Raw genomic sequence first — 123,094 nt, forward strand, 5'->3', positions numbered from 1 at the left:
TCCTTCCAGAGGACACCATCACAGAATCACAGAATGGTTTGGGTTGGAAGGGACCTTTAAAGGTCATCTAGTCCAACCATGTGAAAGCCTTGTGACATTTTCTTTTTTTTTTTTTTTTTCTGGAGAGGTGAGATGCTTCTGGTGGGGTGGATGGGAGAGGGAGTTCTCTCCATCACACTGTGGGATAGTGTGGCCCCTGACATTTTGGTGATAACGCGAGGGACAAATGGTGGCTGGAGAAGTTGAGTAATGTAGGGACCCTTTGGGAAGGGATACAGCACTGTGTGGAGGCCGCTCTGCCGTCTCTTCTTTGCCAGAGCCAAGGATGTGCATCTGCAGAGCCCTTGCTTACCTACAGTGAAGATGATCAGCCTCAGTATGCCCAGCATCACTACGGAAATGAATACAGGATTAGCCCAAATAGCCTTTCTTTACTGCAGAAACCTCTTTATTCAGTGTCATTCATCCTAACTTAGTTCACGCACCAAATCAACACTGACAGACCTGTGATAGTTTGATGTGCGGGGGGGGGGGGTGGGGGGGGGCTGTTCTAGTGGCAGGAGATGGGATTTGCTCCCTGTGCCACCAGATCTGAGTCCCATCCCCCTCGGGGGGGGGTTGAGCCAAATCGACGCCTCTGCGAATTGCTCTATTTAAGTTGGGACAAAGGGACGGGAAAAGGTCTTTTGCCCAGGAACGAGGAGAGGGGCGGAGGGCGCTGCCCTCGCTCCCGGCTCCCGGCCGGGCGGCTGCCCGGGCCCGGGCTGGCGCCATGTGCTCAAGATGGCGCCGGGGGAGCCGCATGGGGGACTCGGGAAGCACCTCGCTCCCGGGGTGCCCGCCGGGCCGAGCTCCCCCAGAGAGGATTAAGATTTAAGAGAAAAGAACCACGACCAGGTCAGTCAAGATGGAGCAGGAGGAGGGGCACTGGGGCTGAAGTTTTCCCTTGCAAATCAGTGTGAAGATGGCAGGCGACCCCCCTGCAGCCAGGGTGTACTCGGCGGAGCAGAGACCCACTCGTGGCCCGTGGAGAAACCCACGTCGGGGAAGAGATGCCTGAGCCCAGGAGAGGTCGTGGAGCAGGGGATGCACGACGAGGTGCTGTTAATAATGGGCATGGAATGCACGACGAGGTCGTGGAGGCACCTGGAGTCCGTGGGACGACCCACGCCGACGCGAGTGGCAGCAGCTCCCTAAGAGGCCGAGACTGGTAAAGCCCGAACTGGTGCGATCCATGGGGAAGGACTGCAATCCTGTGGGCAGGACTTACGCTGGAAAAGTTTGGGGATTTTTTCCTCGTGAGTAGGGGATCCACTGAATCAAGGGAAAAATGGTGTAAGGACTCCTCCTCCTTTGAGAAAGGAGCGGCAGTAACAACATGACCTGCACTCCCCCATTCCCTGTCCCCCTGTGCCGCTGGGGGGGAGGTAGAGCCAGGAACTAAAGGAAAGGGGGGTGGGGAGGTTGTTGTGTTTAAAATCTGACCTTGTTTTCTCTTTCTCCTCTCAAGTAACCGGTTTTGTTCCCTTTTGTCTCTTGTTAAGTAACTGTTAATAAATTGTTTTGTTTCAAGAAAAAAGCATGAGTCATGTTTTGCCCGGGACCATGGTTGGTGGGTGCTCCCTCTTGGTTCTTGTCTCGACCCTTGTCTCGACCCTCAGTCCAAAAACCATGACAAGAGCATATAGATTTTAGCTTTCTATTGGTTTACACTTAGTGCTCTATAAATAGAGCTATGTTACTTTTCAGATTGCTCACGCAACCCCCCTCCCTCCAGACAGCATGTCCTCTTTGGACATAACCATGTCACGATTGGTCCCTGAGAGTCACCTAACGAGGCTCGGTTTTGCACGCAAAGTCAAGAGAATCATCATTACTCAACACGCTCTTGCTACCCGATAGCAGATAAATAGGTCTGCTGGGAAAAGGCGTCTGTGGATGAATAGCTAAGAAAATCTAATAGCAACAGTAAAAGGCTTCAGAGGCTGATCCTGCTGTCTATCATCAGTTATCTTGGAAATATTTACCATGGCTCTTCTTCCTTACTCAAAACAAACACACTGATTTTAATGCAGTGATCACTGCTTTTTATTCTATATGCACTGGGGAAAAAAAATCAGCTGGCCTATACATTTTAAAACTGAAAATCAGTATTTTCCCCTTAGTCTTGAAAGCAAAGAAGGAGCTGTCAAATCATGTGGCGATCTCAAAAGCAGAGAAATTCTTCCCTTACGGCTGAATTTCTTGTGATTCAGATTCAAGCGAGGCAGCTTAGCTCTCTAACCTCTCTTCGCCAGGTCTGTAGATTAGAACGGTGCAGGAGTGCTTTGGGTCTTTTATGTCTAACCTTTGCACAGCCAATATTAAATTGTATGTGTTCAAGGAGCATTCCTAGTTCCAAGCCATGAACAGGATTTACAGGAAAATTTGACTAAAGTCACAATGAGAGAAAGGATGAACAAAGAGATCACAACTGGAAGGCTCCCGGAGGTTTAAAGGGGATCCGAAAGATGAACTTTGCTGGAGAAGCAAAATACAGGAGAAGAGGTGAACATCCAGCACCATAAACAAGGGTATTAAGAAAGGAAGGAAAGGGATAAATGCTGAGTGTTACATATAGGAGTGAGAATTATGAAACGGCAGTACAAGCTGATCCTGGTTATTCTCTAGCCAGAAAGCCTTTTTCCAGAGTTTTGCAGGTGTGGGTTTACATAAGGAGGCTACGGCTACGTGATGAAGCCTGCACAACCCAGATTGCACAGCCCAGCGACCATTGTCCCAGGTCCATTTCACTGAGCTGTACTCTGGTTTGGATGCAAATGGGGCTGTAGAGTGTGGTGTACAGACCAGTCAGGCATGTACCACTTCTTACACACCTAAAGCTGGATGACATGAACCTTGTCTAAAGAGGACACTAGGCAGCAGAAAATTATCTAGGGTGGGCTTCATTTGACCATGTGTAGGTGTCCATATCTGAGCTACCTATGCAGTTAATGGAGAAAAAAGACATTTAGCTCCTCCTAAAATAGGTGGTTAAAACATGTTTAATGAGTGCTACCATCACTTTCAGCTCTGGACACTTTCAGGTACCCTTTAAAACATGTATCTGAAAGTGTTTATAACTTCTTTTTTAGGAGAAGGTGAATGGTACTCTCAAAGTACCCCAAGCTGTGAGTGACAACGTTAAGTGAGATGAATCCCAGCATCAGGCTCTTCCTTGAATGACTTGAAAGTCAAAGTGATGTCTAAGTAGGTCAGAGCTGAACCAGAGGCACAGGTATAAAACATTCGTTTGCTATTGCTACGTATCTTGAATTTCCAAAGAGCTTGAAGAATTTGGAAACCCAAAAGTAAGAACATGTGCATCAGCATATTAAGGCTATCTTGAACTGCACTTAGCAAAGCACCAGGATGACACGGTGTCTTGAAATAATGTTAATTTTTATCTCAGATAAAGTATACCCAGGCAGAGAGTGCACAGACGACCAGGTTATATGGGAAAATATATGATCCATAAGAAAAAGGAAATGTCTGAGCAAAACACGCTGTGGTAGAGCCCGCAGATGTATGTGTTGTTAGCAAATTAAAAGAACATGTTACTGCCTGCGGGAAAACCAGTTACCCTTGTAGAGGGTTCATGTCATTTGACCATGTGGAGAGTCACCCATGTTGGAAAATGAGTTCCAATGAAGAAAGTCTATGAAATTGCTTTATATGGATTACCTTTTCCAAAAGCCGCAGGGAAACACGAGCGCTGGCAAGGTCTTTAAGGAGTTTTCATCAGAAGCAGGCAGAGCAAAAAAGGGTTAATAGTTTCATTTCCCCTATGATGTATTCCCACGCAAGCCAATGTCAGCCTACAGGCCTGACTAATCCCCAGTGTTGTTACTAATTGCTGTCATCCAAACAGTAGCTGGCAGCCATTTAATTTTCCCTTTCACTTGGTGTCATTAACATCAGCGACATACGGCTGCTTCCCTGCCACGGCTAAACGGCTACTGGAGAAACCCATGGCTTGAGTTCTGCAAACAGGAAAGTCCATGATTAACTTTAAACATCTCACTGATGGCAGGAAGAACCATTTACAGATCCTGGATCCTAAATGCTTGAAAGCTGTTAGGTTTTTTCGGGCACAGCTTACAACAACAGTACAAATGTACACTTTTAAAGGCATCTTTAATTTCCACCAGATTAATGGAGAGGCACAATAAACCACAGGAAACTCTGGAGATGTAACTTCAAACACATCTCGCAGTTGTTGCAGTATAAATTATTAGTTACTACTTAGCTTTCTTCCTTTCCTTTTCTTTTGTACTTTAATGTAGTAAAGCAGGGCATTTTTTTTTTTTATAACTCAGATTGCATGATCCTTCTGAGTTACTTTTGTATCCTCTCACTTGAATCAAAATACTAGGTCAAGATTTCAGATACAGGTCTCAAACCTCCCAGGTTAACTCACCATTTTCTGCTTTTACTAGATTTAAAAATCCTTTTACTCTGCTGCCTTATATTTAGGTGTTCCTTTTTTTTTGGGGGGGTGTTAGTTACATGATGCTTCTCCAATCCAGCACTGCTTTCCTCAACCTCATTTGTTCATGTCTATCTAAACCGATTAATATTTTAAATAGTATTTTTTTTTTTCTGCTAGCCTCATGCTTACTATGCACTGCAGAATTTTTGCCATGCTGCCTTCAGGTAAGATTTACAGGATTTAATATCACAGGCATTTCAGATCCTGTTCAAATAGCACATCAACCAAAGTGTCAACACTGCTTTTGAAGCTCAAGAAATTTCTGGACCTTCTGTCATTTGGAAACATAAAGCAAGACAAAAAAAAAATCTCAGATCTTAGTGATTTTTCTTACTAGGAAGACAGCAAGTCCCACAGAGGACAGTAAATAATTTTTGGCCACATACAGCGAGCACTGAAGATGAGGATCTAGCTTTTTATTTGTAAATTGAGTTCTTCCCATTCTAGGTTTTAAAATTAAACAATTTAGTGAAACAAAATTCACTGACAAAGCATGCTCCGGTACTCCCTTTCCTGACCCATCTCTATGCCACAGAGGAAGTTGCTCACTAGAACTGACTCCTGCTGTTGCTGTGTTAGTGGCCCCATTGCGTTATTGAGAGTCACGCTGGGCACCAAAAATTCTGTCGTGGTTTAGGCCGATCTGGCAACTAAACCCCACACAGCCGCTCTCTCACTCCTTCTCCAGTAAAGTGGAGAGGAGAAAAATATAACAAAAGAACTGAGGGTCGAGACAAGAACAGAGGGAGCACCCACCGACCATGGTCCTGGGCAAAACAGACTTGGCTTTCTCAAAACGAAACAATTTATTAACAGTTACTTAAAAAGGACAAAGGGAAACAAAACCGGTTACTTGAGAGGATAAAGAGAAAACAAGGCCAGATCTTAAAAGCAACACCTCCCTACCCCCTTTTCCTTTTCTTCCTGGCTCTACCTCCCCCCCAGCGGTGCAGGGGTACCGGGAATGGGGGAGTGCAGGTCAGTTCATCCCATGTTGTTACTGCTGCTCCTTTCTTAAAGGAGGAGGAGTCCTTACACCATTTTCCCTTGCTCCAGTGGATCCCCTACTCACAAGGAAAATCCACAAACTTCTCCAGTGTGAGTCCTACCCACAGGACGCGATCCTTACTCCATCGGATTGCTCCAGTGCGGGCTTTACCACAGTCTCAGTTTCTTAGGGAGTTGTGGCCACTCACTTCGGCGTGATCGTCCCACGGACTCTAGATGCCTCATGACCTCGTTGTGCATCCCATGCTCCATTATTAACAGTTACTCGTTGTGCATCCCCTGCTCCATGACCTCTCCTAGGCTCAGGCATCTCTTCCCTGACGTGGGTTTCTCCATGGGCTGCGAGTGGGTCTCTGCTCTACCGAGTCCATCCTAGCTGCAGGGGGGCCGCCTGCCGTCTCACCACCGGTTGCAGGGAAACTCAGCTCCGGCACACCTCGTCCCGCTCCATCTTCACTGACCTGGTGTCGGTGTGGCCGTTTCTCTCAGATCTCAGTCCTCTCTGGGTGAACTTGGCCCAGCGGCACCCCGGGAGCGGGGCGCTACCTGAGTTCCCCAAGCAGCCACCCAGCCGGGAGCCGGGGAGCAGGGGCAGTGCCCTCCTCCCTTCTCTCCTCACTCCCGGGCAAAGCACCTTTTCATTTCCTTTGTCCCAACTTAAATAGGGCAATTCGCAGAGGCTCAATTGGCTCAACCCCGAGGGGAGATGGGAGTCCAATCTAGTGGAGCAAATTCCCTCTCCTGCCACCGGAACCACCCCCCCCACACACATCAAACCATCACAACAATTTAGTGAAACAAAATTCACTGACAAAGCATGCTCCGGTACTCCCTTTCCTGGCCCGTCCCTATGCCACAGAGGAAGTTGGCTTGCTCGAACTGACTCCTGCTGTTGCTGTATTAGTGGCCCCGTGGGCTTCTTGAGAGTCCCTGGCAATCAGGAGTGCACTGGGGGCTGTGACTCTCATATTTCAGAGAAAAATTCTGCCAGCAGCCCCCACCAGGTCTGCTTCCCACCCTGAATTTTTATTCAAGGCCAACAACTGGAGTGAGAAGCGCAGTTTTCTGGAAGTTGACCTTCTATCCATTTTTCTTGTACGAAAGGTGTGCAGAATCCAACCAATATAATTGTTTTCCATGTATTTTCAGCGTGAGTCCCTTGCTGCATGTCTAGGAGTGCCTGCAGCTTTGTGTGTTTTATTTAGCGAGTGTAAAGAGAACCACTACTCCAGCTGAAATCAGTGTTCCTCAAACATTGGATAGCATCCCACACTTAAGGTGAGCAGCGAATCCTTGGGATTAACTTTGTGATCTACCTGGTCCAGGAGCACAAAACATAAAGCAGCATCGCAGTTTCTATCCTGTTCTCCACTTTTTCTGGAAAGATAATTTGACTTTTTCTGTGTAACAGTTTATGCAAGCTGCTTCATTTGGCACCCTGGTGAGGGATAGGGACCATCAGTGGAAGAACCGATAATCCATTTTCTTTCCTCCAGCTGGAGCTAAAAGCGGAGCAAGGCTTGGTATGAGAACAAAGGGAAATTTCAAACTTGTCTCCGTTAGCAGAGCGTCACAGAGCTCCCTCCAGACTGCTCCAGTAAGGTTCTCAAATGACATAAAACGAGCGAATTAAACTATTTTTGTGTTAGCCTACAGTCGCAGTGATGACACCAGCCAGGGACGGCGAGAGGGGTTACGTGATGCAGAGCAAAGATCTGACTCTGCCTTCAGATTCCTCATCTCTTTTCAAGAGATGAATAAAGGCTGAGTCAAACCTGGATCGCGGTGAGCAGGAATTGCAGTAAAATTTCCACAAAAAAAAAAGTCACTCTACAAATTAGACGTGAAAAAAAAAAAAAGGCTATGTATTGGAGTTCGACAAGGTAAATCAATAGGGACAGGAACATACTGTGCTGGGGATGAGGAGTGCTGTGTCTGTGCTGGGTTTTGCTGGTTAGGTAAGAGCAGATAGAAAGAAGAGAAGAGGCAGGAGGGAGCAGGGAAGTGAGCAGGTCTGGCAGAGATGCCGGGGAGGCAGAGGACAGTCAGTGCCTGAGGCAGTAAACCACTTCATTAGAGATGAGTAGATGGGCATGGCTGAGGAAGAGGAGAAGGCAACCACTGAGGGAGAAGTCTACACAGTTCTGGGGATAATAATTCGGGTCAGGCCACAAATAAGGTGGTCCCCCATCCCACTGAGGAGGGTCCCTATCATCCTGTGATGAAAAGGCGAGTGGTCCACCGCACATCCCACCCGGCAGGATCCCACCTTAAGGGGGGCACATGGACACCCTTAGCACCGGAGGAGCAGGGCGGTGGGTGCAGGGAGGTGGGTGCAAGCTCCCCCGTCGCCATGCACAAGGACCGGGAGCGGAGGTGCCGGCCGCCAAGAGGGGGATGTCGGGGCCAGGGCAGGGGGATTTCACCGCCCCCCCCAGTGTCGCTCCCACCTCGGAGCCTTTTAGGGCCGGGGGTTCAACCCGGGGGATGCTGTCGTGCTCCCCCAGCAGGGCCGGGGCTGCCGGGCGGTGCAGGGATCGCACCCCCCGCAGAGCCTTTGGGGCCGAGGGGTGCCAGCGGGAGGATGCTGCTGCGCTCCCGTTTGCTACATCGGGGCTGGACGAGCCTCGGCAGCGTGCGCCTGCGCTGCCTGCCTGCCTTCCTCCCTCCTCCTCCCCCTCCCGGCCCCTCCTCCCGGCTTTGGCGGTGCCGGCTGCCGGGAGCGGGCGGCCGGCGGGGCCGCTGCCGTCCGTGCCAGCCCCCGGGGTTATGCTCGGCTGCAGGCGGGGCGCAGGGCCAGGGCCAGCCCGACCCGCCAGCCGCGGCCGGGGCAGGGGTAGGGAGGTCTCCGGCAGGGGCAGGGGGCGGTGATCCCCCCCCCCCCCCTCCGCCCCCGGGTGCGCGGGCGCTCCGCGGCGGGTGCGGAAGATGAAGATGAGGATGAGGATGCGGCGGGCCGGAGCGGAGCGGGGATACCCGGGCAGAGCCTGGGTGTGCTGCTGGCTGCTGGGCTGGCAGGCGGCCGCCCTGCAGCTGCCGCCCTGCGAAGAGGTGAGATTTTCCTCCTTCTCGGGGGTTTTTCACCATCCATAGGGGAGGGAAGCGGGGGGGGGGGGGGGGGGGGGATGCACCGGCTCGGGTGCGGGGTAGCACCCTAGGAGAGGGGTGTTGCTGGTTGTTGCGGCTCCCCCAGGGCTGTCCGTGGGACGATAGAGGGGTCGGACCCGCGGATAAGGACCCTCCGCCGCGGTGCTGCCGGGGGCTCTGCGGGGCAGCCGAGCCCCCCCAGCATCACGCGTGGAGCGGCCCCTTGAGCCGCAGGTCGCGAAGCCGCCCCCGTGCCCACCCCCCCGGTTGTTGCTGCTCCCTCCGGTGCGTGGAGATAGCAAAGCCCCCGGCCAATCGAGGGGGGCTCGGCTGGCCTCGCTGCTTTGCTAAATACGGTGTTAAAGCGGTGCGAAAGGGGGAGAGTAAGGAGGGGGAGTGGTGAAGCTGTCCCGACCCCCCTGTGTCAGCCCGGGGTGTCCTCGGCTGAGCCGAGCGTGCGGCATGGGGAGAGAAACTTTGTGCTTTTCTCCTGCTGTAAAAACCCGAAACAGGAGGGACTCGGTGTGTTCGGGGCAGGGACCGCTCTGCGGGGCTGTGCGGGATGCGGGAGTGGAGGCTGCCGGCCGGGGATGCCCAGCCCTGGGCTGGCTCCGGGGGGCCCAGAAGGAGCCACGATAGAGGGGTCCAAGGCTGAGCCTCTGCTCCAGGCTTTCCATCCTCACTCCTACATGCAGGTAGATCCTCTCTGGTACTTTTCAAAAGCAACTGTGTCTTTCCTGTATTTTATATATAGGTGTAGGGGTAAGGAGGCAAGGTACCACCTTCCCAAACAGGTCTCCATGGTCAGAGCACTGCTCTAGCAAGCAGATACCTGCAAGTGGGTTGACACCAGTCAGTGCCCTTCCTTACCCCTCCAAGGATGCTGTGGGAACAGAGCTTCCTTACCTCTCCTACTGCAATTGCACTGATTAGCAAGAAATAATTTGTATTTCCTCAGACCAGGTTGGGGGGGGAGTGTGTGACTGCAGCCAGGTTGGAGCATTCAGCTGGCAAAGGGTCCTGATTCATGCTTAGGTACTATTGCAGTGTGGGACCTCCTTGGCTGGGGCTGCAGAAGCCCATGATGAAAGAGGGCATCCCTGACCCAGGGAATATTCCCTCTTTGCCTGTTGAATCTACTTTTTTGTCTTCCAAGTAGCAGAGCCTCAGTGGGAGAGCTCAATGTTAGTCTAGTGTGGGAAATATTGCAGTAAGGGGACATGTGGGATGCCCAAATCAGTGGCTGTTTCTCCTAAATGTTGGTCATCCTCAGAGAGGGGGATTTATGTAGCCACCTGCTTTGAATTACCTGTCTCTCTTTTCATTTAGCAAATGGAAACAGGACCTTCTAGAGCTGATCTCATCCTAAAGGCTTTCCTTAGAAAAATGCACCTCTGCAGATGGTTAAAGGTGACAGCTGACTCTCAACAGAGATACCAAAGAAGTAGAGCTGGTATTTTGAGCATTACATGTTGGGCGTTAGGTGTGCAAATTCTTTCTTGAGCCCCACTTTCGTACTCCTTTTGATCTGGACCTGAGTGCTTTTGCTTTCTTTTCAGAAGGATGGACAATGTTGTTTTACTTTAGTTTCACTTGAATACTCTTTGAGATAGAGACATCCCTCACTCACAAGGTTAAAAAGCTGCATGTTACTTGTGTTGTGGTGAGTGTGCAGCCATACAACTGTATGTCCCAGGGAATATAGTTACAAACACGTCTGGATGGAGAGAGGGGGAAAAAAAAGAGCTTGCAAAAAACCCTGGGTAGCAGATCAGCTGATTTACAAAAGGGAAGAACAAAACTTAACAGTTCATGTAGAATGTGGCTAATACCTGACTATTAACTTGACTATTGTTCAAGGCCAGGCTGGACGGTGCCTTGAGTAGCCTGGTCTAGTTGAGAGGCGTCCCTGCCCATGACAGGGAGGTTGGATTAGATGATTTCTGAGGTCCCTTCCAGCCTATGCCATTCTATGATTATGTGTTTGTCTCCAAACTTTGCCGTTTGCCCTAATTCAGCCTAATTTGAGTGACCTGGGTGTATTGCCAGAAAATCACGACAGCTTCCGTTGTGATTGACTCTGCTTTGGGCAGACTAAGACAGGGATGAAGTCGTGCAATGAGAAAGCACAGTCTGTTAGAGGGTATTGCAGTCCTTTGAAAACTTGGTAAAGATCTTACTGTTTTATATCCAAAAGGCTTGAGAAGCACGAGGCTTAATGCACTGGCAGGTAGTTCATTTTGAATCTATAGAGGATCTCTCCTTTAGCTGCACTTTTTTTTTTTTTTCCCAGCCTTCCTTGACGGCTCATTTTTCTGTTTCCTCACTGTTATGAAAAATACGAATATCTGCCAGTTTGTGAGATTTCTGTGCTCTGCACAGCATTTGGAGCAGTGGGATCTCTGGCTATGCCTGAGGCTCCATGGTGCTCTCATAACACAGATAGTAAAAATAATAATGTATAGCAATGTCACTTTCCAGAAACCTTTTTGTCATTAGTTCCTTTCATCAGGGACTGTAGTAGTTCAGCACATTTGATTTAGGAAAGGTGTGTTTGTGCTGCAAACCAAACGTACAAGCAGCTTGAATGACTGTTCCCTTGAGTTTTTGGAGTAAATTGATACAGCCATAAGCTTCTGGCATAATAGTGCTCGGTCTGGGCTGACATCAGACTCACATCATGAGTTTTTGCTGAGCTCTGTGATGCCAGTAGCTAGTTTGGAGGTCAGTTAGGTGCATCTTCAAGAGATGGAGGCAGGTTCTTGGCTTGGGTGGCTGGGGTACCTCTGGGGTGCAGAGGCTGGGTAGACCCACAGCTATATCCTGTGCTTCCGGTGTCTTGGTAACTCAAAGTAGGACAGTGGTAGAAGAATAACTGCTCGGTGAACTCTTTCTGCTTATGCCAATGACGAACAGGACACCAATGCAAATGTTTCATGTGTTGCATAAGCCATGACTTTGCGTGCAGTTGGCGACACCCGTGTTTTTCACTGTTATTAAATGCACATTCAGCTATTATGATGAAAATGATAAGATATTTGTTGCACATCTCCCTGCCAGTGCAGAAAGCGTCTTTGCTACATCTTATTTTCCAGTGTTTGGTACTTTTTCTAAACTTTCCAACTGAGTGAATCTTCTTCAGCTTCCCCTTAGAGATTTGCCCAAATCTGAACAGATTTTGCATTTAGGATGTTTTAACTGATACTAAGCCTAAATCAATCTTTTCTTCATTTCATTATTCCTTTCTCTCTGTTCTTCTTGCAATCATAAAAAAAAAAAAAAAATCACTGAGTGACTTTTCTTCTACTTAGTGTTCAGCCAAATTGTTCGCAAAGAGAGAAACGAGAGTATCTGAGCTGCTGGCAAAAATATTTTCTTTCATATACCCTGTTCAATTCTCAGTTACTATGCAGATTGAGAGCAAACACATATGTTTGTGGTACAGATAATAAATGTGATTCTGCCACACTAGATGGTTTACCTTCCGTTTCAGTAGGCAGGTAACCCAGCTGTAGAATTATAATGTGACTAAGTGAATGGAAAGGGTAACGCTAAATGCCTTCTATAAGGGAAAGTATTTTGTACTAGTTTGCTGGAATATTTCTGGAGGAGGTTAAAATGAAAGAAGCAATTTATTTAGACAATGAAAAAACCTTTTATGAAATCACTTGCAAGATGAAGCCAAGGAAGACTTGAGGAGAGAGGGGAAGCATGAACTTGAAACTGGGCCAAGTACAGCGGATTAAATATGTTGAAATAATGTCAATTTTCATGATGAGAAAAGGTTAAAATAATGGGATGTGTCTAAGTTAAGTGTGAATATTTTAAGTATATTAGTATATTAAATCAAGATACTAGGTACTAAGCTAAGCAGGCTGGGAAGCAAGGAGAAGTTCTGTCTTTCCATGTAAAGGATGGAGAGGAGATAGGTGTCAGTCTTGGAAGAACGTTATGTAACAAAGCTAGGTAACAGTCAGTGTGCTTGTCACCAACTGTATGTGGCAGGAGTAACAGGGATGTCTGCTGGAAGGAATCTGAGTATCTTACACACTCCTATGTTGTAACTGAACTGTACCTGCTTGGGAGAAGGTACAATTAGTCATTGCAGATGGCTCTGTAGATGTAGCCCATGTGCTCATGCTGAAATAAGTTGGATGGATGATAAACAACCAACCAAACATGTAAGAGTGTTTTTTTGCCTTATCATTAGTACTCAGGAACCATGAATGCTGTGTTTGTTCTTTAAGTGGTTAATAAGCGTACAACGATCATGGCAGAGTGCGATGATGTCTAAGTAAGAAGGGAATAACTTGAGGGAGGAAGAGAAAGAAGAACATGTATTAATGCACAGGGTAGAGAAAATTAATGAGATGTAAATCTTTAGGACAAGGTAGAAATAAATAGGCTTTCTGTGCACTCAAAAGGCTAAATGTTATGACTCTTAAAACGTAATCGTTTTGATTTTTCATGTAACTGCAAATAACCTCTGGGACTTCTTGATCTCTGATATTCATCTAGTCTCTGTTGGCCTTAAAATCTCTGAAGGGATTAGGTCATTGCTAAACATTTAGGAAGGAATTCTCCTTCTAAGTCGGTTCCCTCACTACCCTGTATTGGTACCTTTGTCCCTTTCACTGAAGCATCTGCACTGGCTGTTTTGGCAACAAAGCAGGAGCTATCTATATCAGCAGCTGTTGTGTTCCCTGCTTTCTGAACACCCTGAAAGATCTTAGCATCTTAATTTATGAACAGTTCATACTCAGCAGAAGAGGCTGTGGAAAGATTCCTAGACAGATCATATTATTTTTATCACCTCTTGCTGCACAGACCTGTGTCTTTGAGGAGAAAGAAATGTACAGTTTCCATTTGCCACTGTGATGGGTGGTCATAAAGATGAGGAAAGAAGAGCAAAAAACCATGCTATAAAATTGCTGACAGTATAGTCGATGGAGTGGAAACAGGTGCACAAAAGGTGAGAAGACAGATGCTGTGACACGGGCATCACAGCAGAAAGCATCGCCACCGCAGCACGTAGGCACACCGTGGCGGGACGTGGGGGGAAAGCACAGAGAAAGCAAAGAGGTGTCAGAATTTGAAACCTGAAAAGGAGGACAGATGCTGGTATTAAAAAATGGAAAGTGAGCCATGGTTGTAATGATTCAAGAATAAGAAAATCAGGCACAGTGGAAACTGCTATAACAGACCATAAATTCAAAAGAGTAGTAGACATTAAGCTGACACAAGATTGCATTTCTTCCACCATCAAACACCACTTGATCATTCAGGATGACTCGATCTATACAAAAAGCCCATGATTTTATTTTCTTCTTCTTTTCCCCGCTTTGTTCCTCGTAGCCTGTGTAGAATTAGAGAGGGCGAGCGAGGACAGGAGCTCTGCTGGGATTCCCGACACATCCATGCGTAGGGCTGGTGGGGACCATCAGTGAGCCGGGTGCTGGGATGGGTGTACGCAGTGATTTGGGTTGTCAGCTGCCTCCTCCGGGCCACATTTTCCACCGGGTGTTGGTTGGGAAAGCTTTAGCAGTACTGCGTGTTGCTTTATGCTGGCTGATGACCTGGGTCAGAAATGCTGGAATGGCTTGAAGGGAAAGCCTTGCCTGCAAATCTGACCCCGTGCTCAGTGAAGATGTTGGCAGAGCTCCCACCGACTGCCACGACCATGGGGCAGAGCCAGGGGTTATCAGGACTTGCAGTGCTCACGGTGTGGGCAATGGGGAGATGCCATCAGAGCAGGCTTCCCCCATGTCACGTGTGTAAGTTGCTATCGGCATTTACTGGAGGAAGCGGTAAGCACCAGTTAAGTAGAAAAAAAAAAAAAAGAGTGGAGAACAGATAAGGGTTGGTAGCAAGAAAGGCAGCCTTGAACGCCTCATGCTTGAGATAGGAAAGAAAGTGTTTGGGAACTTTTGTTTGTCTCCCAGACATTGCCAAGGTCTTTCTAGCGGCTGCTGTTGCAAAGCTAGATATCCAGCATGGCTGTGTCTTTCCTAACTCTTACACCAGCTTGGAAAAGAGTGTCCCTCCTGCTTCCTCTCGGTAATATTTTAGCTGTTATGCTGGATCTGAAAATCTGTTTAGGTTTTGGTTGCTGGTAGTAGAAAGATTTTGGTTTTCAGTCTTTTGAAAGAGAAAATACCTTATTTTGAAGAAGAGGAATAGTTAAAAATACTTTTTTTTTGACTTTTTTTTTTTTTTAAAAAAAGCAACAACTTTCAATCACAAAACAAATTACTAAACTAGCCAAAGCTAATAATGACCTTGTTTCACAAGCATTGTGGTGCTCCCTTTTATAATACTGCCAGACAGTAATCACTGTACACTTGGAACAAGGGCTCGCAGCTGATTTAAGATGATCTGGGATGACACGTGCGGCCGAGCTGCCGGCTCCCCTGTGTTGGTGCTGGTGATCCTGTCACTGTGTGTTGAGTTAGAGAAAACGCTGATTCGGCTGAAAACTAACCTGCCCCCGAAAAAAAAGAAACAAAAAAAGAAAAGGGAGATTGTTTAGCTGGGTGAATGACAGTGAAGACTCAGTGTTTAGTCTCTGTGGGGCTGGAAGGAGTGCAGGAGGCTTTGGGATCCACCAGGCGCAAGACTGGTCCCCTCTTATTTTACTTCTAGAACATAAAATTTTGGTCAGATAGAACTAGCCTGGGTTTACACTGAGATGATGGCAAGGGGATTGTGTTTCCTGACGTAGGAAGAAGAAAATGAGACGTGTATGTGTTAAAGGTGTGAAAAAACTGTGTTGTTGTTCTCTGTTGTGGAGGTCTGTGCTCTGGCTTCAGAGATGCAAGTGCCCTCTCTGCAAGGAAAGGGTATTTGCTGGCTGTAAGGTATGTTTTCAATGAAAAAAAAAATTTCAGATCACAGGCTATTCCCAACTACAAAATATCTTTGACAGAGAATTTTTACTGCTACAAAGAGAGGGTGAATCACTCATCCCATTTTCCCTTTCTGATATAGCATTAACCTCTCATATCTGTTAGTGTTTTATGGTCAAGAAATACAACACATAGAGATGATTTATAGTGATATTTGAAGGTTATTGGAAAGTACCTGCAAAAAATGATAGGAACTTTATTATTTGATGGTGAAAATGCTGAGAAGCTCAATTTTTGTTTAGATTTCGTTCCACCTTAGAGGTACAAATATTTTCTAGAGATAATCCACAGGAAAGTGTCTCAAGGTGTTTAGGATTAGTTAAAAGGATATGCCTTCTCTAAAGGAGAAGAGATTCATGTAAGCAGGAGGAGACGCTCCACGACACTGGACAGATCCCTGGCCCTCTTCTAGTTACTGGGGCAGACACAGCCAAAAGAGCTATTTTCTGTACAATAATTGCCAATGCGGGTTACTGATGCTAATCCTATAATCCAATTTGATGAAAAACCCTGCTTTGGGGAAAGGGTGAACTTTCCCTCTGAGGTTGGAACTGACCAGAACATGCTTAGAGGTATTTTTGATGTAATGAATATGGTCAGAGAATTGAAATGCCTCAGAAAGCCAAGCTGGAGGAATAAACGATGAGGAGTGCAAAACCTGAAGACACCATTAACATAATTGCTGCTGGCTTGATAAAGTACAGTATAAACTTAATAGGAGAGAAATCAGTGTCTAAATTGATGGTACTGTCCCAGAAAACTAAAATGCACTGAGGTGGTGACTTTTAGCAGCAAACTCAAGGGTAAAGGTGACTTAGACCTCAGCTGTTGACTCTTAAAGTGTTAACTTCCCGTCGCGTTTCTTGTGGCATATGAAATCCTTCTGGTTTTGTACTGACTCTCTGAAGTTTCTCAAAGGAAGATCTTAATTCAGACTGGTGTGTTTTATACACACGTAGGGGTGGTGCCGCCTCTTTGGAGAGACGCGCGTCAGAAATGGATGACTTCTGATTTTTCCCAGGCTTTTATATCCATGGCTCCCTCCTGCTGGCAGGTCAACTGTGCTGATCAAATGCTGCTTGTTTCTCGTTAGCTGCTTTTTATCTCCAGCTCTGTGGTTTCTTAAAGCAAATGAAGGAAAAAGAAAGATTTCCCAAGACAGTTCTTTTCTTCTCTCTTTTGTTTGGTCTTGTTTAATCAAATTTTTAAAAAATTCAGACTTCTCTTGAAAGGAAAGAAACAGAGGCCCTAACCAGGCTCCTTTACAGCAGGATTTATACTTGTGTGGAGGGAATGTGAGCTGATGTGCATCTCAGGGATGCTGGGGGGAGGCTGCTCAGTAGAATCGGAATGGAGAAACGATTCAGCTCTTCACACTGCACCTTTCTTGGCAAGAACCTGCCCTGCTGACCTGCTGATGAGCGGCTTGTCCTGCCTTGTGGTGCATGTCGAGTGCCCTGGTTAGGTAATGGCTATCTCCCCTAGAGCTGCTCGAGTAACAGCTGAACCCAGGCCAAACATCTCTTCTTCCAGAAGACCAGACAGGGCGACTCTGTCAATTAGTGTCTGTTTTTGATGCTGAAAATAGGGTTCACCAGGACTCTGAATTCTCCTTTTTTTTTTTTTTTTTTGGCTGGAAGCCTGCTGTGCTCTGCACGGCGAGAGGTGGGGTATCCAGAGGCGTTGTTCAATCCTGCACCAAAGCAACATGTCCTGTTAATGTCAAGGCATCCTTTTAGGGGTGCACAGACCAGGTATCATAAATAGTTCAGCACTGAGCCCTGTGCTGCTACTGAAGTCACTGTGATCGATGATCAGATTCTCATTCGCCCTAGCTAAGAGGAGCTGTAATGTAAAAAAGAATCAATTCCCATACCTTTTTGTTTTGCAGTATTTTTAACTGCACTTAAAGCCAAATCGACTTAAATGTTTGCTGGCTTCTCTGAAGAGCTGTCGCTTTTTAGTTCCAGCTTTTAAGTTAAAAAAAAAAAAAAGCAGCTGGTTTGCAGCATTCCTATTGCGATACTGACCTGCTAATCTCTTGAACTGCTTTGCTAAACAAGGGAAAAGATTTCCTTAAAGCCTCATCATGTGGTTATGCAGCAATCGCAGCTTTCGTTGGAAAAGTGGGGGGAAAAGAAAAGGTAAGTCAGGTCCTCAGTATTGAAGAGAAGAGTTGGAAAATGTGATCTTTGAAAAGTGAACATCTGGGAAGTTAAATGAGCTGGAGCTAAGTTTCATAGTGTTTTCAGGTCCTGTGGCACTTCAATAAGCGGTATGAATTTGATGGGGTGGAAGCAACGATGCCTGACTCAAGGTTTTATGAGGCTTTATGTGACTGTTACTGAAAGTACAATTTGATTAACAAACTTTGCCATTATTCAACTTCAGCATTTACACTGCAGATAGTTGGTTGGGGAGACCCAGTGGCACCTCATTGGGCACCACACATGCTGGAAATAAGAGTGGATTATTGGGGCAATATCCTGCTTTCATAGGCAGTCTCCAGCCTGCTAAACATGACAGGCCCAAAAAGCTCTGGTCCTTGAATTGTCCACCTCAAGGTTTGTTAGCGTGCTCCCTAGCATGGATTTGCCCATGAAAATATTTACCCTCAGAGTGAAGAATTTCTTCCTTATATCTAATTGAAATCTCCCCTCTTTCAGTTTAAAGCCATTGCCCCTTGTCCTATCACTACACGCCCTTGTAAAAAGCCCCTCTCCAGCTTTCCTGTAGGCCCCCTTTAAGTACTGGAAGGCTGCAATAAGATCACCCCGGAGCCTTCTCTTCTCCAGGCTGAACAGCCCCAACTCTCTCAGCCTGTCTTCATAGCAGAGGTGCTCCAGACCTTGGATCATCTTCGTGGCCCTCCTCAGGAGTCACTCCAACAGGTCCATGTCCTTCTTGCTGGGGCCCCAGAGTTGAACGCAGTATTCCAGGTGGGGTCTCACGAGAGCAGAGCAGAGGGGCAGAATCACCTCCCTCGACCTGCTGGCCATGCTGCTTTGGATGCAGCCCAGGATAGGGCTGGCTTTCTGGGCTGCCAGCGCACATTGCCGGCTCCTGTTGAGCTTCTCATCCACCAGCACTCCCAAGTCCTTTTCCTCAGGGCTGCTCTCAATCCATTCTCCGCCCAGCCTGTACTTGTGCTCGGGACTGCCCCAACCCACATGCAGGACCTTGCACTTGGCCTTGTTGAACTTCATGAGGTTCTCACAGGCCCACCTCTCCAGCCTGTCGAGGTCCCTCTGGATGGCATCCCTTCCCTCCAGTGTGTCCACAACACCACACAACTTGGTGTCATCTGCAAATTTGCTGAGGGTGCACTCAATCCCACTGTCCATGTCACCGACAAAGATTTAAACAGCGACAGTCCCTATACTGACTCTTGAGGAACACCGCTCGTCACTGGTCTCCACTTGGACATCGAGCCGTTGACAGCATCTCTTTGAGTGTGATCATCCAGCCAATTCCTTATCCTTTAAGTGGTCCATCTGTCAAATCCACGTCTCTCTAATTTATAGACAAGGATGTCATCCAGGACAGTGCCAAATGCTTTACACAGGTCCATGTTGACAACCTCAGTTGCTCTTCCCTTATCCGCCAATGCTGTAACCTCATTATAGAAGACCACCAAATTAGTCAGGCAGGATTTGCCCTTAGTGAAGCCATGTTGGCTGTCACCAGTCACCTCCTTATTTTCCATGTGCCTTAGCATAGTCGCCAGGAGGATCTGCTCCATGATCTTGCTGGGCACGGAGGTGAGACTGGCTGGCCTGTAGCTCCCTGGATCTTCCTTTTTTCCCTTGTTAAAAATGGGTCTATGTTTCCCCTTTTCCAGTTGGTAGGAACTTCATTGGACTGCCATGATTTCTCAAATATGATGAACCAGCATTTCATACTATGAAAAGGACTTCACCTTGCTTTTAACTGTACAAGTTAGGCATCTAGCCTGACCTAAATGTCTAGTTGTCAAGACAGAGACAGTCACCCTTCAAGACTAATTTTTCCCTTCCTGATAGGGTGGTGTGATTTTTCTGCTGAATGTGCCCGTTTTCTTCCTCTGACTGCGGAGGGTCTCTGGTTTACGTCAGGTAGATGCTCAACTTTTAGTTATCTGAAGTAAAATAAAATTAGTCGGGACCATCAGTGGAATTAATCTCCACTGTGACTGGATTACGTTAGCTGTTACAGAAGCCATGAGGTTGCTTTGCAGCAGTCTGTGAGCCGCAGGGGTGAAGGTGTTTTGATTATGCCGAGACATTGCGGTGGTGGAGCTGGGTCTCCGCAATGACCTAATTACACTGGAGAAGGGACCTAAATCTTTGCCTCTGAACTGCTGAATTAAAATGGAAACACAGCAGGAGCACTGCCTTGGTCCTTAGTTCTGGGGAGCTATTTGTGAGTTTTATTGTTTTGCCTTGTAGCAGCTTCCTACCAGAGGTGCGTTATCGCACAGCAGAGTCCTTTCCTGTCCAGGGAATAATTAACATCAAGCTCATGCCAGTGTAAATTTCTATGATATATATACAGGATTAAACCTAACATGTAAGCTTGCATGTGACGGCCAGCTTGTAATTTATCGCAGCTTGTCCAACAGGCTAGACCTTGGATTTAATTTCCCAGTGTAAAAAAGGCGGGTGTTCAGTTCATGATTGCTTACAATGTGTGTGATTCCAGGCAGCCTGCACTACCCAGGCAGGAAAACCAGCCATGAATGCTTTGCTTTTCTCCGTGTTGCAAACTGGCTCATATCTTGCGAGTGCAATCAATAGCAAGGGACAGCTCAAAGACTGTGTCTGAGCAAAACTTTCATCTCTTCCTTGTCCTGCCTTTCCCCTGCTCCATGGGCTGAGTCACTGCTGATTGATTTGACTGCTACAGCCCTTGCGATAACGTGTTACCCTGCCATTTGAAAAGGGTTTAATGGTGCTGCAGCCAAAGCTCTGCCTGCTGCTGTCATCCCTCTGGCTCATACCTCAACCCAGCCTTGGTCCTACGTGAGAGGGAAGCTTGTAGCTCCAGGCTCCATCTGGCTCCTGGAAATCCTAACAAATTTGGATTCGTAGCTGCCTAAAAAGCTGCCATAGCCCTGAGGGTAGATCTGGACTTCAGAAGAAGTGCGCACTGAGCCCTGCTTGGCTAACCCCTGCTGCTGGAGATTATTCTGACTGCGGTTAGCAGTGCGCGTACAGAGAAAAGTCTAGGAGCTGAACGTGGCTGATGGCCAAGTTAAATCTAAGATGCACTTTCTCCATCATTTGCTTAGCTCAGGCTGCCTTGGGTTGCTACCTTGTCCTTGGTTTTATCTATTAGTTATTCTTGCAGTGGAAACGGACTCTGTGGGCTTGGAGGCAACCCAAGAGGGCAATATTGGATGAGGCTTCCTCATAAGAATATACGTTTACATATTTTTCTTGTCAGGCTGTGATTTAAGATCTTGCTTCATTCAATGAACAGAGTTATTTCAGACACGTAACGCAGTTAAGCACTCACAAAGGACATGGTGCTATCCTGAGACAAGTGGTTGCAAGTCAAGCAGAAGGTGCTGAGCTAAACCTCCCAAACATGACCTCCCTCCGATGTTACAGGTGTCATCAGTCTCTTTTTTGTCGTATCCCCACCCCCAGCTGGAATATTCATCAAAACATGCAACATTCCCAAAGTTGAGTATTGATGAAGATTCAGCTAAAATTTGTAAAAATTGCCTTATTTGCTATGAGTCACTTTTTTATTTTCCTGTTTGAAAATATTCAGCCATCTGGTCCGCAAACAAATAAAATACTGCATGGTACTGGCAGCAAAGCATACACTGAAAAACAACTAGTGGGAGAAGGAAACTGTTCATAGTCTTTCTGTAGTCTGGTGGGTTTTGGTTTGGCAATTTTTTCCCCACACAGAAGACTCTTGAGTTAAATTTGTATTTGTAAAAAACAGAATCTGGTCATGATCTTCATATAAGTAAGTGCAGCTTTGGCAAAGCCTTAAGTCAATAAAAATATTTCTATTTTTACTTCCCCCCAAAGATTAATTAGGCTCAGTGAAAGAAACAGACCTTTTCTTCGTTATCAGAATCCTTACTTTGCAATATTATATGTAAGTGTAACAATTAAAGTCCAGGTTATAAACACATTTTCTGTCAATGTGACTTCTTTACGTAAAAATTCTGTATTGAAGAAATTGTGTGAGTTCAAATTGTAGTGCAAATGATTTGTATTGACACAGAAGTGACTAGTACCTGTAGTTCTCGTCTCTCTTCTTTTGGGGGCTATATGTATTGGTAGAAGAGCCTTTGTATTGAGGTAATGTTGGGGTAACTGCTTCCACATTGAAGGCTTATTTCACTATATCTCTCCCCGGCTGTGTCTAAAACTCAACCTCTGAGGAAGTCAAGGTCTGAAAGGGAGAAGTTCAAATCAGAAGACAGCTAGACTCATGGATCCCCATGGCTTCAGTGAGGAACACACCAAGAGCACACAGACGTGGGTCAGTGGTGGCGAGGGAAGGAGGGATGGGCTTTTCACACCTGTGCCCTGCTCCTGCCCTGTGCAAGCCAAATAGCTAGTGGATATTTTTTCATTTGGAAACATCTCTCAAGAGAGAAAAGGAAACGTGGAGCAAATGCATTTGGTAGGAAATTGTGGAGGAGGTGACAGGGCAGAAAAATGATACAAGATCAGATGAGCGAGCGTCACCCAGACTTCCCTCTAATAACAGCTTTGTTCCTTTTCTAATATTTTTCTGCTGCCTAGTGCCGTATGAAAAACACACACACCTAATGGAAACGGATAACCGACAGCAGAGGGGCAGGAGCGAAGCTGTGCAGAGCGCTCGTGCGTGTGCCTGGTTTTAAGCACATGAATAGTTCCGCTGAAGTTTGAAAACCAATGCCGTATTTAAGATGAAGTTCATGCTTAAATACCGTGCTGGATTAAGGTCAGGGAATTCTGCGAATTGCAGAGGGTCAGTACTCTGACATAACTGAGATTTATTATTGAATTTAAACCTTTCACTTCCAGTAAAGTGAAGATTTTCCTTTAGGTGCAGTGTTGAAAAAATGCGTGTGCCTGGTATTCTGTAAAAATATTTAAATGTTAAGCCAGTTCAGTGCTCATTTTGTGCTGTCTTTATGGATTGTCATAGAAATACATCTTTTGTTCTGTATACATTCAGTAGACTTTTTAAGGCTAACTGATGATGTCCTTTTATATGCTTTTTAAAATCTAATTGGTGTAGCAGATCGGACAGGATGCTGCTGTGGGACTGTGCTACTGAAGAGGAAATGCGATGAAATAGGCCACATCGATTCCTCAGATGATTAAATCTGGCCATAGTTCAGATCCTTACTGGATTAAAGTGGACAACTTGTAAAATCGTATTACCTTTATACTGCTCCACATGAACCTGCCCGGAGCCCCGCGAGGATGAGACGGGCGGTTTGGTGATAGTTTGTGAACTGAATGCTTGAAGATGGGTTTTCCCTGTGGATACTGTAACTGCAGAAGTTAAATTTGGTTCAGAGCAGTGGCTTAGGGAGATATGGAAGGAGAAGCACATGCTCTGGGATGCACTTCCACATGCCCAGAAATGTTTATGTTGTGCTGAATGATTCACTCAGATTGGAGCCTCGTAGATAAATTTGCTATAATATTTACCTTAATGTTTGCTCCATCTGTGTCATTTTTCTCAAGTACATAGAGATATTTTTCCCACTGGAATTATCAACTCAGATTCTCATCTGAGGTAAATTATTTTGCCCTACTCGACTGTTTTATGCCTAATGTAGTTCTAGTTTGTTGACTTCACACTATCTCAGGAGCACATGAAGTGAGGTTTTTGTGATGTCCCTTATTTTGAGAATATAAAAAAAGACTGAAATCTATCATCTTGTCTTATATCTGATAAAGAAAGGATGTGACAAGGCCTGAAAAAAAGTGGATTCACTTAGTTGATGCTTAAGGAACTGCTGAAATTGGGCAAGGTATCGATGTAGGGGTTCAGAAGGAGGGCAAGGGGCAGAAATAGAAAGGAAAAAATAGTCTTGAGGAATGGAAAGCTGAGTGCCCTTGGGAAGCCTGGGGAAAGCTTGTACATCTGTTGAGTGGAGGCCACCTGGGGCCAAGATCTGCTTACTTGCCTTGAAGCAGTTGACTCATCTGGTTGCTGTCCATCTCAGGTCTGGAACCTCCTGATGGCCTTGACTCTTTTGCAAACAAAGCTCAGCAATTTTCCCTGTGGCTTTAATACATCTGTTGGGATGCTGCAGGTAATCGCCTTCTTGGGATTTGCTTCTGGGCTATTAAATGGTTATACCCTGAACTCTTTGTGCAGATTGCCTTCTGAATAGGCAACAGTCAGCAACATCTATACTCAAAAAACCCAGAAGCTTCTCTTTTCATTTACGAGTCTTAAGCCTTGAATAGCTGGGAATAAAACATCAAGGTTGAAAAGGAGGAGGAATGAATAAAATCCAGCATATTAAAAGTTATAATTAGAACTGTGATCAACTTTGATACTGTCAGGCCTTCTCGACTGTAATAACTGCATCGCTGTGAATAAAAAGCCTAACCATATTTGCAGTGAAACATGAATCTTGTTCTTGGAGAACGTTTTGGCTTATTACACAGTGCCAGTGTATGTGTATTAGTGTGCTGTACTGAGATCCTGTGGGTGGCTTTATCTAGTGTCCATATGCACACAATGTTTGCATAAGACCTACTGTATAGTTGATGTTTGTGAATAATAGGCACTAAAATTTACTTTCCTGAAAACAAAAGCTGGTTTGTGTGTATGGAAGTGGCCTTGTGCAAACTGTTCTTTGCCGATGTGTCTGGACGCTGCTCTGTTAGTGTGGTAGAGAGTAGGCGAGGGGCACCTGGCCAGCTGGGGACCGTCCGTCCTGATGGCACCGCGGCACACGGCCTGTGCCTGAGCACCCAGTGTCTTGGAGCACTTTTGGGAACATCTTCTACTGCTACCCAAAGCTTTACTTGTTGTAGGGAAGGCAGATGCGTGTCATTGTGTGGGTGGTCTTGGAAGACCCTTCAGTAGTCAGCATGGACATCACCTGCAGCCTTTGGCTGAAGCAGGATGTGGAAACGCCTCACAAATGTGACAGGTGGAGTCAATGTGTCATTGTTCCCTCTGCAAAGCTGCTTATACACGTTGTGATCTGACTGTTGAATGCTGAACAACAAAACAGGAGGATTTAGTGAGTTTTCTCCTTTACAGTTTTGTAGGTGGAAATTTATGACAGTGAGGGAGGGAAAATACTATCAAATCAAAAGTGTGAGGCACTGCACCTCTTTTTACCTTTTTTTATTGATATAAAAGAGTGGGAAAGGGATAGATTCCCAGCAGTTAACAGAGCAAGTACTTAAGCTATGGATAGGATACTTACATATTGATAGTTGAAAAGCTGTAGCCCATTAATTCTACTTTTGATGGGTCTTCATGAGATCGTGAATATTGGCATTAAACCTGGCATTTTTTCTGTAGCATAACATCTCTGTTAATGCTTGATCTTTCAAACTAGTGGCTTCAATATTGCAGGTTTAAGCCCTGAGAGCCTACTTCAGCAAGGCGTTTAAGGGATTGACCTTTTTGGGTTGAGGTGAAGATGTGCCCAGTACCACTGTGACCTTATTCTCCGGCACAAATTTGCACATTCAGTGACCTGAAAAACTTGTCACAAACAAGGACAAGTGAAAAAAATGTTATTTTAAAATACTTTTATTGAGTATTGAAGTAAGGCTTCCTGATTTGGAAGTGGTAAACTCAGGAAAAGGCATTGTCATTGAAAAGGCTGGAAATGATGGGATCTCATAACTCCTGGAAAAGCTGTTTCTTGCTGTGGGGAAGCAAAGAGATATGAAGCCATCGGGAGAATATTTGTAGGGTAGTGTAAAACAATCACAGATATGCAGCCACAGATAGTGAAAGTATGAAGTTTAGCCGGGTAGCAAGTTTTGTATGTGTGTTTATTAAACTTAAAATATGATTACATGTGCATTTAAATGCTTGTGGCAAGTAAGACTCTTAGAAAAAAAAACCAACCCAAAACCCACAAAAAACAACCCTTCATGGATAATCTTTAAACTGTAAGATTTTCTTGTCATGGATAGTATAGGTTGGTAGTAATAAAAGTCATTCTTACTTTGACAAACTATATTTATTTGGCAGTAAATATAAGAGGAAAATTATAAAACCTCATAGAAAGCTCATTGCAGTTAATGGAATGCAGTTCACTTTATGGAACTAGATTAAACCTGTCCAAATATTACTGCTGGGTGACTAAAAGTCTGGATGATTCAATAACATTGGGACAATGAAGATAAATATATTTATAAACATCTTTTACCACCACTGTGTTCTTCACTTCAATTTTCTCTTTAATCTGACAGTTTTTTTTCAGGAGATTTAGGAGTTCCCGGAAAAAAATGAGATTTCCTGTTCACCCTTGTCTAAATTCTCTTTGAGAAACATTAGAGATTTGCAGGTGAATTTGTTAGGTTTTGAGACTGGCAGATTAAAAACTTCACACCCAAACCCTCAATTTCTGCGTTCATCAGAAATGTCCTTCTGATCGCCAAAAGAGCCTGGCTCAGGGACACCTGAGCCAAAGGGCGGTTCTCCACCTTTCTGCCGACACTTGCCTTGATTTAAGTCTTAATTTCTCTGTTAAACCTTTCAGTCTCTGCTACAGGCTGTGTAGGAAACTTGGGTGTCATAGGATGGAGACACTGAGGAGCGAGGAGGTCTTGAGTCCTCCTTCCAAACTGTGAAGCCTGACAAGGTGGACGTGCCTCACCACAGCCCTTTCTTCTGTAGGCTGGACCTAGGCGTGAACATGGATGTAATGTCACGTTCAAACTCACCCACGTTCTGGGCTCTGTTGTGACTTGCTAGTGGGAAGCATGAAGGTTTATACAAAGTACCTCTTCAGAACAGTCTTATGTTTCCTAACCTTACTCAGCAGTCTCGCATCCCTCCTGTTCTTGTGAGAAAGGGACATGAGTGCTGTGGTGAAGAAAGAGGAGAGATGTGATAACAGGAATCATTAGAATTTTTGCTTTGGTTGTGGAGTAAACTTCAGCCTGTGTAAATGACACCGAAGAACTCTGAGAGGAAAGCATGGTCAATTGAGATGAAACCACAATGTTACAGGGTAATTAAGGTGTGAAGCAGCTTTCAAAGCAGTGTTTGAAAGGGTCAGCCACTTCTGCCTGGTCAGAATATAATGGTCAGGTTTTCTGTTAAAGGAAGCCCCTATCTGAATTAACATGGGCAAATAGCATGGTGTTTTTTAGAATCTGAGTTGTTGGGCTTCTTTCAGTGTGTGAAATGGAGTGCATACATCTCTCTGAGCAGTGTTTCTCCAGTGTGCAACACTGCCATCTCCAACATGCATCCCACCCTATCCTATACTAAGTCCACCCTCTGCATGTGCTTGTTGGCCACACAAGAAGTCCCACCATATAGATGGCTGAAATTGGATGAGATGGATCTATCCCTCTCTGCTGGCATTCGTCCAGCAATGATGGTGGACAGTGGCAGAGTTAGAGACCTGGGGAAGTTGTGTCTTGGAGATGTATGAAGAGTGTGATGTGTGGACACTGTGTGAATGCGTTCAAGAGCATGCCTTGACACCTGCAGAGCTGAAACTGAAACTTGCTGTGGTGTGAATGGACATGAGGCTTGCCCTCTGTCTCAGTCCTCCCACTGGGTGGTACAGATGCCATCCCGTGTTGAAGGATTTAATATTTGCTTTCCAAGAGCCCTGGTGTTAGGGACTTTCACTGACACACTCCTGGGAAGAGAACGGAGCAGTGAGAGGGACTTAGTCCCAGAGAATTCATTTTCATAGAGGTTAATTTTCAAGAGAGAAGCTCTGAACTCTCCTTTGGGCTCTTTTAATATTTGTAGAGCTTTATGAGGATGAAAGGCTGTGCAAGTGCTCGGTGTTACAGTTCACAGAGACAGCAGATGACACGCCGCTACCCTACAGTAAGCCAAAGTGCCGCTGACAAGTCTATTACGAGTAAGGTCTGGCTGTGGCTTATTCAGCATCTTTTTACAAAGGGTAAAGTGTTTTAAAGAGAGCTGTGACAAAACGATCGCATCGATTTCTTTGCATCGCACCAAAGACAATGATCCTATCAAAGTAGCTGGGCTCCTCCAAAGCTGTTGTTATTTGAGGCCAGCGATGGTAAAATTTGGCCTTACAATCATATCCAATGTGGTATTTAGACTGCAAAACCCTTTGAGAAAGGTCCTCTGGATCAGGAAGAGCAAGACTGAGTGGTTTAAGTATTGTAACTGGATGAGCATGTATCAGAAATACATAGGGTTGATGCTGGGAATTCTGAAAGGCAATTTGACACAGCTTAGGTTAGCAAAATGTTAGATGTATTCCAGGGATCGGAAAGAACAATAATTAAATGTGTGGCAAAACACTGACAGGTGACAACTGGGTGCATCATGTCCTGGCAGGAGCAGGGGCTGTAGAGAGGAGATGGGGATGGGTAATGCAGCATTTGAACTGCTCTCTTGTCCTGGAGAATGACCGACTGGAGGTTGGCTGGGCTGGTTTTTACACCAGAATTATATAAATTTATATTATAAACTAAATTATATGATAGAATATTATATATTTTCCTAACTAGGCAGCTCCTTAATGTTTTCCTGGTCGTGAAGTTTCTCTATATTAATTCAACAAATGCTGCTGGATTTCAAGGCAGGAGTTATCATAGAAAGGGTTGTGACAAGGTTGAGGCTTGCTCACTGCAGCTGTACTGGCTGGAAAGGGAGTCTCCATCTCTCTGCCAACCCCTCTCCAGGTTGAGTTTTACAAGGTATGAGAGCTGTGTTGGCTTACTTTCCATGATGCAGGTGAAGGAGCGATTACATGAGCTGGTCATTCTGTGGATGGGAGAGAGGAGGAAGAGGAATGAGCTGGGGTGAGTAGCAAATACGGAGAGTATAAGCCTGTTCATTTGCCACAGTGGCATCCAAAACACAGTGCATGATCACACTGTGTTTAGGAGCAGAAAGTCTTTGTTTATTATACAAGGAGGATCCATAGTATTGCTGCTGACCGATATTCATGAGTTGTAATCAGAATTCGTTTAAAAAAAAAAATCAATGAATTTTGGTGCTATCAGAGAAAAACCTGTAGACTATGTGGGAAAACAGTTCTTGACTGTCTATGGTACATACATGCTGACCTCATCCTGCAATACTCCAATGCCTTATAGTAAGCTACACATGTTCTCTTGCAGTGGCTCTCTAGCAGAGCCAGTATCTTCTTACCTTATTTTACAGGTGAAAAATAATGGCATATGTGACTGGTTTATGTATATCAAGTTGCAGTTCAGAGTGGATTGTTCCCATTTGGTTCTGAAAAATGGCCATTTGATCCCTCTGCATAATGATATTCTCATGCTCCTGGGCTGAGCTGGTGATACATGTTACTACAGGGTTACTGCTCGCAACTGAGATCCCTGACCATGCAATGGAGAGTGCTACCAGCCCGGGCCCCTCTCCTGTTCCAGCCTGCAAAACTGCGTCTTGCCAGCACGTTGTCAGAACAGAGTTTGGAGTTTCCTCATTGATTATGGTGGATTTCTTAATGGTGGAAAAAAAATGACATCTCGAGTCCTACAGAGATGGATGAGGATGTTGGTCTGGTTTAGTTTCTATTGACATGGCTGGAATTTCTGCTACTGATTGAAATGAGAGTGGACTTAGACTGGTTTCTGAGAGTCTTATCCTTGTTTTTCACCTGTTGTTATGGCGTGTCCTTGAGGTTTCCAAAACTGTAGTGTGAAATTCTGCACCCAGGTGAGAGCCTGGGTTAGAGCCATGAAACCAGGCTTCAGAGATGGGGTTTTCTGGTGGTGATGTGACTGAGCACTGCCTTCTCCAATGTAGGGAACCTGCCTGCAGTCAACACATGATGTAAGCCGAGAGGTACAGGCAAAGATGGGCAACTTTTGGCTTGTAGGTCTAAACCAAGCAACTCTGGGCAAGTTTGCAATTTCACAAGATGCTTGACTCCTGTTAAAATACTATTATTTTAGTTTTCATTTGGACAAATTCTGAATTCTTTCAGAGTTTATCTATTTTTAATTCAAATAGATTTTCATTTTTGCCTTTGGAGTGAGGAAAACGGGTGGATGATCTACTTAGCGATATGGTTTAATGGGGATTAGGGATGGTTGGACTCGATGATCTCTAAGGTCTTTTCCAACCTAGAAATCTATGAATCTATGAAAAATAAATCTGACTGAAGTTCCTGGGGAAATCCTGAATGACCAAAGATTCCTCAAAGCTTTGATTTTGGTTACATTTCTGTGCGTAGTTGATTTTTAGCTTCAGCCATGCAAATGACCCCATGATTAACATTAAACTCCATGCTGGGCCCTGATGGATGGCATCTCCTCACTGCTCTCTCCACCACCCTGGCTGCTGTGCCATGGTTTTTGCCTGTCCAGACACGTGTTGTGCCCAAGACACCATCATCACCTCTGAGCTGTGGAGGAGCCGTTTTGTGCCAGTCTGTGATGGTTTGATGTAAAGGGGTTCTGGTGGCAGGAGAGGGGATTTGCTCCCTGTGACTTCCCTGGAACCGGGTCAGACCCCGCTCTGGCCACCAGATCGGACTCCCATCCCCCTTGGGGTTTAGCCAATCGGCGCCTCTGTGAATTGCCCTATTTAAGCTGGGACAAAGGAACTGAAAAAGGTGCTTTGTACAGGAGTGAGGAGAGAAGGGCAGAGGACGCTGCCCCCACTCCCTGGCTCCTGGCCGGGGGCTGCACGCGCCGGGCTGGCACCACCTGCTGAGGATGGCGGCGGCAGAGCTGCTTGGGGAACTCGTGGAGCGCCCCGCTCCCGGGGTGCCCTCTGGGCCGAGTTCACCCAGAGAGGACTGAGATCTGAGAGAAACGGCCACACAGACACTGGGTCAGTGGAACGGGACGAGGTGTGCCGGAGCTGAGTTTCCCCTGCAACTGGTGGCGAGACGGCAGGCGGCCCCCCTGCAGCCAGGATGGACTTGATGGAGCAGAGACCCGCTTGCAACCCGTGGAGAAGCCCACATGGAGATGCCTGAGCCTCAGGATGGTCGTGGAGCATGGGACGCACGACAAGGTAGAGAGGCATCTAGAGTCCGTGGGACGACGCACACCGGAGCGAGTGGCAACAACTCCCTAAGAATCTGAGACTGTGGTAAAGCCCGCACTGGAGCAATCCAATGGGGAAGGATTGCGTCCTGCGGGTAGGACTCACTCTGGAGAAGTCTGTGGATTTTTCCTCGTGAGTAGGGGATCCACTGGAGCAAGGGAAAATGGTGTAAGGACTTCTCCTCCTTTAAGAAAGGAGCGGCAGTAACAACACAGGATGAACTGATCTCCACTCCTCCATTCCCTCTCCCCCTGCGCCACTGGCCCCTCCAGCTAAGGGGATAAGTAGTAACTTTATACCTCGCACCTCCTCATTAGGGAATTAATTATCTGTGCTTCTAAAGATATTGTTGACAGTCTTGAGGTCTTCGTCTCTAATTATTATGACCTCACTGTTTTATCTCAAATGTTTCACCTCTACAATTGGGCAGTGTTTTCCTGCCTTTAGGCAATTTCAGTGTCAAAGCTGTTATTTTCACTCAATGTTATGGCCTAGTATAATTTCTTCCTCTAATTCTACAAACGAGGAAAATTGACATCTCAGTTTCTCAGCCTCCTACACAGAGTAGCACAGTATTTGCCTTTTATTCCCAGAGTAGCAGAGTTAGTGTCGTGGTTTAGCCCAGCCAGCAACTAAGCAGCACACAGCTGCTCACTCACTCTTTCCCCCACCCCTGTGGGATGGAGAGGGGAAAATACAACAAAAGGCTCAAGGGTTGAGACAAGGACAGGGAGGGATCACTCACCAGTTATGGTCATGGGCAAAACAGTCTCGACTTGGGGAAAAATCAATTTAATTAGTTACAAATCACATCAGAGAGGATAATGAGAAACAAAGCCAGATCTTAAAAACACCTTCTCCCCACCCCTCCCTTCTTCCTGGCTCTGCCTCCTCCCCACAGTGGCACAGCGGGATGGGGAATGGGGGTTGTTGTCAGTTCGTCACACATTGTTTCTGCCGCTCCTTCCGTCACAGGGGCAAGACTCCTCACACTCTTCCCCTGCTCCACTGTGGGGTCCCTTCCCACGGGAGGCAGTTCTTCATGAACTTCTCTGACACGATTCCTTCCCATGGGCTGCAGCTCGTCACGAACTGCTGCAGTGTGGGTCCCTCTCATGGGCTGCAGTTCTTCAGGAACAGACTGCTCCAGCACGGGCTTCCCATGGAGTCGCGGCCACCTTCGGATGCAGCCACCTGCTCTGGTGTGGGGTTCTCCACGGCTGCAGGTCTTCATGGACTACTCCACCGTTTCTCTCATGGGCTGCAAGGGGGCAGCCCATAGGGGAATCTCAGCTCCGGCACACCTCCTCCTGCTCCCTCTAGCCCCTCCATGTCTACCAACACCTACCGCACAAACCCAGCACAGTTAGCAGTGGTAAAATCTGGTCCTGTTCTCTGTTACGGGAGAAGTAATAAAAATAAAATGAGGAAATTGTTCGCTCGTTTGTTGTTATTTTGCCTTTAGGATTAAGTGATGTGCTACTGAAAATGAAGACTTAATGATGTCTCATTCTCTCTCTGTTATGAATCAATCTCTAAGTCTTTGAGCTAATTATTTTGAGGAGATATGACAGTGCGTAAGCGTCCTCTCCCTTCCTCCACGCTGGCATGGCCTATGAGGATGGAAAGGTCTTACACAAAGTCCCATATAAATGCTGACCCTGTGTGAGTAAGTTAAGACGGAGCTGGAATTACTGATAGGAGTGTTGGACTCTATAATCCGAACAAGAATGAACGTTCAGAGAAGAAGTGCTTTGCATACTTATGTGAATCCATAGTAAAATTTTAATTATGCTGCTTTGTGACTAAGCCTAAATTACTGCCTTAACAACTTTCCAAGCAGTAAGGCTAGATGAAATGGTGTTAAATAATGTTAGCGTTTTATTGCTAACATTTCTTAGGAGCAATGCTACTCTGTTAATTTTCCACAAAAAGCACACTGTGTCGTTTTCTGCTTTGCTCCAGCTCCCTCTGATGCCGTCGGGAAGGTGCTCGCCCGTTGGGAAGGTGCTTGCCCACCTGAGCGGGAGCTGACTCTGTGCCCTGGGCAGGTAGCTGCAGCCGCGGTGGGCACATGAGCTGCCGTCATGATTTCGAGAGCAGCAGGGTCGATTCAGATCATCGGATGTCCAGGGGAACCCAAGCTCCCAATGCAGTTGGGAGAATTGGGATCTGCATCTGCATTTTCTTATTTTAGGTGCATGGTTTAGGTTTTGTGGCTATTTGTCTTCTCTGAGTGTATAGGGTAATGAATAGGAACAAAACCTGCATTGCTGTCTGGAAGTTAAGCAGCCTATAAATAATTGTGCCTTCCGTCTGAGTTTTTCTCGTTTCCAACAGCAAAGGCATAGCACAATATGCTGCCATCCTTAACCGTTGGCATATTAGGACATTAACAAACCTATATGTGCACATGTATCTTGTAATATCTGTCTCTGTGAAAAACAACTTTAAAAGAGGATGCTTTTAAGGTATTACAGATGCAGAGATTCAAGTGGGAGGCCCAGTGGTTCTCTCAAAGCCACACAACAGCTCAAGCTGGTGGCAGAAGGAGGATCAGGAGCTGTAAGCCCTGTTCCCAGTGCTTGCTCTAAACACTAATGAGCATGCCTTTTCCTGAGCCAAAGCCTAAAGTCTGTGTTGTGAAATACCCAAGAGAGTGAAACTCAGGATGTTTATAAGCCAGTTATCTTCAACCCTCCCAGACGTTTAACACAGAGTCACAGTCCTGACTCACTGTTCTATACCATTATGAGTAATCAGGCTGGTGAAATGATGGAAGTATCTCTGATTACTTATAGAAGTTTCCTGTGTTCAGGGGAAAACATACAACCAATGTACAACTTAAGGTGACTGCCAAAACTACCTACAGCCTGAAGAGCAGCAACATTCATTCTTGGATGTACGTTTTCATTGTACTTACTCATCGCAGGACTCCTCAGGAAGAAAAAGAAAACCATACAATTGATGAATTGGGATATTGGAGAGAAGCGAGTGGAAAATGAGTCAGTGACTCTCTAGTTGTTATGGTACCCAGATGTGCATGTTGTGGACAGGTCTAATAGTTTCATTTGGATACATACTCATGAGTAATTCCCTTCTGCCGTGCAGAAAAGAGCATCTGCACTCTCATTTATTATTTATCTATGAGCAACGTTTTTCATTTAATTAGAAATGTCAAGGTAAAATGATCTTTTCAGAGAATAGAAATGACTCTTGTACGTAAAGGGTAATGTGTGCTTGGAAAACGTTAGTACATTTTAATTAGTGAATAGCATGTTAAAACTAGTATACTGCAACAAACTTTATAGAAATAATCTTTTGGAGGAGATGGTAAAATTTGATTAAAAACCCCATTATTTTTGGTTGGCCTAAACGGTCATTTATTGGTAATTAAAGCACATTCTTTTTATGTGATACAATATAATAATCCCTGCATGTTATAAAGCTCTTTGATTGTGGATGCACATGAAGCGTAATGTGTAGGAAGAGACGCACTGCTGTCTCATGCCTATGCTTTGCACTTAACCCTCTTTCACATTTGGTCACTTCTCACTTTGCTGCATCGAGTGCTCTCCATAATTAAATTCTCAGCAGCAAATTCAATTTCTGAATGGGTACGGGGTTGAACATGTTCCTCCTGCATCTTCTTGGATAGTATTGCAGGAAAAAGCAAGGCAACATGCAAAAAATGTCAAGTGTCTCTAGTAGGAGGAGTTGAGGCGGGAAGCACAGAGCGGGTAAGGATTAGTCCTGCCAGTCCTACAGACCTTAAGACAAACACTCCTGAATTAATGGAAAAGCCATCTGTGTTTTTGGGTTAGGGTCTCCATTCTCTTTCTTCAGGCAGCATGGCTCTGGGAGGGTGGATGCTGCGGATGCCAAATCTTTAGTTCCATGACAGAAGGAAGTACTGGAGCAGGGCACTAACGAAAAAGGATACTATTTTTAGTGTTAAATGTCATCTGGGGACTGTATCCCTTAAGGAAGTATCTGCCCATTCGTATTAACCTGGGGATGCTCAGACCCACTTGTGCTATAGACAGACCTCACCATATGGCTTCTCATTCCTTCACATGGGCGAAGGGGAGTCCACAGCCTTTAGGTTGTCAATCTTCGCTGGATAACTCAGTTTCACCATCAATAAATCTTTCAACAATTTTTAAAAAGGAGCAGCTGTAGTAAGATTAATATGTTTGAAAGCATCCTTGATGAGAAATGGTGTTTTTCGGCAGCTCTGGCTCACATGGGTAATTTCTCTGAAGCCAGTGGGATGACTTGCTTGAGCAGAGGCCATCAATCATTGCGTCTGGCTCTGTACGTCCTTAATGAAGCGCATGTCGCTAAAGGAAGGTTGTTGCTTCCAAGAGAAAGGCACAGATTCAGACTTACTGCGTAGACAGTGTTGTGAGCAATTGTCGTGCTCAGTAGTTTCATCATTTTAGGAAACATGACTCAAGAAATTGTTTCCGTTAAAAATTCCCATTATATTTTTATTTGGACTACGTTAAATGCTATTGAGTCAGCGGGAAGAGAGTCTGCATTAGCCTAGAAGCTGCGTACATTCTTGCCATGGATAATAATCTCTGCCATATTAATTTGTAAGTCAGTGACCAGGTCTTTGATGGATTTGATAGCCTAACTCCACGGATTTTAGTAGTCATAATTTCTTTGGCAGGTTAAAATAATGCAGACAGACTGGGATTTAGTGAAACTGTTACCTACAGGTGTCTAAAAGGAAAACCAGGGCTAAGAAAGCCACTCAGTTCAAGTAACGTTAATGTTTCCAAATTTTCCCAGACAGCTGCACATGACCTTTCTTGAAGTTGCAATGCATTTTCCGTGGTGAAGTATAGGGTGAGAATGGCTGGAAAAGAGTCTGCAGCCTGAGCTGTGCTGCTTTTATCATTTAATGTTTTTTCTCTGGTGATCTAATTCAATGGACTTTTTGATTCGGAGTGTTGCAACATGCAGTTGATAGCACCCAAAGGATGCTTTCCTATGAGCTGTGTGTGCAGAAAGACTTGAAAATTCTTCTTAAAACCCCCAAAAGATTGACCAGAGCAAAACTGGACTTCAGAACCTGATGATCCTGGTCGTGATTTTGGTGGCACCTGAGCATGGCTGAGTCCTCTGCTGGGCTGGTAAGACTGCTCTGCGGGCAGCGGTGCTGAGGGCAGAGCATTGGGAATTTCTCTGCAGCATATCTGTGCTCATATTGGGACTGGGACTACTGGGGAGTAGCTGAAAAAATCCACTGGTGGTACAGAACATAAGGTTTTTTCTTAACATATTATGGACCAGCTAACCAGAGCTCTTCAGAAAAAGGAAAAAAAAAGCAACGGTATTATCAAAACAGTGGGGATAAAAATATCGGCACTGAGAAATGTAAACAACCAGATGAAGATATAAAGAGGCATCTCTGACTAATACGGGGGGAAAAAAACAAACAAAAATGAGAAATTATATGTATTATATAAAATAGGTGGTATTGGCTGGTGATGCTGGCCAAAATGTACCAAGGAAATGGAGAGAGCTTTTAGACTCCTAGAGAAGAGAGAATAATGTTTACTTTACACTAACTCAATTACTGATAATGTCTTAAGTATTTTATGATGAAGGGATACTCACCTGTGAAATACCTTTAAGGAAAATAATTAGGAAGTGGTGAAGAGCTTGTACAATAATTAGAAGGATGATTTGAATCTAGAAAACAAATGTTCAATTAACATATATAAAAAGTTTGGTACGGTAATGAGTAATGGAAAATTCTGAGAAATGGAAAAAAAATAATGCTGTACTGTTTTTTAAACAAAGGCAGTCTTGGCTATTGCTGGCCCATAAACCTGACTAAAACAGTGTAACAAATAACGGAGGAGAGAAAATCGTTATCTAGCAAATAGCAAAATCATGGATTTCACTGGAACAAATGATGTCAGACAAATTTCATTGCTTTTTCTGATAGAGACGAATCAGTAGATGAGGGTGACTACAGCTCACGTTATTTATGCCTGTCCTGTGATAAAGCACCTGCTATCGTACTGCATTGAAACTGGCTCATAAAGCAAATTCAGCCTGTGCTTTGGATCCTATCGCATGGGCTGATAAGTGGCCGAGGAGCTATAAACAAAGCGATGACATGTGCAGACAGAGATGCACAGCAGGGTTACTGGTTCACAGAGCAAAAAGCATTTCTAGTTAACATTTCCTTCGATAAGGGTAGGTTTCAACTACTCTCAGAAACGGTGTAAATGGCACTAAACTGCTAAGTATAGGAAACGTTGAGGAAAAACGAATAATTGATGGCATGGAGATATTTGATTGCTAATTGTGTAACTTAGTGACAGAGCATCCACCAAATTATTTTTACATCCTCAGTGTTTGCTTTATTTTTGTTTGGGATTTTAGGTGTACACAAGGAAAAATGACATGAAACTGTTCCTTGTTTCTGTGCAAGAGAAGGATTTGGCCATATGCAGTGAATCGACTGGATGTGTCTCAACAGCAGAATTGCATTGCTTTACTCAGGAGACTGAGCCAATGTTGGCTAAATTTGCAATGGAAATTCAATTCTTTCTTATATCCCTTCCAAAGGCTATTCCTGGATGTTTAGACAGCTTTTTGTCCACATGCATGTTTGGTAATTTTGAAGTTCCATCTCTCCTGTAAAGGATCCGATACAACTCGTACCAGGACATGCAACTGGCAAGAGAGTATGCAGATCTAGCCCCTGGTCCATCAACCCCCTAGAGATAGATGCTTAGTTCTGAGGTTAAGCTGGATACTAGAATACTCCTCTATATTTTGAGTTTAAATGGGGGATATGGAAATGTCGATGCATGCTGGAGCGCTCTACCATGTAACTGCGAGTGAGAGTGCTCTCTCAAATGTCTCAGTTCCTGCACGCTAGCTAATATCTACCAATAATAAAAAAATGACTTTCTAATGACTTTTTAGAGAAGGGAAGATTATATTAACCAGAAAAAATGACTTCCAGTGAATAATTCAAGTATCTATAGTAAAAATAATCTAAAAGACGTGTTCGGTGGAAAGCAGAAACCTGGAAATAAGGAATGTCTAAAGAGATCCAGGGATACAGAATGACAGCAGACTAAATTTTTCAAGTGGCATAGTGAAAAAGATCAGTTTGGTGACAGTAAGTGCCAGTCTGTCTCCTGGTGGCTTTTCTTGAAGAAATAATAAAATATACCAGTGACGAAGGGTGTAAATAAATAGCTTAGGGAAAAATGCAATTCAAATTCAAATTTGATTCAAACTCAATTCAAATTAAATTCAAAAATTAAATTCAAATTCGAATAGATTGTAAGCGGTTGTAATAGAGAGGGAAAATGTGACATCAGTTTTATTCTGCTGTTTATGGCCCCCTGAGCACTGAGTTGAAGCTGAACTGTCTGAAATACTGACAGCATGAGATGGAGACATCTCACTTCTGACAGGGTGACTGATTTGAGATGACTGGGGTGACCAGGACTGGTTCCTTGTCTTCTGGGTCCATCTCTGCATCCTGTGGTGGCAATGATGGAGGCTTTCCAAGGCTCAACTTTTCCCCTGGAGAGCAAAGATGTGGCATAAAAATATTTTCCTGGGAAGCTGGGGTGGATTTATACTTTCTAAATCAAATACAAGTGTCCTGAGGGACCCTGCTGATGGAACTGCTGTCTTTTGAAAACCCTTGCAAATGCAGGTGAGACAATTACTGAAACAATTTTGACATAACTTTTACCTCTTTTTCATGTTGCCTTATCAAAGCACCTGTATGTGCCATGGTGGATCCAGGGAACCAGCAGCCCATTGTGGCTGGTGTGAAGCGTGCATCTATTTAGGTCCAGCTCTGACGGCAGCCCATGTTGCTAAGGCTGCTTGAGGGCCGAAAGCTTTGTCCCTTCCTGACAAACAGCTCCCGTCAGTGTCTGAAGCCAGAAAGACTGTAATGACTCTGCCCCTCGCAGTAGTGGAGATGAAGGGCCAATTATAGTCTGTGTTTAGGTTTCAGGATCATTAAATTCATCAGGAAAGTGCATCCTAGTTCCTGTGAGGGTGTTGTGTTTTGCAACCGAAGAGACTATTCTACCAGCTGCCTTTGTCCATTGCCCAGAAACAGTGAGAAAAGCTGAAAAAAGAAAAAAAATCCTGTTCTAGGGAAAACAGCTCAATGTAAAATTAAGTATTGTAAGATGAGGCCAACCACGAATGTGGTCTGTTTTGTTGACTCTGTATAGCCATGCTGCAATATTATCTGCCTGTGCCTAGTTAACTCTGTGAATCTATAACATGATAGCTAATATATTTCTTGCTAATGTATTCCTTAGAGTTAAAACAACCCCCTACCTCCTCTTTGGCAGCGATGACCTTGCCTTCTGCCTCCATCTTAGTTCTTATTTCTTCCTTCTCCTTACAATCCTTCCACTTATCTCCTTTCTGTACTAGCCTTGTACTTCCTCCCCTGCTATAGCACAGCCAGGTTTAGAAATGATTTTATGAACTGAACTTTACGGAGATAGAGAGCCATGTCCTGCAAGTCATCTGTACATAAAAGACCAATTAACCTTGAGAATCAATCCTGAAGGAAGCTGGGGAAGATGTCTGCTATTCATAAGCCTATGGTTTTTTTCACCCTTCTTTTCTTTGAAATGTGCCATTGGATCAAGCTGTAAGAAAACTCCATTGACTTCAGTGGTGCAAATGAAATTGCATTTTGATACTGAGTGTGATTTAATAGTTTTCTTTGAGAATGCATGTTCTAGGAAAAAAGCACTGTGACAAGTTGTAGCTCCAGTGAAGATGTAGCAGGGTGACTTTGGACCAAAGAAATTCCTTTTAATCAAGACAGTTGTAGAAATCTTTGTGATTTATCATTTTTCACTGCTTGTTCTTTGGAGCAGAAATTTAGTTTTGTGAAGTTGGATGTAAATGCACCAGGGGTCATTCTACAGACCATTACTGTAGATAGGAGCTATCAAAATAGAGCAAGTCATTTGTTTAGAGAATAAGAACACAGGCAACAAAGATAAAGACAAATATTGGCAACCAGATTCTGTTCTGTTGAAGGATAACTTGGTGGTAATACCAAAGATTTAAATGAAAAGTGGTTTCTAGATGTGGGGTGAAACCTTTACATTTATGCTCAATGTATGAAATACATTGGAAGCTCTCAGTGCTTTCTTAAACCATTACATTTACAGAGCATTTACATTTTTTTAATGTATAAATGTGTTACATCTAGATACCCTTGATTTCATTAAACGATTGACTCTTGTTTTAGAGAACACTTTCACCAGTCTAAATAAGATCTCAGGTCTGACATGCTATAAGTTGGGAATTGTTTTGAATTTATAATTTTCCCTCTCTTTAACTTTTGCAAGACTTCAGTAAAGTCAAGATAAAGGAACAGAATTATCATTTGCTTATTGAATCATACTTTGGAGTTAAAAAAAAATCACATTAGGGAAATCCAAGGAAGGAAACTCTTACTAACAGGAAATTGATAAGAAACCTCAAGCGAAGCCAAGTTGGACTAGGAGCCTGGAAATTCATAGATATTTGCAAATTGCAGTGTGACAATCCTGAAAAGCATTGAAGTTGTCCTTGAAGTCAATAAGAAGTGAGAAAACTTCTCTCCTCAGCTGAACTCCAGGACAGTTTTGAGCTCTGAAGCAAATATTTTTAGGTTTTTATTTGAAAAAAGTCTGAAATGTGAATCACCCTCAACTTTTACTGTAGGAGGATGGATTCAAATTGTGCTGAAGTCAGGGGAAGTTTTTCCACTGAATTCAGGGGTTTCTTGAACTACTCCGTGTCCTCCCCTCCCTCCATCTCTCACTTACAGCCTGTGCTCTCATTCCTGTAGCTGTGTCATAGTTTCTTCATGATGAAAACACAGAGCTGCTCTTTTTATAGCTGGCTTTGCAACAGTGTCATAAGATGCTGTAAGACTAAAATACATTAAAATTATGAGGATGTATGAGCAGTTCCAGGCTATAATAAACCTCCTCTTCAGTCTATCCTTATATATCTAGTCATGCTCTATGTTCCCAGCTAGACAAAGGAGTAAGGATGGCTGATAGGCCACTTAGATAGACTTTTATAATTTGGATAGCATAAAAATACCATGGAATCAATGAAGATCATGTTGCTATCCAGGGCATTTCAGGAAGGGTGAATAGGGTTGGAGCTTTCTCTACTTCTCTTCACTCCTCTTGCCCCAGTTGTGTGATTCCCCTTGGATCTGGTTCCTGCCCCAGAGGGATCTCTTCTCGTGGGATGTGGTGGGGAGAAATGGGTCCCATTGGGTCCTTTTCTTTGTCTTTCCAGGAGCGTGGACACCCTTGTCTCAGACACCGTAATAGTAATCTCTTGGGGGTCATATTCCTCTTGTCCCTTCCTAATGCCACCTACACAAAGTCTTTTCTCCATGTTTCAGTGGGAAGGGGGTTGCTGTAGACTGCAAAGGAGGCTGTGTCGTGGCAGGGCTTCTGATTTCTCAGTGGGTGCTGGGGATGCTCAGCATCACGCAGAGTTACAGATGATCCATCCCATTCTCTTTTACATCTGAAGCCGGTTCCCTGTGGATGCTAGTGCTGGGGGGTTGCTATAAATGTTGGGACAACCTTCCCCATACTTGTCACTTTGCAGATGGTGATCGTTGCAGCTACATCTTGGTCCCCATGTGTTCACTTATAACTGCTATTGACATTAATAGCAATATATGCCGACCGAGGAGCTCACGAGACGTGACATCCTTGCGGTGCGTGAGTGGGCACAGTAGGTACGAGCCCCTCCGATGGTGGGATGCCGTAACCTTCGTCTCTGCTCTGGGTTGCTGGGATACAGAGCACCAAAGTGACAGATACAGACGGCTATTAATTACTGATTTCCCTGTCGGCAGACTGCGACTGCCAATTTTCAGAGCTATCCACTCTGCTTTTCTTTGTGGCTCCAGCTCTGTCGAAAGCCCAGATAAAATCTGGGCTGGGTGGTTTGCCCTGTTCAGATCTACTTTTAAAATATTTTTGCTGTGTGGAGAATCATCCTTTTAAGAGAGATTTTTCCTTCTCTCGTTTAATTTCTTTGTCCACGCTAGATTTATAGGTTGACAGAGCAGCGGGACTGCTGTCAGCTTTGCTCTGCTCACTTTGGCTTACTTACGAGTCCAGAAATGTGGCAAATGCAGTCAGACAGAAAATAGCAAAGCATGAGCTGCTTCTCCAGCAAAGCAGAGGACTCTTCCAACCACTAGAGAAACAGATTACACAGATTTTGCCAAACACTGTTTTTCTGTTGAGAGGTCATATTACTTTTTTTTTTTTCTTACTAATTGATGGGAGTGCTAAATCCCCCCTGGCAGGAGGGCCTGTGGATCAAATCCCAGGCACCCTTTCAGAGCTTCATCCTTTAAAGGGTGCAACTTTCTTATACTGTGGAAGTGAAGAGAGTTTGGTGTATTGTATGGTTTGGTCCTGAGTGAAGTTTTGGTTTTGTTTGGCCTGCTTAAAATTGGTTGAAAGATAGTTACTGACTTAGTGGATTGGATGGTGGCCCTTTTCTGAGTCAGTTAGAAGCTGAACGTCGTTGGACCCAGCTTTTTCCCTGCTCGGCAAAAGGACTGGAAGTTCAGAAGAAGCACACTCCAGTTGATTATGGAAGTTGAGCTTCATTTTCTAAACAAAAGTCAAAAAGAAATCTGGAAAAGACAAGACTTTAAGATGTTTAGAGTTTGTCTATTTGGAGGTTAAAGTGTTCTGTTCCATTTGAGTGAAAAAGTGGATAATCTATATATAAAACAACTAATGAGGATATGTGGACAATATAGATTTTCTGAAACGGTTCAGCTTGAGAAGTTTACCAAAATGTGGCCATTTCCCACAAAATATCTCAGGGAACTTAGTTTTTCCAAATAGCAATTTTTCATCCATAAACTCCCAGCCAGTTCCTATCCACATGTACTGACCTTTCCGAGCCAGAGCTTCTACTGTGGTGTAAGGCCAGATGAAGTCCTCCTGGATAAGAAACTTGCTCAGGACCACAATGGGGTCTCAGCAGCAGCAGGAGCCCTGGGGGGATGCATCTCCCTGAGCCCTGCCGTCTTTGTATTCCCCATTTTGGTAGGAGGACAGGAGAGGGTTTGTGTATCCTAGATGTATTTATGGAGTAAGAAGATGTTCTTTGAGGGATGATCATTGTCTCTGGTAAATACTAAGCACCTCCTTTCCTGAGTTTAAAAACATTTATTTTCTCCTATAGTTCTTCTCCTGCTCCTATTCCCAGAACAATTTATTTTCTGCCTTTTCATGTGTAGCCTCTTAGCATTAAGCTTACAAATGAGCTGTGTTTGTGCTGAATATAATCTATTTAATAGAAAATGATTGCCTGAGGCTACAGATCTTAACCAAGCATTAGGCAGACCTAATTCAGCCACAGTGCCTACAGGCCTGCAAAAGCCAGTAGTTGTTTTTTTTTTTTATTTCCCCTTTCCTGGCTGCGTAAATCTTCGGAGGATCTTTAGTCATGTGTTAAAGCTTGTTTGGCCTGAGGAGTTAATCCTTTCTAAGACAAGTCTTTTCTCTCACATGCATGGGTATTCATGAAAGCATGATCTAAATCCAGGAGGGTTTTCTTTAGAAACTCATGGCTTTCTGCTAAGGAAAGTATATTATTCACCTAAAGGAGAGACCACCAAAGATGCTGTCTTTAACATTTTCTTCATAAATTATAACCTTAATTTAGACTCGTCTCTGTCTTTGCTTTGGAAAATTAAATTGTTTAATTTGATTCTCTCTCTAAAACAGGGAGCACAGACTCCTCTGCCTAATCTTCCTATATCTACCTCCTGACCTGAGCTCCAGTAGTTAAGAACTATTCTACATTCCCTGACTTTTAGTAGAGTTTCATATACCAATAAATCTCTGCCTCTCTCTCTTTCCTGCCTAAATTTCTGCTCATGAAAAATATTTTTAAGGCTTATATTCATTTCCATGAGTTCACCCTGGTTCATCAGAACTTCAGGAGGAGGCTGTCTAAATGTAACTGAACGCAGTTATAAAAGAGCATTTTTAACTTTCTTTTCTTGGGATGAAAGAATTATGATTATGTGAACTGCGACATTGAATAATGAGACCATTTGTAACAGGAAGAATTATGTGTGAGATCCTTCTAGGTAAAAGGACAAACTTTGCTTGCATGCAAGTACTAGAAAATCTTTGTACTTTTCAGATTGCGCAATTAGATGAGAATTTTTCCTCTCTGAGCCACCCAGTTAGGGTTGTATTGAATCTGTGAACTCCAGACACAAATAATTACATGGCAAATACCCCAACTGTGTGAGCAAATGTGCGAGCACCCTTCCCCTAGAGAGCCTGTATAACCCTACAATCCTTTACGTTACCACAAATACAGCTCTGTGGGCAATTTCTTCCCCTTCAGCTCTATGTACAGCCTCACAGTTCACCTTCAGGGCCACGAAGATGATCCGAGGGCTGGAGCACCTCTGCTATGAAGACAGGCTGAGAGAGTTGGGGCTGTTCAGCCTGGAGAAGAGAAGGCTCCGGGGTGATCTTATAGCAGCTTTCCAGTACCTAAAGGGGTCCTACAGGAAAGCTGGAGAGGGACTTTTTACAAGGGTGTGTAGTGATAGGACAAGGGGCAAAGGCTTTAAACTGAAAGAGGGCAGATTTAGATTAGATATAAGAAAGAAATTCTTTACATTGAGGGTGGTGAGGTACTGGAACAAGTTGCCCAGAGAAGTTGTGGCTGCCCCATCCCTGGAGGTGTTCAAGGCCAGGTTGGATGAGGCTTTGGGCAACCTGATGTAGTGGAGGATCTCCCTGCCCATGTCGGGGGGTTGGAACTAGATGATCTTTGAGGTCCCTTCCAACCCTAACCATTCTATGATTCTATGATTCTCCGGCCCCACATGTGCCTGCCTCCCAGCCTTCAAACCATCCTACTCCCTGCATCGAGGCACAACCCACAATGTAGGTTATGTCTGGTTTTCCCAAGCATGTTGCTCTCTGCTTGTTGCAGAGATTTAGGTATTCACTGCTAAGTGAAGTGTTCAAGGCCAAGTTCAATGAGGCTTTGAGCAACCTGGTCTAGTGGAAGGTGTCCCTGCCCATGGCAGGGGGGTTGGAACTAGATGGTCTTTAAGGTCCTTTCCAACCCAAACAATCCTGTGATTCTATGATAACTCATGTTCTGCACTACATGGGATGTCTTTGGATGGTTTACCCTGGTGGGAGCCCTGTTACAGCTATAGCCCAGGAGCCAGGTGGGTGAAGCATCTGTGAGTAGAAATGTCCTAAAGCAGCTGGGAGGCCGGCTGTGCCTCACTGGCTGCGGATTTCTCACCGTTAACCCAAAGGTGGGACCTTGCTCAGTGATGAGTTTCCCTGCAGATGTGTGGCTTCTGGCAGCCGAGAGGCCACGGGCAGGACCAAGCCACTGGTGCTTATAAATTGCTTGTGGGCAGAGAATTATGAAGATGAGAATTGGCGGTCTGTCTGCAGTGTGCCGGGTCTTGTTGCACAGCGCAGTGAATGGGGGAGAAGAAGTGGGGTCAGGATGTGCGCCACTGTCCTCCAGTGTGCACTACCCTCAGGCAAGGAAGAGCATTTTCTCTGTCCTTTCTGTCAGTGGGACAAGGACATCTCCCACTCGGTTGCAACGGTAAGGTTTGGTGAGGTTCCTCTCAGACCCATGAGGGTGGTGGTTTTGGTTGCACCTCCATGATGTGCGCTGTCAGGATGTGTCTCTTCACCAGATAGAATCATAGAATCATAGAATGGTTAGGGTTGGAATACCTTCTGCAAAGCGCTTCCCTGCTTTAAACCCAAAGATAGTCCTGGGTTTACACCTTCTTTTCTCACTCTATAGAGCATCCATCATCCACCATTGCTATCACATGGCCCCGTGGTCTCCATGAGGAGGACATGGCCCTTGCTGTGGACAGAACAGGGATATTGCCAGGGGATGCTCGTGCCTTACCATGCCTGAACCCATCTGCATCCCCCAGCAGCTCTGCTTCCTGACCATCAAGCAAACAGCTGTGTTGCTCTGCCAGTGTGAGGAAAGCATCTTAACTCCTCTTCTGCTCTTCGCTGGCCTGACTTCTGCACGAGCTGCTGCTTGCTGATGGCCCTGCCATTCCTCATGCATGTTTTTATCTGTAAGGGTCAATTAAATCACTAATGCCATCATCTGTCTGCCCGGGATGACTCTCAAGCACCTAACATTTTGCTGTGTAATAATGCAGAGGCACTTATCTCTTTGAGGCTATCTCTGGGAATCACCGTAATCACAGCGAAAGGGATTTGGAATTAATGCCGCCCAAATCATGGCTATTGATTTAGCCTGCCTTTCTGTTTGGTATTGTTTATGTTTTTTTAATGAGGACACATTGGCCGTGCAGTTCATATTGCGCTGAATCATTGTTCATAAATCACTGAGTCAGGTTGTTTTTTTATTTTAACCTCCTTGTCCAGCAGAGTGGGGATAGTGATGCTCTGGGGGCAGCTCAGCCCCAAAGGGATTGGTCACTCCTGGGTTTAATTTTGTCGTGATTTACTACAGCATCACACAGTTAAAAAAAAAAAAAAAAAGCAAAACAAACCTCTAAGTCCGGGCAGATGGCCTGTGCTGGTAATCCTTCATCGTAATGGCTCCTGACAGAGCAGCTGTGGTTCACTGCTAGTCAGGGTTTTCCATCAGAGACAACAGTTTTCCAGGGATATGAAACTTGGCTGTAGCAGTTTGCTTCACTCGAGCATCTCTCATACAAAAGAACAACGCAGGAGAGGGAATCACTCTTTTGGAAAGGGAAGCAACCTCATTCCCATCGAGATAATCTGCCGGCACGTGACTTTTGCTCTCCGCCTGTGTTTATGTATTTTTTAAAAAAAATCTCAGCCTTAAAGTTGTGGTGTTGGAAAACTTTCATAGAGGCTGGAGGTGAAAGTCTACAAAAGCAAAACAGCTTCAACTGGTCACAGATCTTCGTAAGAGACCAATGTAGCGGCAACGGTGAATTAGGGAGTCTGGGGTTGCTAATGGCAGATTTGATTTAGGACTTTATTCCTTCTCTTTGTGAATAGATGGATGTAAAGCTATTTTTTTCTGCAGGAAACTCCCAGGAGCTTCGCTGACTTTGTCATCTCTTTTGTTGGATTTTCCAGTCATGCCTGAGGTGTCAGATGAGTAGAAAGGCTGTAATTGAGATTTGCTGCGTTTGGTTCTGTGCCTGCGTGTGCACGTGTGAAATACTCAGCCAGCGGCGGAGGATTCATAATTGTTTCCCTGTCTCTGTGCCCAGCGGTGCATAGTTGTATATTGATTTGCTGTAGTCAAGATGAGCAGGCTAATTACGACGTTTCGTTGCGAACACTGAATTATGGCATTAGGCAGACAGTTGTTTGGTGTGTGACAAATTGTCAATAAATAGGATAAGACGTTGCGCAGAGAAAGGCACGTGGAAGGCAACAGGTTGGGAAGGGATGGAGTGACTTTGGCTGATTTGGCAGGGCTGCTCCATCCCTGGAGTCTCCCTCAGTGCTGCAGGAGACCCTCAAGTCATGTTGATTGGGGTTATCTCTGCACTGGGTGTTACGATGAATTAGTACTGATGGTGTCTCCATCTGACACAATAAAGCTTTGGCTTTGGGTTCTCTCTGGCTCGCGTGAAAGTGGAACTGCCACACGGGTTGTGCTGTGGTTAAATTCTGAGTCCTGATAAAATTTTAAGTCTGCAGTGTTTTAAATGAGGGAAATGAGAGAAAAATGTCTATGTTTTTTTTTTGTGTGTGTTTTGTCTTTTTTTTTTTTCTTAAAGAAAATATTTTGGTGGGTGGGATTTGAAGTCTTCCACATTAAAAGGAATGTTTTCTAATGCATTTGACAAGTGTGCTTTTAACTGCAAAGCCATCTCCTGTTGAATTTCAGAATTAAATATCCTTTACTTTTCAATTTAGAAAACCTCACAACTCAAGCAATCCTCCCTCCTCCCATCCCTCCTTCCAGCCCTCAGAGTGAATGACTTTGACATCCTGAGTAGTTTCACCTTAAAGACCCTCAGGTGGCAGAGACTCCTCTGAGATGACATGTACCATCCTCTGGAGACCCTACTCCTCTCCTTGAAAAGTGAAGGGACACATTTAGACTCATTTCACATTTAGAAATGAGGATAACAAAATTCCAGACTTCCAACTCAGGGCAGATTTAATGCTGCTGAAATAGGTACAGTTTGTGGAGAAAAATGGAAACATAATCGTCCTACGTCTGTGTTTAATTTTGATTTTCAGAGCCGGTTAAGAAAGCACTCCGTTGCCCACTGCAAGGTACAAACGTGTCATGCCCATATGACGTCTCTTAATTTCCACATGTCTCTCCTTGAATGTTGAGTCTTGCTTAAAACTTCAGTGCTTGCAAAGCGCACTGTGGTCAGTGATGGGAAGATACTGTGGAAACCCATGGCAGCGGTAGCCTGAGAAATGCAGAGTTAACAGTATTTGGAAATCAGCTGCTTTATATGCATGTTGCTTTTCAGTGTATTATTTTTATTATTTTTTTTTTTTTTTTACATCTAGACTACATTAACCTTGTGCTGGCTCCATCACGCTGGCTGACATAAGATGGATGTTGTCGGTGGCCTGGCGTAACGGCCCGCATGCCAAGTGCCTTTGAACAGCACCTGCTGCCTTCAAAGGGGGATACCTGTTTGCTCAATAAAGGCAATAAAGGCTCAATAAAGCACTATCTGCCTAATTGGATGGAGAAGCCCATGCCCCTGATTTTATGTGATGAGTTTTCCTTGTCAAGAAAACAGATGGATTATGAGGAAAGCTTTGCAGAATGACAGAAATGGGGCCAAATGTCCCTATTTTGCTGCTTTTTGGAGCTCTGCTGAGGTGCTGATCGGGATTGCCATGTTGGGGGCTGCTCCAAGGAGATTTTCTCCTGTGGTGAAAGCACCTCACTTCCACCAGTCCCTCAGGCAGGACTGACACTACAGATTTAGGATGCTCTTTAGGAGGACATCGATCCATTCTTTAAACACTCAGGAGACCAGCATTCAATTTTCTTGTGTGCCACCTTGTCATGGTGCTTGGGGCATGACTCTAAGGTAGTCAGGAGCCCAACTGCTGTGCAATAGGTGCTTGAGTAGGGGCAAGACTCTTCAATATGGACCTAAATATCCTGGACCTGAGCTCCTATGCAGAATTAAATTGGGGATAACAACACTCATCTTCCATAGAAAGGTGCTATGAGGATAAAGACATCAGATCACCCAAGGTGTTCTTTGGTACTCTGTGTCTTAAAGAAGCAGATGCAACCTAAACACTGAATTATAAGATTTTCCATAGGTTCTCATTTCACATCTCAGATCTAGAAGCTGGGAAGAGCAATCCCAACCAGGTATTGATGTCAGAGCTGTTCTCATCCATTTCAAATATTTGGTCATGGTGCAATCACTACCTCAGAATTTTACGTTTTCCAGTTAGAGTGGGAACATGAGCCCCTGCAGACACATCCTGCTTTGGACAGGAATTTACAGCAAGCTGAGTGAATGTCAATGTGTGTATTGTGAGCTGGTCGAGATACTGAACTTCCAACATGGTCAGAAAACTTGTACTTAATGGAGACTGACTTAAGCATGTACTAGGTCTTTTCTTGTCCCTATGCCTCAGGTGATGTTCCAGTTTTGGTGACAGGCGTAAGTTTTCTCTTTTCTTTTGATTTCAGGCTTGCTTTGAATTTTGCTTTCGATGCTTTTTTTTGGTTGACTCTTGTACGTTTTAGTGTTAAGGTGTTAGCTGCAACTCCTTCCCCAGCTGCGTGGTGAAGACATGGAGCCTGACTGTCGCTGGTGACCATGGAGGAGCGCAGCGAGCCTGAGCCTTCAGTTCCATAAATTCCTGTTTAATGAAGAGTTTCTTCTGCTTTTGGCTCAGAATTAATAATGCTTATTTACTTCCTTACACAGGGAAAATGCCTGATAAACTCCGAGGGAGTCGTATGCAAATTCTGGAGCTCCAGGAACAAATATTACGCCTCTTTTAGCTTTACATGCAATCAAGCCCAGGCAACTGTTTCTGTGCTCTGTTGTAACAGTCAGCGTGGTCCTGTTTCTATTTCGAGCCTTGACTGATTGAACTTTTGTTTGCTGGGTTTTGGCTCTGTTGCCCATGCTACCTGAAGAGGATCTGAGGGAGCAAACAGCTTTCCTGAGTTATTGTTACTGGCCGGGGCAGATCCGAGCAGCTTGGACACCCCACGCAGGCGATGCTGAGGGGTGGCCAAGGGGACAGGGACAAGTTGGGGAGTCTGGCTTCTACTCCTTGCTGGAGGGATGAGGCTGGTCTGGCTTGGCAAGGACACAAGGCTAGGAAAGTTCTCATTGGCATCTCCAGTGTCGAGAGGGAGGAAAGAGTTGTCACTGCCCCAGGAACAGGGGTGTAAGTTGTTTTTTTTCTGCTCCGCTTGCTGAAGACTATCTCTGTCCAAATCTTTTGTGACCTTTTCCCGTGGGAGTTTTCCACAGAAATAGGAAATTGAAATAATGAAAGGGGGAAAAGTGATTATGTGGAGCTTGTGGGGAAATACTACTGCAGCTGTTTTAGCTGGAGTGTAAAGTCACAATCATTAAAGGAAAAGGAAGAGTCTTTGTTTGTGCTTTGCTTCCTTCACTCCTGATTTACCATGTGTGTCTGAATGCCTTTCTGCTTTGTCCCAAGTTATATTTTTGCCCTCCTGTATTTCATAGAATCACAAAATCACAGAATTGTTTGGGTTGGAAGGAACTTTCAAGATCATCTAGTTCCAGCCCCCCTGCCATGGGCAGGGACACCCTCCACTAGATCAGGTTGCGCAAAGCCTCATCCAGCCTGGCCTTGAACACTTCCAGGGATGGGGCATCCACAACTTCTCTGGGCAACCTGTTCCAGTGCTTCACCACCCTCAGAGTGAAAAATTTCTTCCTTAGATCTAATTGAAATCTCCCCTCTTTCAGTTTAAAGCCATTGCCCCTTGTCCTATCACTACACGCTCTTGTAAAAAGTCTCTCTGCATGTTTCCTGTAGGTCCCCTTTAAGTACTGGAAGGCTGCTATAAGGTCTTCCCAGAGCCTTCTCTTCTTCAGGATGGACAACCCCAACTCTCTCAGCCTGTCTTCATAGCAGAGGTGCTCCAGCCCTTTGATCATCTTTGTAGCCCTCCTCTGAACCCACTCCAACAGCTCCATGTCCTTCTTGTGTTGAGGACTCCAGAGCTGAATGCAGTGTTCCAGGTGGGATCTCACGAGAGCAGAGTAGAGGGACAGAATCACCTCCCTCGACCTGCTGGCCATGCTGCTTTGGATGCAGCCCAGGATACGGTTGGCTTTCTGGGCTGCAAGCGCACATTTTCGGCTCATGTTGAGCTTCTCATCAACCAGCACCCTGAAGTCCTTCTTCTCGGGCTGCTCTGAATTCATTCTCCACCCAGCCCGTACTTGTGCTTGCATCCTGTATTTCTGAGGCACCTGTATCCCTTTCAGCTCTCCAAAGACCTGTATTTTTCTCAGGACAGGTTAAGGTGTCATTCTGCTGGCAAACACCTGAATTCAAAGCAGCATGTGCTTCAACTGAGGCATGATTTTTGTCTTACTGGAATCACGTTTGTCTGCATGTAGCTGAGATGAAGCCCATGCTGAAGCACTCAGGGTGCTATGAATGGACAGTTGCATTGCCTCTGCGTTGTCTTTCCCTCTCAATGTCCATCAGGAAATTTTCTATCCAGCTTTTCAGACCTTAGGAGCTCAGATGCTTCTTTCCTTGCTATTGGCAATCCCTTGTCAGGCTGATCTAAATCCCTGCACAGAGGTAATTGGAGTGAAATTTGTGTAGGTGCATGTTCGTCGGGGTGCCACAGAGACAGGATGCAGGAGAAAGCACGAAGCTGGGGTAGTGCAGGGCGAGGAGAAGAGATTTGTAATCCACAGAAAGGAACAGATGGCTTTGGTTGTAATGCCTATATTTATATTTAATGTTAATATTCCTCCCGGAGCAGCAGCACTTCAGTGATATGTAACACAGCATCAGAGCATCTGGGGAGAGAGGGGATAAGGGAGATGGGTTTGTTGGATCCCAGGAGGAAATCCAGCCATGGACTTTGCCGTGGAGTTTCAGAGGGTGTGAGCAAGCAGAGAAGGCAGAAGTTAGCTACAGCCCTCCTTCAGAGCGATGTGGGCATTGCCTTGACATGCCCATGCCATAGACCTTGAGGAACCATGATGGACTCTGGAAGGGAGCAGCATTTGTGCCCAATGCCTCAACTGCAGTGACGTGTTGCATCATGAAAGGAGCACTTTCTCAGAGCATTTTCTTTATTCCAAGATAAGCAAACACATCAAGCTCCCGCTCTGTCGTCCTTGCCATCCATGTACTGGCGAGGTCAATCCCTTCCTGCCTGGCTCCTTATAGAGTCTCCTCACGCTGGTCCATGGTGGAATTTAGTGGCATGCTTGGAATTGCTTTCTGATTCATTCTGTGAGTGCAATTAGTCACCACCGGCACACAGGTGGAAGATGAAAGTTAATTCTGTGGCGCCTAATTAGCTGTCATTGCTGGAAGGGTTTGAAAGCAGAGACAAAAAGTTGTAGTTCTGGCTGCACGATCGGTGGGGGATCTCATGGAGCAGCAGCGAGATACACTGAATTTCACCTGAGACCTATGTGTTACCTTTAACGACCTTTTGTCTTCCTGTTAAAAGATAAACAAGAAGCTTCAGTCTCCGTGGGTGTAAATCAGTGTCGCTCTGCTGCAGGCAGTGGGGCTGTACCAAATTTTGTCAGCCAAGGAAAGATGGAGCCTGTGGGTTAAATGACGACAGAATTATCCTTGTGTGAGTTTTTGTGTGCGCGTATGAAAATGCACATGCAGGTGCGTACGTGCCCACACACTAGTTTAAGGTGACTGGTTTTTTTTATTTGTTTGTATTTAGTGCACCGTGGAGGCCCTACCTGAAAAACAGTCATAAATGAAATCTCACCAGATCGTTAACACGTCCACAACTTGTTAACAAAATAATTGCATGATTTGTAGTTAAAAAAAGCCAATGGAAAGACTCGCTGGGTAATATTCCTTCCAGTTCGCTGACATGTGCATATATTAGAAATCCATCTGATACAAAGCACAGTACAAAAATGATCGATAGCAGGTTACAGTGCACTTTATTACAACGAATTAATTGATCACGTCTAGCAGATTTTCCTCCCAGCGGAAGCTCTGGGTATTGAACGTGTCTCTCTCATTTCTCTTCTATCCTTGCTGTTGGAAACGTGCCAGACAGTTTCATGCCATCATTTAAATTTATTTGTGACCTGAGAAAGTTGTGTCACCCTTGAGACAGTTAACTTTCAACTAAAAAGTTTGGTGACATTGCAGGAGATACAGGGATGGATGTTATAAAAACTTTTCTGATGAGGAGGTGGAACTCCTCAATCCAGTCCTGCATCAGCAGGTCCCACCTCAGAGCTGTGTTGAAATGTTTTTACCTGATCCTTGAACCACTCTTACTTGACTGGTGTCCTATTCAAAACCCAGTATACTCCAAAGGTATTAACCAGCACTCTTTTTCACTGTCCTGGGCAGTGAAGCCCAAAAGCAAATGATTGCAGGGGGTATCCCTTCAGTCTAGAGAGGAGACTTCTTCTATCAGATGATGACAGGGACATGTTGGTGGAGAAGTAGAGTGGGACACTTTGGCTGCTTTCTGTGCCATACTATTTGTCAGTTTATGCCCTCTTTCTGATAGCTGTTTGATGGTTCTCATATGTGGAATGACCTGTCAGAGACACAGCAACAGGTTATTAACCTGCTGTTTTTGCAAGCTTTATCCTGACAGAAGTGTCCTCTTCAAGGCTCCTGTAAGAGGCCTGTTACAGAGTCTTAAATGTAAAGAAAATAAGTGCTCCAAGCCTTTCATTCTTATGAAGCTATGCAGACAATGGGTGAAATACTGTGGAATTACATGAGTTAATTTAGATCTGTTTTGTGGTTTTGCCCTTTGCGTGTAGAGTAAGAAGTATTATCTTAAGGACTCAGCTTCTAGATTCCATTTCTGACTTGTCTCATGGTTTGGTGTTAGGTAAGACACTCAAAAATGGTTTGGCTCCCAAAATAATCTGCAGAGAATTGTATCATCTCCAGGTGTGCAAAATGAGATTTTACTTGTAGAGCAAGTGAGTGAAGACTTGTCAGACTCCACAGCAAGACAGCAGTTGACCAAAGAGGAGGACTTATGCCTCTGGTCCATACTAACCTGCCCATGCATTATAAAAGAGCCCTAATCCACCTGTTTACTAAAGTATTTGGGATCTCCTGACGTTTTTACAAGATGCCATTTAGTACTTCCATCTCATGTGCTTTATCTGAGATCCATCTACAGCCCTCACTCCCACGTCTTCAAATTACCCAAGTCAAGCTGTGGTGGGGGCAATGGAGCAGCGTGGGAGGGTTTAACTCCTACTTTCTCTTTCAGGAAAAAAAATGTTTTAGGGCTTTAAGTACCATACAAGCATGTATCATCATGTCTGAATTTCTTGCTGTTGGCTTTCCTGCGAGTTGCTTTATGTCAAGCAGGGAGGGGGAAGTATTAGAACAGGAGTCAGCATTTCACCAAAGATGCAGTTAAAACACAAAGTTTATTCTTCAACTCTGTTTTTTTATGGCCTGGTTGGAATGAAAAAAATCTCTCTTTGATGAAGATTTGTAAGGCTTTGTTGCTATGATCCAGAACATGCATTTGGAAATTCTTGAGTGACTGTGGAGATGTGTATCTCTAGAGACTGTTTTAATTTCCATGTTCATTAAACTGTTCTGTGGTGCCTGAGAGAGACCCAAACCCTTGAATAACACAGCTGGGAAAGCTGGGAGAGGAGACATCGGGATCAATGTGCACTTTCACCGTCAGTTCATCCCATTCTTAAGTCTGCATGGCCATTAAGTCAGTCCTGTTCCCTGCTTTTCTTCCCCTTCCATCTTTCCACATCGGCCACCCATTGCAACTTTCTCCTCTGTGTCCACAGCAGTGCTCACACAGCATGTGATGAACCAGATCAGGGAGCTGTTCTGGCTGAAAACTAGTGGAAAAAAAAGACTTTATGATGGATCAGGTTCTTCTAAGCTGTAGTGCTGACATAAGGGAAGAGCAGAAAGATGGGCTGGAGCAGGCAAACTGCCCTATATTCTTTATTAACTTATTAAGCCATCACTGGAGATACCTCCACACATATAGTTTGTCTGGCTGAAAATAATATTTTTGAGAGCCATTTTGCACTATCCTGTAGAATTCTGCATCTCCACCCATGAATGTCAATGGGATGATCTTAAAAAGTAGAAAGGTCTTTGCTTTCTTTGAAGTTTTACTTGCAAGGATGACAATGCCCATTGCCTGTTATTTAATACCTAGGGCGATGAGTACATGAGATGGTTGACTGTAGCTCATCCTGTTGTCCTTTGAAGTCAATGAGTGTCTTTTATTGACTTAACTGGGCAACAGATGAGGCCCTGGATGAAAGAGACACTGTGTTACTAAAGACTACTTGTCTCTGTAGGTTGCAAAAATAAATAATCCCAGACACTTTCAAAGATGGCTGGGCTAGGGCTGCACATATCTTGTTTGTGAAGTTTTATTTAAAAGAAAAATAAATTTCTCACAGTCAAAGGGCTGCTGGCTGACCTGACCTTTTCAGACTGAAATGGTCACTGCAAGGATAAATAAGATAATGATAATAAAAACTCTCCTAGTCATTACCGGGCTGCTGCTGAAAGGGACTTGGCAAAGGCTGAAGAAATGTCAGAGTGAAAAAGCGCACCGTCTCTGCTGAAGGCGTTTGTGTCTGACCCTGTCCGGTGCCCAGTGAGGCTGGTGAAATCTCCACTGGTTTCAGCCAGAGTGAGGATGGCTGAAGACCAGGAGAAGACGCTGCTCAGAGCACAGCCCTGAAGTTTCATGCAGGTGATATTGTGTTACCTTAGAAGGCACTGTCCTCAACAAACCATATAGTAAACATATAGTAAATGTATAGTGTAGTAAATGCGGTTTCTTGGAAGGAGACAGCCAGCCTTTGGTGCCAGGCAGCTCTCTGAATCCGTTTATGTGTTGAAATGGGCTGCGAGTTTCGACAAATAAACCCTTCACCCCCACATACTTCTCCTAGCTCTTGTGCTCAGCCTCCTTGATGGTGATAACCGCTTCGTTAGCTGCCTGATGAATGGTCCATGCGCAGTAGCGTCATGTTATCTAGCCCGTAACTGTGAGCTTCACCCTGCGAAGCTGCGCAACATCCATCACCAGGAGTTTTTAAGAAGTTAGGCAAACTTCTGTCAGGAATGGTTTAGGTACGGGGGACAAGAAGATGGACTAAATGGCTCCTGAAGTGCCCTTCTAGCCCTGCTATCTCTTACTTTAAAACTCCGCTGTAGTAGTAACGCATTATTTCTATGACAAGCATCTCTGGGAGGCTGAGTGAAGAGGTAGGTACCTCTTCGGCTAGGAGGTGTTCAGAGGCTGTACCAATACCTTCAAAACTGAAATGGCAGCCCAGCATGTCGCAGCTGGGTGAAGAGGTACACAGGGAAGGACTTGTCCCACCTAACCTCAGATGCTTGCATGGAAACATCTGTGTCCAAACTAGGCTTGTTAGCTCCTCCAGCCCTGGAGGGAGCAATGAATACAGTTCATGTGATCTGCTCTGGACGTCTGAGATGTGCTGGAAGCACCTCCTCTAGAGAGAGGACCATTGTCCCATGCTGCAGTATGTTGACCAAGGGCAAAGGAAGTCCTTTCACCTGGTTGGTATGAGAGCTCAGTGCCTTTCTCATTTCTGCTGGGACACAATATTAATCCAAACACTTTTCTCTCAGCTGTTTGTTTCTAAACATTGGTAAGGTTTGTCTCTTCTCTGTCCTCCTCCTGCTGATGGAGTTGCTCATGGATCTCTGAACTTACCCCATCATTCTGCAGAGATCTGTCCTCTGCAGGTCACTCTGCTCACTTGCTTAGGACTAGGTATTTATTTTAACACATTTGGGTTAGAATACTGGGAATTATGTTTGAACAGGTTATATAAAAACTTACCTAAAACGTCTTTTATTCTGATTCCTCACAAATATTGATGATATATTTTTGCTGAATTTTGGCTTTCATTCAGTAAACCTCTTCAGTTCATCTTTAATTTGCAGATGGCTTTGGCAGTGTTTCAACCTCAGCTTCTGGTGGTTGAAACCTGGTGCTTGAGTTAGGCTCAAGATGCAAATAGCCTGGTTTTCAGAAAGTCTTGAATATATGCAGCTGCCTTGTGGGGTTCTAAGTAATGCAATTAGGGCTGGGTTTCTCACTGCCAAAAAACCCACAAATGAATTAGGAGTCCGGAAACAGAAATGCAGCAGAATACACATAAATGTCTTTAGGAATTTGGGGATTTAGGAATATGGATGGAAATAATTGAAAGCCTGGCTAAGTTTTCAGCTGAAAAGCACTAATATAAGTAACTTCGAAGGAGATTAACGAGGAACGTATTCACGTTCAGGAGAGGTGCAGAGCTGGGCATTAGATCTGACTGAGTGATGTGATGGACCCCTGCTGATGGACGGGTCTGCTGCTCGCTCATGGGCTGGAAATGACAGGAGCATGGAGGGGAAGCAGGGATATTTACTGACGCCAGAGGATATAATTAGAAATAATGAAGGCAGTGAAAGAGGAGGATGGGCTAGAAGCCTGAAACTAATAAGAAAAGGGAACTTGCATCTCCTCTTTCAAAGTCTGAATTAGCAGAATTGACTGACTGACAGGCATCCCTTGAAAGCACTGGAGTCTCAAAGTGTTGAAAGCGTAATCCCTGAGTGTGCTAATGCTGCGGAGATCAGACTTGGGGAAACAGCCATGCCGAGAGACTGCCGTGTTTCTACATCTGCCCTCTTTTGGGATATCACATCTTGGTGTTCCAGGGAAGTGAAAGTGTTCTCCTTTTCAGTGTGATTAGTCTGGGGGGATCACAAGAGTGCTCAGTGGGATAGGGCTCTTTTCTTATCTCCTCTTGTATTCATTCCTTCTTTAAAGAGGCTTTTATTTGTGTGTGGCTCTTTTTTTTTTTTTTTTTTGAATAAATACACAGCTAATCCCTGTTGCACATGTAAATATAGATAGCACATGGGTCTGTAAAGATTATGGATGCCCCTTTTGGCAAGCAGTATCTTTTAATAGCATTGTGTGCGGTTAATCGGGTTAAGCAAAAGTATCAGTGGAACAAGCAGTGCAAGTTCAGGGAAGGAATAAGTGACAGATCTCTTGAGAGTTATTGTTAGTAATATTGTGGCAGGTAGGGTAGAAGCTTTTTTCTTTTTTTTTTTTTGGCTCGATGTCTGTGGTTGCAAACCAACATGAGCAGAGCAAGCTGTTAAATTGCAGGAGACTCTTGCTATATTTTGTAACAGATATGGTAAATGTTTATTGCTGCTGGGCGTCATCCATTGTTTTCTGCCCAGGTCAAGTGTTCAGTGCTTTGTGAACTGGTTGTAAGGGTTTTCGTGCTCTGCCCTTCAGTTCTAGTTCAGTGGGAAGGGCTACAGGGCATCTCCCATCTAGGTGAAAAGAGAGAATGAAAAGATTGCTGCAATAAAATAGGAAAGGCATTGAAGTGGGTGTTGCTTATTGTCATGGAGAAAGCTCAGATCTACAGGTGGTCATCTGGGAGAAAGCTCTCTAGTCAATGGAAAGGAAGCTGATGCTTCTATAGTTTCAGAAATGTCCTGAAATAGTCTTTTACTTCAAGACGAGAGGAACTGTGCCCTGGAAATGCCTGTATCTGTCAACTGTTGTAAAGGACTGTGAGATGGACCTCTTAGATCGAGTCCAGAGGAGGGCCATGAAGATGATTAGAGGGCTGGAGCACCTCTCCTATGAAGACAGACTGAGAGAGTTGGGGTTGTTCAACCTGGAGAAGAGAAGGTCTCTGGGGAGACCTTCTAGCAGCCTTCCAGTACCTAAAGGGGGTCTACAGGAAAGCTGGAGAGGGACTTTTTACAAAGGTGTGTAGTGATAGAACATGAGGTAAGGGGTTTAAACTGAAAGAATTAGATCTAAGGATGAATTTTTCACTGTGAGAGTGGTGAGACACTGGACCAGGTTACCCAGAGAAGTTGTGACTGCCCCATCCCTGAAAGTGTTCAAGGCCAGATTGGATGAGGCTTTGAGAAACCTGGTGTAGTGGAAGGTGTCCCTGCCCGTGGGATGAAGATCTAGATGATCTTTAAGATACTTTCATCCCAAACCATTCTATTATTCTATTATTTTATTATCTATGAGATAACTAGTTCATATGTAGAAGTCTGCACTGGAGACATCCAACACTAAATGCATGGGGTCTGGGGACCCGGGCAAGGTGGAGCGCTTGTTGCCACTTGAAGTCGAGACAAGGATTGTGTGAGAAGGGGGACAGTGGAGTTGGAGGGACATGTCTTGCTGAAGTGTCACTCAGCCAGCTCATGGTGGGCTGGGAGCAAGAGAAGGACTGCAAGGCAGGAGGTGTGAGTGCCCTCATGGAGCCAGGAGATGTCTATGGGAATTTTGCACAGGACACACGCGAGGTTGGCAGGCCCACACCATTGATTCTGTATCTATGCTTTTTGAACACAGCATGCTGGACAAATTCTGTCGTTTTCTTCTCCCCCTGGCCAGAGCTGTGACCAGTGCACCGTCTCTTTGACGTCATATGCATGCACAAGGTCATCATTTTTGTACATGGTGCCCTTCAAAGAGAGTGTACATACCAGAGAGTTTCTTACAACAGCTTTGCATGGTAGCACAGATGTGATATTACTAATTCTCTGAGAGCAATAAAGCAAAATTCAGCACAGGGTAAAATAAACACACTTGCCTATTTTTGGTGACATTTTTCAGGTCACTATTAACCTTTCATTTGAAATTTAGTGCTGAGGACTACACATTGATTCTGAGCAGCTTCTTGGAACAACATCAATTTTCCATTTAGAAAATTACTTTTTTTTTTTAGCTTAACCCTCTATGGGGTGTTACTTTTTTTTTTCTTTTTCTGAGAGACACCTCCCTATGGAAACCTACTCCTTGGGTCTGAAATTCAAACCAGTTTTGCCAAAGCCTAGGAATTATGAGCAATAAAGTAGGAAATGTTATAGGAAATAACAGCTGAACTGGGAGAGGGGCGTGTTTAGAACATCAAGGCCAAGCACTGAAAAGTAATAAAACAGTGTCAGACTTATATTTAAAATTAAAACAGGCCCGTGGCCAAATTTAAAGATGCTATATGTCTGGATGATAGTGGGGAAGGAACATTGAAAGCAAAACCAGAGTAATAGCTGGCAACGGATAACATCTGGCAATGGATTTGCCATGAAATTCATTTCAGAGAACTGGTGGGTGAAGAAATTCTTCCGTCAGGGAGGAGAAGAAACCCCAGCGTAATGGAATGGCATTTTTCAGTGAGATGCAAAGGTGTTATGAGCGTCCCATGGTGCTGAGGAGGCTCCTCTGTCAGCCCTCTATATTTGGAAGTCCAAATTGCTCAGGCAGATTAGAAGGGCTGAGCCCAGTAAGCCAGCATTAATGGGCGATTTCCCGTGCTTGCGTACATCATGTGTGTGCCGACGGTGTCGGTGCTGCAGTCAAGGCATACTTCAGCTCGTAGGGATGGACCTGAGCTACGACAGGTGCTGAGGACAGCATCACCATGTCTGTTAAATCATCTGGAGATGCTGGGTCACCTAGCTGAACTGGAGCTCCAGGTGGTTGTATTCACCCACTAGAAGTAGCCAAGCTGGTTAATTCAAAGCTGGCCAGTGGTGCGGCTGAAGTTGTGAGCTGTTGTTATGCCTGGAATGCAGCACAGATATGTTCTGCTTTTAAAAGAGTGATACATCTGGGCCCTCTGGGCCCTCAGTGACTGTTTCTAGGTAAAAATATAGTATAGGGAAGAAGATGATAGCGATGATAGCTGGCATAGATTTTGGAGTGTGGGACCAAGGGCAGAAATTCATCTGCAGATTCTTCATTACAGTCAGTTACCAGAGGAACAAACAAGTCTGTGGAGTGGTTTCCACACATAAAGCTCAGTTGAGGGTCAGATAGAAAACAAACAAACAAAAAATCCCCCTCTTCCATAAGGGAAATGAGCACAGTAGAGGAAAAAGTAATGGAAAGAGACCGTGTAAGAACTTAGTTCCACTATACAGCCTTCCTTGTGAGTCTTGGGACTCCTCTGTGGATATGGCTTGCTGCACACAGGGATGGGGTGGTCAGAGGGAAGGACATCTGTTGGGTCCCCCTCTTCGGAAACCTTATCTGACTGGTTAAAGCTGGAGAGATTTCCATGGAGGGATGGAAGAGGAGAGATGGAAACCTGACTCTTCTGTCTGAACTTGGAAGGAGAGCAGAAACCTTTTTTTCTTTATAATTTTAGTTACTGTCCTGAGTTTTGAGTCTCCGGTGATAGCTGACAGTCAGACAGTTAGAGGGGATGCTTCTGCACTTCATGATGTGTCCCTCACAGCTGCATCACTTCTGAGACCCGGTCTGGCTGCAGAGGGGTTGCATGCTGGTGAGACATCCCTGAAGTGTATTTTGAGTGGGTGACTATGAGAGAAATATGGATTGTTGACACCAAACTGCTTTCTCTATTTTTTTTGATCTGATATGAAATAGGAAAGAGATCTGAACATAGGTCAGATTCAGAGCATTTCAATATCCTTTTCTTTGCTTCATTCCAGTCTTGCATATTTAATTTAACAGATCATTTTTTTCTTATGTGAGATGAACTATGAGATGGACTATTACAGATATGTTATTTATATATTCTGGTTGCCTTATAGGCAGATTTCATACCAAGATGATTAAGAACTGTTTTTTTTCTGTTCCTTGAAGGTTATATAATGAGATGAAAGGGGGAAAATGCATATTTTAATTGAGTATTTTTGTAGAGTTAAGAGTGTAGTATATTGTATTTCATGTGTGGCTCTGGATTTTATAGTATCTTCTTATACCTTGATTTATTTTTGAAACAGTTTTTCCTTTCCACTGTGCTGTTAGTTAGGTTTCTAAACCACAAGTTGAGCCACAAAGACATTTATTGAATCATAAAAATATTAATTCCAGAAAAATCAGAATATTATTTACACTTGGATGCAAAATAGCAAAGGCTTTAATCATGTTTGGTTAAGACTTTATTAACATCTGAATATCTCTGGAGAGCTATGGTAACAGTAGGAGAAGTATTAAACTCAGTATTGTTTGTTTTTCTATAAGGAAATGAGGACAATTGCAAGTCTTCTCATTGTGAGTCAGCTTAATATTTGCAGAGATTAACTAAACTGTAACAGAGCCATCATGGACTGGCCTATATCAGCCTCATTCCTTCTGTTCCGCTCCATCATTTGGGATGTTGGCACTGCAAGGGGTCAAAAAAGGAGCAGGAAAAGAATGCCCCCAAAATAACCCTTGTTATGCACAAAGTACCTCCTCCTAGTGTAGTGTAGTTTAGGGATTGATGTCACGGTGGCGCAGAACTTCAGGAAGACAGAATTATGCTGCCTTATGGGTGGGTTTTTCTGTAGTGGGTCTGAGCTAGACCAGCTAAGGAGCTCTTGGGTTGTGAACATGACCACTGCCTTCTCCCTCTTTGGTTCTTTGCCAGTCCTGCAGGAGAAGCCAGCTAAATTGAACAGAACCAACTAAATTTTATGGATCCACCACACCAGTCTTCCCTAAAGCTGGGTAAACCTCGAGCCTGTGACTGAAGCTGTGATCCTATTTTCCTCAGTCCCATGATTTTCAGTCTTATTTTTATGGGCCATGCAGGGCCGTGCAGTGTTGGAGGTGGAGTTCCCCTGAGGAAATGGAGAAGTGTCCTTCTAAACCAAGTAGCTGGTCTCCCTCTGTAGCCAGTGGAGAGAAAGAATTGTTTCTAGGACATATGTTATCTCCTCGTTCCCCCTGCAGATATCTAAAATAGGCATGTGGCCACTGTCTTCTCTCCGTTGACTGCAAAAGGAGCTGGACGTGGCCTTACCCATGTGGAGTCATCTCATGGAGCTTGCCAGTATGTGTTGTTTTAATATAGGTCTGTTCCATCTGAAGAAGGGTAGGCACCAATTCTGCCAACTTCACCCGGACTCTCTCTCTTGATACCAAACTGGTTCAAGAATTAGATGTTGCTAAAGTTTATTTTAATAGTAAAATTCTGGGTAATGAATTTGGAAACAAAACTAAAAATGTAACTGGATGTGAGTTTACATTTTTAGTGGGATTTGAATCAACATGGCTTCACTAAGGGCAAATCCTGCCTGACTAATTTGGTGACCTTCTATGATGAGGTTACAGCATTGATGGATAGGGGAAGAGCAACTGACGTCATCTACCTGGACTTATCCAAAGCATTTGATACTGTCCCACATGACATCCTTGTCTCTAAACTGGAAAGACATGGTTTTGATGGATGGACCGCTCGGTGGATAAGGAACTGGAAGGATGGTTGCACTCAAAGAGTTGTGGTCAACGGTTCAATGTCCACGTGGAGTCCTGTGACGAGTTGTGTTCCTCAGGAGTCAGTACTGGGGGCAGTGCTATTTAACATCTTTGTTGGAGACATGGACAGTGGGATCGAGTGCACCCTCAGCAAGTTTGCAGATGACACCAAGTTGTGTGGTGTTGTGGACACGCTGGAGGGAAGGGATGCCATCCAGAGGGACCTCGACAGGCTGGAGAGGGGGGTCTGTGAGAACCTCATGAAGTTCAACAAGGCCAAGTGCAAGGTCCTGCATGTTGGTCGGGGCAATCCCAAGCACAAGTACAGGCTGGGTGGAGAATGGATTGAGAGGAGCCCTGAGGAAAAGGACTTGGGAGTGCTGGTGGATGAGAAGCTCAACATGAGCCGGCAATGTGCGCTGGCAGCCCAGAAAGCCAACCGTATCCTGGGCTGCATCAAAAGAAGCGTGGCCAGGAGCTCGAGGGAGGTGATTCTGCCCCTCTACTCAGCTCTCGTGAGACCCCACCTAGAATACTGCATTCAGCTCTGGAGTCCCCAACATAAGAAGGACATGGAGCTGCTGGAGCAGGTCCAGAGGAGGGCCATGAAGATGATCCGAGGGCTGGATCACCTCTGCTATGAAGACAGGCTGAGAGAGTTGGGGCTGTTCAGCCTGGAGAAGAGAAGGCTCCGGGGTGATCTTATAGCAGCCTTCCAGTACCTAAAGGGGGCTACAGGAAAGCTGGAGAGGGACTTTTTACAAGGGTGTGTAGTGATAGGACAAGGGGCAATGGATTCAAACTGAAAGAGGGCAGATTTAGATTAGATATAAGGAAGAAATTTTTTACATTGAGGGTGGTGAGGCACTGGAACAGGTTGCCCAGAGAAGTTGTGGCTGCCCCATCGCTGGAGGTGTTCAAGGCCAGGTTGGATGAGGCTTTGGGCAACCTGGTGTAGTGGAGGATTTCTCTGCCCATGGCAGGGGGGTTGGAACTAGATTATCTTTAAGGTCCCTTCCAGCCCTAACCATTCTATGATTCTATGATTTTATGATTCTTAATAAGATAAATGGCTAATATTCTTTCCTAGCTAATGCTAGAGAGTTTCTTACTGCTTTTCACTTAGACTGCTCAGGGCTTATCATCTCAATCACAGAGACCATGGGGATGATCTCTTCTCACACCATCATTCTGCCTTGAGGTACTTGTCAGAGCTGACTCTGGATGGCATTTTCAGAGATATCCCAATACCGCGTTTATCTCCTCTAATTTTTCTGGGATTTTTATGAAGTCGATGAAGAGGGAAAGGCACTTGCAGAAAGTGATTCATCCATCCATCTTAGTCATCCAACCTAACATGAGATGACTTGTGCTCTAGTACGGCTTGCTCCATTCACCAAAGAGAAAGCCCAGTTGACTACTGTAGACCAGATACTGTGGTGGCCACAGGCTTGGGATCAATCCTGCTCTAAAAGACTGGGAAAAAAATGCTAATGGAGTCTGTGCCCTGTCTCTCACGTGCTTTTGCAAATCTTACCCTCTGCTGTAGCATTTGTGCTGCGCGGCATCTGATGTGCTTTGAGCTTGCTCTGTGATGATACACAGTGATCATCAAAGCAGTAAGAGTGCTGCACATTATGTTCCACGCCAGCTACTTCCTTTCTGGTTTAATTATAAATGAGTTTGCTAATTCCAGTCTTGATTAATGAGATTAATACGCAAATGTTATAATGAAACTGAAACTCTTTGTCATTGCTTGCAGACAGATTACCACTTCGAGTACACAGAGTGCGACAGCAGTGGCTCCAGATGGAGGGTGGCTGTCCCGAATCCGTCCGTGGAGTGCTCTGGACTACCTGATCCGGTGAAAGGGAAGGAATGCAGTATGTTGGCACTTTTCATTTTACAGACGGTGACTAGCTGTTTGTGCTATTTACCCTGTATGGCTTCTTAGCTCTGACACTTATGTCCTGAGTGTCCCTGAGTCAGTCCTTCCCCTCCAATCCTTCCCCCCGTCTCTTGGAGCTGTGGAGCAGGGATTGTCTTTGCAACATAGTTGTGTAACTCAACATCTTCTACAGGTACCCTTGTATGCTAATTTTCAGACAAGCCATGTCTGTTACAACACCCCTTGAAGAAATGTGGTTGCTTGTCTTGAGCTGCCATACTCTTTAAGTTCTGCAGCTCTCCAGTTCATTTGTAGCTGTATTGGCCAAAATGGTGACCAGGACTGGCCAAATTATATTTGTGTGGTGTCCACATTCTTGTTACTTGCATTATTTAGCTAATTAATAAGCTGAATGCATAAGTAATGGTGTCTTATTTGCCTGAGTTATTTTCATGATGAAGCTTTTGCATTTTATTTATTTATGTATATGTTTTTAACAACTTGGAGTTAAAAACATTTTTTTTTAATGTTAACACACTTCTTTGCATCTGAGGACATAAACGAACTGCTGCTCTGCAAACATATTTGAACTATTCCCTCCCTGTTCTGTAGCTTCCCCAGCTGAATGCTCTTTCCCATCACACTTCCTTGCTCTACCAATTCCCTTCACAAAGGATCCTGGTAGTGCTTTACTTTCTCGGTAATTTGTACTAGGGGGTATCAATTATTGTATCTGACAAGCAGCATGAACAATGACAATGTCCTTTCAGTCTAGAGGAGGAGAGGTGAGATTTTATTCACTTCTCACTCTTTTCCTGTAAAGGTTTATTGTTCATTTCTTTGTGGCATATGTTCCAGCGGAAGGCACATCATAAATATTTTCTGTAGCAGTGGTGATCACTAGAAGATTTCTGACTGCTTGCAAGCATCATTTGAAAAGCTGCTTGTATTGTCATTCCTGATATTTGGGTTTAGTTTCTGAGGTTTTAAATGTGGAGTCTCTGTATGTCCTTAGGATGTGTTTTTCAATTAGAGAAATACAGAGCTGGGAAGCACCTCAGGTGATCCCATAATTCATCCCCCAGCCCAAATAGCTATAATAGCAATGACTTTGTCATTCATGGCTGATGTTTGGCTGGACTGTTTTCAGGGACCTTCAGTGAAGATGAGCCCACAAGCTCCTCAGATATTTGCTCCTCTATTTTTGCTATTCATTTTCCCTCCTGTTACAGATTTTTCTGTCGTTGGATCTCCTTTGTTGCAGTTCAAGCCTGTTACTTTTTGCTGTTTGCACTATAAAGGAGCAGATGGTGTCATCCCTTCTGCTGCACAACCACTTTTGGTGTACTCTGGAGTACATAGGTATAGCTCATTTTTTCTGAATACGCTATTTCTTCTTACACCTTGTGATAAATGCTTTAAGGTCCAGCAACATTACACTCTCCTTGACTTTCTGCTACAGATTTCGACAAATGGTGCACTTCCCTCTTCATCTCCTCTTGTGTGTCTTCCTGGTCTTAAATCAGTTCCAATGAAAATTCAACTGTTTTATAACAGTAGTGAATCTCTGGCTTCTCTACATCTGACCCCCTGATAGGGGGAAAATTTTGCCGAGTAGATTGGGTGTGGTATTATGGAAAACTCATCTCAGTTGATGCCTCGGCTTGTTGTGTTGCTGTTAATTCCCATGGCAATTCAACTGGTTTGAGAAACAATTGGATATTTGACTTTTTTTACTGAGCCCTTCAGATCTCATCTCTCTGAGCTCTTGAGAGTGCAGTGGTGTTAATGTAGTTCTGTCTTTTTTTGTGTATGTCTGTAGTAGATTATCTGGCTTCAGGAGATATCTTGCTGTATTCTGATGGCAAAAGTCATTTTAGGTTTCTCATCTCTTAGTCTTTCACCTTCTGCTATAAGAACAACCAGTCTTTCAGGCTGAAAACATGAATCTGTCAACAGCAGTCAATTACTGCAGGAATGTGTAGGGAACACCCCTCCCATTCGACTTGGATAACATGGTGGCTTTTACTGCAAAATATTTGAACCAACATAGAGTTTGGCTGACAGTCCGTTCTTCAGTGGGTGGGATATACTGGGAGAGGCAGCTTTTGAAAATTATGTGCCCTCTGGCTCTTTAGAGTTTGCACATAGGGGGTCTGTTGATGATGAGTCGTATTGAAAATACTGACAGATAGACATCTCCTCACTGACTTGTCGTATTCTCTGAGCTGGCGGCTTCTGTCTCCTCTGATGACATAGCAGCTGGACTAAGGATGTCTTATACTAATAGTGCGACTTTCTGTAGCCTGAGGAAAATTAAAAGTTCTGTATTTAGGGCTGCTACAACTCACGTTCTTAGTGGATCATGTACCGTGTGAGATTTGTGCTACAGTCTTGGCCAGGAGTTGCATACACATTTCACTAAGAAATTAATGGCTCCTTGAAATACCTTCCCTTTCTCATAGGCCTAGTGCTATTTTATGCCGAAGCCTATTGAGAAACACCACAACTATGCCATATCCTTTGAGCTGAGTCTTTCTGGACATTCTACAAATTTATTCAGATTCTCCTACATCTTGTAGATCCTACCCTATGCCAGAGCATACTGACACGACACTGGGGCTCTTCTTGACATTTGGTAGAGTATTGGACTCCCGTAGGTACCTCTTTCAGTCCTTCAGCCCGTGGAACCAGGGACCTCAGTACAACTACCCCAGGTAGGACAATTTCCAGCTTTGGAGATCTGTTGTCTTCAGACGTTATGATTGTGGTCTACTAGTCCTGACATATAGCTGAGCCAACTATGTTTCTGCTCTTAAAGAGGGGTAGCAGTTGTATAGCAGCATGAGCTCTTGGGGCTTTTTTTGTCTCCTTAAGGTTGGCAGAGCCCTCAGTGGTCCTTGGCGGCATTTATGACACAGTGGATATGGAGGAATCGGGATGAGAAAGTGGTTTTTTTTGGGAGCACATCTGCCATCACTGCTGACTTCATGATGTACTGTTTGTGGTTGTTTTCATCTATTCAGAGATGCCTGCCGCTTGAGAATATCTGCTATTGATCTTTACTGCTCCCTGAAAACAGAAGTGACTTGCAGGCTGTCATTAATTTTGGATCCTGAGAATACTGCGCCAACCTCTCCTGCTTCCAAATGCTCAGCAGTCATTCTCTTTAAATTGTGCCTGAACTAGGAATTTGAAAGATGGTATAACAATATGTTAAATGTCTCCAATCATCTCTGTAAATGTGTCTAGACTGCGGTCTCCAGTGGAGTGGAAAGACACTTGAGATTGCTAAAAATGTATTAGCTCAGGTGCTTCAAATATCTGGAGCAATCTAACCGTGGCACTGGAGCTCAGTCAGTGTCTTGAGATGTGCTCATTTTCAGGATGTTGTGTTTTACGGCTTTTCATTCGAATGAACCCATTTGAAATTAGGTTGGGTACCTCTGTGCTCTGCTGCATTTTGAAGTGCACGCCGACCTGCAAGGCACAGCTGACTGTGACCCGCTGAGAGTAACTGCCAGCATTCCCCAAAATGGCTGTAGTCTCCAAAACATGTCAGGACTCATCCATTTTGGGTCTTCAATCAGCCAAGTTTACCTGCAGAGAAGACGGGGTCCTTTGAGAATTAGCCATGAGGTTCAACATAGAAAGGACTGTCATATTTTGACTGCTTTATGACCTGAGTATTAGTTTTTACTTTATCTTGCCCTGAGCACAGAGCAGCGTGATGAGACCACCTTCCCCTCTTGCCACCCTCCGCACAACATCTTTACCATCTGGGTGAGAAGCAGGAAGAAGGAATCTCGCACAACAGATGTTTGTGATGCTGTAGAAGGTCCTGCTATGCAGTGACCCCCGATGTGGGAGGGAAGGTGCAGGAGCAGCTCTGCAGCACAGTAGCTCATTTGTCATGCACTGGGGCAACATGCCCCTTTCTATATTTCACTCTCCCCCTTTTTTTTTCCCAATCTGCTCGCCCCATGAGGCTGCGGCCATCGCCACTTTCAGACCTCGCATCAAGGCATCAGCCTTCATGTTGTGGTTGATTGCAGTGTGGTACCTCAAGGCTGCCTCTGGACGGGCCATGGCACGGCCATGCCAAACTGCTCGGCCATCTCTCTCATGCTTTTGTCTGTTCAGAGATGGGTCATGTTTTTGACACTGGCACATCACAGTTGCAAGGGATCCTGCAAAGAGACACGTTTAAAGTGCAGCAAGGATCTTGGCTAGGAAAAAGGCAATATTTATTGCTCCTAAAGCTACTCTGTGTGGCTCTCCTCTGCTTCACATTCAAGATGTCCTCTCTAGGCATCTTCCCGGTGCTGTTTTGGAGGTAGGGTACATGCACAGAGGCAGGGAGCTTTGCTCTGTGGAGGTGGCAGACAGAGAACTTCCCTCAGCGAAAGCCAGACCTCCATTGCAACTTGAATGTGCTTAACTTATTTGGTCTCGTTCATTTTTAATTACCACAGATCTCACTGTGACCTCCTCATGCATCTGATAGCAGGAAAAGAATTTGGCTGATAAGGATCGCTGCCATCAGGGCACTGTGCTTGGCTTTTTAAACAGAAAATATTTATGGCAGTCAATGGGAGCAGTTTGCTTTCGGGGCTAAGTCCTTGCCTGCACCCTCATATGGCTGGTATCTCTGAAAACCCTTTGCTTTGGTGTGGGGGCTGTATGCAGTGTCTAATGGGGACCTCTTGGGGCCTGGCAGTGGGAGCAGGACTTGGCATCGTGCTCGTGCTGACATTATGCTGCAGTGTGTTTCGGTGGCCACAGCCAGGCTTTTCTGCCAGCCTGACCATATGCTGCATGTTTTACACTCAAATTAGAAGTCTGAATTTGGAGCCTGCCTTCCTTCCATGTCTCCTGTCCTTCCTCTCTTCTTCATCTCCCTTCAGTCAAGTACAGCCCAAGTATCTGGTTCAGAGTGTGCCCTTACTGAGCCTGGGTGCACTGATATGCTCTTCTCAGCAGAGTTTGTTACCAAAAAGGGCTTAAAGGGTTCAAATTTTTACTCAAATTATTTTTTAATGTTAACTTTCTTATTCCACTGAATACGAGTTACTTTTTTCCATCCTAAACAAGAACAGGTTGCACCTTGTCTCATAAATACCTTTTAATTTTAGTGGCACTATGTGCATAATAAAGAAACTGTACTGAGAATAATGGAGCAATTTCAAACGGAGTTGGATTTGCCATGTTCAAGGGGAAAAAGTGCCGGTGGCATCACTGTCATAGTCAGCATCCAAATGCCAATTACAATATCTATAGTGCCAGCAAGATTTCTTAAGAAAGAAGACACAAAAAATATTGATAATATGGAAGAATATGATCTAGTACGGTGCCGTGGACTTATTAATAGCTCTGCTTAGCAAACTCCACCTTTACCTGGTGCCACTAAGGTGGGAGCGACTTCTTTGAAATCAGAAATGTGCTTCAGTTTTGAGGCGAGGCGTGTGAGCGTGTGCCAAAAGGTAAGCGTGTGAAAAGCTCCACTGACTTCAGAAAATAGACTGTCCTTAGTTACAATGGACTTTTCTGAGACCTGAAACTAAAATTTGTCCTGATTTATTGCTCCTGTGCTGTTTGTTGAGTTTATTCTAACTTGTGTAACCTGCTCCTAGGATACCACCACAGGAGGAGATACGGATCTTCCTGCTAATTGCAGTGTACTTTAGACACAATTAGGGCAAACGACCTTTTTAAGGCTAGTAGGTTTCATAAGGTTTTGAGGCACTTTAAGTGATCTGCAGGAATTGTAATATTCTGCTTTTGTAACAGATAACTTAAATATAAGGTTTTGAGCTTGATATTCTTTCTGTCTCTGGTAAGATTGGGTATCCCAGGCAGATTAGAAGTGGGTCTGCTCCTAATTCCCATGAATTCAGTGGGCATCTGCAAATTTTACAATATAGAGTGTATGCACATACATGTTTGTGTAGATGGATAATATAAAATGAATGTTCACCATCTGGCAAAACCCTTGTGCTTATGTTACAGCTTTGTGACATAAAGTTTACATCTGTTCATTGTCAACTAGATTTGTATTCAGGCAAATTCTGTGTAGTCTTTGTGCTAAAGAATTGGTTCTTCCAGAGTTTTGCTTAGAATTTTGAAATTTGGCTGGTGAAGACTTGAAAATAGCAACGATAAGTTATAGTAGTTTCTTTAGTGTTTACATTATTGCACATGTGGATGTGAATGTACATACAAATACTTACATGAGAATCGTGCTATTTATTACACAGTCACATTTGTTTATCTCAAAATAGTTTGTTAGGTAATAAAAAAAAATAATTATCACCACAATGTCATTGTAATCATATATGAATGCATGTGAGATCTACTTTTTTAGGGCTTAAATAAGTCCAAAGTTATGACTGGAACTAGATGATCTTTAAGGTCCCTTCCAACTCAAACCATTCTATGTGATTCTGTGACCTGTGAAAGCATGTGAATCCTAACAAATCATCAGAGAATTTTTTTTCCTTTTTTATTTGACATTCACTGGCGATTGTTTTCTGGTCTTATTAAAAGGCTTTGAAATGATTGGGATTTCTTTGTTTCAACTGAAGAGAGGAAATACGGTGACATCAGCATAGCTCTGAGGACTAGGTATATATCCAGTCTTATTTTTTCTTATAGCTTGAAAGCACTGGGTCTTGTCTTCATCAACCTTGATGTACTAATATTTTTTTTTATTATTATTTTTTATGTCATTCAGACATTACTTCTTTGGATATTCACTCTGGAAGAAACAATGAGGTCAAGCTATTAATAGCTGCTAATGTTCAACCATGTCATTTATATATGACATATGCACATAGATATACTTAATTAAGGTGACAGATGCAGTTGAGTCTCCTGAGCTGTAGGAAAGTACTATTTTGAGACAACGTTCAAAAAATGTATTCAGAAGATCTCCTCTTTCATTCTTCCATCCTTGAGATTGCTTATTCCAATAGTATATGCTGATCTCCTCCCTCATTTTGACTAACGCCTTCCCTTCTCTCCTCTCTTTTGAACAGTTGTATGGCTCCCGTGAAGCTGCCTGTCAGCATATACCAGTCACATATGGAAGGTTGCTCTCTCAAACCTAAGTACTAAAAAAGTGTATTCTTAGCGGGCATGAAATCCAAAGAATCAGAATTTCTTGATATGCTATAGATTTGACCCTTGGCCTGTCATGTATTACCTAGCAGTTAAGGATGTCTGACAGAGAAAGACATCATTCCGTCTCTGGAGCCATCTCTGACATGAACAGCAAGATGTGTGGGAAGTAGATTTCAAAGTCATGATCTTTATAAGGGCACTTTTGTATGTGTGGCCTGCAGGACTGGGCAACTCAATTTTACCTGGGTCTCTTTTGTATCTCTAGGAAAGTTTTTATGTCTTTTCTGAAAGGACAAGGAAAGACTTTCCTACTAGAGCACACCAGAGAGGGGACTGGCCCACAGCAGAGAAGTCTGCTCTGAGCAACACTGTGAAGCTGAGGAATTAATGCAAATTTGTCATGTAGCAGAGATATTTAGACAGCAGCAGTGTGCATGGCACAGTTTGAGAGTCACTACTAAAAGGCTGTAATTTAGCAAAGCACTCAAGCACAGGTTTGTTACTATTCCTTTTAGAGCATCCCTGGTAATGCATGTTCCTAACGAGTCAGGTAGGTGAGTCCTATTGATGGCATTAGGTTTCTCACTTGGACTGAGGCTTGAGGCTACATTTTACCATGGTGTTTCCATCTGGATGTTTTCCTAACGTGCGTTGTTACCCTGAGAGATACCCTAGTTTCACAAGTAATTTTTTCAGATTTTTGCCTCTGCCCATGAGCAATACGCTGTCTTTGCAGAAAAGGTCCCATTGTTGGCTTTTTGAAGCACAGATTCTTTTAGGTAAATAGTTAAAAACCAGAAGAGTTTGCACTGAACCCACAGAGTTTTAATTCCTGGAGAAGAGTTATGGGGAACTGTATGTTGATGTGTGTATTGAGACTTCCAAGAGAAAGGTTGGCCTTAGTGTCTTTTGATGATTTCTTCACCCTATTTGTGTACATGATGTGATTAAATAAATTAAACACAACTTCCTCTGAGTCTCTTTCAACAGGAAAGCAGCTGGAAAGACCTTGAGATTTTCTGTGGTTTGGTAGAGGGACAAGAGGCCAGCAAGCTCTGTGTGTGTGTGTGTGTGTGTGTGTGCGCGTGCGTGCGTAGAGGACCTCTCAAATGGCACTAGAAGCCATTTACACCAACCACTTTGGTTGATAAGCAATCAAAATAAACCTGATGGAGTCAGTGGGGCCTGGAGAGCTACTTGCTCACCTAGAGGTATCCTGTCATCTCCAGTGCTCAGCCATTAGGATGGTGGCTGTAACCCTGGCAGCAAATGTGCTTCCCAACTTCTTGGTGATGACTGCCTTCCTACACTGCATGCCACACTTTCATGAATTTATTGAGTATTCTCATTCCCAAACCACACCTTTTAGTGTCCAAATGATGAAATAAAAGTCCTATGTGCCGCGCCAGCTCGGGAAAATGGTACTCTTCTTTTCATAAAGGTGAATTGGGAAAAATGTTGCATTATTTTGTAATTGCTTGGATAAAAGGAAAAATTATTTACTCTTAAGAAAAGGAAGGGTCTTCTCCACAGAAGGTACTCTTCCTCACGTTATATCAGCTTTCAGTGTGATCACATTTCAAGGCTAAACAGCCTTAATCAGACTTTTTTTTCTTAAATTAAGATTCAGTCTGGTTCCTGATAACACATAAGGATATAATGACTGAAGAAAACGAACATCAATTATTCACAATCTATTGGAGAAGTCTCATATGAATTATTCACGGAAGACATTCTGAAGCTGGCTGAAATTATAGGAAACATTAATAATGAAGCAATGATTTCCTCTTGTCCTTTGTGTTTCTTTTTTGCTCCTCGTCCCATATTTTGGTTGGTCCTTGGTTCTGTGTTGTGTGGACCCTGACGTCCCAGGGTATCACTGAACAGATGCCTCTATATACTTGTCCTTGGCCACATCTTCCCCTCCAGGTTTGTGGCATATGTCTGCTGAACCCAGCAGCTGTTCAGAGGGACAACTGTGGGATGCTGCCAACCTCATATTCCCTTTCTGAGCCACAGTTTTCACCTCTGCCCGTGGGAGGCTGAGACAGCTCAGTTCAGACTGTCTGCAGGACATGGCAGCATCTCACCTGAATTCCAGGCAGTGGGGCTTTGGATGAACAGCACAGGAATGAAGGAGGGGAGCGATGGAAAGCCAGTGTTTGAGATTATTTTTCCTGTGTATTTTCACTGGATTAGGTGGAATTGCTCCATTCCTACCCCTTATAATGTTGTTATAATCTAGCAAAATCCAGCCCTGTGTCTTTTTTAAAATTGTAATGTATTGAGAGCCGGGGGACACAGAAGGATACACATGAACGTGCACGTGCTCAGTGGCAACAGAATAAACAGAAGTAGTGAAGTAGTTTTAAGTAGAGGAATGTCTGGAGAAAAAAATCTGCTGAAAAGAGCGTTAGAGGTAGTAGGAGTGGGTCCAAGTGGTGAGGGATGTGAAGTTAGCTTAGGGAAGGTGTAAGTCTGAGTGGCCAGGGCTGTGTAAAGGATGGAACCAATGGAATATATTACCAGTTTGGTGTTGGAGGATGCAGAACATTGAGGCAGCTTTGATTAATCTTCTGGTGAAATCACAAATACTCTGATCCCGCTCACAGCATGGTAATATCTGGGAGATATTAGACATGAGAAAACACTATGAAGACAGGTTTCAAACTTCAGAAGTACTTGAGTAGCAATATACATGTGAGGATCTACTCTGTCAGTCTAGTTGTATTCATGGTAAGCCTGTTCTGACCCCCAGCATCAGAAAGTTAAGCAAGTGACGTGTTTTTTAGGATCAGATACTAGAAGAGAAATGTGCCAACTAACATTGAGTCCACTAAAATCACTGAGAGGGCCACAGCTGTACTAAAAGGCAGAATGTGACCCTGGAGCCTTGCAGTCAAAGGGCAAATGAGGCAAGCCTGTTTCTGGTCTGTTTTGTCCTCTGGGGAGTCATTTCCATGTCTGCAAAGTGGTCATAAAGTGCTATCAGATCTGCAAAGTAATGTATTGCAAGTGCTCCCTGGAAATGGTTACACAGCGGGCAGAGCTCCAGCTTCGGGATGCACCATGTCCGTGGTGTGTCCCAGGAGGGGGGTAAGATGCTATCGCGCTCGACTCACAGAGTTTAAGAGGAGGGGGTGTAATTAGATTCACTAGTTTGACCTCGCAGGCCATTAAAATGCATCCAGTTAGGCTGATGCTGAGGCTGATAATTTGTATTTGACCTGAGCTTTTCTTCTATATGGTGTCCAGTTATTGTATGAAGCACTTGAGAGACAAAGGATCCATCACATGCCATGACAGATTGTTCCAGTGATCAGTCATTCTTCCTATTAAAACCATGTGCATTATTTCCAATTTGAATTTGTCGATGTTCAGCTTCCAGAAGGTAGTTCTTCTGATGCAGTTCTCTGCTTGATTAGAGTGTCCAGTGGGATTCTGTATTTTCTCCCCCTGGAGATGCTTATATATATTAATCAAGTTGACTCTCAGTCTCCTTTGGATAAACTAAATAGACTAATCACTTCATATCTCTCACTGTGAGACATTACCTCTAATTTTAAAACCATTTAAAATCCTTTTGTTTTGCATTGACCTCTTAAAAATGCCAAATCACAACTGTATTCAGTATTAGAACAATCCTTTTGTCTGTAATACACACGTTTCATCCTACACATCTCTACCTCTAAATATATTTGCAGATCTCATTAACACCTTTTGCACGTCTTGACAGTGGAAGCTCTTGATGAAGAGTGGATCCACCCTGACCCTTGGGCTTTCTGCTCTCTGGACATGTTTCTGCCTTCTGCAGACTTTGAGCGGGCTCAGGCTTGCCAATAGATCCAAATCGCTCGTGTTACCTCAGAGTTTATCACACTGTCAGTCTCTCACTCACCAATTTTAATACCACTCCTTTTCTATTTGCCTGCAGATCATTGATAAAAACATGGACAGCTGTCAGACTCAGTCCCGGGGCGGGTAGAACTGTCCCCTTCCTACCTGCTCCGTGATGGTTTCCCATTGACAGCCCTGTCTGAGATCCGTTTCTCAGGCTGTTCTTAATCCATTTAAGATGTGCTTTACTGGTGTTCTGCGGTACTACCTTCTTCATCAGAATGACATGCAAAACTAAGTTAACTGCATCAGAAACCCTAAGTCTATTACATTCACTTAGTCACTTTTGTCAAGCGACTTGTAATCCTTTTAAAGAATGAAATGAGGTCTGTTTGACAAGATTTATACAATGGTTTCGGTGCATATTAATATGTAGCTCTTCTTAATTTTTTATGAAGTGAATCCAATGTCAGCTCTATTGCATGCGTGTATGAACGTGAGTGGCTGCCTGTGGCAGTGTCTATCTAACAGTACTTTACAGCATCTTTTGTGACCAAGACTGGTCACCTATACAAACCACAACATGTTTTGTTTGCCTGTATTTATTTTAAGAAAGCTACAGCTGCAAATCACCCATAATTGCATTGCCTTCACTTGAGCTATGGAAGGCATCAGTGTATCTGGCACCACAGTGTGCTGGAATAACTGCCTCTGAAAATATTCTCCCAGTTTTAAAAATGTCCATGATGAGGAAGGTCATCTAATTTTAAAAGCATTTAAAATCCTTTTGTTTTGCATTGACCTCTTAAAAATGCCAAATCACATCTGTATTCAGTATTAGAACAATCCTTTTGTCTGTCTTTTTAATGTGTTTCACATCTTTTTTTCATAGAAAGAAGATCAAATTCAGTCTTCACAATGTGTGTTGCTCTGTGTAAGTTGGTGTGTAGCACCCATACTGGTAGTTGAGAGGTGTAATAGGAAAGTTTAGCAATTGGATAAGGAGAGGGAATAGTGATGTCTAAACAGGATCAATAGTGTTAATTCTGGAAAAGATTTTCAGAATTGCTTGTGTGATTTAGCAGCCTTAGTTCTGTTTTCTGAAACAGGATTGACATGTAAGGAGCTATTCAATAGACATGTTTTCTCTGAAAATTAAGTATCAAATGCTTAAACAAATGGACTCTGAGGTTGGGGGCAGTTGGTGTTCACAAAGGGTACCTCTAAGGCAGGAGACTGATTTTCCCTCTGGAGTCTGAAGCAAGGAGGGTTTAGTGGAGGACGAATCAGAGCACACACCTAAAGTATACGATTTAGATTCCTGAAACTTCACATCACACCTTAACTTCCTATGTGGTGATTCTGTCCTTCCCATTGACAACACCATGTGTGTGTCACCCCCACAAACACAGCGGTGCTGCGATCATGTCAACCATTTCTGAGGACAAGTCGTCACTGGTCAGCGCTGTAGCTGTGCCCAGCTACGTATTAGTGAGATGGAGCAACCACGAGCCAGGCGATGCCCCGGTGCCCTGGGACAGATCTTCTGTCCATGTTCACCCCTGGGCAAGTGCCTCCTGGCCCATCGCGGGGGACATCAGCTCTGCAGGGTCCCTCCCGGCACAGCCACAACCTGCCCACCTCCAGCTGGGATGGACTCCTGAATTGATGCTGCTTAGATTAAAGAGGGTTTAACCTGACGTTTGGTCTCCTCCCTTGCTGGAAGAGCAAGTTGTGTGACACTAGGAGAGGAGACCATCTCCACGCTCATCACTTGCCGTGTGTCTTCCCCATCCCCCTCCAGCCACTCCCGACTGCCGGGAATGAGACCAAACGATGCATCTGTTCCAACTCGAAAGTGGTTCGTGTTGCCATTAGCCACGTTCAGCCCCAAATTGAAGCTGGCAAGCAGCTGGCATGCTCAGAGCTAGTTTGCTTGCAGACGTATGTGTTTGGACGGGAAACGCTGCCGCCTTTGAAATATGATTCTTAGAAAAGGGAAAGAAGGTAATTCCCCACCTCAATAAGAAAAAGGCTCATCTCGCTCCTGGAAAGTGAGCGATGGATGGCAGTGTCCTGCGTGGCAACCTGCCTGATCTCTTATACCCCCTTTTTTTTTTTTTCTGTAAAATGATCAGGCTACAGGGAGTTAAAAGGTATCAGTTCAATTAAAGCAATAATCTCCACTCAGCCTCACTGCAATCGAAGAGGAGGCTCTGCTGCCTTCTGCGTCTTCATTATGACAGCGAATCGCTCGCAGTTACTGACTCCTTATTTGAAAGTCACAAATCTGGAACGTGTGGTTAAGCAGCGCTCTCCGGTTCTTGCTATTTAACTTTCTTTAAAAAATGTTGAAACTGTTAAAGGATTTGAATATGTTGTGAGAGAGCTCGCTTTTTTACTTCCTTTATGCATTGAAGAGGAAAAGCTGTACAATGTGTGGTCTCAGTTCAGGTACACAGGGAAGTGCTCGCTGCTTTTCGCCAGGTCTCTGAAGAAAGGTGTGCTTTGGACCCCAGCTGCAGGTGCATCCTATGGCTTGAGCTGAGGTTGCAGAGGTAGCCAGATGGGATGTTAGTGAGAAAACCACTTGCATCCACTGAGGGCAGATTTTTTGTCTGTCTATCAGTCTTTCACAGAAATCCATTGTGGCAGGATTTACTTGCATATACCCACCAGTCCCTGCTAGGCTTCTGCCCGCTTTCCTTCTTGGTCCATCACCAGTGAGTGATGGGGTTAGAAGAACAGATTTGTTGGCATGAAGTCCACTAGTTCAAATTCAGAGTATGTTGATATGACCAAGAGGGGAAAATGACCTTTGGCAGATCTTTCCATCAAAACAGACCTTTTATCTGCACACCAGTTCTGCCCGTCAAGGACAATTAGACAAAGAAACGCTGTGGGAGCCGACACAGAAATGGGAGCCTGGACTGCAGTTGGATTTAGATGGAAGTTGGTGTTATGCTGCCATGACTTTATCAAAGTACTGACAGTGAAACAAATTTTTCTGCAGTTAGATAAACATCAGCACGTCTGTGGAACTGCATATGCTGGGACTTCAACTGTCATCAGTTGTTTTGGGCCAGTTTCACCACTGTGGCTAGCAGTCTAGTCTAGTCCTACAGTTTCTCAGACTTGTGGGTTTATGTCTCTCAAAGTGAGCGTATGAAATATCTGTCACTGCTCAATGTGGCATGCGAGAAACAGTAAAAAAATCCCACCATTTCTTGGGATGGGAGTTGCATGCGTTGCTCTTAATCCTGCTTTGGCTAGACTGGCACAGTTACGTTTAAAAATCTGCAAGCAACATATTATGTGCTGCAGAAAGTGCTCGTTTGCTTTCCACTCAGGATGTTCAGTCTCAGAGAGGATGTGGTGTAGCGTGGGATGGGGGGAAAGCGGGATGATCTGCTGCTGAAACGAGCATCTGGGCAGGAGTTACGATTCCTGGCACAGACACGGGGCTCTATGGACATACTGTCCACGTTTCCTCTATATACTGGGAATATTCTTTCCCAGAATAGAGATGTGATCGGATTGGAACAAGGGATATGTAGCTACTTGGAGTAAGTAATTTTAGAGATGTCAGTAAAAAAAGCACTTTGTGAACATACCTTCTAATTATACTTCTCTTAGTTACACGTGTTTAAATACTGTCTTTGCTGTGCTGGCAACCAGTGTTTATCTTTTCAGCATGCTAATATCACCCCAGTCAAAGATCCTCATTTGCAAGACACAGGCCCATTAACGATCCTCCCTAAGACGCTCTGTCTATCAGGCAAGACTTTGTAGGCAGCCCGTGTAAGGAGAAATGTGGAGAGAGCCTTGGATTAGGTCAGCAACTCTCAGCCGAACTAGATCAGGTTGCTCAGAGCCCCGTCCAACCTGACATTGAATGTTTCCAGGGATGGGGCATCTGCCACCTTTCTGGGGAACCTATTACAGTATTTCACCACCCTCATTGTAAAAAATTGCTTCCTTATATCTAGTCTGAATCTCCCTTCTTTCAGTTTAAAACCATTGCCCCTTGTCCTATCACTACAAGCATGACTAAAATGTCTGTCCTCATCTTTCTTAGAAGCCCCCTTTAAGTACTGAAAGGCCACAATAAGGTCTCCCTGGAGCCTTCTCTTCTCCAGGCTGAACAATCCCAAGTCTCAGCCTTTCTTCATAGGAGAGGTGTTCCATCCTTCTGATCATTTTTCTGGCCCTCCTCTGGACCCACTCCAACAGATCCATGTCTCTTCTGTACTGAGGACCCCAGAGCTGGATGCTCTGGAGTGCTCCAGGTGGGAGTCTAACCAGAGTGGAGTAGAGGAGCAGAATCACCTCCCTCGACCTGCTGGCCACACTTCTTTTGATGCAGCCCAGGATATCGTTGGCTTTCTGGGCTGTGAGTGCATGTTCATAGAACCATAGAATAGATTGAATAGTTGTATTACAGTCAGCGTGCCGCTGTGCGCTCTTCGTAGCTACTGTACAGGTGGGTGATATGAGTCTGCCCTGGCTCTCAGGTGCTGGTGATTTTAATTGAGTTCAAGATGTAAGAGGTGAGTGAGCAAGGGCGAGGAGAACTGTATTTCAAGTCCTCATTTTCACAAATTGCTTTTGGACACAGTCTGTGGGTAGAGATTTCATTTTAAAATCTTGTTTTGCCAATGGAGACAAGCTGCAAATCAGGAGCTGTTGTCTGAGATTTGGTTTCAAGCGCTGCCATGTTGGTGAAACATCAGGCACTGGTGGACATCTCAATTTTGCAGCTGATGTTGGGATTCAGCTGTTGTGTTCCTGGCACTGGGGCATTCCTGGTTTGTTCCCTTTAGTCACAGTTCACTCTTAATTAATTAAGCAGAAAAAAATTAATGGAAATTAATAAGGATTATTTTCTCTGTTTGTATGTTGAAAACGCTTGTCTCCCCAGCTTTCTCCTGTGCCTCTGGTGAGTACCTGGAGATGAAGAACCAGGTGTGCAGCAAATGTGCAGAAGGGACCTACTCGCTGGGCAGCGGGATCAAGTTTGATGAGTGGGATGAGCTGCCAGCAGGATTCTCCAATGTCGCAACTTTCATGGACACGGCGGTTGGCTCGGCTGAGAATAAAGCTGACAGCTGCAACAAGTAAGAAGTTCTGTTTGCATCTGGATTATGTAGCCATGGGTGAACCTGAGACAGCTCTGCAGCACAAAACCAGCTTAATGGCTCACCTAAGCTCTCCAGAGGGTGACCAGCCCTATTAATGGCAAACAACAGTGGCTGGAAAGTGAAATTTTGAGCCATCTCTTTGCTGTCATCATGGTCTCCTTGGGCTCATCAGTAGCTACTGAGTCCAAGACCAGCCTGTGGCTGCTCTTATTTGTCACTGGAAAGCTCCAGTGTCATGGTATAGCAAATATGGCTAAAAGGTACTTTCACAGCCTATTTAGAGTCCCACGGTGGCTGCAGAAAGCTGTTTCTGAGTATAATTGAAAGTGCGTTGGATCTATGGATAATAAACCTTTCCTTTGTAGGTTGGGTCCTAAACTTCTAGTACCATATCTTTTCGCATGCACAGTTTTAATGAAAAGTATTATTTTTACGTGAAAAATAAATGGGAATCCAGTAATAAATCCAGTTATAAATTCACTGCAGTTAGCTGTTGTGGGATTCTGGGTTCGTTACTGAGTAGCATGTTTTTGTGTAGTAGTAGTGTAAGAAAAGTCTCCTCAGTGCCTGTGATCTCAGCTGAGGCTTGTTTTGTTTATGTTCATCAGCTCTTCATGGACGCCTCGAGGGAATTACATAGAGTCCAACAGGGATGATTGTACAGTTTCTCTCATCTACGCTGTGCACCTGAAGAAATCCGGCTCTGTCTTCTTCGAATACCAGTATATTGACAACAACATCTTCTTTGAATTTTTTGTAAGGCCTTTTATATGATGAATCCAACCTTATATTGTAAGAATTCAACCCAGATAAACATGATCAGAAACAGCTTTTTCCTTCCTTTACTTTCCCCATATGTCTGTAGCTTGTTACTGCTGAACAAGATAACGAAAATCTTCTCTCTCTGACACTTATGCTGCTTTTGGAATTTATTTCAGCTTCAAAACTCAGGCTAAACTGATCCTGTCTGCCATATACTGGGATTTTTCCATTAGGGGCCATGGCTGCCCATGTTAGTCCAACCATTTGCAAGGCAACTGTTGGTGATAGATGTTTCAGTTTGGGGATGGTTGACTTGAGATGCCTTTGAAGGGTCTTAAAGTTTAAATTACAAAGAAAGTCTTGTATGTAAGACTTCTTACAAAGAAGGCATCCAGAACCTGATGTTCTCCAAGGCATTAGTATGTGGAAACCTTAGCTTTAGTTTTAGGTCAATTTGAGTCTTAGCAATTAAGAAGAAAAGCAAAGCAGAAGAGACAGAAGGGTGATCCTTAAAAAAAAAGCCAGAAACAACGGTTGTCCAGAGAGATTTAGGAAGAAAAATACAGATGACTTTCAGTAGGAATTAGGGTCTAAGGATGAGCCTGCACTGTGAAATGAAGGTGCTGGGGTCATCAGCTCTGAAATGGGAGCTTGCACCACGCTGTATCCAAATTACGAATTAAAGCTGGGCTTGCACCACGCTGTATCCAAATTACTAAACCAATCTGATCAGCAGGGACCCGAACGGGAAAGGCGGCCCAGCTCTGCCCACGTGGATGGACTGTTTGGCCTCCAGGTTTCCAGCACTGGACTCCACAGCATGGTACAGATGATCCACGTTACTGAGATGCTTTGAAAGGTTTCACTGACAGGTTGCTTTCCCTGGCATGTTGTACCTGGCGTTTGAGACAGAAAAAAACTTAATGAGAGGGCTGCTCAGAGCAGTAGATGACTGGAATTTTTCAGTGTCCTCTGTTACTGCCTCTCTCCCTGCCTGGTGAGCTCTGATTTTAATCTGAAAAACACAGCTCATGGTATCTCACACTGGTGTTGGTTAATGTTCCTCGAAGCTCAGAGAAAAGCGTGAAGAATCCTTATTCTTAGTAAAGATGGGAAAGGATGACAAAAGTAACCTACTGAAGGCACCCTCTTGCTGCTCCGTGGGTGCAATCTCTTGCACTTCGATATCAGATAGTGCAGGCGATGTTATTTGGCCATTTCACTTCTATATTAGAGTATCCTGCCTTCTTCATGGGGAGAAAGCAGCAAATATGCTTTCTGCTGTCAGGTGAGTGTACCAGGATGATGAATCCTAGCGCCAGTTTCCTTGACTGACTGACTGACTGATCTATTCCTGCAATGGAGCAAATATATTGTTTCTTTGAACACTGGATTTGAAAATGGCTTTTTGAATATTACTTTTGCCCATATCCCACTCATTCACTTCCTTAAATTTATCACTCTCTGTTCAAGAAGCGGTGAGTGGTGCAGTCCTTTATAGAAATGCTCCCATAAATAATTCCTAGTCAGCCTTAGTATTTCAGGGAAAGCGTATTTAACACTCCTCTGAAAGTCTATTTTTTCTTCTCCAGCATGCCTTTGTGCTTACATATATTTAAAAATGACACTTTAGCTCTGGAGAGTGGCAGTTCAGTGGCAGTGGCTTGCAGGCTGCTGGGAAATGGTGAAGCTTTTGGGCTCTCCAGGCACAGGTGGCTGCACTGCCAGTCTGAGGGTAAGTGAGGAGATGTCCTCAAATGTGGGAAGCAAGCGTGGACACTTCTTGTTAGATAGCCAGTGCTTCAGCAGCTCTTTACTTATTGAAGCCCTTTATGCCTTGTGAGAAGAGACTATATATTCTTATCTCCATTTTACGGATGGGAACCCAGGCACAGAGATGCTGTAGCTCACATTGTGCAAGATAATTAAGGATCTCCTTCTACTGAGGTGCTTCTTCTCACTTCTTTTCCTCAGTGCTGTCGATCTAGGTGGGAATTAAGTGCACAGATGCTTTGAAGGATGTCGAGTTAAGCGACTTATTTCAGACTTGATGTGGAGCAGCTTAGAGAAGGAGGCTTGACCCAGGTCTTCTGAAAGTGTTGAACTGTCCTTTCTCCCTGGTGGAATAAAGGCTGAGTATGAACTGGTACCTAAAAGGGACTTGGTACTTTTTCTTCAGAGAAGAGAACACAGCTATGAAAAGAAAGCAGTGGACCGCTTTGAGGCCATGCACCAAACCTTACTGCAAGGAAAGACCGCTGAGCTGTGCTGGACCTGGGCAAGGGACAATCATCCTCACACCTCTGCCAGGGCAGACTCTCCATAACATGTTGCCTCTCCCTTGATAACGTTACTCTCATGCCTAGTGAGGTCAGGTGACAGGGAGCCAAAGCCATAGCAGATATTGGCTGCAGAGAAGGCAGTTTACCTTCTAGCTTTGACCTGTCCACTTCTACCTCCCGTCTGACTTAGAAGTCCATGGCCTCTGGGTTTTGACGTCTTTTTTGGGTTTTTTTTTGCCTCTGGATCTTGATGGGCTCTAGAGAAGGAGGCAGCCAAGACAAGATGCTCAGCGTCTGAGCCTGAACAGATAGTGAGAGGACAAGGCTGAGATCTTCTCCTTCTGCTCTTTTTCTCCATCTGCATCAGAGGTGGTCATTGGAGGCACTGTTAAGCTGCTAGCAGGTTTTGAAAGTTTTGGTTATTTTTTTTTTTTCCCATGAATAAGGCAGCTGCTGTCCTAAATATGTAGACAACAGGAATCATTATCATTCCCTGCCAGCAGTCATTATGCTGACAGAGACATGCATCTGATTGTGGTCACTGATCTTGTGCTTTTAATTAACAGATACAGAATGACCAGTGCAAAGAGATGGAGTCCACGGCAGACAAGTGGGTGAAGCTAACAGACAATGGGGAATGGGGCTCTCATTCTGTAAGTGTGCAAAAAAATTCCTTCATGAAGCTTTTTTCTCATTTGTAAATGTCTATGATTTCATCTAAGCAGAGAGCAAACACGGGCCAGATCCTGTGAGCGCATCTGAAGAAGCACAGCTTGCCTGGTACTGCGGGCAAAGCCACCGAGATCTCTGAGGGGCTGATCCCAAAGCAAATGATATAGATGCAAGACTTTGTATTGATTTCCCTGGGCTTTGAATCAAGTACTTTATGAAGTTAAATAGATTTATGCAAATCCTCACACCACAGTCACTCTGCATGATTGTAATTGAAATCTTCTACAACAGTTGTTTGCTCATGAGGGCACAAGATTATTCCCCGTTGCTCAGCAGAGCACGGGAGCAGTGTGTGTATATATGGGGGCAGGCAGGATGGGTATTTTATTCTCAAATGTGTGCTGAAGAGCTGGACTATGCCCAGCTTGTGCTCCGGGGTGACCTACCTGGTTGAAAAGCCAGCTGGCAGCACCAGAGTGGCTTGAGCGGCACTGGTACGAGCATGTCCACCTTGAGAGCAGCAGCTCTTTGGCTGCCCTTTGACCCAGCTGGCTGAGTTTGCTTGGTGCCCAGACCATGTGTAGACCAGCCTATTAGTTTATGCTGACACCTGGTTTCCACTATGCTACCATACTATAATTCCCAGAGCCATGCCAACAAAGTCCTACCATAAGTGACATTTTGCCAGAACAAAAAGGCTTTTTATTGGCATAGACAATAGCACGTGCTCTGTTTTCCATGGTGGTCTGCTTGTCCTCTTGAAGGATAAGCTGTATTCCCGAGCCAGCTCTGGTTGGCAGTGCCTGTTAGCTCAGGTGCAAGCCCCGCGCGACTCACGTTGGGAGGCAGGAGAGCTGGATGAGGAGGGGTGAGTGGCATGGGCTGAGAGGTAGATCCAAGGCTAGGGAAACGACTAGGGTGAGCTGGGAGATGTAGACAGCATCATCTGCACGGGAGATGATGCCATCTGAACTCTTTGTCTGGGATGTGCAAGTGTCCCCACTGACGATGAAGGTTTCTTAGATACCTGGCTGAAGTGTAGGCATGTGAGCTAGGTGAGATGACTTTTCTGGCTCTCCTTGAGGCTTTTGTCTGCATTGCAAATCCTGTCATGGCAGGTTCTCTGAGCCCAGTTTTCCAATTGCTGCAGCCTCTGCTTTCAGCGTGCTAGGCCTGCTGCACCAGAGTTGGTGTTGAGTATCTCTGCACCACACAATATGATGTTTGGTTCAATATGGTCCAGTTCTGCTGTTACCTGCAGTAACCCGGCTGTCCTCTGCCCCCCTGAATAGTAGCTATTTGGAGATACAATATACTGTATTTCCACTTCACTGAATTTTTCACGGAATCATTAAGGTTGGAAAGGACCTCTAAGATCATCAAGTCCAACTGTCAACCCAATTCCACCATGCCCACTAAACCATATCCTGAAGTGCTACATCTACACATTTTTTGAACACTTCCAGGCATGGTGACTCCACCACTCCCTGGGCAGCCTGTTCCAATGCTTGACCACTCTTAGTAAAGAAATTTTTCCTAATATCTAATCTAAACCTCCCCTGGCACAACTTGAGGCCATTTCCTCTTGTCCTATCACTAGCTATCTGGGAGAAGAGACCAACACCAACCTCACTACAATCTTCTTTCAGGTAGTTGTAGAGAGTGATAAGGTCTCTCCTGAACCTCCTTTTCTTCAGACTAAACAACCCCAGTTCCCTCAGCCTCTCCTCATAAGACTTGTGCTCCAGACCCTTCACCAGCTTTGTTACCCTTCTCTGGACATGCTCCAGCACCTCAACATCCTTCTTGTAGGACTATTTATCCTGGGTGAACAAAAACTGTTGTCCTGGAGGCCTGTACAGCACTGCTGTAAATCTCATTATCCTGGACCCTTATGCTGGTAGAGCTTGTCCCTCTTCTTGTGTGAAAATAAAACACCTTCAGGCCAGTATCACTGTATTGGCAGTAGGCATCTTGTACTGGACTAGTAGGTATGATACAGCTTTGCAGGTCAGGCAGGGTCTTGGTAAACCTGCTCCTTTTAACAAGTAGAGTGAAACTGTAGTTGCACAGGTGAGTTGAAGGCAGCAGGCACCAAGACTGCTACTGAAAGAAGTGATCCTGCCTTCCTCCGCCTCCGTATCCCAGCCATGGTGCCACCAACTCACCACCCTCCCTGTGCCAGCGTAGGTGTTGTGCTGAACTGTGCTGTGAAGACAAGTAGGTCAAAGCAGTTGGAAACCGGGTTGCTTTCTGCGTCTCGTCTGCTGTTCAGGGTCAGAAATGAGCAGGAGGGATGGGGCTGCTGCTGGGGACGTTCATGGTTTGTGCCTGGCTTACTGGTGGTGATGCTGTAGTGTAAGATGCAGGCTGAGCTGGATTTTTAAAGTCTATAAACAAAAGTCACTTGTGAGCCTGGATTTTTGAACTCTGGGTCATGTTTGGTTTCTTTATAAAAGTGTATCTCAAGGCTTTACGAACAAACTGGTTGACTATATCTGATCATGGAGCTAGAGACAAAAGCTCCTGAGTGCCGGGGGTAGCTGGATTAAGGCAGGAACAGCTTTTTCCGAGTTCTGCTTACAAGAAGGTCAGAAACAGCACTTGGTATTTTTCTGTAAAACTGTGGTTTTGAGATGCTTTTTTTAGAAAGCACACTTAGGCGCTCCTCAGAGATGTCTCTACAGCATCTGCCTGACTGTCTCCCTATTACTTCTTGACTCACTAAGCAGCTTAGGAAAAGCCAGGATTGCTTCTAGGAGGCAAGAAATCTGAGTAATGGAAGTAAGAATTAAAATAATTTCTTGGTGAGGGGATGTCTGCTAACTGTCCTGCGTGTTGTTGCAGGTAACTCTGAAATCGGGTAGCAATATATTGTACTGGAGAACAACAGGGATTCTCATGGGGTCCAAAGTAGTAAAACCAGTTCTGGTGAAAAACATCACAATTGAAGGTAAGTGATATGTACCTTTTAAATCTTATCTCCCTCTTTCATCACAGTGTTTGCAAAATGCCATTTCTACTGCTCCAAAGTGGCTTTTTTTTTAACTCTCTTGTCCCCTGTCTCCTTCTCTAAAATCTAGAAACAGAACAGCAAAGTTTCACACAGTTAGGGAAGGGATGAAAAATTAATTTAGCTGGTAAATAATGCCATCTACTGGAGAAGACTGGCTTAGCAAATAAAAGAGAGAAAAAGAAAGAAACAGGTTTTCTTTAATGTAGTGGCGTAGTGGAGGATTTCCCTGCCCATGGCAGGGGGGTTGGAACTAGATGATCTTTTGAGGTCCCTTCCAACCCTAACCATTCTATGATTCTACAAGCCTCGCAACAGTGATAAATGGATATATATATATATATCATAACAGTGACAGTTAAATTACTGTTTAAATAATGTAATTAGTCTGGGATTGCTCTTTTGGTCCTCTTCTAAGTGTATTCAAACTTGAAGTGTCATATAAGGTTCTTACCTGGGACAGACTTGCAGTGAGGAGCAAAGATTGAAGACCTAAATCATGAGACAGCAAAGCCAAAGTGTCTAAAGCGAAGACGAAGTCTGTGATTTTTAAGATGTGTTACTCAGCTCCTTGCTTTACTCCATAGCAGGTGGGCAGTAGTTATGGAGCATACCTCTCTGTATTTCCGTGCTTTATCTGTAATTTACCTTACAGGAGTTGCATATACGTCTGAATGCTTCGCATGCAAGCCTGGTACCTTCAGTGACAAACCAGGTTCATCTGGGTGCCAGGTGTGTCCAAGAAATACTTATTCTGAGAAAGGAGCCAAAGAGTGCACCAAATGTAAAGAAGAAATGTATTACTCAGGTACAGAAATAAAATGGGATAAGCAAAACCAGGAGAGTCTTGAGTACGGAAGGTCAAAAGCTGCTTCTGTGTGCAGATGTGAGAATGCTTTTATCGAACAATGAAGTTTAGTCTCCAATTGATCTGCAAAGGAAAAATGAAGATGGGGCTTCCCAAAAGCTGCAGAGGGAACGTACATACGTAATGGGCCATACTGGAGCTTGGCTAAGGTCACCTATGCTAACCTGAAGGGATGGAGATCTTTAGGACCTCGAAGGGAATGGTTCTTCTGAAGGATAAAAACAGTCGTGCTGTGCCCTCTCGTGGCAATTTGTGTTATCGGTTGGCGGTGACCTGAATTCACTTCATCACTTCCTCTAGACTTGTCCTATTCCTAGGAATCTCCTTTCCAAATCCTCTCCTGGCCTGTCCCTGTCTCCCCTGTGGTTGGAAGATGTGGTGATCTGGTTGCAAATCCTAGTCGCTAAAGACCTCTGCATTCCCAGCTGTGGTTAGCTGATGATCATCAAATAACACAGGCACAATCCATTTTTCAGTCAAAATGTCTTCAGTTTTCTTCCTTGTAGTTGTTTTGTAAGAAAGATTTCAAAGAATCAGTTACCAACCATAGCACCTACTATCACAGATTATGGCAAACGCTTGGGGACCTGTGCCTGTGCTCGTGGTGGGAATGGAAATTTTTGCAAAAATACCTGGGGAGAGGAAAAATTGGGCCAGTGTTGTTAAGGTTGTAAGCAAGTTTCAGATCGGCTAGAGCATTTTTGTTCCTTATCAAGTCAGAACATATTCCCATGCTTGGCAAACTGCACAAATTGCTGCTTGAAAGTGAAGAGGTGGGGTGGCGGTTTGGGTGACTTCCTGGTTGTACTGAATCAATGAATTTCAGCATAACAGTACAAGCACAGGTGATATTCTTCCTGTTCCCTTCCTTCAGTTCAGGGGAAGGTTCGTGTAGACTCCATTAAGGGTTTGATTTTCATTCTTGTTTTGTAATTTTCTGCTGACTCACTTTAATCTCCAGATTTTAAACTCACTACGGTTGTTTCCAGGGACCATTTGATAGTTTAACATCCTGTTCTTCACCCTTTCTTTTTAGATGAGGGATCCAGTGCATGTATAGAGCGTCCTCCATGCACAAACAAAGACTTTTTCCAGATCCATACCCCATGCGATAAGGAAGGAAAAGTAAGTAGAAGGCAAAATACTATTTTTAAGCTCATTGAGTTTACTGCGATCTTCTGATTTGAAAACAAGCTAGGATTTCTAGGAATCTCTTTCCCAATTGCTTCCCCAATTTTTGTCCAGCATTGAATCTCTCTGAGGCTTTGGGCTTGCCCTTTAGCTACTTTCTCTCCAGCATTTATCCATCTGTAAGGATCTACTGGTCATGAGTCTGCTTAAGAGACCTGTCATTGTGAAACGCTAAGCTCCTTGCACTTGTGATTAGTCTGACTGGGTCACGGGTGCTACCTCTGTGCTCGTAAAAAAAACGAGTTGGAGCACAGGCTGAAGTACTGTCCCAGAATAAACCCTACTGTTTAGTTGTTAGCAATCTTTCCTGGCATACTTTTGGCTTGTGACAACTTGCCCTGTCCCAGCAATGCCCAGGCGTGATTCAAGTGCTGCCATGGCACAGGAGCATGAGCATACCTATTGCAGGCGGAAGAGCGTTTGGCTGCATAGGTATGATGTGTATCATGTCCCTTGGTTTTAGCATCAAAGAAGAGCCCATGATCTGTTGAAATAATGAGATATGCAATTTGGGATTATTCCTGTGCAGCAGCAAAGCTTAGCTGCTAATCGTGTGCATGCATCAAGCGATGCCTCAGAACCCCTGGAGTCTCAGTAGATTTTTTCACCCAGAGATCTTAGATCCACTGGATCTCTCATAGAGCAACCTGCTGGTGGAGTAGTGTCGTGGGTTAGGCCGCTCCAGCAACCGAACCCACACAGCCAGTCACTCACCCTCCCCCAGCCTCAGGGATGAGGGAGAGAATTAAAGGAGAAACGGGAAACCCGTGGGTTGAGATAAGAACAATTTAATACAGATGATTTAATACACAGTGTAGGTGCTCACCACCCCCTCTTATCCGCAGCCCGTCTTGTCCCGAAGCTGCAATCCCAGACGAACGCGAGGCCCCGAAATAGAGAGGGGCAGAGAGAGAGAGAGAGAGTACTCTGAGAGTGGGAGTACTGGGAGAGAGAGAAAAAAAAGGCAATAGAGCGAAAGCGCAGCAAGCGTGAAAGAGCCAAAGCGTCGAAAAAGCCAAAGCGCAAAAGCCCTTCTGTCCGGCTGACCCTCGCTTTTATACTGGGCATGACGCTGCATGATATGGAATACTAATTGGCCAGTTTGGCCCTCAATCTTAAGTTCCACCACAAATCACAAGGGGAATCGTGTCCCCCTTGTCCTGGCTATGCTCTCCCCTTATCCCACCGTGCTTCTGCACTCCGGCACACTGAAAAGTCCTTGGAGTCTCACGTCCAACCACAAACATCAGCTTGCTATCAGCATTCTTCTCAGAGCGAGCCTCTGAGTAAAACCAAAACATGGAGCTCTTCTAGCTGCTAAAAAGAAGAGCTAACTCTGTCCCAGCTAAAACCAGGACAAGTAGCCTGGCTTAGGAGCTCTCCTGCCCTTTGTCCCAACAGTCATGTGGGGATTTTGGTGGGATTTGGAGAAGAAACTCCTGTTCACTGGGATACGGAGCCCACAAAGGTGTGGACATTTGGTCAGACCTGTTTTGACTCTTTTCTTCCCTTCCCCATCTCTCTTAGATCTGGATGGGATGGCAAGTAGTCAAAATCCAGAGCACCTGTAGGTCACTGGCCTAATATCTGCTGGCAGGATGAGTATTTTGGAGTCTCCTGGTTGACCAGTTCCAAAATGCAGCTAAGAGTTTGTGTGCTTTAACAACGAAACATCAGTGAGTTTAGCCCGGGGAGCTGGCAGGCTCTACAACTTGGTCGTGACTCAACCGATTCTTGCTCTGTTAACTTCCTCTAATGACTTGTGGAATTAGCAGCAGCGTTCACTGCTACACCCCCAGGTACGGCTTCACTTGCAGCCTCCTGGGGATGACCCTGTCACTGCTCTGTGCAATTCGAGGCTCTCTGGCGTTGAACGAGCTCCCACCTGTTGACCCTCTTCCTGCCCCCTCAATGGCTTTTCCCTTCACTGATGAATATCATCAGGATACAAAGTGGGTCTTTCTGCAGACACCCTTCATCTTCCATTTGCAACAGCAACATGTGCCGTAGACGCACGGATGCTGGCTGGGTTTTCAGGACTGCTTCCACCACTTTGTGCTTTGCAACTCTGAAAATCAGTCCAGGTTTGCCATGCTCCCCAGCCATCTCCATGGGATACAGTCCGATGAGAGGGCCTGACTCTGCAGCTCATCTTCAGGTGAAAAACAGCTGTGAAGCACCAGTCTAAAGGCCTATTGATCCCTGGATTTCTGAAATCAACCAGGTTTGTTGCTGGGCGTGAGATTGTTGTCTCTCTCCTGCTGTCCCCACTCCATGTGGCCTCAGGAGATTCAGGCACTTGACTCCTATTGACTTTTCAGCTATGGAATGCTTTGAAGATCCCATCTGATTGCTTCTGCCTCGATCAGGGCAGCCCTCACGTGTGTGGCTGTGGGCACTCTGCTCAGGTGCAGAAGGATTATTTAGTGTGTGCAGCGTGTCTGGGCTCTGGGCAACCACACGGGTACTTTGCCAGCTCCTGATCCTCTTTACTCTAAATGCCGTGCACCCCTGATGCTGCTGAAGCATTTCTGGAGCAATATCCCAGAAAATCTTGTAAATGTTCAGAAGAAGCAAGAGCTGGCTGATCCATACAGAACGGGGAGCCAGGTATGACAGCAAGGCAAACAGAGGCAGATGCCACTCCGACAGCAGGAGCTGTACCACAGGAGCTGAGCAAAGTGAGCAAAGCAGACCCAGCATCCACGGCCAAGTTCAGCCGAGGTTCCCAGAAAAGGCCACAGTGATGAGGCATGACTGATGTCAAGCTGGGACATCATGTCCATGGGTCAGTCGGGGTGTGGATCAGCCAGGGCACGTGACCTGGCACAGGCATGGGACCAAGGGTGAGAGACTCAGCTTAACTGCAGCTCTCCAGAGCTGGGCTGGAACCTGCACTGAGGCTTCTTCCAGCTTTTTTTTCTAGCAGCTTCAAGGCCAGTGAACACTTCTTGAACAGCTCTGTGTTATCAGAGGGCTAAACTTGAGCGCAAGCAGCTGAACGCCTGGTATGGCAGGGGCATATGCTCAGGACCCTAAACCAAATTCATGAGGCAAAATGTCCCCTGCCAAGATCTGTCCCTGTGCCTTTGGCCTCAAGGATCCCTGATCGCGCTGCTGGGACCAAAGGGTGGAAGTACCCAGAGGGAGAGATCTGGCCAAGTTAAAGTTTTGCCACTTGGGTTTCTCAAGTCTGGAACTCAAGTAATTTTTGTCTTAAGATATTAAACCTTTTCAGGGATAGACCCAAAGACAGATGAAATTTGAAACCCAACACCATGGGTGCTGCATCTCACCTAAGCCTTTTCCTGAAGTCAGAAAACTTGTGTCTTGGCAAAGAGAGCTGATGACAGAGAGGTGATACCATCGTATTTGGTAATGCCAAGGACTGACTCATGTTAGTGTTCATTGACTGCTCCTTGTGTAATATGGAGGGACTGGAGAGGGGCTGGAAGAGTTCCTATGTGGTTTTGGCATTTGCTCAGTAGGTGGAAATGGCTGGAGAGAAACTGAGGACTTTCCAAAGAACAGACCAGAACTTGTGATGTTCTCTGCTAACAGTTGCCTTCCCGATAAAAGGAATTTTATAACGCAAAATTTATATTTTGGGTTACTATGGTTAAAATGCGGATTGCTTATACAGTCGTTAGAATTGTTTATCTGATGTTCCTCAGAAACATTCTCGTGGGAAAATCCACTCTATAAATAGGAATGAACCATAGTAATTGTTTTAAACTTCACATTTTTGCTTCTCTCTTAAGGCCTGAAATCTTGGAATCGTCCGTGAACCCAGTCACTCCTGTGACTGCCTTTCCCTTTGTTGTCCTGGATGTGCAAGATCTGCTTTTGGCCTAAAACATTGGGAATATGTTAATTTCATTTACAAGGGGGATCTTGATTGGTGCACCTAGTCCTAAAGCTTCCTAACACACCATGTGAGCTCAGTGTCTTCTTGCAGACTCAGATCATGTACAAATGGATTGAACCCAAGATCTGCAGAGAGGATCTCCCTGATGCATTGACCCTACCTCCTTCTGGAGAGAGGAAAGATTGCCCACCCTGCAATCCTGGCTTTTACAACAGTGCCTCGTCTTCCTGCACTCCTTGCCCACCAGGCACATTTTCAGATGGGACACAGGGTAAGAGTCCACACAAAAGTTGCTTGTGTCCAAAAACAGTTGTCTGCTTGCATGTGACTGTATCTAATGATGCATCATCATAAGCCAGAGTTCATTTTGCATAAAATGCTTGTTTAATAATGTTGGATATCTGTTTTCTCTCTGAAGTCCTTTATTATCAGGGACTGCTGCTCTAAGTTGACCTGCTGTGTTCTGGATGCATTTCTTGGCTGACATAAACATCCTGAGGGTTATTTTAAGGGATCCTGAGAAGGGAATTAGAACTTTTACAGTCAGTAATTCCTTCTCATCTATTCTTCTGTTCATGCCAAGTTCTTCCCTGTGAAAATGTCATTTTAAGCAGAATCAAATGAGTACCCTGCCAACATTGTCTAAACTCTGGCTTGATGACTCTGAGATGTATTGGCCCAATGATCACCTGCAGTATTTTGTGGGAACTCATGTTTACCAATATGATCAAACCTTCAGCTGATGCTATTAAAAAGGAAGTGTGACTTGGAGGATCAGTTGCAGATTACTTACCACGAGGTTATGATCTCCAATTTGTAGAACAATGGTCTTGTTTCCTCGCTTCTGGTCCTGATAAATCTTTGACTGTTTAATTATAAAGAAATAAATAATTTTCTTTGCTCATTGCTTGCCCCAGAGAGTAAAACAGTGATGTCTACATTCTTTAAAACACTGTTTGAGATGCACTTTGGCTGTGTGATTTCCTTTCTCGCTCCGTAGAGTGCAAAGCCTGCCCTGCTGGGACTGAACCAACTCTTGGGTTTGAGTACAAGTGGTGGAACATCCTGCCAGGCAACATGAAGACGTCTTGCTTTAATGTCGGCAACTCGAAGTGTGATGGGATGAACGGTGAGCCAAACTCCCTGTGTTGTTACCCACCTGTCTTTCTCCTGTACTGATCACTGTTGTAATGGAGCACCCATCAAAATGAATATGCTCTTTGCTACGTGAGTCACAACACAGTTTCCCCCTTTTGTTTAATTGCACCCAGCTTGAAATTTCCTGCAGGTAGCAATGTCATAATATCACAAAGAAGAAATAAAAAAATCTCTTGTATAACAGAAGAGGGCAAGAGCAGCAGCCTATGTGAAGTCCCCTCAGCCAAGGCCTGTCCCACCATAGACTTTGATGCATCTGAATATCACCACTGAAAAAAACCCAACTATTTGACTTCTCTCTAGTTTATCTGCTTTCATGTTTTGCGATAACCATGCCCTTTGAGGTCACACATAATTCTTTTGAACCATTTAATTAAATTGTGTGATCTTTGTTCATTTAGCACTGAGTTCTCTCTCTGCACATGTGCTAGGATTGCAGCAGAGAGCAGTCACAGCTCGCCAATGAAAGTGATTCTGTTCAGGACTTCTCCCACCTCCGGCTTTCTCTGAGAGGTTTTCCCCAGTCTGATCCACCCTGTCAGGATGATGTAACTCAAGCTCTGAATTATGCATGTTGGGCAGAGGGGCATTGAAGTGTATACTTAACGTTTAATATACAGATTCATTGATTCATCTGGTTTAATGCTGGAAGAGATCAGGTGGATCATTCCTCTTGAGCTGCACAGCACAGGTCAGGGAATTTCAAGTGCTTTGCTGATTTTAAGGTGATGTTTGCCTATAAAATCAGCAGTTCTCACAATTACTAAAATTTTTCATTCGAAAGCATTATTATACTGCTCTGTAGTTTGTAACAGACATCTTTAAAATGTACTAAAGTACTGAATTTCTTAAAAAAGTGTGGTAACAGAATTTTATTTTGCTATATGACCCAGAAACCATCCATTTATTGATTTTTTTTTTTCCTTTTTTTGGTCCTGTGAAGGTTGGGAGGTGGCTGGTGATCACATTCAGAGTGGGGCAGGAGGCTCTGACAATGACTATCTTATCTTGAACCTGCACATCCCGGGATTTAGGTAAGGAACAGGATTTTTTTTTATCTATTTCTCATTTATTTCTGCCTCTTACACCTATTTCACATTATCCCTGGAATAAACAGAGTTTTCTTTTCTGAAGTGCAATGATGTCATGAATGAGAGACAAGGGGAAACTTGAATTTTATTCCTGTCCCCCCAGTCGGCTCATTGGAGCAAATGATTCTGTAAGACCTTGGTTTTCAGCAGTGTTTGCTTCAGCCTGAGGTGCCAGCTGATCAGGTGTCTAGAAACTGAGAAAAAATATTCCTATCCATCTATTTCTAAATTATCCCAAAGTAATCAGCTAAATCTGCCATGGGTTGTACACTGATGCCTGCCCTGAAGTTTTTTACAGAAACCCACGTTACTTTGCATTGTGGCTTCGGCCAGCGGAGAGATGCGGGCACCGCAGGGGAGCAGGACATCCCACCTCCTGGACCCCAGACAGGATGAATTAGGTGCTTGAGGTTCTTGTGCCTCATCTTTGTTAAAAGAGTGAGCTTAGACTCCTAGCTCAGACCAGGTGCCAACTGTAAGTCAGGAAAAATGAATGTATGGCAAAATGAACCTCACCCTCCCTTTGCCATATCTCAGCTGAGGGTGTTTGTGACTTCTTACACCCGTGATGAACAAACTGTGATTTTTATTTTACAATATGGGTGAACAGCAGTGAAAATAAGAGAGAAGCAAGAAACATGTCCATAGAAAAGTTCAGCATGTCGCTGTTTACTGTTTAGTACTTTGCAGGGGAGCACCCTGAATACCTCTGGTCTCCATGAAACTCCTGAAAGCATCTCCCACCAGCAGAGGGCAGATGCAATTAAATCAGTGTAAATTACTTAAAGCACGTAATGCATTTAAGCGATAAGATTCCCTACCAATATGGTCAAATTTGGGTGTTGATTGTAAGGAGGGAACTGTACCATAAAGAGGTCAGATGGTTAAAAAATAACCGTGCTGTGCCCAGTGGCCAGTGCAGAGCCGCTGTGCAAACCTGGCCTCCGTGGCTCTGCCAGGGCAGGTTTTATGGGACAGGGCTTTGATGGTTTCCCCGCCATACGAAAAGTAATTTGAAGGATTGGCTGCTGCCTGTCTGAAGAGCGTCTTGTAAATGTTTAATTCCTTCTCTGCTAAACAGACCTCCGACATCGGTGACAGGAGCAACTGGGTCAGAACTAGGACGGATTACTTTTGTTTTTGAGACCACCTGTTCAGCAGATTGTGTGCTGTACTTTATGGCGGTAAGTGAGACCTCTCTCTCCATGACTGAGGTCTAAGCCTGGTGTTCCACATGTCACTTTAATACCTCTACATAGGCATGATTAGTTGCACTTGGTTTATTATGACTAAGATTAAGTATGACATGAGTTTAATTTCTGTGGCACTCGTGCAGGAAGGGTTTAATGAATGAATGGTTCAAGAAGGCCAAGTGCAAAGGTCCTGCACATGGGTCGGGGCAATCCCAAACTCAAGTACAGGCTGAGTGGAGAATGGATTGAGAGGAGCCCTGAGGAAAAGGACTTGGGAGTGCTGGTGGATGAGAAGCTCAACATGAGCCGGCAATGTGCGCTGGCAGCCCAGAAAGCCAACCATATCCTGAGCTGCATCCAAAGAAGCGTGGCCAGCAGGTCGAGGGAAGTGATTCTGCCCCTCTACTCTGCTCTCAGGAGAACTTACGTGGAATATTGCATTCAGCTCTGGAGTCCTCAACACAAGAAGGACATGGAGCTGTTGGAGTGGGTTCAGAGGAGGGCTACAAAGATGATCAAAGGGCTGGAGCACCTCTGCTATGAAGACAGGCTGAGAGAGTTGGGGCTGCTCAGTCTGGAGAAGAGAAGGCTCTGGGGTGATCTTATTGCAGCCTTTCAGTACTTAAAGGAGGCCTACAAGAAAGCTGGAGAGGGACTTTTTACCAGGGCATGTAATGATAGGACAAGGGGCAATGGCTTTAAACTGAAAGAGGATAGATTTAGATTAGATCTAAGGAAGAAATTTTTTACAATGAGAGTGGTGGAACACTGAACCAGGTTGCCGAGAGAAGTTGTGACTGCCCCATCGCTGGAAGTGTTCAAGGCCAGGTTGGATGAGGCTTTGAGTAAGCTCATCCAGTGGAAGATGTCCCTGCCCATTGGCAGTGGAGTTGGAACTAGATGATCTTGAAGGTCCTTTCCAACCCAACCCATTCTATGATTCTGTTGTTGTATGACTCTGTGACTGCAAAATTCCTTCACAAGATGAGCTATGAACCATTCCTGGTTATCTGTCTATTTTAAAAGAAATCATTAGACACCAAAGAGCCAAATTTGCTCCTGTTAAACTGACTGACAAATTCTCAATGTCTCTTGTGCAGTCGAGTTAACCTCCAGAAGTTTAACAGAGTCACAAGTCAAGATGTGGGACAGAGGGATGGGAAATGGAAAATTTGGAAATTTAGTCTTGATCCTGTCAGTGGCCTGGGGAATCAGTAGGGCAGCAGACAGACTTTGGTTTGTGAAAGCAAAGTGCCATGTTTTTTACTTTCCTCATCTGCTTATTGAAAGTCCATCAGCTGAGGAAGGTAATGGTATCTGTGACAGCATCCTTGCCTCTTCCATTGCAAAGGGAAGCTGGTCTTCTTTTTTTTTTTTTTTAATTTAGTGGTACTTTACAGAATTCTGCTCTTAATTTAAGGAGAATTAAGTGGAAATTAGGTGGTAATTTAAAGGAATCTCTTTTAAAGGAAAAGCATCTCTCACTGGAACATTTACGACTGGTGGAGAATATGAAACAAACATCGATCAAACAGGTTTTTCTCGTGTAAAATTTGGTGCTGCCTTTTGGCCTCGGTTCTGTGTCACTAGAGACACCGACAAAGTGGGTATCCAAAGATGGCAGAAACTACAATTTTTCTTTGAATTTTGGCCTTCCCTTTTTGTGCTATGGTACTCACATGTTTGATACATAAACATGTGTTGATACATAAACATGTGTTGATACATAAACGGATGTCCCTGCCTATGGCAGGGGTGTTGGAACTAAATGATCCTTAAGGTCCCTTCCAACCCAAACCATTCTATGATTCTATGATAATTTCAAATGTGAAATAACCATTGTGCTGAATCTGTCCTCATATCGTTTATAACCTGCTATAGGACTTTGAACTTAACTGTTGTGTGAATGAGAGCAACTTTTGGAACAGACACCCATTCTTGCTTAAAAAATTGCCAGTGGTGGAAAACAGAATAAATATGTTTGCTGTCCTTTATTAAGCATTAAATGCAATTGTAAAGTCCTTTATATATTAATATCTAAATTATAAAACACTAGTGTTTAGTGTGGCGTGACCACACTTTATGTGGTTTTTTAAAAAAATTATGTCCATTTTATAGGATGTTAATCGAAAAAATACCAATGTGGTGGAATCATGGGAAAGAAGTAAAGAGAAACAATCCTACACGCACGTCATCTCCAAAAATGCTTCCTTCACGTTCACCTGGGCCTTTCAGAGAATAAATGAGGGTCAAGATGTAAGTACTTCTTTATGTACAACAGCTTTCCTTGGACACTCACCACCAGAGCACTTACCCTCCACTGAAGCTCACAAGCATCTTGTAAAGGGCTGTCACCATTGTTGTGGTTTAGCCTGGTCGGCAGCTAAACACCACGCAGCCGCTCGCTCACTCTCCCCTACCCCTGGGGTATGGTTAAGAGAATTAAAGGGGAAAAGGGAAGGAGACTCATGGGTTGAGACTCATGGGTTGAGATAAGAACAATTTAAAATATAAAATTAAAAGTAATAATGATCAAATAATAATGATAATATTATTAATATAATATAATATAATATAATGTATGCAAAAGAGTGATGCACGGTATAATTGCTCACCACTTGGTCATCAATGCCTGCCCCATCCTGGCAAACAATCCTGAAAGAGATAAGTCCCAACACCGCAATCCCAGACAATTGAAAGGCCCGAAGAGAGAATGAGAGCGAGAGAGCTTTGAGAGATTGAGAGTCCGAGAGAGCCCTTGGAAGAACTAGCTAGCCCTTCTTCCCAGTCAACCCTCCTCTATAGACTGAGCATGACGTTGCATGATATGGAATACTCCGTTGGCCAATTTAGCCCTCAATCCTAAATCTAAGTTCAAATCATAAGGAGAATTGTGGACCCTTCGTCCTGGCCATGGTCCCCCTGAGCCTGTTGTGCTCCTGCACATTGTCAAAAACACAAAGCTGAAGGGTCTTTGATGTCTCAGTGCCGACCATAAACATCAGTGCGCTATCAACTTTCTTCTCATAATGAATCCCAGACTAAATCCAAAACACAGAGCTCTTCTGGCTACTAAAAAGAAAAACTAACTCTGTCCCAGTCAAAATCAGGACAACCATATAGCATCCCTTGGGAGGCAGCTGTGGATAAACCATCCATGTTAAAAGACAGCTGGACGCATAAGATGATCCCTGAATCGATGCCCTGGTGCACAGCACTGGGGTTAGTGTCGCAAGCAATGGCATGATGGCACCAAGGTGGTTTCCTTGGCTCTTGTTCCAGAGCAGACAGTTCATCAATGACATGGCAAAGATCTACTCCATCACGGTGACCAACGCGGTGGATGGAGTCGCTTCTTCTTGCCGGGCTTGTGCGCTGGGCTCTGAGCAGTCTGGCTCGTCCTGCGTGCCCTGCCCGGCAGGGCACTACATCGAGAAGGAGACCAGCCAGTGCAAGGAGTGTCCGGCCAACACCTTCCTGTCCATCCACCAGGTCTACGGCAGGGAGGCCTGCATCCCCTGTGGGCCTGGCAGCAAAAGCACCGAGGTACAGAAACCGGGTGTTTCCGAGTCAGGGTAGGCTGGGATATAAGCTCTCAAAGGGCCAGTTTTAGTGCTCTCCTACAGGTATGTGCCTTGTGAGCATTGGGGTATAATTATAACCAATGATCCTGTTCTTCCAAATATGTCTCTAGTCTAATTTCTGTTTGTAAATAAGCAATAAGAAGATAAAATTGACCATACTGGCTCAAAAAAAGGTTCATTTCGAGAAGCTGCATTGGGGACAGTGTAAGAGAATATACATGCCTTCCACCTAAAACTGTCCCAGACTCCTGCTGTTTTAAACTCAGGGACTTTCTCAGCTGGATGATGTTTATGTGCCTTTAGAAACCTGTAACAAATTTCTTTATATGAAATTACCCTTAAGCCTAGATAAACATTTATCGTGTGTAGCATCCTTTGGCAAGGAGCTGCACAGGGACTGGAAGAACTGCTCCATTTTGTTAATTTTCTGCCTTTCTCCAGCTGGGTTCATATCCTGTCCCCATTTCTTGAGCCTTTTCTTGTGTTTCCTTTGCACGACGCAAGTGTAACTGAGGCCATGTGCTGCTCTGTCTGTGGGGCTTTAAGCCGAGACATTGGGATCCTAAAAGCACCCACAATAAAGCAAAGCGAGAAACTGCATTTTCTTGGCCAATTCAGGAGACAGCAGAAAGGCCAGACTTCGGGAACGTTAGAGTCCTGATATGTGATTGCCAGGGACTGAGACAGGAATGGGAATTCTCCCAAGGGGAAGGTGAATTACAGGAACAGGACAAGTTCCTCTCCATCCCTAACAAGGAAAGCAGTCTTGTCTGTGCCTGCTTGCTTCAACTCCCAGGTGAACGGTTCACTTCTGGTCTGTAACTGCTCTTTAATGGATGCCTCTCCTTCTCTGAAGGACCACTCTGCCTGCTTCAGCGACTGCCTGGTGTCGTACGTCAAGGATAACCAGAGCCTGAGCTACGATTTTAGCGACCTCAGCCAGGTGGGCTCGTTGATGAGCGGACCCAGCTTTACCTCCCGAGGGACCAAGTTCTTCCACTTCTTTAACATCAGCCTGTGTGGGAATGAGGTGAGCCCAGCTGGTGTTGACGGTCAGGGGGATTAACCAATTTGCTGCCGGTGTTGATGTTATGTGGGATCACACTGAGAAAGGACGAGGACTCCCCCACAGCTGAGCTGTCACTGACACTGTGCAAACACTTTCCTCTGATCTTGCTTGGCAGTGCAAGAGGACTTTTGAGCAGCCAAGTGATTTTCCAGAGCTGAGATGACAGTGTTTTAGGTGTAAGTAATGCTCAGAACAAAAACCCTGTCACATCCCTACCTTTTCTTAGTTCTTGTGCCTTCAAGTCACTTGGGTCACAACCCTGACCTTTTTGTGCTGACACCAAGGAACTCCAGTGAAGAGTCTGAGTCCTTCAGTTGCCAGCTTCGTCCCACGTGTTTCCCTCATGACTTGGCTGGAGATGTTGCCGTCAGCAAAGCCCCTGGTCACCCTACTCTCTGCCAGTGGCTGAGGTGCCTGTTGCTGACTTTGATTGCAGCCTTTTAAAGGAGTGGAAAAATGTGTTTAGTCCATGAGTGCGAACAGCCTCTACCCCAAAGTCAGAGTTTTTACGTCTGGGGTTTGGACTGTACCAGAGCATGTTGTCACATACAGAAATTGACGTTTCGGACCAGTACCAGTGATATGTATTGTTCCATAAAAATCAATGTATGTAGTTTACGTTGATGTTCAGCCATGTAAAGTTCTGAAGTCTCTTCCCCATGTACCAAAGGGTTTGCATGAGTTGAGGCAAATGAGCAGTCGCATTTCTTTGCAGTGTTCTGCATACTTTTGGAATTAAACATGTTTTTACATACTCTCCTGAATTAGAGCTGTTGACAACTAGATCCACAAAGGTACAGCTACGCTCCTTCCCCTGTGGATCTGGTCTTCATTTTCCCAAATTACTACAGTGGTGGTGCAGTACTACCAACCATATGATTAGGTCCTGAGTGCTTGTCATTTTGTTAGGACAACTGAATCTGATGATTTGTCCTTCATTGCTGTTGCTCTGAGATTCTAGCAGTGGTCTTGACATGTGACATTAATGCAGCCTTGAAGGCTATATATCTGTTTAGGGATTTCACGTATTTGTGCTTTGAGAATATTTTATCTGGATTAAGTCCCAAATAAAGAGGTATTCTGCAGTATATTATTTAAAGGAGAGGGAAATACAGTTTTCCTTTGCAAGCCATTTTATTATGATCTGCAAGTAAACACCGTACTGTCAAGATAAACAAAGAAGAGTGCTTCGTAGCACAGGTTTCTGATAAGACACATAACAGAGGTGACATCGTGTTTCAGGGTCTGTACAAGGCTTTAATCAGAGTTTTCACAATGGCACAGTTTGTTGTTGCAATGGAAACGTCAAGTTGTTTCTAAGGTGCAGGAATGAAACTCATCCAGTTTGCAATCAGGAAGTTTACAATCTCTCCTAAACTTTTTTACATCCTACCAACAACCAAGAGCATCCCTATTTTTTCTGATTGTCCACAGGGGAAGAAGATGGCTATTTGCACTGACAATATCACAGATGTCACTCTGAAGGACATGGTTGCAGAATCAGAAGATTTTTCCAACTTTGTGGGAGCTTTTGTCTGTCAGTCCACCATCATCCCGTCGGACAGCAAGGGTTTCCGAACAGCCCTGGCTCTGCAGTCCAACAGCCTCGCTGACAGGTTCTTAGGTACATGGTTTGTCTTCTGCATGTCGGTGTCATGGATGTATTCTCATTTATTTAGGGCTGCAGAGTAAATCCCTTTCAGCTCAGCAGTGCTGCATTGGGAGCTCGGGAGAAGAGCAAAGGGGCAGCCTAAGATTCAGTTCCACTTTGTTCCTGGGCTGTGAAGCAGATGTGGACAGATGCTGTTAGTTTTTACTGCTGTTTCAGTACAGCTGAAGGCTGGAGGAGAAGAGTTATGGGCTCCCTCTGTTCTTTGTTTTCCATGTCCATATTACTCACTCTTGCCCGTGTTTGGTCTAGTGGGTCCCATGGTACGTAGAATTTCAGCGCAAAAATCTGGAGAATGTAATTAAAAAGGACTGGTTTTCTTTCATGTTTCCTACCTGCCTCATGCAGGGCAAGACCGATCGCTGCAATAGTCATGTTAGTCCAAGTGTTTCTGCCCATGCCAAATCCCTACTTGGGCAATTTCGGAAGAAGCTGGTGCTGGGACATAATTAGGTGAGGAAGAAGGAGGCTTAGGGCAGCATGGGGCCGTGCACATCATTAAGTCTTCCATTGCTCTGGCTCACAGGTTGCCAGAGTCTGAGGCCAGATTAGACAATGAAGTCATTTAGTCTGCTCACCTATCCATTACAGGCACTGAGTGCTTGTACTTTCTCCCTGGCACTGAGCCCAGAAACTCATGTTTGACAAAAGCATGTCTTTGGAAGAGCATTCCACCTGGACTTTTAAGACTGCCAGAAATAAAAGCTTTGCCACAGTCATTGGTATTTTTTTTTCCACTGGTCAAACACCAACTCTGTATTTTGTTTTAAAGCAGACTTGTTTCTTGTTTGAATTTGCCTGGATTCAGTTTTCAGCTCTTGCTTCTTGTTATTCTTTCTCCATTTCACACCCACATTTTCCTCCTTGGAGAAATATTTTGCGTACTGGAACCATCACACTCTCCCCAGTCTGCTCTTCTGATAAACTAAGTAAACCAAGTTCTCCTAAGTCTCTTGCTATCATGTATTTCTTTCAAGCCTCTGAATAATTTCTGAGGCTTTTTCTACAGCCTTTGTAACCTGTTATTATGTTTTCTTAAAGCATGGCATCAGAATGGAGTAATATCCCAGTATTTAATTCACTATAATGGCAATAAAAACCACTTCTGTATTTGTATTTACAAGCGAGGATGGAATCCCTGAGTCCTTCTTTCTTGGGACTCGTGGGATTTCATGATGGCTTCTTGAATCTGATGTCCACTCAAAGATCATTTTCAGAGTTACAGTTTCCAAGAGAAAATCTCTCTTCCTTAGGAGTGGCCTTCATCACTTGCTGCACTTCTCCGCTCCAAAATATGTGTAGTTTGATTGGGGCCAGCTAACCAAGTGAACCAAGTTACTCTGTATTTTATTCCTGTTCCTTTTAGTCGTTGTCTCATCTACACATTTTATCAACAGTGATTATACAATTGCTTGCAGATCCCTTGTGATAATCTTGCATTTTGGGACTCAGATATCAATGTCTAGAGAAGTCTGGAGACATACCACTTTGATGACAATTTCCCATGGCCAAATAATTTTATAATTAGTTAGTTAAATAATTTTTAATCTAGAGCGTGCAGTTAATTGATATTACCTGATAACTTTTTAATTAGAATCTCATGTGGTAATTAGTGAAATACTTAATAAATGTACATAATTTTCTTTAGCAATCAAATTCATCGGCGCTCCAGGAATGAAATCAGATTTGTTCAACAAGAGCTCTTCTCCATAAATTCATGTTGACTGTCACTTGTTATGTATCTATCCGTTAACTGACACCTATTTCCACTTACCAGTCCTGTTGCTTTGCCTCATCATTTTAGCCACATTGTAATTTGGCTCACAGTATCCCCTCTCCATCAGTCTTCTGACATTTTGTTATCATTAAAAGCTCTATTAAAGGTCACTCTTAGGTATGGATTTGCTAGTTTATAAGCGTGCATGCCGAGTAGATGCAAATATTCTCTCCTGCCACTGAAATAATGAGATGTTTAGTCATTGCCTTGGAAAGCAAGGAGGTAGTCCTGTTTTTTTCCTAACACGGAGGAAAGATATCAAGCTCTTCTGCTGACTTTTATCACAATTGTTACATTTTAAAATGGTTGAAGTTTGCCTTTCCTATCCATAAGATGTACTTTTATTTCTAGTATTTCTAAAAAAGCTCCAAACTTATAATTTTTCTCCTGCTGCCAAACACAGGCTTTTCCCTGAAGTCTTTAGCATCCATTATCATTTTTCTATAACTCATAACTTTCGATTTTATTTGATTCTCTATTCCCTCTCCATTAAGCTTGTGCCAATGTTTTTATTTGAGTTGTTCTTTTACTGCTGTTTTGATCCAAGGTGGGCTCTTAGTCAAAGCTATTGTCATTCTTGAGAGAGTCATTGTGGCTTTTTAGCCATATAATTAATATCCTCTGAAGAATGACATATTTTTTTTCACACTCGATTTTGCTTCTACTGTTCTTATTTTTGAGAAACTGCACTTTGAGATGCCATCTCTACAGTACTGCATATTGGATGGGAATATTCTCTCATTGCTTCTGTTGAATATAATAAGGTCCCTAGGAGCTATCATCTTCCAGTCTAGTGAGTAACTAATCTCTGTCCATTGTGTTGCAATCCAAATTTAAGTTACCCTATGTTCAATGCAATGTCTTTGATGACAGGAAATAATCGTCCTTGGTGACATCAGCGTATGTTCTCAGAGCAGAGGACCCTCCATGATAACCTGACCTCTTTCTGCATGTGCTCCTGAAGATTGCTGCAGCACAGCTCATTTTGTTTTGTCTGTTGATGTGATGCTCTGTAGCTATCCCTCACCTGCAAGCCCTCCTGAGCAGTATTACTGAGCATGGTGATCCATGTGCTTTCACAATTCCAGGCTCTGACTTGTCCTACACCAGGTAGTCTTGTGCAAACTGCCACCTTTGTTATCTACTATATTTACCTAAACGGGTTATAACCAGACGTGGACTTTCCAGCTGTGTTAATCGTCCTCCCAAAAGTAATACTAGTCAAGGTGAAGTCCTAAGAATTCAGCTAGGCTGTCTGAACAGTTGCAAGAACAAGTGGAAATTGTCTTTTCTTCAGTCTTTCCCATCGTCCCACCAGTTGCTGACTGCTGCCACTTTTTCTTGTTTTTCTAGCAATTTTTCATCCCACTAGAAGGATGCAGCCTGTCCCACTTGTACAACTTCCTCTTCTGAAATATTGCAGTGCAGCACCAATGTTCTCTGTCTTCTTTGGTTCATGGGGTTGGAAGGATCTCTAAGAACTTTGATTACTTCAAATTTCCTCTTTTTCAGCTCTTCTCCAAAATCTATGCAGACCTGCGTAACCTGTGTTGTTCCACACAGCAGCTTGTCATTTGTTCCAAAATGTGCCATTGAGGCTTGCCTACAACTCCATAATCCTTCTGAATTTTATCATTGCATCTTTCAGTTTTTCTCCCACAGTACTGTAGATTGCTCAGGGTGTTACCTGGTTAGGATGTGTTAGAGTTATACATTCAAGACACATGCTTTGGGCAGTTTATTGGATCAGATTATCTTCTGATATCTGCAAAGCAGTCCTTTTCCAACCTAAATTATTTTGTGATTCTGTAATATCTCATGATTGCTTTAAATTCATGCAACAGAGTAAAACTTATTTACACTAGTGTTGTTTTATTAATTTTTTGTTTTGTTATGTCTATATGAGGAAATCAGGCTGTATGAGGAACATACAAATCGGCAAAGTTTAGTTAGAATAAAAGAAAGTGTAGAAGGTATAGTAATGTCGTTAGATGCTATAAAGTGAGACACATACCTTTCAGATTGAGAAAATGTTGTGCGTGAACCCCTCAGAAATGCATTCTTAGCTTGTTCCTTTTTTTTTTTCTTCCCCTTCTCAAATTTTAGGAGCTACTGTTGAAACAACACTGGAAAATATCAGCATCAAGACAGATATGTTTCCTCCCTCTCCAACGAAAATAGCTGATGTGCATTTCTTTTACAAGTAGGTATAAAATACTGTTTATTGATACGTCAAATTTCTTCATTTGTTTAAAAGAAAGGAAAACTGTGAGGGGAGATCTTTAACCTGCCTTTAATCTTTATCACTTTAATCAGCATCTAGCTGATATTGATTGGCATGTTGAAGAGCGTTTCATCAAATCGGCAAACACTGTTTACGCAAATCTAAACTACACTTGATCTGTAGAGAGTGATACTGGAGCTTTCATTCTTCCAGGTGCCACTTCCAGTGTCATGTTCCTTTCCATAATTTGTCATATAGGGCTTTGATATGTAGACTTCTCATTGCATGTTTTTGTTCACATTCATTTGTATTTACTTTGATGTTAAAGAAATGAACTAATTACTAGGGAAGTGATTGTCCCCTTGCACTTGGCACTGGTGAGGCCACAACTCAAATACTATGTTCAGTGTTAAGCCCCTCACTACAAGAAAGACATTGAGGTGCTGGAGCATGTCCAGAGAAGGGCAACAAAGCTGGTGAAGGGTCTGGAGCACAAGTCTTGTGAGGAGTGGCTGAGGAAACTGGGGTTGTTTAGTCTGGAGAAAAGGAGGCTCAGGAGAGACCTTATCACTCTCTACAACTACCTGAAAGGAGGTTGTAGTGAGGTGAGTGTTGGTACCTTCTCCCAAGTAATAAGTGATAAGACAAGAGAAAATGGTCTCAGGTTGTGCCAGGGGAGATTTAGATTGGATATTAGGAAAAAATTCTTCAAGACTTGTGAAGCATTGGAACAGGCTGCCCAGGAAAGAGATTGAGTCACCATCCCTGGAGGTATTTAAAGGGTGTGTAGATGTGGTGCTTAGGTACATGGTTTAGTGGTGGACTTGGCAGTGCTAGGGTAACAGTTGGAGTCAATGATCTTAGAGGTCTCTTCCAACCTAAACGATTCTGTGATTCTCTGGTAAACTCTCCAGCAGAGCAACACACCAACCACAGGACCTGCAATTCTCTTTTTCAGTTGCTGTATTCTGTTTTGTGGGCAGGTTTATTCCTTGATTCAGCAGAATTCAAACTAGCTAAAAACCAGAGCAGTACCCTGAGTGGCATCTCAGAGCACTTTGAGATTAAAATGAAGTGGGGAAGCCTGCTCTGCTTCTGTGGCTCCTTTTTTTCCTTCCGTCTGACAAAGGAAAAAGTGCTGTGGTAAAGGGTAATTCTTTAGTACTGCATTTGCATGAATGGACAGAAACCTATGAAAGAGCAACATGTATTTACTGTAGTGGAAACATTACATTTCTCCTCTTATTTAACATTAGATCTTCAACAGTGACAACCTCCTGTGAAAATGGCCGTGCGACTGTTGTGACAATGAGATGCAACCCTAACAAACCAGAGCAAGGAGAGCTTTCTGTGCCCAGGTATTTAAGTATTTGTATCCTAGTAGTGCCTAAAAGCCTTTTCTCCTCAGGAAACCTTTAAAAAACTCGTTAGTAACTTTATAGTTAAAGCAACGAGGAGTGCTATCTCCCTCATCAGCCACCCGTGAGGTCTCACCCATTTCTTCTAAGTGAAGGATGTGTGTTTGTCTCCTCCCAGCAGACCAACTGATGTGTATTTAGGGTCTGCAGTGAGAGACCTTATAGCTCAGGCAGGTTGTTCCAAGCTGAAAGCCAAAAGCAAATGTAGTGATGTTTTCTTGTCTCCACTTCTCCTTTATTTCAGATCTTTATTCTGATCTTTGGCTTCCTGATTAAAACTACCTGGTCTGGCCTTTGAGAGGTAGTTTTTCTCCTTTGATCTACAGCAGTGACTGTGAACAAAGTGATTTTTTTGGAAAAGAGCAATCTGTCCTAGGAACGATGAAATCTGCTATTGCAATGCTTATGTGATCCCCGACTCTGTCTAGTTCAAGTTCTATATGTATTTATTTATGTGTCTCATAACTCCAGTTTCTATCCTGGACCCCTGTATCAGTTGTGTTTGCGTTTTTTTCCCTTCACTCTGATTCAAGTGACTCCAAAAAACTTTTTTCCAAAGTACTGTTTATTCCTGCACCTGAAAACTTGCAGAGAAAAAAACAATAAAACTATTAATTCTGTTACTCTTCAGCAACACCCTGTGATTTTTCAGAAGCTCCCCTCAACTCTGATAACCCTTCGCTTTGGCTATCAAGGCTCATCTTAGTCCTTCTGGATGTTATTACAATTCTGCTCATTGCCCCCTCGATGATCCTCCTTCCCAGAAGCTAAGTCGACTTCGCAAAAGCTAACAGTGTGAGAAGTGTGGGATCCTCTTTGATCCCTGTCCTTGTTGGGAGAGGTGAATCATGCTCACCTGAATGAAGGCAGAGAGACATCTACTTCACAGATGACAGATGAGGATTGGTGTTTGAACGCTTTTGGAGATGTTTGCCCCAGTTTCTTAGGGACTCAATACACTACAAATTATGCTGGATAACAAGCCATCGTCTGTCAGCTGCCATGTGAAAATCTTTCATGTACCCTAAGGTTGTAGGTTAAACATGATGTGATAACTCACCAGTAGTGAGGGAGGAGTAACCTACCTTACTTTTAAAAGTGTTAAGCACGACATGATGAAACTTATATCAGTTCTTGTTGACGTCTTCCTAGCTCTCTTTGATTAGCTCAGCAGTCAGCTATTTTCGAACAGTGAGGTATCTGATACATGTCAAATACTACTGCATATAACCCCTTGATCCTCCAGACATGGGGTTTAGTATCATATGAAACTGCAGTGTAAGGTGAAAGAGGCTGAGGAGTAAGGTCTGCCAATGCTCTTGCCATGTACATTGAAAAATTGTTCCATAATCCAGAGAGGATAGTTGTCAGTTATTCCAATCAGGATAACCTTGAATGGACTTTTAGGGCTGCGGATTTTTGAGTTCTTCAGATCAGGATAACAGATTACTAGATAATAAAGAAAAAAACCTTTTAAATCCATTTTTCTGTATGGATATATTTCACATTTGCATGACCCAGCTTCTCGTATGGACTTTTGGCCACTGCTGCTGTTACACCTGATGTAATTGTCAGTAACAAAAGCTGCGAGAATGTCCTGCTATTGCCAGTACAACTTTCTTCTGCAGACTGAATACAAAATACATTAGTCTTTCTTAGACTAAGAGAAGCTGTTATCTCTTCATTAACTGGTGAACATCCTTCTAGTAATTAACCATGACAGGACAAGACCATTCCATATGAACGAAATCACCCAGACTTCATTAGAACAACAGCAGGAACCAGATAGTAGCATTCATGTGGAACAGTCACTCAGTGCAGAACAGTGATAGAGGTGCTTGATGGTCTAGCCCATGCTGGTGAAACTCTGGAGTAGTTCTGCTGGTCTCCAAGACTTGCTTCTTTCTCCTCTTCATCGTAGGTGCGTGAGTAGTGCTCACTGCCAGGAACTGGACTGTTATTTTAGACCTTTGACAGCCCAACGTCTGTTTTCCCTTCAGAAAGTATTTTACAAACTGGGAAAAATTCTTTCCCCATATTTTTCCATCTGCTGACCTGATGGATGTTTACCCATTTGTTGTACTTACCATTACCAATCTTCAGCAGCAGAATGTGGAGTGAGGATGCAAACCTGAGTGTTTCATAAGTGATAACTAAGTTTTCTTCTCCTCCTAGCTCATGCCCTGCGGGCACCTGTGATGGATGCACTTTCTACTTTGTATGGGAAAGTGCAGAAGCTTGCCCTCTCTGCACGGAGCAGGACTACCACGAGATTGAGGGAGCCTGCAAAAAAGGATTTCAGGTCAGGACCCATGTCTCCAAGTCAGATGGGTTCATTTACGTATAACTCGGACTCTGTTGAAATTTGGTGTGCAAGTCAATATGTAAGTGCAGGTAGAGTTGGGGAATCTCAGTCCAGTCTCTGAACTGTCTGGATTCAAGTCTTACTGGTGAGGTACTGTGTTGAGACTCAGGGATATTTGTGCCAATGTCAGTGTGGTTCCTGGAGGAGAGCTGGCTTATTCTCACAAGCTATGTGGGTAGGGACGTGAACTCTATACAGTAGGCAAGTGAAGGATGGGGTGCCCAAAGGACTTCAGTCCTTTAATAGCCATAAACATCAGGGGCAAGCTAGGAAAACATTCAGAATTTCAGCTCAGAAATTCATGCTTCTGTGCTTGCAATTTTTTTGCTACTGTCTTCTCTAGTTGAAATTAGGAAGGCCTTTCACAGGTTCAGAACTGTTCTGTTGATCAACAGCTCCAGTACAGGCGCAGCACATTCACAATCATTGTCCAATCCATATTGTGCCAAGCAGGGTGCAATACAGCAGAGGAAATCCTTTTGCCATGGCTGAACTTTGAGGCCCTGAGCAACCTGATCTAGTTGGAGATATCCCTGTTCCTTGCAGGGGAGTTGGACTAGATGACCTTTGAAGGTCCCTTCCAGCCCTATCCATTCTATGATTCTATGATTCTATGAACTTGTAGGCACAATCAAGGGGACAATTGAGTAGACAATATGACTCTACCTAGAGTCTGAAAACCTGATGTACACGTTTTGGTTTGCTTTCATTGAAAAGACGTCTAACCCGTCTGCATCAAAACAACTTGTCTTCTTCAACTCTAAATAGTTCTCTTTTCCTACAAGCAGCTCACTTTTTGCTGTTTTCTCTTTTCTGCTTGAAAGGAAACCTTGTATGTATGGAATGAGCCAAAACATTGCATTAAAGGGGTTTCCTTGCCAGAAAAAAGGACTAGCACTTGTGAAACAGTGGACTTTTGGCTAAAAGTTGGAGCTGGTGTTGGTGCTTTCACAGCTGTTCTGCTCATAGCCTTGACCTGCTATTTTTGGAAGAAGAACCAGAAGTAAGTACTGCAAATTGTGTTCCTTATAAAAGTAAGATAAAAGTCTGCTGTAGTGAACAGAAAGGCATTTCATGGATCTGACCTTAAGACAATGTTGATGAGAAATAGCATGTTGGATCAGTCTGTTAATCCACCAAGTTGAGGTTTCTTCTGCCAGTAGTGGCTATCAAAACTGCTAGTGAGGAAAGTATAGAAAATCTACAGTAATTTGTTATGGCATAATTTCCCAACAGGAAGTGTCTTTTTAACCCCTGAGAGTTTGAATTTGATCTTAGGTCCTGAAGCAACACGGCTTTATCAAGATCTGAAGACCAAAAGGATATCTCTTCAGTCCATTTCAACTGGGTTAAAATAGGGTTCTTGACCATATATTGCTTAGATCTATTTGGCAGGACATGTCTGGTACACATCCAAAAGATCCCTGCTTCTCAGACGGAGCATACTGACTGTTCCCCATCCCCATTGCTCTCTGCTTCCCAAATCTCCTGCCACAAACTTTCAAAACATGATTCTACCTCCATGGGATTTCATCACCCCATTGCACATCCAGCTTCACCAAATGCGGACTGTGGTATCACGGTCTCCACCTCTTGCTGCCTCCCACCACATAGTTACATATCTCTCCTCTCCCCCATAGCCTCCTTGGACAGGAGTGTGAAGCAGATTCTGATGCAGGCTGAAGTCAGACCTGCTGTTGCCCCAGCCTACGCACGGGTCACACTTCTTCATGCAGGAAATCCTCTCGACCTACTTGTGGTCTTTTGGGAAAACATGGTTCCTTTATAAGGATAGAGGACTAATCTTGAGAGCAGGAGCTTGATGTAATGTTAATATGATTTTGGTTACCTGTTCTTAGTGATTGAAAAGTATCTAATTTCCAGTAAATACCTCAGAAGTAGCTATCTGGAAGGATTGCCGACAATCTAAATTACAAAAACCTTGGATATGGGGCATTTGTAAAAAAAAAATCTATACCTGTCTGGCTTTACATCTTCAGGCTGGAGTATAAATATTCCAAATTAGTGATGACAGCGAACTCAAAAGAGTGTGAGCTGCCAGCTGCTGACAGTTGTGCTATAATGGAAGGAGAAGATAATGAAGAAGAAATAGTATATTCAAATAAGCAGTCACTGCTGGGGAAGCTCAAGTCCTTGGCAACGAAGGTGAGTAGTAATTACTACTATTAATACTAAAAATAATTATTACCTTCATTTATTACTGGACGTGATGAGGCCGTGATGCTAATTTGCATGGTGCTTTGTGCAGCCTCCCACGCACACTTCACCCAGTCCATAGTTGATCTGCTGAAATCTGCAGTATGGATAATGATAAGAAATGCTGCAGGGTATTGAGTAAATGCTCCCTCTTCTGCAGGGAGATCTCAGTAGTGTTCTTTATTGTATAAGTGTTACCTAAAAAGAGCAGTTAATGGTAGGGGGTACCTCTCTGCCCCGGTTTCCTACCAGACACCTCCATTGCTGAGGCAAACACACCTCTTATAGATACAGAAAATTAACGTTGGGAACATAGTCACCAGCCAGCTGCTTGCAGCTTACCTGGGCTGGCTTCATGGTTGACTTGAGAACCATAATTTTTGAGTACTGTAGGATTCAGTTGAAGATGAGGCATTAGCCACAGCCTGTTACCCAATACAGCAACCTCCGCCGTTTCAGTGGGAAGCAAGAGCAAAAACGCGTTTTTTTCTGCAGCACATGTGATGTGGGTTGTTGCATGTCTGAATCCGTAGCACAAAGGTCGTTGGTGTTCTTTGAGCACTTCTGAGAGGAGTCGCAGAGAACCATCACGGTAAATCCTGCAAACACTTTGGTTCTTATTCCAAATGCCTTGAAGTCTATGGGAAGGGTAGTGTTTCCTTTAAGGGAGTCCAGCTGGTGCATCTGTTATGATCTGGATAAAGGTAGATGACATTTTCCCTTTCAAACAGTTTGGGTTGTTTCAAAATAGGAAGACTTCTTAAAAGATTTTAATAAAAATTTATTTTAAAAAGTCACTCTTTTGTTTCTTGTTCAAATAATATTTCAGAATGTTGCATTTTGATATTTTTTTCTTGTATTCCTTTTTTTCCTTTCTCTGATTGAGTGCAATATAATTAAAACCTGTGTGCCTCCTTTCTTTTCCCATATTTTTCTCTTCTCTTTGTTCTTTTACTTTTCTAATTAGACTACTGTCCTCTTTCCACACTGCCTGCTCCCCAGGTCTCCCTCCTAGGAGAAGTTACCGTTACACAGCTGATATGGGGAACTTCCCCTTGACCCCAGCCTGACTATTTGTCTTGCAAAATCAATATTGTTCCTTGTGGAAAGGGGCAGAAATTCAATATTAATTCTTAATTCAATATTGGGAATATTGAAAATGTAAATAAAATCCAATCACATCAAATTTTGTGTTGGTGTTGCAAAAATGGAAGTTGATTCCGTTTTGGATCCTACGGGGACTGACTTTGAAATACTGATGATGTTTTTTAGTCCGTGAAATAGCTTGGCTGGCTGTGGCTGAGCGTGGTGACCAGTGCTGCTGGTGAGGGTCATGTTTGGCTGTATGCCCGATAAGTGTAAAAGCTTCGCTGACTCCGTTTGCACCAACCACTGGCTCCTTCCTGATTACAAGTACAGAGATGAGAGCGTGGGAGAAGTGTTTTGTTAGTTTTTATTTTTTTTTCTCTTTAAAGTAAGCTTTAGTACTTCAGTATTCAAACCACTTGAATGCCTATTTGGACTCGAAAAGAATTTTTTGAAGTTCTTATACCCATTGTAGCAGGCTCCCTGAGTATTCTCTCCTTTTTAAACAAGCCTGTCAGATATTTTGAAACTGGTTCCTTTCTTCCTGCTAGATAATCGTAGCTGGCAAACTCAGCTCCCAGTACCTCATTAGCTTACTGAAATCTGTGTCCTGTGTCCCTGCAGATAATTGGAATTTAATATATATTTCTCCAAAATAAATGTTATAGGCATCAGTTTTAATTTATGCAGAAGACGAGGAAATTCATCTTCTGCTGCATATGCGTGTAAAATACAGAAAAAATATATGGAGGAAAACAGGAGAAAAAGAGGAGAAATGTAACTGAGAGATAAAGAATAATCTGATGTATCCTAACTGTATGTTCAAGCTTCAGGCAATGGCATTTCTATGAAGCAAAACATCTCATGAAACTATTACTAGTTTTGAGTACCCAAGGAATTCAGGACTAGGCCCATAATACAGAAAGAAATGACTGTTACTTTTAATGAGAATATAAGTTAAAGAATTATGAAACTCTTTAGATTGGAGGCTGTTATAGTTCCATCTGTTGTCTCCAGCATAACAATACCAGGTCCTTCAGAACAAGATATATATATTCTGCAGTAGTAGGCTAGTGTAGGACAATTTCCTCTCCTGCTTTTTCTCATGTCTGCAGTAGGCTGGCCTGATCTGAGATGGCTTTAAAGATCAGATCATGAGGTTAGTTCACCATAGTTTCCAAACTGTTTGTGTATGACAACAAATATAAAAGATGGTGCACGAAGCAAGAACCAGCATTTTCTAGTGAGTAGTTTTATTAAGGCTCCTTCATTCATTGCTTCTGCATGGACCGTTGAGTTGTTCACACACAGTAACGTGTACGTCCACACTTCTCACCCTGATGCCTGCTGGCCAGAAGGGCTAGGCTCTCACCCAGCAAATAAAAACAGAAAGAAAACTCAACTCTCCAGCCCTGATTTTTAAGATAACAGAGGTTTTGTAGACTATTTTTGTCCTGTGGGTCTCCCAGAGGAGGAGTTGGGATGGGAATCCAGGAGTGAGGCACTGGTGTTCACATTCACAGACTTTGCTCCAAACATTTCATTTATTGTCCGAAACACATTAATAAGTAATAATAGCCATAGATAATTATTACCTTGCAATTCCCTGGCTCTGACTGCCTGTCCTATGCTATGAGTATGAAATGCAACCTTTCCCTGTACTCTCTGAAGTAAGTACCATGAACAATATATATGGCATAGTTTTATGGATTTTGCAAATTTTTACAGAATTAGTAGTGTTATTAAATAATAAATAATAAAGGGTCAAACTGTGCATTTAATTACTGTGGTAGAAGTAAAGCGAAGTCTTTGGCAAAGGGTGCTCTGGAGATAGTAAGAGAAGAAGTGACTGTAGCAACTGTTGGAGAGAATTTGAGGAATCCCGGTTGATGGGAACCTGTCTTTTCCATTGCAGGAAAAGGAAGATCATTTTGAATCTGTTCAGCTGAAATCTTCAAGATCCCAGAATATATGAAGAATTAATGCTGCCTTCAAAGAAACAAACCGAATTTCTATTTTTACAGGACCATGTTTTAAACATATTCTGGCACACATTGTAGTGGTGATCTTGGTGAGAAATGCTTGGCCATTTAGGAGGAAAGAAGACAGGAAGCAAACCAGAAAATTGGATTGCCTTACCATGTGATTGAGTACCTTGCCAAAAAAGAAAGCAGACGCTTGGATTCTGTACTGGGAATGAAATTCAACTCAGGAAGAGATACACATACTGCAAATAACATGAATTTTTTGAATTTACCTGGGCATCGCTCAGGCATGCCGTATGATTTATAGGTACCTTTCCTTTCCTATCACTCCTTCTACGCATATTCATAAGAAATGATTTTCAGAGAGGCCTGAAACCTCCTGCAAAGGTTGTGTATTGTCCTTTAGTAGCATAACTATGAGTCTCTCTTAAAATCAAAATTGTGAACGGTACTCGGAATGAGCCTCAGGTGAGTTTTGAACTTTGGAAAATGCTTTTGATTTTAAATGCTTTGAAGGGCTCGATGGTCTGTGTTGGCATGATGTTGCACCTGCAAGTTGGACCCATTCTGATGCTTAAGTCATCGCCATTAGAGTTGGGGTAAAACCTGGTGCTATTCAATTTAAATGTGTTAACTGCTGTTCTATGAATTGCAGGTCTGGGCCCATGAGTTTATAGGCAGTAGCAGGCTCAAACTCTAGAAAGAGAAGGAAAGTGATACCTACAGTGCAAGCTGCACTTGTCCCTCTCTGTGGAAGTTTGTCCCTTCAGGAGAGGTCGTTGGCAGTTTCAGTAGCCTCCCTTGGGCTGCCAATATGTCACCTTTCCCTGGGTTGCAAACCAACAAAGCCTCAACTCTGGAGGTAAAGCAAGAATCTCTACTGCTGGAAATCAGGGATCAGCTTTGTCAGTTGGGAGGCTTATTAGGAATACTCGGCCACTTTTTTTCCTGGACCCACGCAGGAATGAGGACGGATGGCCAGTAGAGCTGAGTGTGAGATATATACTCATGCAACTCAGCATGTAAATGCTGTCTGCTGTCAGTGCAAGGACTTGCCTTGGAAGAAGGGCACAAAATGGTGACTTGAAAACTGGAGGGTAGGTGGACTTTTTCATAAAATCAGCCACGTTATAAGCATGTGATCTTCATAATACTCACTGTAATAATTTCCTGAAATTCCCATTGAGGTCGAACTCAAAGGAATCTGAAACTTAGGCAAAAAATATTTGAGTAAAATTATGCAAGACTTGTATAGAGCCAGGAGAAAATGAAGAATGATTCTTGTATTGACCTCTGGTTAGACTCATGTTTCCATTATAGTAAAATTACTTGAACTGTGGAATGCATCAAACCCAGAAAAGACACATGGGCAGAAATGGTCTTTTTACTATAAGGAACACAGATTTTTGATTTTATATGACTGAGCTAGATGTATCAATAAAAGAGGGCCCACTTTTAAGTACAATTTAAATTAAACTGAATTTTCTGCACTCTAAATATTTTATTATACTATAGATGTGGACAAAAACGTTATGAAGTTTAGATTATTTTTTTCTTTAGGGAAAATTCAGCTCAGTTGTTTTATATCTCCAGTCAAAAACCACAGGCTTTACTCTTTTGATGGGAGATACTTCAGGCATCTTAACTGAAGTAGTGTACATTTTTTGTTGTTCTTGAAAAGGCACTTCACTTTCCCAACAAAGATTTTTATGGGGTATTGTTGAATGTATATTAAATACACATTCCTTTTTGTATATTTTGTACCATTGCACACTTATTATTGTACATTGTATTTGTTGTCATGATGTCATTTATATATGGTTGTCAAAGATTATATGCTCACAGAGTAAATGGTTATGGCTTTGGGATTTCATTCTTGGATCTTTTATGAAGAGGGTTTTTATGTTGTTGATTTTTATTCAACTCGTGTGCTGTAGCATCAAAGATATATATCTGATGGGCGTTCATAAAATAAAGTGAAAATATATTTGAAATTTTGGGCTTGAGATGTTTGGTGGAACTGCAGCCTTTCCTGACCATTACAGGTCTGCAGTGGTGGCTAGAGCTTTTAACTGCCATCAAATTGCATCTGTCTACATCTCCTTTAATTTTTTTCCTTCTCTCTCCATACGTTTTCCAAGCCATAATTACAATTAATTCTCCAGAACATAATTTCTTCTTTCATCACTGGACCCATATCTCTGTAACGTCAAAATGCCTTAGTTTTTATGAACTATATTTAATTTGACTTAATACTGCAGAGGATTTGTTTGGTTCCTTTCTCTTTCCCTTTACTTTCCAAATAAAGTAGAATGGAGATTTTTTGTCAACTCCGACAGACTTTGCTGCATGACCCTTCTCAGCTCTGCTTCCAAATGTTTTGTCATGATATTGTTGAAAATCCTTCCAGGCAATCTAATAGCATATCTGGTGCAGTGCTAACATAGTGGGATACAAACCAATACTGTAGACTTTATTTACCTTAAAATAAGAAAATTTCATTTTCCGACAATTAAGCAAGTTAAAACGGTCATATTTTAGCTGACTTCTGGTATTGTTTTCGTTCTCTTAAAGATATACGAGAGAGGGGAAGTTTCCATTTTCCCATAAGAGGAAAATTTTGGAAGCCTTTAACACTTCATTAAGAGATCAGCTGTCTCTGACCTCTTCTAATATTCTGCCAAAATACACTTAGAGCAACCTCCTCCTTTTCTCCCACATGGAACCACATCAGAAACTGTTATTTCGTGCCATAAAACAATGTGAATCAGTCTGTTATATGTTCACTTGATTAAATGGAATGCATTTTATTGCTGCATTTGCATGCTTTTCTTTGAAATCTAGAGTCAAGCAACTGAATCTCTTTGAGGATTAAGCACATTTTAGTGGTGTCTCTGTATAAATTATTGGCAAATTAGCAGAATGTTATTGTCTCAGCTTTGACAGTGGTTGCTGGGGGGAAATGTGCAAAGAATGTATTCTATCTTGGCTCTGATTATGTTGGTTGATGTTTGTAATATATAATATGATTGATTAAGACTCTAGGTTTGGGGAAAATTAAGTATCTTAGAGCCACAATGAGAAGTTACTGAGTAGCTTCAAGGAGCTGTCATCTTTGTTCAAAGAGAGGATTTGACTATTTACTCTTGAAAAAGACCATCTGGGACTCTTCATTAGTAAAAGGGAAATTTTGCAGGTTTTGGTTTGTCTGTCCTGCCGGAGCCAGGAGTTAAAGCTCTATAAACCTATATAAAACTATATAAACCTATAAAACTGAGATACTTAATTATAATCAGACAAGATAGCCAAAATGTTGCCATTTATGAGACAGTGGTTGTTGACTCATCTCCAGCAGTGGCCAACACAAATGCTTCAACATAAGAGTAAAAGGAGCTACAATTGGTGCTGACATGCCAATAGGGATGGCATTTCTTCTCAGGCAAGGAATGATGCTGGTTGGTCTATATTGTGAAGCATGGAGGCCTTAAATAGCTATTCTAGGTAATGTAACAGGGAATGATAACCTCAGGACAAATCTTGGGAAGTTCTGCTTAACTTCGGTGGTCTTCTCTCTTAATCTTTCCCCTTGTATACTTCTTTCACTGAATCCCCTTGTTTTTATTTCTTACAACTTTTGAATGCTTGTAAACTGTGCTCCTTTGGCAAGCATGCAATGAGATGGAACAGAAATAAAAGGAGGTCAGGCTCATCCTAAAATATACAGTGTGTGTCACAACATATGGTGACATCCCCGGTCACCTGGTTGAATGTGCCCACACTGAGTACGTGCAGCAGGAACAAGGGAGACATGAGAATTGAGCTGATCGTAAGCTGCCACTGTGTTTTGGTTAATTCTCTGGGTGTATAGAGTTGGACCTCATTGGGAAGAAAACTCTAAGGCCCTATGTACTGTGAGGCTAGTGCTCTAACAGCACCTGCAAGCCAAAGGGAGGTTGTGTGGATATGTGGTTGCTTGAATAAATGACGTGCCAGAGTGACCTCTGAGATTTTTGGTGTTATATACAACCCATTCCTGTCCTTGCCTTCTTCCATACTTAAAATGGCAACGTACTAGAAAGTCACGCTCTGTAGGGGTAACATGCCCTGTTTTCCAGCTGGTTGTAGGCAGTGGTGAAGTTGTTATCTGGTTCACCGTTGCCACCTCTAAAGGAGGGACTGGTGTGTGTAGGGAAGTGGCACTGCTGGGGAGAGAGAAGCCCCTTCCTGACCCTGCCATCTCCTTAGAGGCAGGACATGTGAGAAGATTGGTGTTCCAGGTCTCTCTCTCTGGCTATTTTGGACATTTTTTTCTTATTTTTGGGGTTTGTTTTGTTCAGGTAGAACACGATATATTTTAAATAGGTTTTGATCATTTTTCAACTTGCAAAACCAATTTCTTTTGAAATATCTTTGACTATGACTGAAACCAGTTGTGTTCAATTAATTCAGGAAAAACAATCACTTGAAGACAAAATAAAATATTTTGGTTTACCACAGTAGATTTTAGTTTTACTTTCAAACTTCACTCAAGACTTAAAAAAGAAACACCTCTCCTACAAAAAAAACCACCTCTGCAAAAAACAAGAACAAAGACAAAAAAAACCCAAATCTTGCTTACTTCAGATTGACCTGTGATGATTTTTTTGAGTCTTATTTTTCAGCTAGGCCAATAAATAATAGTGATGAGTTTTTCACGAACCTTTCTGTACTCTGCATTTATATCGGAGAGCTAAGGTACTCTGAAGTTATGGCTTTGGAATGAAAAACTGAACTTTTCTGAGCCTCTAGTAAGGCACTGTAGACGTTGGGTTAAGCCTTGCTCTCATCCCCAGCCTTTCTCCCTGGTTGGCTGCGTGCTGGGCTCAGAGCAGTGTGACGACTCTTCGGTCTCACAGCCAAGGTACTTGGGGCTCCCCTCCACTGTCCAGGGAATCGTGGCAGGACCCACTGTGCTTTGAGGTGAATTACTTGAATCTTTATACATGATGGGAGCAATAAAGAGACTAGAACAGGTTTATACTCTAAAGCCAGGTTTTACACAAATGGGAACAAAACCTATAAACTCTTTTAAATAGAGAAATTAAAATGATGATGTGAGTCAACACCATAGAAAAAAAAAAAAACGGAGAAAAAAATCCCTTTCTCAAGAGCTTTTCATGCCAGTATGGTGTGCAAAGCCTCTTCTAGACTTTGACATTTTCCTTCTTTGTTTTGCTGTGATTTGAAGCTGGATTACTTCAATCATCAGGTAATACCAGATAATCTGCATCCCTGGATATCCAATAGAAAGTGGTGAAAAGCTTTCAAGTCAAAACCAAGTAAAGTACTAGAAAGTCAGGAACGTTTAGTGGGGTTGGAACTCCAGAGCTCTTTGTGGTTTTTTTTTTTGTTTGTTTGTTTGTTTGTTTTTTTTGTAGTATGAAAAACACAGATGCACGTGGCTTTCAAAGCACCTAAGTATTCATAACACGTGTTCAGACACAGAGGGTGGGCCATTTTCTCAATAGTGCTATTGAAATAAATGAAAACTCCGGGACTGTAAGATCTTCACTTGCTATAAATTAGCTTCAGTGATGCCAATTTCAATTCTAGGAGTGGAATTCATCTGACACAGTGCCTTTGTTTTCAGTGCAAACTTTGTGATCCTAGCAAGCTGTGCTAGCCTTTGTTTGGAAAGATTAATCTCAGCCTAAAGTTGCAGTCTGAGATAAGCCAGGAGAATTGTGTCTCCTTCCCTCCACTGAGTACAAAGGGAGAAAAGGTTGACAATCTCTTATGTAGATATTTATACTAATGAATGTTAGGTAAGGGAGGTTTGACCCTGATTGCTGCTTTCCATAAAAACTGAGAAGAATTCTCATTGGCTTAGGCATTTTTAAGAGCTCCATAAAGATAATGTAGATACAGGGACATCAGCACTATGGTCTTTTGCCATACTGTGAACAGCCTCTTAACCCATGAAAGGGCACTCAAAAGTAGAATGAATCTATCTGCCCAACTTGAAATGCTTTAAGGGGTCTTGATTTAGAAAGCAAGACTCCCAGCCTGTCAAAGCTTGGCCCCTGCGCTGTGCACCAGAGTGGGAACCAAACGCAAAATATTAGGCACTCCAGAGCTTGTGGAGAGAGAGAAGTTGAATGTAGAGCTCTGCAACACCTGTTTTGGGGAAAGTCACAGGGATTTCTGTACTAGACAGCTCCATGATGCAGAGGCTTAAATGGGTGCCAGTGTAGAGAGCTGCGGGAAGCGTAGATACCAAGAAGTGTTTGCTGATAAACATGTGGATGTCCAGAAAAAATAGTCATCTATCTGTGAATAGGAATGTCAAGAACCTGCATCTTTAATTTTTACATGCAAAA

The 123,094-nt window shown here is 43.8% G+C and overlaps 1 protein-coding gene across 1 annotated transcript; it reads left to right on the plus strand.

Moving 5' to 3' along the window:
• The first annotated feature begins 8,467 nt into the window (after positions 1-8,467).
• On the plus strand, positions 8,468-116,725 carry ELAPOR2 (endosome-lysosome associated apoptosis and autophagy regulator family member 2). The gene is made up of 22 exons (XM_086610019.1): positions 8,468-8,590; positions 65,018-65,138; positions 81,024-81,219; positions 81,852-81,999; positions 84,854-84,940; positions 87,807-87,912; positions 88,628-88,780; positions 89,877-89,965; positions 93,990-94,170; positions 94,900-95,028; positions 96,001-96,091; positions 97,230-97,332; positions 99,460-99,597; positions 100,624-100,887; positions 101,782-101,955; positions 103,429-103,618; positions 107,547-107,643; positions 108,921-109,022; positions 111,258-111,384; positions 112,272-112,450; positions 113,448-113,613; positions 116,666-116,725. Exons 1-22 carry the CDS (start codon positions 8,468-8,470, stop codon positions 116,723-116,725), a joined length of 3,024 nt encoding a protein of 1,007 aa, XP_086466145.1.
• The last annotated feature ends 6,369 nt before the right edge of the window (positions 116,726-123,094 follow it).

The sequence above is a fragment of the Tauraco erythrolophus genome, chromosome 4, assembly GCF_009769465.1.
Source record: "Tauraco erythrolophus isolate bTauEry1 chromosome 4, bTauEry1.pri, whole genome shotgun sequence".
In the NCBI taxonomy this organism is placed as follows: Eukaryota; Metazoa; Chordata; class Aves; order Musophagiformes; family Musophagidae; genus Tauraco; species Tauraco erythrolophus.

What these genes read in the sequence shown, in the direction of transcription:
- ELAPOR2 (XM_086610019.1), top strand. Translation starts at nt 8,468, where the DNA reads ATGAAGATGAGGATGAGGATGCGGCGGGCCGGAGCGGAGCGGGGATAC. An exon ending in GAATAAATGAGGGTCAAGAT is followed by an intron (nt 99,598 to 100,623) that starts GTAAGTACTTCT and finishes CTCTTGTTCCAG; the next exon opens with AGCAGACAGTTCATCAATGA. An exon ending in TCAGCCTGTGTGGGAATGAG is followed by an intron (nt 101,956 to 103,428) that starts GTGAGCCCAGCT and finishes GATTGTCCACAG; the next exon opens with GGGAAGAAGATGGCTATTTG.